This window comes from Schistocerca piceifrons, chromosome 1, assembly GCF_021461385.2.
Source record: "Schistocerca piceifrons isolate TAMUIC-IGC-003096 chromosome 1, iqSchPice1.1, whole genome shotgun sequence".
Taxonomy (NCBI): domain Eukaryota; kingdom Metazoa; phylum Arthropoda; class Insecta; order Orthoptera; family Acrididae; genus Schistocerca; species Schistocerca piceifrons.
The window spans coordinates 473,395,691-473,539,869 of NC_060138.1; positions in this window are offsets into that span (position 1 = coordinate 473,395,691).

The window sequence follows — 144,179 nt, forward strand, 5'->3', positions numbered from 1 at the left end:
TTAAAGTACCAGGGAAGCAGGTTGCTAGCCTTACTTGCCCCGAGTCCCATTGGGTTTTACCCCTAACGGCTGAGGGACTAACCGGTGGATTTGGTAGTCTTTGCCGCATGAGTACAAAGGTGACCACGACTCAGAATATGTCCGAGATGCCCAGCCTTATTCCAAAGTAACTGGTATCCCGACTGTTGGGACCACTTACTTGGCCACTCATACGTTGCCCGTGGTTCATGAACTAGGACATGACTACAGGAACCCACACCATGAGTATTACGTGAAAATTTACGCCGAACAGTTGTTGCAGAGTTCGTTTCATGAAATCAAAACACACAGCGAGCACGCTCCGAACAACTGAAAATAGCCATTTTAACCGTGCAGTGCGCTAGCATTCCTGATGGCGGACCGCCGCGGTGGTCTCGCTGTTCTAGGCGCTCCGTCCGGAACCGCGGGACTGCTACGGTCGCAGGTTCGAATCCTGCCTCGGGCTTGGATGTGTGTGATGTCCTTAGGTTAGTTAGGTTTAAGTAGTTCTAAGTTCTATGGGACTGATGACCTCAGAAGTTAAGTCCCATAGTGCTCAGAGCCATTTGAACCTGGTGGCGGAATGAGGTACTGAGGGAGTACGTGTATCAAACTTGAGGTTGTTTGCTACAAAATAACTCATCTACCGATTCTGTAAGGTATCTCAGTCCATTTATGTTATCATTCCAAAGTTGTAAAGTATTTTTTTCATATTAACAGAATCTTCCGTCGGTTCTTGGTAGAACAACACTATAATAAGTGAAAAGCACCAGTTTGCTTTTGTTCTACAATATTACTTTTATTTTTAACCGGTTTTTGGCTTACAAGGCCATCTTAAGACATTTACTGAGTATTATCAGCAAAGATGTTAAATGTTAACAAACAACATTGGAAGAGAAGTAACACATCTATACTGAAGTAGAAACATACAGTAAGTGACATCTTTGCAATGAAAAAGTAAAAACTTAACAGTAGATAAATAACAATGGAGTAGACAGGAAAACCTTTAGCAAATGGTTCAAATGGCTCTGAGCACTATGGTACTTAACCTCTGAGGTCATCAGTCCCCTAGAACTTAGAACTACTGAAACGTAACTTAATCTAAGGAGATCACACACATCCATGCCCGAGGCAGGATTCGAACCTGCGACCGTAGCGGTCGCGCGGTTCCAGACTGAAGCGCCTAGAACCACTCGGCCACTCCGGCCGGCAAACCTTTAGCACAAAATAGGAATAGCATGCCTACACAACAGTTTCTATTAATAAACAAAACTAATAAACTAAAATAAAATAAGTTCTAGACAAGGCTGCATCAGGAGGTATGAAACATGGAGAGTGATACACAACCAGATAAAAGAAGAGACAGTTATCAATGTAAATACAGAATACATAAGGAACTTAAGAAATATCAATAAGATAAACAGAAATAAATAAATGCAGGAAAATGGAGGTGTTTGAGGGAACCTATAGTTTGAGAGTGTGGTGGTACTGCATTTTAACATTAACATTATAATCAAAGCAGTGGATGTGTAACAGTTTTCATTACATAAATGAGCAAAGTAAAATAGGAACAGTATTTGATGAGACAACTGCAAGGGGTGTTAAACATGGGCAGTAATACAAGTACCAGTTAAAAGAAAGCCTTAACTATTGAAACTACAGTCTATGTGGAATACAAAGACAACTTCAACGAAACAAAACAACTTAATGAATACAGGAAAATGGGAATATGTAGGAAGAGAGACTGTGAGAAGTTGATTATATGAAGTTTATGATAGGGGAAGTGTTGAGCTGTGTCTGGTCATTTAGGATGAGATCTGCACTGTGAGCAAGATGTTTGTTAATTTCCAGGGCTTCCAGCAGCTTGAGTTTATGGCCTTTGTTTGCTAATTGAAGTACTTGGGTTCAAATGGTTCAAATAGCTCTGAGCACTATGGGACTTAACATCTGAGGTCATCAGTCCCCTAGAACTTAGAACTACTTAAACCTAACTAACCTAAGGACATCACACACATCCATGCCCGAGACAGGATTCGAACTTGCGACCGTAGCGGTCGCGCGGTTCTAGACTGTAGCGCCTAGAACCGCTCGGCCACCCCGGCCGGCGAAGTACTTGGGAAACTGGCTGGTAGTTGTGACCCTCACTCAGTACATGCTCAGCAAATGCAGTGTCTGAATTCTGCAATATCCAGCTGCGTTCATGTTCAGCCAGCCTAGCTGATATGTCTCTGCCCGACTGACCGATGTAAAATTTGTCACAATTAGAACAGGCGATTTTGTGTACTCCACTGTTGGCTAATAACTGGATCTTGTCTTTGCTATTAAAAACACACTGGGCTGTCGTGTTCCTGACATACTTGCAGGATTTCAGTGCTTTGGCTACAATCTGTGATACCTGACCTAGGAATGCAGACAGTGGATGGGGAAGCAGATGGGGCACAGAGGAGGGGTATAATTTTCCGGCCGGCGTGTGTGGCCGAGCGGTTCTAGGCGCTTCAGTCTGGAACCGCGCGACGTCTACTGTCGCAGGTTCGAATTCTGCCTCGGGCATGGATGTGTGTGATGTCCTTAGGTTAGTTAGGTTTAAGTAGTTCTAAGTTCTAGGGGACTGATGACCAGAGATGTTAAGTCCCATAGTGCTCAGAGCCATTTGAACCATTTTTATAATTTTCCGTTTTTGTTTCCTGTGCATGATGTGGTCAATAAGAACTGGATTGTAGCCATTGGCTGCGGCAATAAATTTTATTGTATCTAACTCTGCTTTAAAATAATCTCTGGACATGGGTGTACAGGGTGTCACAAAAAGGTACGGCCAAACTTTCAGGAAACATTCCTCACAGACAAAGAAAGAAAATATGTTATGTGGACATGTGTCCGGAAACGCTTACTTTCTATGTTAGAGCTCATTTTATTACTTCTCTTCAAATCACATTAATTATGGAATGGAAACACACAGAAACAGAACGTACCAGGGTGACTTCAAACACTTTGTTATAGGAAATGTTCAAAATGTCCTCCGTTAGCGAGGATACATACATCCACCCTCCGTCACATGAAATCCCTGATGCGCTGATGCAGCCGTGGAGAATGGCGTATTGTATACAGCCGTCCACAATACGAGCACGAAGAGTCTCTACATTTGATACCGGGGTTGCGTAGACAAGAGCTTTCAAATGCCTCCATAAATGAAAGTCAAGAGGGTTGAGGTCAGGAGAGCGTGGAAGCCATGGAATTGGTCCGCCTCTACCAATCCATCGGTCACCGAATCTGTTGTTGAGAAGCGTACGAACACTTCTACTGAAATGTGCAGGAGCTCCATCGTGCGTGAACCACATGTTGTGTCGTACTTGTAAAGGCACATGTTCTAGCAGCGCAGGTAGAGTATCCCGTATGAAATCATGGCGGTGAATCGAGGAAGTACAACACATACTGACGAAACTAAAATGAGCTCTAACATGGAAATTAAGCGTTTCCGGACACATGTCCACGTAACATATTTTCTTTATTTGTGTGTGAGGAATGTTTCCTGAAAGTTGGCCGTGCCTTTTTGTAACACCCTGTAGATATGAGACGGTGTACCATTGAGCGGAAAGCTGCATGTTTATGAGGTATCGGGTGTTGTGAGCAAGAAGGTATTACTGTGTCTGTAGGTGTTGTTTTTCTGTTTTTGAGTCTTCGTATTTCTGTCCAGTCCTGTACTGTACTGTAGCGTGCGAGCAGGCCGGTGGTGCAGCAGCAGTGGCAGCAGCTGCTGCGGGAGACCGGAGCGGGCGCCGGGAACGAGCTCCATTAAGAGCGCGGTGCGGGGGCAGGCGACGGTTCGCGCAGCCTTGCGACAATTGGACGCCGACGCGGCGCGGCGTCTGCGCTGGCGAGCCCCGCCGGCCGTGAAAATAACGAACGCCGGGGGTTCCCCTTATCTGGCACGCCGCGCCTCGGTTTACTTTTAATTTCGTTCTGGGGCAAAGACACGGGTGAACCGCCTACCGCCTACCACGCAGACGTCCGTCCCGTCCCTGGCTTGTAATCTGAAACACGCCGCTTTAACCCTGCGCAAAGTAAACGGTGTTAGCACCGCTTACCGCTTCCAAAAACTTCGCCGACGACGTGCTGTCGGTATTTACCGTCGCCATTTAGCAAGTGATCGCGCTAGCTGCGCACTGCGATAGTGGCAAATGCATTCTCAGAGGTGTCTCCTCTGGTGGTCGACTTCTCCCTATGATACTGCAGTGGACACAAGAAGATCTCACCATCAATCACCAGGCACCAAATACGAGAGGCTAGGCCACTATATCCGTTTTCATTTCCGTGTCGTCACCGCGGTAGCTGAGTGTCTATTAAAGGTGTTCCGTAACCAATGTCTTCAGATGCAGTATACCCAGTTAACAGACGGGCAACTGCTCTCTCTGTTTACGGAGAAATAGGGACGCCTCGACGTGTATTGTTTCATGGCTATTTACAACAGACAGAAAGGAGAAATGGACTGGATGACTTGAATTCGGACACGACTGTCGAAATACTGAGTGATTAAAGTTACTTAACTCTGCTGTCAATAGAATATCAGTTTTACAATAAGGAACATAGGGTTAGGGACGGAAAAGTACGGGACAGCATACTCGCTAAACAAGTGGCTAAGTGACTAAACAAGATCCAAGTGGTTTGGATCATATTCATACAAGAACTGAACAATCTTACGAAACAATGACAAAAAAAGGTCATTGGACACTCGTATGTTTAGACAGTGTCCAGAAAAATTGAGACTCATAGATTAGGAAAGGGTGGAAACGAGTGATAGAGTGACAGATACATGAAATAAAACAGTTTTATTTGAACGTCCACAGCTCAGCAAATTACAGTTGTGTGTTTCATAGAGGCCGGCCGGAGTGGCCGTGAGGTTCTAGACGCTTCAGTTTGGAACTGCGTGACCGCTACGGTCGCAGGTTCGAATCCTGCTTCGGGCATGGATGTGTGTGATGTCCTTAGGTTAGTTAGGTTTAAGTAGTTCTAAGTTCTAGGGGAATGATAACCTCAGATGTTAAATCCCCTAGTGCTCAGAGCCATTTTTGTTTCATAGAACAATTGTCTTTCATCATCACACAGCTCATAAGAACTAATTATTACGCAGAAACGTGATAACTATACAAACCAGCAGTAGCACAAGACTATTAAGCTGCTCTTAAAACAATTATTGATCCAACAGCAAGGAAGTTAACCTAATTGAAAAATCAATTGAGCGCAATAAACAGTTCTTCACAATAGAAGCAAGTACGTTGTCGGAATTGAAATTACACTACTAACATCGAAACGTTCACAAGTTCGAAACTTGGATAACATATACAGCTGATAATTCTACTAAGATCGCAATTTTAAAGGAAAACTCTACCATAAACGTAAGTAACGGTACCACCAAATAGATTTTAAGACATCAGCGTAATACATTAGCTGTACTGAGAACACCAACCATTAATGACCATAATCGTATATTGAACAAATTCCGCCTATTCCAGCTGTCAGCCATATCAACATTAAAATCATTATTATCAACAACAATTATCAGAAGCGCTTCCTTCCCTTTTGAAATGCTAAATGAATTACCAGGTGCCGTTTGTTAGATGCAGATACACGTCTGATCCGACCACAAGTCCTTCATACAGTATCCAAAATATCTCATAGTACACCTGAAACAGCGCAGTATTAGAAAATACACGGTATCTCACTAATGTATGCATGCAGCGCAAGCTTGTCATAAATCAGCAGAATCGTACAAGTACATTGTACATGTTTTTAATTCGGTACTGGCAATAGCTCCACTGACTAAACAGAAAAAAAACTGAAAGCCGCAATAATGGTGAGCCTGACGGCACATGCGCAAACCGTAGCGAATGCAGCGTAATCAATTTTACTCAAATTAGTAACACACGCTGGAGGCGGCTATGACTGAAGCACAACAAGTAAATGAATGCGTCTGCAATCCAAGTGTACATCAAATTCTCACGTGGGTCACCAAATCTACCAATTGCTTCACCAATAGTGGCAGCACTTGACAGCAAGAAGCCGTAACCTGAGAAACAATGATTATTACACGGTACCTGAAAATACTGAGCCTCCAACACCGTTAAGAAAGACTATTGCTACATGTCTTATTCGTCCACACGCTTCAGTGCTCAGTGCGCTCGTGTCTAACATACACAATGACGACATCCATAAGACAGAGCACGGCGCCTTCCGTCTACAGCCAAGTAAACAAATTGTCTGCGCTGACCGTGCATACAACGGTACGCTCACTTGTTGCTAAATCGCCGTCACTGTCCCAAGTCACTGCTAGCCTTCTACCGCTACGCTGGCACAGAGAAAGACTCACTGCAGTCAGAGAGGTCACCTGAGCATCGATAGAGATTATAGCCAATAAAACTATAGTGCCGAACACGGTACAACAGAGAGCTTGATGACGGGTTACTTGTGACCAATATAACTGTAATGTTGAACACTGCACAGTGGAGAAAATGATGATGCGACACTGGTGAACAGGCTAATTACTGCTAAAGTATGTTCAATAGCACATAAAAAATCAGACAAAGTTTCTCAAAATGCTTTGCTAAGGCTCGACATCTACGGAGCCACATATGATCATTTGGCGGTAGTAGCGATAGGCACAAGTGTAGAGAACTTCTCATAGAATTAGTTGTAACAACTGTAAATAAATAGTTAGTTACGCGCATACATCTGCGTCAACAACTACTTATATACCCCGCAAGCCACCATACAGTGTGTAGTGGGCGGTACTTTCTGCACAACTGTCACTTCGCCATCTTCTTGTTCCAGAGGCGAACGGTTCAATATGAGCTCGACTCTCTCTAATTTTACCTTCATGGCCTTTTCTTGAGATATACGAAGGAGGAAGCAGTATACACATGCGGGCTGACTCTTCTAGGAACGTGCGCTCTCGGAACGTTAATAGTAAACCGTATAGATTCTCGCAGACTGCCTCTGTTGCAGCGTCTGCCATCCTAGTTGGGTGAACATATCCTGCCCTCTTGCGCGCTTACTAAATGAATCTGTGTTAAGCTACTTCCATTGTTATCCCTAGCGGTCTCCGAATTAGTGTCGTTTTCCGGTGTGCAGGCCAGCCTGTGGATCAATTTTAAGGCGGTTTTCCATCTCCTTCGCCGAATGCGAGCTGATTCCCCTTCTTCCGCCTCAGTTCCACCATGTCGGCGATTGCTGCGCAAACACTGTCTCTACGTACGCGTTCACCATAATTACTCAACCACGCAAACATTTGGGGTTACACTCGTCTGGTATGAGACGTTCTTGAGTGGTCCACTGGGGCCGAACCGCACAATAACCCTAGATCCGGTGTGGGGCGGCGGTGGGGTGGGTGGACTGCTGTGGCCTGTTGTGGGGTTGTGAACCACTGAGGGCTATGACGGGACGAAGCCTCTCCATCGTTTCTAGGTACCCGGTTCAATACGCAATACACAATACAATTCTGCTTTTGTTGGTGGCCTACATTTCCTGAGAATTTTTCCAATGAATCTCATATTGAGATACCTTCCTCTCTACGAACATTATGTGGTTTTTCCACTTTCAGCTGCTACGAAAAGTATTGCTATTCTTAGATTTGTTACGGAAATAGCTCCTCCCAGTGATTGAGCTGCAATCGTGTAATAGTATAATAATGGGTGTTTCTGTCTTTGTATACGCAATACGTTACATTTGTTTACATTGAGGGTCAATGGCTACTCCCTGCACCAAGCGTTGATCCTCTGCAGGCCTTCATGTCTTTCATACAGCTTCCTAGCGTTTTGACGTTTCTGTATACAACAGCATCGTCCTCGAAAAACCACGCGGACCTTCTGATGTTATCCATTAGGTCACTAACATACAGGGTGATTGAGAAGTCATAGCAAACAGGACGAATTGGAAGAACCAGAACACTACTAACACACTCTCAGACGTGGTCGTAAGGACCAAAACAATGAGAAAAGTCAATAAAAATAGCCTCCAAGATACATAACTTAAGAGCCCCTAGCATTTCTTCGTCTTCGATACTTTGAATCAAATCTGTGCTACTTTAAGCTCCCCGTTTTCCATATTTTTAGAGACGATCGTATGGACCAAAGCAAGAAAAATACCCAGTTTCAATGCATGTCTTACAAACTAAGAGCACTTACTCGTCTTCCTTACAGTGAAACATGTCTCAGCTACTTAATGAGTGTCTATAGGTTTTGAGGAAACCATTTTAGAGCCCAAGTTTAGCAAACATTTTTTTCTTTATTTGCGCCATACTACCACCTCGAAAGGTTTGTCGGTGGAGTTCTGGTTCCCATTACTTGTCCCATGGGACCTGACTTTTGAGTCATCCTGCATAATGTGAAAAGTCATGGTCCCATCACACTCCAGTGGAATATGCCCGAAGTGACTTTTACACCTAAAGATTTTTATCTCTTCAAAAAGATATTCTGTGTTCTTTTTGTTAGAAACTCTTTATCCAATCACACAGTTTGCAATCTCCGCCCCCCTTTTGCTTCCTTCTTCCATCTATTGTCCATATTAAACAATGCGCAGGCCAAGTGATTAATAAGCAAAGTCTTCTATGAAGACTGGAGAGGAGCGAAGATTACAATAAACTTTCAACTTTACTTACCTTGTCATGTTGAGATGCCTTCAGTTCTTCTTGTTTAGGGGCTGATTCTTGAAGCCGAAAATCTAACATCAGGTCCTCAGAGTTGGTTGGAACTAAATAAATTGGAAGATTGTTGTTGTAGAACTTTTTATGTAAATATATTTTCCACAGATTTTTTCACATTTTAGTATATCATACAGTATTCTGATTTTTCACGTAAAATTGCATTGTTTGCATATGGTATACAAAAGTACGTCCTATCACATCAGAGCAAAGGTTACGACTCTCATACTCTGCGGAAAGAACAATATTCCAAAGGGTCTACAATTTTTCTTAACAAATGAATTCCTGCTAGTTTCCGTTACTTTATTAATTTCTATTATTAATTCATAAATGAATCCAGAAATAAACATCGTCAACAGCACAGGATTGAATAATTGATAATAGAAATTTTGAATGTGCAAATAATTCGTAATTTCAAATGTTTCTAAAAAAAATTAACTGTACATTCAGAACTAGTACTAGTCGATTAGAACATCGAAAATAAAGTATTTTATAAAGTAGTTCCTTTTCATAAAGTTTAGCTTGAAATATAACCAACTGTTTATAAAATTATATGAAAGTTTTCAGAAATACAAATGAGTTAATATTGGCCTGTCCAAAAAGTGAAAAATAATACTGGTATCGACAACTACTGTTGAGGAAAAGTAATGCTAGAGGAGGATGTCCCGTTAAAAGTTGTTCTGATAACCCTACGCTTATATTTTGCTCACTAGGTGGCAGTGCTGAACTGCACACATATCTTTGTGAACATCCTTTCCTTTCCTCAAGAATTTTTTATAGGTAGCTCGTCTGTAAACTAGCAGATCCAGTGGGCAGTGCGAAGTGGCTGGAGTTTTACAAATATAAGACGCCATTTATGAATGAACTGTTTAATCCAGCCCATTTCAAAAGGGAGGAAGGAAGTTCAGGGTGTAACGTACCACAAACGACGAGCTCATTAGAGATGGAGCGCACAGTTATTTCAAGGTCGTGAAAGGAAATGGGCATGTACTTTCCTAAAGAACCATTCTCCAGTTCACTTTCACCGCCTTAGGTAAAATGCGAGAAAACCTAAACAGCCATTTGAAATCGATCCCACCGAATTACAGTGCTTACTTCAGTACTGCACAGCGTTTAATTTAAGAGTAAATATGAAATAAACATAAAATGAAGATTAAACGTAACAACCAAAGGATTACCTCCAAATGCATTATATAAAACTAATTCTGCGTTTTCCTTCTTGAGGCCTTGGAATGCGCTACAATCTTGTACCACCATTTCGATGCCTAAACTATGCCCGTGATTATCTGCAAATAAATATTTTCGTAGTATTTAGATACTTGCTGGTAAAGTCGTTTAGCTGATCAGATCGAGACATGTTGCAGTGGAAAAGACATTTTATTCAGTATGAGAAAGATAATACTCTGCATCACTTGCTTTAAGCTTCCAATACTTTGCACTTGTAGCAGAAGATATTCCGGTTACTGATATTAGTATTGCGCGTAACTACACTAATCTCTACCATATCGGAACACAACTATCTATGAATCAAGTAAGGAAAAAAATACTAGGGGATATCTCGGAGAATCCCCGTCGCGCCTAGAAATAAAAGACTTCCCTGCAGACAAGATGGGACGGGGCTATGCGAGCTGAGCCGAATAAATCCGAAAGGGTGAGTGCCAACCGCTGTTTGTTTACGGGGTTGATTGGTTGTGCAAATGATAAGTGTCGTTATAATAATTAGCCAAATTCGTAGATTCAGACTACCAGAGTGGAAATAAACGACTGACAGGAATAACAGGTAAGAAAGTTTACATATTATCTTCTCGGTGTACCCAGGAAAATAAAATTTGGCAGAAAATTTTTGCCAGATCGCTACAATAATAAGGGCCAGTTGTAAGCTCTGGTTAACAGTCGCTTAAGTTCTATTCTCGGAACAGCGCGGAAAACGCGTTCTACGAACACGTAATAACGCCTAACTGGAGAACAAACACGGGATAACTAAATCGGTGATTCTGGCAGGATTCATAAAGTTAAACGGAGGATAAGTTTTGACAATGGCGGGAATAGTTACCGAATTTGTGACAACAAGCTTGTTTGGCAGAATGAGGGAGGAGGAGAAATGGGAACATGACACAAATTATGTGGAAGAATATGACGATTCCAAATTTATATAAAAATTCCGTACTACTACTATTTATCGATATCATGCTTGATAAACTAGAGCATATGAATGAAATGTGAAACTATTTTCTAACATAATACCTTTTGCTTGTAGTAGGTCCAAAAGGTATTGGATATTGGTACTTCTTGAATTACATTCTGTCGCGTTATTTATGTAACTGAGGTAGATAAAAATCACCATTTGTGCCAAAACAGTATCACTTATTTGGCGTGTGTTACAGTTGGTGCAATATTAGAAAGGCCTATTTAGCTTTAGGCTTTAGCCAGCAGACAGGCGTAATCAGATCGAGAAACTACCCCAGTCTTGGGTACTAATCGTATTAACAGCTTTTCCAGTATTAGACAACAACATTTTGATTTTTCATGTAGCTAAAGGTTTGACGAACTTTGATGAGGTAATAGATTATTTCGCATAAAGGAAAGCATGCCGTGTAAAGCAGGCGCAATATCAGAAAAAAAGACCGGCTGGGACCTAAGGACTGAAGAAATGTGTACTGTCTTGCTTGTGTCTTGTCCTTACTGGTTTTATGTTTGCTATATCTAATTTTGATGTCTCACAAAAGAGAAAGTTATTAGCTAGTAACCAGTAAGGAGTGAAAATTATCTCAAGAGTTCTTATTCTCCCAGTTACAAATAATGCCACCCAGTATTAATTGCGACTTTTTTTAAGGAGGTAGGACGTCAGACCGACCGACTGGGAGGAGGAGAGGCACCACAAGACATTTTAATTGCCACTGCCCTGATATAGGCTTGATAGCTTCCATTACGAAGTACCGGGTGATCAAAAAGTCAGTCTAAATTTGAAAACTGAATAAATCACGAAATAATGTAGATAGAGAGGTACAAATTGACACATATGCTTGGAATGACATGGGGTTTTATTAGAACCAAAAAAATACAGAAGCTCAAAAAATGTCCGACAGATGGCGCTTCATCTGATCAGAATAGCAATAATTAGGGTAACAGAGTAATACAAAGCAAAGATGACGACCTTTAAAGGAAATGCTCAATATATCCACCATCATTCCTCAACAACAGCTTTAGTCGAGGAATAATGTTGTGAACAGCACTGTAAAGCATGTCCGGAGTTATGGTGAGGCATTGGCGTCATATGTTGGCCTTCAGCATCCCTAGAGATGTCGGTCGATCACGATACACTTGCGACTTCAGGTAACCTCAAAGCCGATAATCGCACGGACTGAGGTCCGGGGACCTGGGAGGCCAAGCATGACGAATGTGGTGGCTGAGCGCACGATCATCTCCAAACGACGCGCGCAGGAGATCTTTCACGCGTCTAGCAATATGGGTGGAGCGCCATCCTGCATAAACATCGCACGTTCCAACAGGTGTTTATCAGCCAGGCTGGGGATGATGCGATTCTGTAACATATCGGCGTACCTCTCACCCGTCACGGTAGGAGTTTTGCTGTCCAGCGCCATCTGTCGGACATTTTTTGAACTTTGTATTTTTTTTTTTTTTTTTTTTTGTTCTAGTAAAACCCCATGTCATTCCAAGCATGTGTGGCAATTTTTACCTCTCTATCTACATTATTCCGTGGTTTATTAAGTTTTCAAATTTATACTGCCTTTTTGATCACCCTGTACAGTGACTTGCGATACAAAAATGCTGTGCGATGAGGCGTGGCACTGCACTACGGCACACTTAAGACCGAATACCATGTATTACATTTCTTCCAACACCTGTTGTTGTTGTTGTGATCTTCAGTCCTGAGACTGGTTTGATGCAGCTCTCCATGCTACTCTATCCTGTGCAAGCTTCTTCATCTCCCAGTACCTACTGCATCCTACATCCTTCTGAATCTGCTTAGTGTATTCATCTCTTGGTCTCCCTCTACAATTTTTACCCTCTACGCTGCCTTCCAATACTAAACTGGTGATCCCTTGATGCCTCAGAACATGTCCTACCAACCGATCCCTTCTTCTAGTCAAGTTGTGCCACACCTATGTCATATATCAGACTCTTCAAAAAGATGCGCGCTCCAAGATGAACATATCATTGAAAAATCGAATTTTCTTAAATTGTTGATGTCCTATATCGAAGGGGAAGGGGGAGGGGCGGCGCATATCTAAGGCCCGGCGCTGCCACGTGGGCCGGCGCGGCGGGTGGCCAGTGGCAGGGGCCGCGCTAGCGCGTCGCTGCCGCCGCGTGGCGAAAGGCGCGCCTGGCTCGCTGCCCTCGGCTGTTCCGGCGGCCGCCCGCCCTTTTGGCAGAGGCTGCCAGCCAGCCAGCCAGCCAGCAGTCACTGACTCCACCTCTTAACTCGCTCCCACAGCGGTAGCAGCGCGGCGTCACCGCTTGTGTGCACTTAATAACTGTAACCAGCCAGCAGGGTTACGCGCTCAAGGCGTCCTCACACGGGACGAAAAAGCGTTCGTGGACTAGGAGCTGATCGAACTCTGTGACATCACAGTCTGCAGTTTCGCGTTCATAGCGTTCTGTGTCTTGGAAGACTGAATAAGACGAGTCACATTTTTGCTTTGTGGTGTGATATGTGGCCAGTGGACTGCAAAATCGTTTTCGATGTCACAAGTAGAACAATTTGGAAGACGCCATATTGTATTTCGTCATTTTCAATTGAGGCCGCCGGTCGGAGTGGCCGTGCGGTTCTAGGCGCTACAGTCTGGAACCAAGAGACCGCTACGGTCGCAGGTTCGAATCCTGCCCCCGGAAATGGATGTGTGTGAAGTCCTGAGGTTAGTTAGGTTTAAGTAGTTCTAAGTTCTACGCGACTGATGACCTCAGAAGATAAGTCACATAGTGCTCAGAGCCATTTGAACCTTAGCCCAATTGAGGCCCATATTTGGTGCACGTATTCGGCAACGCCTCTTCATAGCTCTGTAGACGGCTATTGTTTACGCCTACAACCATCTGCTCTTCCCAACTGAAAGCTGTCGGAAGCTCAGCCAGGTGTCAAGTATTTTCTTAAGCTGATTCGACTGTAGGAGTATCTTAGTAGTAAAGAATAAATACGTTAAAACTTCATGCATGGTTTACGTATTTTCATGTATCTCAGCGTTTTTGATTTCATATCTCCTGAAGTATCTGTGATACCATGATACACACCTCAAAAAACATTTTCCATCATCCCGGTTCCCAGAACTCCTGAAGACAGATGTTGACTGAGGATATTGTATCACAGAAGCAGTCACTCTGACTGTTCAGAGATGTCACTAAACCAGCCCAAAGATGTAAAAAACCATGCATGAGCAGCGCCTTTTAGGCGGAGGGGGTCCGACAGCCGATCAGTTCCAGTCATTCCACCAGGAAGAAGGTACACGGCTCGTGTTGTCTGTAGTTCAACCATGCCTAGACGGTCTATACCGCGGTTCGATCGCGTCCGCATTGATACTTTAAGCCAGGAAGGGCTCTCAACAAGGGAAGGGTCCAGGCCTCTCGGAGTGAACCAAAGCGATGTTGTTCGGACATGGAGGAGATACAGAGAGACAGGAACTATCGATGACATGCCTCGCTCAGACCGCCCAAGGGCTACTACTGCAGTGGATGACTGCTACGTACGGATTATGGCTCGGAGGAACCCTGAGACCGACGCCACCATGCTGAACAAAGCTTTTCGTGCAGCCACAGGACGTCGTGTTACGACTCAAACTGTGCACAATAGGCTGCATGATGCGCAACTTCACTCCTGACGTCTGTTGCGAGGTCCATCTTTGGCAACCACGACACCATGCAGCGCGGCACAGATGGGCCCAACAACATGCTGAATGGAACGCTCAGAATTGGCATCACATTCTCTTCACCGATGAGTGTCGCATATGCCTTCAACCAGACAATCGCCGGAGACGTGGTTAGAGGCATCCCGGTCAGGCTGAACGCCTTAGACACACTGTCCAGCGAGTGCAGCAAGGTGGAGGTTCTCTGCTGGTTTGGGGTGGCATTATGTGGGGCCGACGTATCCCGCTGGTGTTCATGGAAGGCGCCGAAGCGGCTGTACTATACGTGAATGCCATCCTCCGACAGATAGTTAAACCATATCGGCAGCACATTGGTGACGCATTCGTCTTCATGGACAACAATTCGCGCCCCCATCGTGCACATCCTTCAGGATAACGACGTCGCTCAACTAGAGTGTCCAGCATGTTCTCCAGACATGAACCCTATCGATCACGCCTGGGATAGATTGAAAAGGGCTGTTTATGGACGATGTGACCCACCAACCATTCTGAGGGATCTACGCCAAATCGCTGTTGAGGAGTGGGACACTCTGGACCAACACTGCCTTCATGAGCCTGTGGATAGTATGACACGACGAATACAGGCATACATCAATGCAAGAGGACGTGCTACTGGGTATTAGAGCTACAGGTGTGTACAGCAATCTGGAACACCACCTCTGAAGGTCTCGCTGTATGGTGGTACAACATGCAATGTGTCGTTTTCATGAGCAATAAAAAGCGCGGAAATGATGTTTATGTTGATCTCTACTGCAATTTTCTGTACAGATTTCGGAACTCTCGGAACCGAGGTGATACAAAACTTTTTTTGATGCGTGTATAATTTTGTAGCTGCATTTAGTGGCTTATGTGAGTACTGTCTATGAAATTTTTTATGACTACGGTTAGCAGCACAGAAGTAACAATTATAAAGCTCATACATGATGTTTCATGCGTTTTATTGTTTATGACGCCATGTGTCCTGGACTATAATAGTTAGACGGTTTTTATACCCAAAGCGATTTACCATGTTTAGTTGCAATCGTTGCAGTGGGTTAGCAGATGTGGAACATACACATATCCATTTTTATAATATGTATTGATTACGACCTATGGTTATATGCTGTTTCAAATCATCAGTAACTCCCGGTAACACGTCATTATTGGCACCATTTGTTGCAATACAATGACGAGAAACGTCATATTGGCCGTTAAGCAATATATTTGTCTATGGTTGTTTTCGTATCGTAACTTGCCTGTTACGAAAGCATGCCGCTTCGCTTCACATTTTCTAGAAGGTTGCGGGACTTTCTTGTTAGCGTAATAGATGTTTGTTCTCTATTATTGTGCGTTATGTAAAATGTAAGAGCGCCGTCTCTCAGGGGTGACTTGTTCAATCTTGTGAATGTGCTAACAAGAACGAACGAATTTCAAGTTCACTTCTGCGTCACTGTCTGATTCGAGCGCAATTCATTATTTACTCATTCGTCCGAGAGAGGTTCTAGATTTTGAGATACATAATTTCCTTATAAATATTGTTTACATTTGTGTGCACGAACGTTAGGGTTTTGTGTATGAAACTCTGAAGAAACAACTAAATCAGTTACAGTAGTACAAGGTTCATTGGAAACCACTTTTTCAATAAACTTAAATGTAGTGCAACTGGTTAGGCTGTTTTTTCCCACCTTTTCCTAATGTTGCTGGCTCCAGGCATGTTCAAGATTTTAAAACCTTAGGGTTATATTCGTATGGTGAAATAACATTTATCTTATGCGCAAGGCTGTCATAAACCTGTATCTCATTATTTGTGATGGAACTTTTGTGAGCTGATGTCCTCACAGGCTGGGGATGCGTCTTTTCTTTTCTCCTTATTACATGTTCATGACTATTGAAATTTTTCCAATTTGTGTGTGCTGCAAACAGAACAACATATGAACATGAAAGCATATTTTTAATAGAGCTAACGTAGGAATTATACGAACGTTCAGTTTCGAAAACAAACTGTGTGATATGTGAGCCAACAACTGCCGTTGTATAGTGCAGCAGTCACAAAACGGGATGTGTAGTACCTTACGTGTGATGCACCAACTCGTTTCTAACCACGCACTAACCAGGATGTAGGCCGTGTGTGTCATGTTTACCGATAAGAATCACGTCCCGTATGAGGACATGTTTAGTATCTCGGCAGTTACTATACCCGTGTTAAATACAGAACCATCGCAAATTACACTTCTCGCCGTTAATATTGTTAGACCATGAAGGTCGCACACTGCAAATTTCATATTGGCATACAGCGTCCTACTTGTTTGGATATCCAAATGATTAGCATTTCAGTGCATCCACACAAAGTATGGAGGACTAACGTCATGTTGTGTGATGTCCTTAGGTTAGGTAGTTTTAAGTAGTTCTAAGTTCTAGGGGACTGATGACCATAGATGTTAAGTCCCATAGTGCTCAGAGCTATATGAACCATTTGAGTAACGTCATCTGCACTCTGTATGTATGATGAGGAAAAAGTGGCACACCTGGAGGTCGGCATGTGATTCCTCATCCTGATTTAAGCAGACGTTTATCTACTAAAATCAGATCGGGTGCATTTCGAAAAGACATATAGGAAAACGAGATGTTGGCAACACCGTCACGCATCGATATGTATAGAGGAACATGTATCACCCCACACTACTGTATCAGCCGTTGTAACTCACTGAGTAGACTGCTGGGACATCAGACGCACATCACCCCTGGAGCTACGGTTCGAATACTCGTTGGATTTCTTTTTTATTTTTAGACGTCCGTTCCCTAGTTCTCGCCCTTCATGAGCAGGACAACAATTTGTTATACGATAACACCCTATCATACGACAGTGGGATCCATTAAACTCCGCGCATGTGGCTACTAATCGCACTGTTCACAACCACAACAGGTCTTGTCAAGTTTACATAAGGTGGCTTCCCGATGACATACGCAAACGATGAATACGTCGATATACTTTTCGTGTTGTCTGCATCCGACAGCCAAACTGCTGCTGCTGCTGCTGCTAGAGCGTATGCTGCACCAAACCCACAGAGGTGCCATTGCGATGAAAATAGTCTTGTCGCCTGGAGCAACCCTTTCGGAAATCTAGGTAATTTTCATCAGCAAGTAATGAACATACGTCATCCACGAACTAGACGTACACCACAAACTGAGGACACGATTCTTTAATCCATTCACCAATCACGTCGATGAAGTACTAGTCATATGGCAAGGCAGTTCCAAATATCTCAAAGACTGGTTCTTAAAGTGTTGCACGATAGAGAACTGCACCTCTATCATTGCACACATAGATGTACAGGTAGATTACGCGTTAATTCAACACCACCTGCCAGAAGACCGCATTCGACGAGTACAATTTCGAGAATGACTTTTGAGACTTTTGCACCTCCACAGCAGCCATTATTGGTCGGAACACAACCCACAAATCGCCCGTAATCGTGAGTGTGAGGCATGATTTGGCGTAACCATGTGAGCTGTAATCGTGACAGGAGTGTTTTAGAGTCCTTACCTATTTCCGGGCAACTTTAATACGTTCCTGTACCGTACATTCCTTTGCAAAAGTTTGCCTGATGCATAACAAAACATTTCACTTGGCATTCGGCGACAATTATTGTTTCAGAATGATGGTGCATCACCAAACTTTGCTATGAGTGTGTGCAAGTATTTAAATGAGGCGGTTTTTCTTTGTACACTTAAAGGGTGTACACGACCTAATAGCTCGCGTGCATTCCTCTTCGGCGATGGTGGTCGTGTAGATGTACACGGTGACAATTGTTGAATCCTACGGAGAAAACGTAAATTAGTTACATATTACGGCGTGCACACACTTTATTCAACATGTAAACGTCACTACAGATATTCTGATTTAGGTTATGTCATGTCTGGTATGCTTGCCATCATTGGCGATGATGTGTCGCAGACGAATAGCGAAATTTTGCATGACTTGCTGAAGTGTCGGAACGTCGATGCTGTCAATGACCTGAATGGCTGTCTTTAGCTCAACAATGGTTTGGGAGTTATTGCTGTACGTCTTGTCTTTATACAGCCCCACAAAAAGGAGTCGCTTGTGTTCAGATCCTGAGAATATGGAGGCCAATCGAGGCCCATGTCAGTGACCTCTTGGTACATCAGAGCCAGAATGCGGTCACCAGAGTACTCCTCCAGGACATCCAACACTCTTCTGCTTCGATAAGGTAGAGATCCCTCTAGCTTGAACCACACCTTGTCGAAATCAGAGTCACTCTGGATAATGGGGATGAAATCGTCTTCCAAAACCTTCACGTACTGTTCAGTAGTTACCGTGCCATCCAAATGAAAGTGGGCTTCGTCGCCAAACCAGACCATCATGCACAAAGTAATTCCCATCGTGCCCCAGGGCCAACCTTGCAGTTTAAACATCCCAACGCAATCCGTTCAGAAGTTATGACGAGTGTATTCCATATAGTTCAACAACTGTCCCTCTCTTGGTGCGCTGTGTAGGGTCCGGCAAAGTGTGATCCAGAGAGAGGCGAAGTGTTCGAAAATGCAAAGTGGTCGCTTTTAAAATCTTCTTTAAAGTGAACGCTCCTTGTACGTGTACGTATCGGCCCTGTGAAGATAAGCGCGGACATCAAATGTACAGAATGGAATTATTGTGCGTTGCATAACGTGCTATCCAGTGTAGCCCATCTATTGCGATTTTTGTACCTCATTGGATATAGCTAATGTCACTGTATCCACTGTTATTTTCTATTGGCTATACCTGTGTCATAGACGAAAGACAGTGGTCGTTTACGTCTGTAAGAAGTTCATGATACGTCTTAATGTTTGAATACAGATATTAAATAAAGGTAACAGTAACAGAAAGAAACACATAAAAGACCTCAGTCTGGAGTGGTAAATAGAGTACAATTTGATGCTTTGATTGCAAAAAACATATGTTTGGTGTGAACACAAATCAAACATCGTCTAGTCTGCGTAGCCGTTCCCCACGGTACTGCACCGTTTCACTGGGCCGATCGTACAGCTCCGGCACAGTGTAGAGTTCATGCTACCTGTTTGTGGCCATGCCGCACGCAGTTACAGCGTTGGCAGAGTCTTGTTTTTAAAACGTGTTTCTATTAATCCTTTTGGTGGCACTGCGTTTTGCTACATAAACTTTTGTCTCGAATCGGAGTGAGGAATCGCATGATGACCGCGAAGCGCGGCATTTCTCCTTCATCCTGTATAAGCAAAAATGATACAACAGTTTTCTCCTTCATAAATCGCAACCGAATGTTGGTTTTTTGTGAAGGAGAAACATCTAGCAGCACTTGTCAGAAATCTACTGCGGCAGGAACATGACCTGTCGAGACTGTGGTTCATCGATCTGCGATATTGCTACTTGCTTTCATCCTAAACTGTATGCGAATAAGGAATCGAGAGGCACAAGAGGGCCATAGCGTCGTGCGAGTGTCAATGGTCCCATGTGACTAGCGCTCGAGAGGATAGACATACTGCTCGTATGGCCGTGCAGGATCATATTGCCACCTCCCTTTCTTTGAGTCAGTAAGCTGGCTTTTTGCTGCAACATAAATATCCAAACGTACAGTAGACGACGTCTGGAGCACGTCGGACTGTCAGCACGTGCAAGTGCTGCAACAACATCGACACAGGACACAGGAGTGACATCACAGAGTCCTTTTAGATGATGTCCGGTTCTGCATAAAGCATCACAATGAATGTATCCTGTGCGGAGGCTCCGAGGAGAACTTACGTTGCCAGATTGCATTCTCATCGCCATACAGTCCCAATAAGTTTTGTGATCGAATGGGGTGCCACTGTGTACACATAACCTTCACATCTGGGTCGCATGGCCGATATTTGGACACAAGTCATCACGTTTCAGACGTGTTATGGCCGGTGACTGTGTCTTATCTTCGAGGTCTCTGTGACGTTAATTTTCAGTAAGGAAACGTAAGACCACATGTTGCCCATGCTGTGCTGACATTCCTCGATATAGTGTTAGACTGTCGCCCTTACAAGCATATTCGCCAAATATCTCGCCCACTAAAAGCATCTGGTCATAGGTTGTCCAGAGACTGGCCTCAGGCTATGCTACAGGTAAGTAAGCCATGATGGTTAAGATTTCAGGGGGAGAGGGAGTCCACTATCACATTCCACCTCTCCTCCTCGCCTCGCAAGTGAGTATTAAGTGCATTAACAACTGCGCTACCTCGATCGATGATTTAGGCGTGAATGGTATGTAAAAAAGCCGCAAAGACCATCGGGAGACTACTTTGTTGTGAGAATGTATATCTTCTTCTGTCACAATATGGTATTACTCGAGATATTCTGTGATAAACGACATCTGTGTGCCGTCCCATTGTCAGAAGGTCAGTAGTTAGCAAGGGTAGGATATACACTGAAAAGTCAAAGAAACTGGGACACCTGCCTAATACCGTGTAGGTCCCCCGCGAGCACGATGTGCTGAACTAATGTCTGAAGTACTGCTGGAGGGCATTGACATCAATAATCCTGCAGGACCGTCCATAAAACCGCAAGAGAGGGGTGGGGGTGGGGGTGGAGAGATGTCTTCTGAACAGCACAATGCAAAGCATCCCAGACATACTCAATACTGTTCATGTCTGGGGAGTTCCGTGGGCAGCGGAAGAATGTTCTTGGAGCCACTCTGTAGCAATTCTGGACGTGTGGGGTGTCCCATTGTCCTGCTGGAATTGCCCAAGCCAGTCGGAATGCACAATGGACACGGACTGATGCAAGTGATTAGACAGAATGCTTACGTACGTGTCACCTTTCACAGTCGTATATAAACGTATCAGGGGTCCTATATTACTCGAACTGCACATGCCCCACACCATTACAGAGCCTCCACCAGCTTGGACAGTCCCCTGCTGACATTCAGGGTCCTTGTATTCATGAGGTTATCTCAATACCCGTACATGTCCACCTGCTCGATACAATTTGAAACGAGACTCGTCCGACAAGGCAACATGTTTCCAGTCATCAACAGTCCAATGTCGGCGTTCAGGGGCTTTGTGTTGTGCATTAATCAAGGATACACGAGTGGACCTTCGGATCTGAAAGCCCATATCGATGATGTTTCGTTGAATGGTTCGCACGCTAACACTTGTTGATGCCCCAGCATTGATATCTGCACCAATTTTTGGAAGGGTTGCACTTCTCACACCTTGATCGATTCTCTTCAGTCGTTGTTGTTCCCATTCTTGCAGGATCCTTTTCCGGCCGCAGCGATGTCGGAGATTTGATGTTTCACCGGTTTCCTGATATTCACCGTACATTCGTGAAATGGTCGTACGGGAAAATCCCCGTTTAAATCGCTACCTCGGAGATGTGGTGTCCCATCGCTCGTGCGCCGACTATAACACCGCGTTCAAACCCAATTATATCTTGATAACCTGCCATTGTAACAGCAGTAATCGATCTAACATATGCGCCAGACACTTGTTGTCTTACATAGGCGTTGCCGGCCGTGGCGCCGTATTATGCTTGTTTACATATGTCTGTATTTGAATACGCATGCCTGTACCAGTTTCTTTGTCGCTTCAGTGTACATTTAAATTGTAAGACATTTGTCTCGATCGCGAAAATTATCTTATTTTATCATCTTATGATGCGTTTCGGGAGGAGTGTATCATGAGATCTGTGGAACGAAACGTACGAAATATGACAGGACATTAAAAGGAATACACTGCAAAAAATTAGTAAAACGGAGCACATATCTGTTGAAATCAATACAGAGGATGTCACTTACTTAAAGTTAGATTGGAACTTAATAATTTATGTGTGCGTTGGTGAAGCTAATGACTCCGAACGCGAAATAAAGGTTCTGATAAAACGTCGGCGTGTATTGTAGCCTGTTATCTATATTTAACCTATAGCTACCGCACCTCGCCATATTTAAGGCGCTTTCCATTATTAAAACTGCAACATCACAGAAAATTCGGAAAACCTGTTTTATACAATGGAAAAGGCTCTGCCAAACATTTTGGAGCTTATTATGGATGAATATCGCACATAAACTATGAAAAATGCAAGGCATGTTCATCGTGTAATGCTTATTTGGAGTATGGCGATCGTGATAAGGGGATTCTGTGGATTACATTAATTAGTTAAGATGAAATTAGGCACGATTCCTTTGAGAAGGACATCTTCAGTTTCCTTGGTGATTTGTAGGCAGTGGTCTGTCAGGAAGTGCTCGTCGCCGACGTAAAGTTTAACCCTAGTCTACTTCCTTTCTCGGTTGTTGCACATTAATGGAAATAAATAAGAAAACAACTTACAGAAAGCGGTCTAGAGCCCTGATGACAAGATATGTTATCTATCGCCTCTTGAATACTTTAGTCTTTCAGTTGTTTCTCTCCTCACTGGTGGCGTAACGTGCTGTTGTATTAGAAGCTGAATAAGTCTGCGTTTGTCGCATATTTAAACAGGAAGACGTTGCACAATGAACATTTCATGCAGCCTCGTGTTCCTAGCGCGTCTCCGCCATTGTAATTCTTGCTTCACAGAAGGCAATTAAAAAATTCCGCAACAAGAAATAAATGTCACTTTCCTGGACTCTAATGCAAAACGCAGATACTTATGTAACTTAATTTACCCATCTTCCTCATTTAACGTAACCGGCTCATACTCTTTGGCCTCCTGCATTGCTGCTTTCTTTCGAAATCTACGGAAGTTTTCCCGGTTGATTCGCATTGCTGAATGTATACGAGTTCGTGACATTCCCACTTATCATAGGGTTTTACATTCATAGACGGAATGTATGAGACGGTAAAGTTAGTTTACCCCGACTTTAAGAAGTCACATTAGCCACAATAGCCTTATGCGGGTCTCCAACGCTCTGTCATATGACTTGCTTAATCTCTGTGTAGGCTGCAAGAGTAGTATAATTCAAGATCTTTTGAACGATATTATTGTTTCCAGAATAATGAGGTACCGGCAGAATTGAAGCTGTGAGGACGGATTGTGAGCCGTGCTTGGGTAGCTCAGCCGACAGAGCACTTGCCCGCGAAAGGCAAAGGTCTCGAGTTAGAACCTCGGTCCGACACACAGTTTTAATCTGTCAGAAAGTTTGATGTTATTGTTGTTAATAGACTTTTTTTCGTGAGCCCACACGAATTCCAAACGAAATATGTGTGATCACGGAGAACAAATAATTACATGTAATGGTTTCTTTCGTATTAACACATGCTTAAACTGATATCATTTCTCTGTATTATAGTTAATCAACCATGCAGAAAATTTGCGTTTCAAAACAGAACGCACTGCCTCATAGTAATGAACCCGTAGGAAATGAACAAGTGCTGTCCATTTGTCCTACCTGGTTTAATTCGTGCAGTGACTGTTCTGTGCTGCACTGAATTTCTGTAAGGGTTACAACATAAAGTTTCTGGGCCTGCTTCTGTTTGCTTTAATTCTTCACACAATATGGCCCCAGTGTAATAAAAATAGATGAAACCAAATCACTGGTGCTCTAATTAAACAGATAATATGGGTGGAAGGTGGTATTATAGGTTGACCATAAGAAAGACATACAAAGTGAACGAACTTTTTTGCAAACTTTCATAAGAAAATAAGACAACTGTAGTACGAACAACAGAATAAGAAAATATAGTAAAATTGCACTTAACCCGAAGGTTCATTTCAACACCATAGTACTTCGTTAGGTATGACCCTGTTGCAAAAACAATCTTACCAAACACTGTCAGGAATGAAAAGTGCCAGCTATTATTAGCAAAGAGAATTGATCAACGGAATAGTAACTTTGTGATTCAATCCCAGCTTGAAAATCCAGACTCCTAGAACATTCAACATATCTACTATCTCATATAGAATTACATTTACGTTGGCATACTGCTTTGCTGTAATGTTGACACGGTTACTGGATAGCAGACACCAGATTAACTGGACGGAGGGTATTTCGAAAATACTCTTTACAATTAGATGGTTACCATCTTCTTCAGAAGATGAACGCAATTACCTCTACGAGAAGAATATTATTAACAGTCAACACCAGCAATGTATTGAAATTTGTTTACTTTGTGTAAATTCTTTGTTTGCATATTGATAATATTTTCAGACAACTGATATCACGTACAAAGAATGCTGAACAAGTTGCCAGCGTCACGCACGCTGTTAATTCGTTCACAGCTTGTGGGTGTCTGTTTAACAACTTGGATTAAAAACACGTCTTTTTAAAGGTGTAACAAAGCAGGTGGATTCCATCCAGTTGTTATATATTTCTTCTCCCCAGAATTTTTATTTTGTTTTATTTTTTATTTATTTATTTGGAAATATCATCAGTAGTGTTATTTTTATGACACGTGCGTAGTGCCAGATATCTTGAATATTAACTCAGGACGTACCTAGCTTAACTTTATTGTCCGTTACGTTCTTTTGGTTAATTAGAACTCATTTATATATTTGGTTTACCTAAAAACCAACCTAATTACAAATTTCAGTAATATGAAGCTTCGTTATAATTGTTAATGTGTAAACATCCCCAGTCACTAACTTTCAGAAAAGGAAGAACAATATATATATATATATATATATATATATATATATATATATATATATATATATATATATATATAATTGAAATATCCATGCAGCTAATGTTGGAAATATGGTGGTAACTTTCGCACTCATTTAGTTTCAGAGTACTTAATAGCTTCCATAAAAACATTGCTACTGAAATAAAGTACTGTATTTTGACAAACTGGTCAGCCTAATTTAATAGAAATTATTATTGTATGTAAAAGTCCTTAGTCAAACAAATCTTTTTCCACTATTCAGTTACTCAGAAATGGAAATCTTTAATTATGATTAATGCCACAATATCTGAATGTAGTTTTAATTATTGGAGACTTATAAAAGCAACATTTCAGGAGCCATTTTAGTCAGTCTGCGAAAGGTGATTAAATGTGCAAGATCTTTGTCCGCTATACGTGGAAATATACCGCAGACGAGTGCACCGTGGCGAATTTTATGTGCATTCCATGTTCGAGAGTTCATTCAGTGACTGTTCTTAATAACTGGCCGTGAAAAGGCGATTAATTTCGTGAACTGTATCAATCTTCGATTATGCTCAAGAACAGTGCTGTTTCCTATAGTTCCTTATTGTGCACTTCGTTATCGTATTGATATGATTGTCTACTTGGAAGGACAGTGTAACTGGCGAATGTCTTAATGATCTACTTGAGACACGCTAATAATTACTTCAATGTTAGGTTACCGCTCTCGAACAATTACATTATCTGATATCAACCGAGTGTGCATAAATTATGTTACATGAGACACAATCCGGCCCTAAACTGTGAGCTGTTCAACAACAGAGTGTAATTAAAGTGTCTGGACTGAAACTTCAGTGTAGACTACACCACTGACAACAGCCTACTTGCGACATTCCTTTTCAGCCACATTCAACGGATGCGCAGGTACTGAAGGCACATTTGCACAGGTAAAGACTGTTATGTTACAAAAATGACAGCAAAGTTCATTCGTTAACCCCAGGACGGAGCAACAGCCATTATACGTAGCCCTGTATATTTTCAGTACACTAATACAAAAATTGTTATAAAACTAACTATAATTTTGGAATCGAGTTTCTTTTTTCTGCAGGAATATTTGGGTCTGTTTAATCACTTTGTGGACATTTTTAATTGTGTAGAACGAACGTGAAATCAAATAGTACTGTTCACCTATGAATTTTTTAGCTTTGGTTAATTGTGTTACGCTAATTGAGGTGACAGAAAAAATGTATGTCAATAAAAAAAAATATTTACCTTTGTTTGCCGTAACCAGTCTTAACAATGAATTACGAACTTTTCCACGTCACTAAGCACATCGTTGTTGACGCGTTGCTAAATACTAATCTTGCTAATTTTTTTTCCTTAATTTTTCATAAATCACCACTGCTAGAATAACGAATACTAATAGACCAGAGCCGATTCATTCACCTTTCCGTGAAAATTTCTGAGCTTTACATAGCGAAGTAGCTGCTTTTGCTGACTGTTTGTTACTTGTATTTTTGGTGTTACTATTATTATTTTTGTACTGTCATTTTCAATATTATTTTCAGTAGGTATTTTATATTTCTAACTTTTCATTTAAAAAACAATCACATCTATGTAATGAATTCTGTAATCATCATTACATGTCACCAGACACACTCGTACACTTCGGTACCAGTACATAAAAGGGACACATTTGACAGAAGACAGTTCAACTTGTGTAGATTATAGAACGAAAATGATGATCAGTGAAGGTAAACGATGGATACCAGTGGCTCAGGAACATTTCACGAGAGAGAGAGAAACAAGAAGTGACAGAAGTCACGTTGCTTTATTTAAAAATCACAGCTAAAAAGAAAATGTTTATAAAATAGAACTGTGTTTGTAAACCCAATTAACAAAGATCTACCCGAATTGTGCTAGTATAGTGAGACAAATCATAGAAATGTTTCACTCCTGTTGGAAACACCCACTAACAAGGTAGAATTAAATAATGTTCGCCAAAATTTTTATCTCTGAATTCCAAATGAATAATTCAGTATATGACCTCAGACGCTAGGTATCTTCGGAGAAAGAATCTGATGTGAAGGGTGAAACCTTCCTCAGATTTTCTTATTCTCCCCCAGTCACCACTTTTCAGGACGCTTACGCACATCCTCTCTAATTAATAGTCGCCGACGCAAAGAGGAAATTTTAATTAAGGAGCCAAGATCCTTAGCCCTTAACAACTTGTTTCCGTGGGCAGCATTTTAATATTCTCCTTGGTCCGCGCTGAGCGATATTTATCTACACTAATGCAGCAAATTTGGGGTCATTAAGTATTGTTAACGCCGAAATAAGTTTGCCCTTCCCACTCTGGCTCGTAATGCGCTGAATAATGACCTTAAAATTAATTTAGGCCTGTTTTTGTAACGCTACCTGCTTCAATTACGGTAGCGCCTGCGTATGAGTTAGTTTACGCAGCCAGTGATTTCCTCCCTGCTGGGAAAGTCAGGCCAGACATGTAAAAACATTCCTCCTATCTTTGTTACTTTCTCTTCGTAGTTACAATTCTGTTTCTACTAACGTTGTTTGTCCGCGCAGACTAGCGTCACAAATTTTTTCGTCCCGCTGTAAGGCGGAGATAGTTTAATACTTAAAACCTTGTTGTAACACAAAGAGAACTGCGCATTAAAATTCTTATTGTCCATTAAAAGTGCTGTCGTTTGTGGAAAACAGAACAATAAACCAAAATGCGTGTGGGAGCGAGCACGTGTAAACCTGAAAACAAAGGAGCGCTAAAATAAGATGAGCGCAGTTCTCCGTTGCAGCCAGCGTCTGAAGTTCTGACGCGGCCTGGGACTCGTTAAAAGAAGAGCACAGCATAAATTATTTGTATTCACCTTACACATAGCTCAAATACAGAGAGAATTTTGGAGTTCTCTTCAGCGTACGATTCATACGAAGAAGTTTACTTCTCTCATTTTTGCACAAGTTGATTTGTTTATAGCTGCTTAGTTATTTTTTCTTTCTGTCTCCCCAAGCTACCTCTCCTCTCTATCTACTCCTCCATCATACTCTGGAAGTCAGTCTTTCGATATTCCCTTCTCTCCTTTTTGATTCATCTCTTTACTTCCTCTCTTTTTGGCTTATGACATATGTATGCGTTTGCGAATATATGATGTCACACACTTTCAGGGATGATGGGGAGGGCTAAAAGTATGAATTTGAGTTAAGGGTCCAACGTCTGGAAACCACCGAGTCGACATATGTAAGCGAAAATCGTTCTGATTCTTCTGACAGTGGGATACATATCCCGATAGTGTTGTTACTAAGATAGTTGGGTAGGCGACTTTCAGTGATGTTAGGGTGAACCCAAACCGGATAACAATCTCCAGTAAACATAGGCTCTGAAGTGCATACCTAAGGAAAAAATGGCTCTGAGCACTATTGGACTTAACTTCTGAGGTCATCAGTCCCCTAGAACTTAGAACTACTTAAACCTAACTAACCTAAGGACATCACACACATCCATGCCCGAGGCAAGATTCGAACCTGCGACCGTAGCGGTCAGGCGGTTCCAGACTGTAGCACTTAGAAACGCTCGGCCACTTCATACCTAAGAGCTATAAACACTTGTTCATCTTAGCTACTGTGAGAAACATGTCTTCTGCCGAAAAAATATCTATTGCTCTTGATGTGTGCATTTTAGAGCCCGTATTTGTTGTACTTTTCTTCTTGTTTTGGTCCATGCTGCCACCTCTGAAAGTCGCCTGTCCTATAATATTAGCGAAAACAGTACCGGTACATATATTCCACTGTCAGATATGTGAGAACGATTTTCGCTTATAACTTTCGGCTCTGTAGTTTCTGCACTGCAGTCCCTTGCCTCAACTCAAATTCATACATTTAGCCTTCTCCACCATCCCCGAAAGTCTGTAACATGATTGACGAGTCATCCAGCATAATATATAAGTTTCCTTTGAGGGCGTTACTCCAGTTTTTGTGCAACCCATCACGAATCCGATGCAAGGGGTTAGAGTGGCCTTCAAACAGGAACTTTCCTATCGCCCCTTAGGTGGTTGAAGTGCAACCACTCATAGAGGTCCAGTGTGGGCTGTAATTATCGTATGACAGCGAAATTTGGAAGATATGCTAATGTTTTAGTGCAGAACCGATTGACGCTGGAAAGAAATTAGTTCCAATTTTGTCCATCTGAATCTGGCGTTGTACAGCATTTCATTGACATCTCCGGTGTTCATACTGAACAAATGGTGCAAGAGGCGGCTAATAATAAAATCAGCATTAAGTCTTTCTCACTTGTTCGACCATTCCTGTGCTCGATCCGTTGCATATAGAATCATTTCCAAGTTTCTTTCATGCATTAGCACCTGGCGGCTAAAATTGGAACTAATTTTTTTTTCCATCGTAAATTGATTTCTGATTAACTTATTAGAATACCTGCCAAATTTCGCTGCCGTACGATAATTACAGCCCACACTGGACCTCAGCGAATAGCTGCCGCCGGCCGGTGTGGCCGTGCGGTTCTAGGCGCTTCAGTCTGGAACCGCGTGACCGCTACGGTCGCAGGTTCGAATCCAGTCCCGGGCTTGGATGTGTGAGATGTCCTTAGGTTATTTAGGTTTAAGTAGTTCTAAGTTCTAGGGGACTGATGACCACAGATGTTAAGTCCCATAGTGCTCAGAGCCATTTGAACCATTTTGAATAGCTGCCCTGTAATTATAACCACCCTATATATACGTGGCGTACAGGATATATGTGCGGATATTTTTACATATGGTACCTTAATATGTATACACATTCTTGTGTTGATTGTTTTTTCTCTGTGTTTTACAGTCTTCCCGCAAACACATGACATAATTTATTTCCTGATTTTTCTGCCCCGTCGTGACTGCACCACCAAGTTGACTTAGCCTGTCAGTACAGACTAACCTTTTTGCGTCCTCCCAGCACACTTCAACATCTGACCTGCTGCCCAGGCGAAAATTAGCGTTAATGACATCCTCTTGCATCATGTACTTGGAGGTACTAACCCAGCTAAGAACATACTACTCCTAATAGCTATAATTATTGTCCACAAATCATACAAATACTGATGTAACTTTGTTCAGTTCACCGCCCTCAGTCACCAACAGAAATATCTACAATTACGCCCATTACATCATGACTTTAGCCAGACCTGCACCTCTTCGTCCGAAGCAAATCGAATGCCTCAAATGTGTTTCCTCATTGCTCCAGAAAAATGGAAGTCGCAAGGGAAGAGATGGAGGCTGTGTGGAGGATGTGTAAGGACTGCCCAGCGAAACTTCTGCAGCGTAGTCGAAACAACCTTGGCGACATTTGGGTAGAGTACTCTGCAGAAGGTTCGCTAGGAAGCCCTTGCACATCTTCCACACAGTCAAAAATGTTCAGATGTGTTTGAAATCTTATGGGACTTCACTGCTAAGGTCATTAGTCCCTAAGCTTACAAACTACTTGACCTAAATTATCCTAAGGACAAACACACACACCCATGCCCGAGGGAGGACTCGAACCTCCACCGGGACCAGCCACACAGTCCATGACTGCAGCGCAAAAGACCGCTCGGCTAATCCCGCGCGGCTCCACACAGTCCCGATCTCTCATTATGCAATTTCCATATATTTGGAGCCCTGAAGGAAGTCATTTGGCCGGCCGAAGTGGCCGTGCGGTTAAAGGCGCTGCAGTCTGGAACCGAAAGACCGCTACGGTCGCAGGTTCGAACCTGCCTCGGGCATGGATGTTTGTGATGTCCTTAGGTTAGTTAGGTTTAACTAGTTCTAAGTTCTAGGGGACTAATGACCTCAGCAGTTGAGTCCCATAGTCCTCAGAGCCATTTTGAAGTCATTTGTGGCCACGATTTGCACCTGACGCAGAGGTTCACGTCTCGCTATAATCAAGGTTTCCTAGGCAACCACAGACATTTTTCCATGAAGGCAGTGTCTTTCTTGTCTCACAGTGGGATCAGTTTATTAACAAATGGTTCAAATGGCTCTGAACACTATGGGACTTAACTTCTGAGGTCAACAGTCCCCTAGAACTTAGAACTACTTAAACCTAACTAACCTAAGGACATCACCCACATCCATGCCCGAGGCAGTATTCGAACCTGCGACCGTAGCGGTCAAGCGGTTCCAAACTGACGCCCTTAGAACCGCACGGCCACACCGGCCGGCGTTTATTAAGTTATGGTGATTACTTTTGAATTAATAAACGGTTTACTTACTTTTTTCTGGTCGTCTCGTTTTCATTCAGCGCTCGAGAAGCAGCATGGCTATAGCAAAATAAGTACCCTCAGAGACACCAACCACACCACACAACATTTCGAGCTCTTTTTCTGCGTTTGCGTGATTTTGGGTCCTTTCAGACAGACGAATGTGCAGGGAGGCAGCGGATGTGGATACACCAGTTTTAAATACCAAATTCTACAGGATATTGGGACGAACCCTAATACAAGTTCCAGGCAAGTGGACCGCCAACATGGTGTAAGACAATTTACGATTATGTGTACCCCATATGACAACCCTTGTCACTTGGAATGAGTGCGAGGATTATCAGCTGCGGATTTCCCTTTACAGGAAGGATTTTGTAGATGGTTTTCGCACCATTACATAACATCGGAAATTCACTGAGGCTTTTTGCGGATGATGCTGTAGTATATCGAGAGGTTGTAACAATGGAAAATTGTACTGAAATGCAGGAGGATCTGCAACGAATTGACGCATGGTGTAGGGAATGGCAATTGAATCTCATTGTAAACAATTGTAATGTGCAGCGAGTACACAGAAAGAAAGATCCTTTATCATTTAGCTAGAATATAGCAGGTCAGCAACTAGAAGTAGTTAATTCCATAAATTATCTGGGAGGAGGCATTAGGAGTGATTTAAAATGGAATGACCATATAAAATCAATCGTCTGTAAAGCAGATGCCAGACTGAGATTCATTGGAAGAATCCTAAGGAAATGCAATCCGAAGTAGATTACAGTACACTTGTTCGCCCACTGCTTGAATACTGCTCACCGGTGTGGGATCCGGACCAGACAGGGTTGATAGAAGAGATAGAGCAGATCCAACGGAGAGCAGCGCGCATCGATACAGGACCATTTAGTAAACGCAAAAGCGTTACGGAGATGATGGATAAATTCCAGTGGAAGACTCGGCAAGGGAGTCAAGCAGTACATTGGCTCCGCCTACGTATATCTCTGGAAGAGACCATATGGATAAAATCAAAGAGATTACAGCCCACACAGGGGCATACCGACAATCTTTCTTTCCACGAACAATACGAGACTGGAATAGAAGAGAGAACCGATAGAGGTACTCAAGGTACACTCGGCCACACACCGTCAGGTGGCTTGCGGAGTATGGATGTAGATGTAGATTATGGGATTTCTGTCATCAATCCTCTTTACTGACGAAGCAGCCATTACCAGAACTGTGATTCTCAATCTGCGTAATCTTCATCTGCGGTCTACGAACACAGCACGTGGTACAACAACATCCATTCGTCAGCCTTATCTACAGTAGCAATGATGCATTTCCGGACACATGCTCATCGGGCCTTTTTTCCCTATTTCCAGTCAGTAATGCGCCCCTTCAGTTTGTCAGTTTTATTAATGTTGCTGTAGGCTGAGCGCAGCCGCTACGCTGGCCTACCACGGCCAAATACGTAACGCGATTTTGCAAACGTATCTGTGGAATCGTCTCATTGTTGTCACAGCTCTGTAGACGACTGGTGTTTTTCAACTGCAGGCGTTGGTGCTTTGCAACTGAAAGCTGGAAACCGCGCAGCGACCTGTCATGGACCTTCTTACGCCGTCTCGACTAATAGTCTGTAATACAGGTGACGTCAACGAATTCATCGTTTTTCTTCGTTGCTCGTATCGAACTGTGTGCGACAAAATCTGCTCTGTCTACTGTGCAGTTCACTCTGTAGGCGCTGAAGTACTTACTGACGTGGCGTCTATTGACCCACCGTGGCTTGATCGATCTGCGGTTTCCGGATTTTCGTGAAAGCCGGCGTACAGCCTCGTCACTCCCAGCCGGTGCCGGCGCGTGCTGGAGGCGCCAGTCCCTCGTCTGCGGCCATTAACAAAATTCGCTACCGTTCTTCTCTCTTTTGTTGTCGCACAAAGAGCACGGTGAGCCAAACGCAACGACCTGCCGGCTCCCGAGGACGTCAGGGTCGTGTCTGCTCGCCGGTTCGTCAAGAGCCGCCTTTCTGGGAGAATTAGGTGGTTCTAGAAGAATCTCAGAATTTTGAGTCATTTTCGCGTCGACAAATTATGGTAAAAAGCTTAATGTAGGATGCCCCACCATCGTTCTTTCCCCTCAGATGTGATCTGCCTTGTTTACTCATGGATGATCTGGTTTCATCCAGGCTAACATTTTCCACGAACAAAAGTGGTGGCATTCTTGACCAACGCCCTCCCTTCCCTCATCTGAGATAAAGAAGTCATTATTCTTTTCCAAAATGAATTACATTTTCTTTTTTTTTCTCTCTCCACAAATACATTTCCCGAAAAATCAAACTCAGTAACTTACCTCTTTCGTTCATTTGACGGGGAAACATATAGCAAAAAAATTTTTAAATTTTGCTTATTCCGTATTTCTGGCGACGGACAGATTGACACACCATTCAGACGCTCATGCCACTCTCACCGGAAATAAACATCGCCGAGCTAAATTATATACACTGCCTGATCAAAAGCAACTGGACACCTATTAGTGGACATTAATACGGGGTACGGCCATCATCCGCCTTTACTACAGCTTGAACGCGGGATACTTTCTGCGATATGTCTGAATGCCAATGGAGGAATGGCAGGCCATTCTTCCTCAAGTGATGTTGGACGTTGGGGTCACGAGCGAAGTCGACCTTCCAACCGAACCCAAACGCGTTCCGTTGGGTTTAGGCTCTAGGCAGGCCAGTCCATTCAGGACTGTAATTGTCCTGAAACTAACGCCTTACTGATGCTGCTTTATGACAGGCTGTTTTGTTATGCTGATGCAAACATTCATCGTCTCCAAACCGTTCTTCTGCTATACGCAGGAGACAAAGCTGTAAAATCTGTTCGTTTCCCCCAACATTTATTGTGTTCTAAAGCGCAGAATCCGCCCCTCGTGGTCTCGCGGTAGCGTTCTCGCTTCCCAAGCACGGTGTCCCGGGTTCGATTCCCGGCGGGGTCAGGGATTTTTCCTGCCTCGAGATGACTGGATGTTGTTGTGTCGTCTTCATCATCATCATTCATCCCCATTACGGTCGGAGGAATTCAACGGCAAACCACCTCCATTAGGACCTTGCGTAGTAAGGCGGTGCGGGTCTCCCGCATCGTTCCCCTACGCTCTGTAAAGAAACATGGGACTTCATTTCATTTTCAAAGTGCAGAAAGGGGACCACACCATAACCGCGAAAACATCCCATCCCTAACGCCACTTCTCATATATTTGACTGTTGGCACTATACATGATGGCTGGTGACGGTCTCCAGGCATTCACCAAACTCAAACCTTCGATCAGATTTTGACAGTGTATGGCATGATTCATCACTCCAAATTACTCGTTTCCAGTCATCCACTGTCCAGTTGCGTGGCTCTTTGCAGCACCTCATATGTCGGCTAGTACTGACTACAGAAAGATCTGGCTCATGTGGAACAGCTCGACTGGTATACCCCTTTCTTATTTGGCTATTTACGCACAGTTCGTTTGCTAGCTGGCCTGCTGTTACCACTTTGGACCTCACGAGTGACTCCTTACGCTGATTTCATGTGATTTTTTTATAACCACCCTCCCCGGTGCTCGACGTTCCGTGTCCATCAGTAGGCTAAGAGAAGACGCCGGGTCTTGGTTTAATTGTCGTTGTTCCTTCGCATTTCTACTTCACAATCACATCACCAACAGTTGACATGTGCAGCTCTGGAAGGGCTGAAATCTTCCTGATAGATCTGTTGGTCAGGTGACATCCATTGACTAGTCCACGTTCGAAGTCTGTGAGCGCTCCTGTCGTAGCCTGCTTCTCTGCTGGCAACACAATACTCCCTGATTCTTTTATGCTGGCGGGTCCACTTCTCGTGACATCTAATGGTCCATTACACAGAGATGTCAGAATACTTTTGATCATGTAGTGTGTTTTCATTTGTATATTGCGATTCGGAGGATTTGAAGAGCGTTCTGTGCAAACACAATCTGCGAATAATATTCTTTATATTTGCACCAGTTCTCTCTCATTTGCTGCGTCAGTTGTATTTATCCTATTGATAATGAAAATTTCTCACTTTTGCCATTGAATATTTAGTTTGTTTCTAACCAAACGCGTTTCGCCTACTCGTTTTACCCATTATCAATGGTCTACAATATAAAAAAAAGTAATTGTACATATTTTATCAGGAAATCTATAGTGTTTTCTCCCAGCAATTTTAAATAATTCGACTGTTTACTAAAATGTTGTTACTATTTATCACTTTCTCTATTCTTTTCATGTATCCACTTGTTCTTCTGCAGGTAATAGATGCAAACAGAAAAATTTCCAATTGGTAGTAGGTCGTCCATACAAATCACGTATCTTCGCCCTACCAGAGAGCGTGTTTGGAGCAAAACAACTATTAACGTGAACAGCATCGCGGAGTGTGAGCACGTCAACCGTTGTTGCGGCTTTCCGTTACGCGGAAGCTGTCACAGGCGGTCCTGACAGTGGTGCACCCAATGGAGTTTTATAGGTGTGTTAACGTCACAGTCGTCGTATCTGTATCTGGAGACCACATAGACAACTAACGCTGCCAGATTACAATCGTCTTCATAGCAAGTTATGTGGACAGCAACCACTACGTTTATGACTTGTAGCTGGTGGCTGTGCTCCATCTCTGAATTGTCCGTGACGTTCTCTGTTAGTAAGATAGTACTGCATCATACTGCCCGTGCTAAAGGACTTACCTCGTTTACACTAGGTGTTCGGCTGTCTCTCTAGCTAGCGTGTTCTTCAGATCTCTTACCCACTGAATATATACGTTCGTGGGTTACCGAGAGACTGGCGTTCCACCCATTCGCCAGACACTACGACTGACGAACTCTGGCACAGATTTGGAGCCACAAGGATCTCTCATCCATACTCATTTTGTCTCGTTGCCCACCCGGGTTAGAACCATTGTTGGTGACAGAAGAAGTAACTAGACTTCACAGCCTGCATGCTCCTAAATCACTGTAAAATTGCAATCTTTACTGGTATTTCGATTTTCATGCGCAAAAGTATAGTTGAATAATAAAGTCGTGCTGATGCCGAAGAAACACTCACTGTATTTGGGTCAAATTAATTGGAAAAAAATTAAAACCTTCAAATAAGGATACAGAGAGACATGGAATTACATGCAGCTCACTCGTGCTTGACTGGTCGATAGGCATTGGGTGTGACTTGCGTAGTGCCGTCATATCCCAGCAGACAGGACTTGAGCGACAATGAATTATTTCCTGGCTCTTTTTATAATGTCCTAAGATATGAGAAGGAGTAAGTCTTCTTCATTTACTTAGGACAGGTGAGTGGAATGGAGAGGACTGCTATGATACTGGGTAGTAGTCTGTGTTTCAAACTGGTATTTTTTAAACAGTTGAACGCTAGTACCGGGAGAGGTGCCTTACAGTGGCTTTGCTTTTATGGCTCGCCGGCGTAACTCCTTCAGCAGAGTATGAAATGCATTCGCAGTTGTGAATGTGGAAAACCAACAGCAGTGTAATGGAACTACGACAATGAAAATTTGTGCCGAACCGGGACTCTAACCTGGATTTGCCGTTTATTTGGAGCCGTCGCGTTACCATTAGTGTATCCGGGCATGCTTCACGAGGAGACCCCAAACTTCCACATGTCTCAACCATATGTCTACAACCTGCACTCGTAGACCCATTATATATATTCCAGTACAGGGGAGACATTTTAGTTGTAAGTCGCTTGCCTGGTGTCGGTGTCTAAGTACGATATTGCAGTGCCTATGTTATTCCGAATTGAGGTGTTTCTTCAGCCATGCATGCATAGCCGAAGGATTGGGCACTGCGGTGGCTACAGCCATACTGAAATACAAGAAATATGATCGCTATTCGCAGCTGTGAATATGGACAACTAACAGCTGTGTAATGGAATGAAGACAATGAAAATTTGTATAGGACCGAGACTCTAACCCGAGATCGCCTTACCGTTAGGATATCCGAGCGCGCGCCTCGACTAGACCCTAACTGGCACATGTCGTCAAGGCTCTGCCTGCTCTCCTAAAGATGAACCGTAGCTGCATCAAGTAAGTACATGGGATTTGGCGAAAAGGTACGTCCGATAAATAACGAATAACAGAAATTAAACTGTAAAGAGAAGTGTAGGGAACATCTTTCAACTTTCTCTCTCTGGATGTGGACGCACCACGTTCCTCTTTGCGTGTTGACAGAGTTACGTTATCTCGCCTGTACGAGTTTTCGCCAGTCCTGCGTAATATTTATTGGTGTGGGACCTTCCTCAAGTCACTAGCAAGCGTTCTCTTGTATGTAACATAAATTAAATTCGACAGCTGTGACAGCAAACTGAAATCTAGAGAGCGCCACCGATCTCACATTGAGCATGTACCGATCGTTAATAACGGATATGCCGTGAAACCGAAGCGAGTGTGTCTCCAACACTGGGCCTGGTATTAGTGTCTCGGCGAGTGTTCTCGCCAGCGGATGGACCGCAGCATCTGGCGGCGGGCGTGCCGGCGGCAGCGAACAGCTGTCGGCTGCTCCAGGTCGTTGGCGAAGTACGGCGCCCGCCTGTGCGTACGTGACGTCAGCAGCCACAGCCACGGCCGCAGATATTAATTAAAGCACGGGGCGTCGTGTCGTCGCCGACTGCGAGCTGACGCTAACCTCGCAGGATTTCTGACGTGGCCGCGGTGCTGATGACACGTCATAGCCTTTACGTTGTGCGGTGGGGGTGCTGAATGTGCCTTCATTACCAGTGTTCCCGACCTGGGCCATGTCTAAAAGTAGAGGAACCTCAGGACGAAAATTGTAACTTTTCAAATATTAAAATACAATTAAGTTGTTAAGTAAGCAAATCGTACATGAAGGCAGTTGAATTTGATACACTAACTGCTAGTGTACACGCCTAAATAGACGAAGCAGTTAAAATATATCATAGCGGATGGCATCTAAAGACAGCATGTAGAAAACACGAGTTATCTCGAGATCCCTCCGTAACTGATGGACGGTGAAACACTCGGGATCCGTTCGCAATCTGCTAATTTAGCACTCACTCCTTATCTGTATCTCTGCTCTCTGCTTTCTGAAGCAAGGAATGGAACTCTCTCTCTCTCTCTCTCTCTCTCTCTCTCTCTCTCTCTCTCTCTCTGTGTGTGTGTGTGTGTGTGTGTGTGTGTGTGAGAGGGAGAGAGAGAGAGAGAGAGAGAGAGAGAGAGAGAGGTTGGGGGGAGGAGGGATCGCGAAGATTGAGTCGAGGGCAAACGAGCGTTAAAACTGAAAAATGAAAGCTGATGAGGAACGAAGGAAGGTAGGACCGCTGAGTGTAAACAAAGAATAAAGAAAAGAGAAAAATGAAGGAAAACAAATGCGAGTATTCACACAGAATATTCTCCTTTAGGATGAAGCTCACCTTACATCGTTCTTCGCTTCCTAGTATATAATTATAGAAACGTGGATCTGTCTTGAGTAAACACAAATTCTCTCTTTTGACACAGAAATAGGTTTTGGTGAAGTTTTTCCATTTTCAATGGGTTTTCTTGTTTTCTGTTAAAAAAGATGTAAATAAATTCTTCATGGTGTTAGAAATTGGTTTGAGATTGTGGTATTAAAATTATAAACAGAGAAATATTAACACAAAAATATGTACCATAATATCACATAACTGTGCTTTTGGGGCTGTCTGACATTTACAGTACAAAAAAATGTATGTGAAATCTTATGGGACTTAACTGCTAAGGTCATCAGTCCCTAAGCTTACACACTACTTAGCCTAAATTATCCTAAGGACAAACACGCACACCCATGCCCGAGGCAGGACTCGAACCTCCGCCGGGATCAGCCGCACAGCCCATGACTGCACCGCCCTAGACCGCTCGGCTAATCCCACGCGGCTTTACAGTACAGTTGATGTTTTGTTCTAGTATGTGATCTGCAATTAACCACGTATTTTTCATAACTTGAATAATTCTGATTAACTGTAGATGACATTCTGGAACAAAATATCAACGTTACTGGAAAGGTCACTTAAACATCAATATATGATACTACGGTCTATAAATTTTTTTTGGCAAGTCTTCAAATGTAGCTCTCTATGCAAGCCTGTCATGAACTATCCTCTTCGTTTTCCCTTAATTCCTTTCTATTCACCATCTGATATCCTCAATATCCTCTTCTTTTTCTTCCATTCACTGCACCCTTCGTAGAGTTCATCAGTAATCAATCTGTTCTCACCCAACGTTCATGCCAATTGTGTTTCCCTTCCTGATTATCTTTCAAGTTTCTCTCTCTTCCTCCACTATTGCCAATACCTCATCATTTCTCACTTTGTCTACCCATTATACCCCTTCCATCCTCCTCTAGATCCACATCTCAAATTCTTGTATTCTTTTTACTGTCTCTTTCCTCAGTGTCCATGTCTCATATTTGTATAATGCCACGCTCCATACAAAGCTCTTAGCCAGTCTCTTCCTCAGATCCCCGTCCATGCACCGACGTAGTAGCCTCCTCTTCCTATTAAGTTCGCCGGCCGGTGTAGCCGAGCGGTTCTAGGCGCTTCAGTCTGGAACCACGCGACCGCTACGGTTGCAGGTTCGTATCCTGCCTCGGGAATGGATGTGTGTGATGTCCTTAGGTTAGTTAGGTTTAAGTAGTTCCAAGTTCTAGGGGACTGATGACCACAGATTTTAAGTCCCATAGCGCTCAGAGCCATTTGGGCCGTATTAAGGTCCCCATTGGCAATTGCTATACATATTTTCACCTCCATATTGCATCTCATATCTTCCGTAACTGTGCTACCCAGATACATGAAGGCACTAACTTGTTATGTATCTTCCGGTTCTAACTTTATATTTATTCTTATTTTTCTTGCATTTTTGCACTTATCATCATAAGTTTGTCTTTTTTTTTTTCATTCTGAGTTTCTCACAGGTCTTATTGAATTCATTTAACATTCCAACGAGAGTGCCTTCGTTCTCTGCCAGTAAAACCATATCGTCCGCAAATCGAATACATTCTATCCTTCTACCACCAACCTGCACTTCTCTTTTTCGTTTCAAACATTTCTGAATAATAGTATTAATCCGTATTAATATTTTAAACGCAAAAGTAACTCTGTCTCCAGTATTTTCACGACTAAAACAAGCAAGCGCTTTTGATGAAATTTACACCTGAGGAATAACAGAGGCTGCTATAGAAACTAAAGAAAATGAAAAATAAATCGTCCCCAAGAGGATGAGGCACGGATGCGGAGGTTGGAGACTCGGAGCCGTGATGTAATGGGGAGTCAAAGCAATCGCCATAATTGTTAATGCATTTATCCCAGTGCGGGACAATACGGTGAATACCTTCAAATTGAAAAATGTTTGCGGTCACCTACGGAACCATAATTGTACCCATGAGTGCGCCTGTTAGTCTGATGCAAATCGACGGCCACGAATATCTTTTTTCAGGCCTCCAAAATATGGGAATCGTATAGGGAAAGACCGGTACTCTTTGTACGATGTGGTAAGGGTTCTCCAGTGAAACTTCCCTAACTTAGTCGAAACAACCTTGGCAACATGTGGGCCCCCTGCAGAAGATTCCCAGTGAAACTTCAGCAACGGAAACAAAACATCCGTGGACACATGTGTGCCCGCTGCAGATGTTTCGTTGGGAAGACGTACATCCTCCATATAGTCTTGGTCTCTTCCCATGGGTATTCCATACTTTTGAAGCCCTGAAGAAAGACGTTTGTGGACGTCGGTTTGTTTCGGACTAAGAGTTGCTCGCTTGGGTACAATCATGACTCCGCAGGCATCAGTAAACATTTTTCCATGAAGGCAATGACCGTCTAGTCTCACAGTGAGGAAAATGTGTTAACAGTTATACGATTACTTTTGAAATAATGAACAGTTTACTTACTTTTTTCCACCTGTCGCGTTTCCATTTGACTGCCCCATAGAGATTGTTCCGTGACAGTGCGAATCTAGTGTTTTTAAAAATGAATTGCTAAACCACCTGACGCAGCTATTAAGCTTTTACGGTGTAATATTGCAGAAACGCAAAACTAAAATCCGCCACTAAGCCGGGGACCCCTATTTAAAACTATAACGTCGGAAAAGCCTTAAGAAACGCATTATTAGTATTATTTATTTTACTGCTCACAAATTTAAATCTAATTTAGCGCGAAGTCTTAAGAGACCTCCGGCTGCGAAACAAACCTCGGAACTATCTCAGATCCGCCGGGACTTTAGAATGAGAGCTTCACGCTACCATAAAAGCTAAAGAGACATTAGAAGTCACAAGCATGTCGCACTTTCGATGCTGAATGTCACAAATGTCTTATAGCTTCCGATCCGCTTGAAAACTCACAACGACGTCGTCACAGAAATGTTGCATGACTAAGAAAGACGACGTGCCTCTGTATGTAGAGCATGAGAGACTTTCAGCGAGGCTGAATTTTATTATGATCCGCACGTACATATCTTCGCTACGACTTACACAGATACTTATAAATTACTAGCTTAATTGCTCACTACCACTTATGGTAACAAAACTACTGATACGCGAGCGCAGAAGTGGGTTACAGCTAGTAACTTTATAAATGTAAATATCATATTCTCAGAACTATATATATCGCTAGCAAAATTTTGTTTACATGTTATTGGAAAATTTGTGGTAAGTTTCTGTGAGACCAAACTGCTGAGGTCATCGATCCCTAGGCTTACTCACTACATCCAACTTAAACTAACGTACGCTAAGGACAACACACACACCCATGACCGAAAGAGGACTCAAACCTCCGACAGGGGATACATGTTATTTTACAAAACATAAATTAACCCACTGCCGATAACAAAACTTCATCGAAACGTTTTTGGGTCTTAAACAAGAAGAATTGTGTTTACTGAGGGCAAAACCGTATTTTATACTAATATAAGTGCACAGAAATGGGCGCGGTGGGGGCAAACGACAGGGAAACTGGGTATACAAAGCAAGAAGACAAGGATAGAGAAAAGGAAGTTTAGTGCTTGTTTATGCGTGTGTCTTTGAAAGAAAGGGGGTCGGGGGCAGGGGGTGAAGAGTGTCAAGACAGTGATGGAGAAGAGGAACGTAAACTAACTTTCCTGACGTAGTTTACTTTGTCACACTGTTAACATATGCTCATGTTTGTCGTAGAGCGTCAACGAGTGCACCAAACTTAGTTGCATAGACTATCACTCAAGGTTCATCGTCTTCACACGCATAGTCTGTTTGCTAAGTCGCTTCATCAGCCCGTATTACTTCGGAGCTGCTGGCTGCGACAGAACGGGACAGGAGTGAGCATCCCAGGGCTCCTACAGGAGTTTTTTAGTAAGATGCTTGAGGAGATATTCACTCCTGTCGCAGTCATCGGCTATGGAGTAATATGAGCTGTTGAAAATGACTGAAGTTCCGACACCCGGTTTGGCCAACAAGCAGTATGTGTAAGCATTGACTGATAAACTCTGTAGTCACTGCTTGGATATACTTGTACCCATAACAGTACAACAGTATATTAATTTTAGTGACTGGAGAACTCATAAATGGGTTCAATTTTGAGCCCATCCTATTCCTTACGTATGTGAATGACCTCCCACTTAACAGTCAACAAGCAAAATTGGGAACTCTTGCAGACGATAATAGTGTCATAATAAATACCTTAGAGAGAAAGCCATAGAAGAGATTTTAAATGAATTATTAAGAGGTTCTCTGAAAATGGTCTGTCCCTAAATTTTGAGAAAAAATGCTGAATTTTTTTCTGTAAAGCAAATAGAACATACGAACAACTGGTACAAAAGATGAACAGGAGTCAGGGTAGAATGCTCCAAAGTTTTCCGGTGCACATGGTGATGAAAACTGAAGCTGCAAGAAATATATTACTTATAATGTCAAACAGTTAAGTTCAGCTACTTTCGCTCTTCGTATAACCACTACTTTCGGAAACTAACTAATCAATGGCCTGACGTATTTTGCATGTTTCCGCTCCATAATATATTATGGAATAATTTTCTACGATAACTCATTACTTAGAGGGAAATCAACGATTTCACAAAAGTGAGGAGTAAAGAATAATAGGTGGTGTTCACCGGCGGTATTCGTTGTAGATATTTCTTCAAGGGGTTAACTATTTTAACTGTGTAGTCACGATACATATATTCGTCAGCGAAATTCGTCATAAATAATCCATCGTAAGTTCGTAAGAACAGTGATGGCCATGCCCGCAACATTAGAGGAATCAATGACGTTTGCTACCCATTGTTAAAGCTATAATGGCTCAGAAATGAATTCAGTATTCAATACCAAAAAGATCACTTGTCTAATAAAATAAAATGGCTGTCAGGTAGCAAAGTAACTTTTAAATCTAACCTGAAATTATGTCTCCTGGCCACCTACCTCTATTCCATGAAGGAATTTCTATTTAAAACTTTGCAGCCTGTAAAAATATTGTTTTTAAGGATAGTGACATGAGTAGAAATAAAAAATAACGTGTTTGTTAATGTTAACACTAATCACGCAAACATTTACCTGTAAATTGATTCGTTCTGTATTATTTCGATAAAAGTACCGTTCAAATGATCTATATGATAAGTAAGCAACTAACTGACTTCCAAACTTTGTCCCTCAGCGTTCGTAATGTCGGTAATGTATGCATCCAGACGGGCGAAGACGGTCGTTGTCATCTTGAAAGGTGGGTGTGTCCATTGAATACCCATCCTGAAGGTATACAGGGTGTTCAAGGATTGTTGTGACAGACATCTAGGGGCTGTAGAGAGTGTATTGAGGAGCAAATCGCGGATAGGAACCCATGTCCGGAAACGTCATCCAAAGACGCTTCAAGGCTACCCCTTCGGCAGCAAACGTGACTTTGTACGCTGACGGACGGTAAGTGGAAAGTCTCGCAATGTTGTTTGCTATTCAGCGATTCCGACTGACTACCACCATCTCCTGTGGACAAGATGGAGCTAGCTGCTGAGTAGACAAGCCTTGCTTACTGTGAATGCGATGACCTGTTACCTTTGTGGGTGACTGTTTCGAACACGGATTTCCAAAATGTTCAAATGTGTGTGAATTCCTAAGGGACCAAACTGTTTAGGTCATCAGTCCCTAGGCTTACACACTACTTAAACTACCTTAAACGCGGCACGGATTTCCATCTGCAGTTTGCCTTTCTCCTGTTATTCCGAAAATCATAAGAGATTTTAGAGGATTCCAAGATAAAAATAAACTGCGGATGGAAACCCGTCTGAAACTGTCATCCATGGAGGCAACAGAGAATCGCACTCATAGGAGACAATGGCTTTCTACGCTGTAGCTAGCTCCATCTTTCCTGCTTTGTCGTGCGAACAAGAGACAGCCAGGGCAAAAGCACCACAGGCGCAAAGATGCAAGCTGGTTCCAGTGCCATAGAGACTCGCCACTTGCGCGAGTTCCACCATCGCCACGGGCGGAGCTGATGATGAAGATATCGGCTTCGCCTCGGCCAATTTCCAGCCGAGTACAATCCGTCAATGACCGAACGACAACGGACAGTAGCCTAGTCGGAAGAAAGGAGAGCAGCTCTCGCCCACCTGTTTATAGATCATCGTCCAGGGCTGACTTGCACAGGGAACGTCGTTTAGTGAACACAGTTGTAAATTGCATTTGCTGTGTACTGTGAAGTTTACCTACAATTATTTGCACCTAGCCATTGAGGGCCCATTTTGTGTTGTATTAGACGCAGTGTTGCAGACATCATTATTCGACTAGTCACAAAGATGAGTAAACCTTTTTAACTCATCTGCGTGAAGTTGCTACTAATTTGTTGGATTGATGCAGTACCTTCTTTCTCCTATCCTGTTACCTGTCCCTGGGACATAGTTGTGTGACAGTGGCAGGGAGAAATTACCTTAGCGGTGTACTGCACCAGAAGCCGTTTAACGAACTCACAAACTCGGCCTACCGTAAGAACAGTGGCAACTCGGCCTCTAGACTAGAGTTTACAGAATTCTCCACTGGCGATCATGGGATTCAGTCGTGATCACTGAATAACAAACGACGTTGCTTGACGTTCCGTCTACAGTTCATCAGTGTACGAAGTCACGTTTTCTGCCAAAGGGATGGCCTAGTGGTACACACCGGCGTGTGCAACTTCGACGCCCCTAATCATCGTTGGATGATTCAGGACCCTGATCCCAATCCTCGATTTGCTCCTCAAGAAACCCTCTACAGTCCCTTGAAGACTGTCGGAACATTTCTGGGAAATCCTGCAGACGTAAGAGCAAGACCTTCTCAGCGACAATATAGAAATAAACATCTTGGTCCATGTTCACGGTAAACTGAATGATCGTGGTACGAGACGCATCCTAGAATCTTTACACAACAACATCCGGCTTGACACTGCTGGTTAAACGCCTCGATTGGGTATCGGTTCACACGACGCCTTGCATCAATCGAATAGAGCAAACTTGCAGCTCGTTGTGACCATGCTACACGCTTCCAGTCAGGCACCGTACAGTTTCTGGGATGTTGCCCCGTTAAAAATGAGCGGCCTCTTGTACCGCTGTAAGCAATGGGTTTTTGCGAGGATCCGACACACGCATTTCCCTTCACAATGTTCGCTCGGACATTGGTTTAGAAGCAACTGAACTCACTGACGTTAGCAGTTCCCGCCAGATTGGAAACCAACTGTCATTGGCAAGGCATGAAACCCTTCTCCGGCCTCTGTCGATATAGATCGTTGTGCGACAACAGTTCTTCAGACATGTTACATGATTACGAGTCGTACACCATTCCTTGTAGAGACAATGGACAGTCTGCACTATTACAGCAACAAATGGGACAACATGATTTACGGAGTCGTCATAGACACGTACAAGCACGATAGCTTCTTTCTGCTATTCCGTCATGTTTGTCACGCAGAGCCCTCTTCCTGTGCTGATTCCATACAACGGTCTGGCACATACACGCTACGTAACTACCATGGATTATGTCAATAACTTTATCTTTGAATTCTTCCATTTGGTCCTTGTTTGCATAGAAAAACAACAATATTAGAAATTGAGTCCGCCTTGATGCAAAACACCTTGTTTTTGTTTACTTGTTTATGTTCCCAAACTAGTTTTAGCGACAAACATCACAAACATCAGTCGGTTTTTTTAAATCTAAAACATGCAGGAAATAGCATAGTTATACAAACACACTGACACATTATTACATTTCTACTGTTCGTTTTTTGAAATATAGTTTTCTACGAAAACTTTCATACTACCGTATTTATAGTATGTTATAGCATCTTTTTGAGAATTTTTGTGGCTGTTTGCAACATATTTTCTGTGTTTTTTTCTGTTGCTGTTTCTGTTCTGAATGTTATTGGGATCCCTTGCTTTTTCAATATGTTTCCAACTCTCTATGCTATTTTGTTATTGTATGTTGATGTGTACCATCTGTTCAAATGTTCAAATGTGTGTGAAATCTTATGGGACTTAACTGCTAAGGTCATCAGTCCCTAAGCTTACACACTACTTAACCTAAATTATCCTAAGGACAAACACACACACACCCATGCCCGAGGGAGGGCTCGAACCTCCGCCGGGACCAGCCGCATGTACCATCTGTCTCTCTTTCCTGAAGTGGTGTGGTCTGCTGTGTTGTCTGTGTGTACTGCATGTTTCAGTTTTACCCTGCTGCTGAGTTTGTGTATGATGTCTATTTTGTAGTCGTTTTCAACAACAATTTTTAAAATTATATTTAGTTCCTTTGTGTAGGTTTCTGGTTTAAGAGGTGTTCTGTTTATCCTGTGGAGCATGTGTGTGAAACTGCCATATTTAGGCACTGTCGGGTGGTTGGATGAGCTATGGATAACAGTGCCTGTGGATGTGGGTTTTCTGTAGATGGAGAATTCATGTTGGTGGTTGTTTCTTGTGATTGTACAAACAATACAGTTCAGAAAAGACTAAGACCAGTAAGAAAAACCTGAGACAAATTCATAAACGCTGGAATATATCAATTAATTTGCAACTCCTGTCAGGCCCAATACATAGGACAAACAAGCAGAAACTTCCGAACGAGGTACACAGAGAACATGAGAGCTTTAAAAAGTGACAGCACACATTCATCTTTTGCAGAAGATCTAATGAGCAAAAACCATAACCCCACTAATACCGAAAACGATCTACACATTCTGAAAAACAGCTACAATCTATACCACCAACTAACAATACAAGAAAATTACTACATACGAAAGGCTATAGTCGAAGGGAAAAATATAATAAACGAAATCAACACTTTGCAACAACATACTCTTTACCGCTCTGAGAGAACTGACCAAAGACACAGAACAGATAGCACACACACGCAAAGGAACCACTTCCCTATCACACACAGAAACTTAAATAAGGAACAGAAGTTATCGTGATTCGCGCAACAGCTTTCTTAGCCTTCTCGCAACATGCGATACACCTCTCGCGACATGCGCGATCAGCAAGATGGCGTGATATACTGGATCATAAACAGAGTGCGAAAGTTTTGTTTTACTGTTTATAGAATCAGCTACATACCATCCAACGAACGTGAGTACACGAATAACTAACAGCCCAGTACACACCGAATAACTGGATTCCACAACACTACCGCAACCCCAAGTGTATATTGCTAACATACGAAGTTCACCTTTTAGTATTTTACTTACTAACAGCCGCTCACACAGTTGCAGATGGCATGATGTTCGCTGAGAAAAAAACGGCAACAGAAAAAAGCACAGAAAATATGTCGCAAACAGCGACAATAATTCTCAAAAACATGCTGCTACAGAAGAATGCTGAAGATTAGATGGGTAGATCACATAACTAATGAGGAGGTATTGAAAAGAATTGGGGAGAAGAGAAATTTGTGGCACAACTTGACCAGAAGAAGGGATCGGTTGGTCGGGCATATTCTGAGGCATCAAGGGATCACCAATTTAGTATTGGAGGGCAGCGTGAAGGGTAAAAGTCGTAGAGGAGGACTTAGAGATGAATACACCGAACAGATTAAGAAGGATCTAGGTTGCAGTAGGTATTGAGAGATGAAGAAGCTAGCACAGGATAGAGTAGCATGGAGAGCTGCATCAAACTAGTCTCTGGAGTGAAGACCACAACAACAACAACAACATACAATAAATAAGGTAGTATGAAAGTATCCATAGAAAATTATGTTTCAAAAAAGGAATAGTAAATATGTAATAATGTGTCTTTGTGTTTGTATAACTATGCTATTTTCTGCATGTTTTAGATTAAAAAAAAAACACTGATGATAATGATATTTGTCGCCGAAACTAGTTTATGAAAATTAACAAGTAAACAAAAACAAGGTGTTTTGCATCAAGGCGGACTTAGTTTCTAATATAGTTGGTGTTTTATGTCAGCGGTGGACGGTCAAATGAGCTCATGGTACAACAGCTAGGGGGTTTACTGCGCTTGAAAGCGATCAGTGTGCCCTTTAATCCGCAACTGGTATGATGGGGTCATGCAAACCCCAGGAAATTTTGTGTTTTGTTTAACTTCAGTGACTGCAATACTGAAGCGGTGCTGGTCTCACATCAGTAACTTTCAGAAAGTGTGCTCTGAGCTGCTGAACACAGCGATTGTGATTACAGCATGTTAAGTTTGGCCAATAGACCAATTTTGCTTTCAGTTGGGAACTGACTTCATCGTACAATGATTTTGTCTTAGGGACGTATTTTCTGCCACCCTAGATTGAAAAGGCGTTACCTTCTCGTGACGAAACGAAAAAATTGACCGTAAATTCGCTGATTGAGTATAGTCTGTCCTTCATGAAGGAGAGAGAGAGTCCTGTTCCGATGATGACTCATATCTTGATCTGTGTTATAGAGGATTATTCCAAAGTCCGAATGCAACTTTTATAAGAGTGTTTAGCTTGAAATATTAACAACTATCAAGATTAAATGGACTGTAGGAATTTGTTTTTATTTCATTCTCCTAAATTTGAAATAAAATGCTGAGGTCCTGAGAACCCCATTAAAAGGTAGTGCAACGAAAACTTCACCATACCAGCTACAGGTTAAGGGGGTGACTAGAATTTTTCTTGATGACGTTATATGTACGCTACAGAAACTTGTCTGCAACGAACTGTTGGTGTTCGGTGTTTACAGCTACATACTGCTTCGAGAAAGGCAAGTAACTAGTGACTGAAATGACTTTTTTTTGTGTTTCAGGTGAGTGTCTGGCTAGTGACAACAGAAGCCCGCATCGGCCCACTGTAAGTCGCACGTAGTTGCTAACCGCTGCCGCTTGACGGCTCTTGTAGCCACCCCGTGGGAGCCTGCCTCTAGTTTGTGGAGTCGTTTCACGAGAGCTCTCACAGTGTTTTCAGTTCCAGCTACCCGCTTGTACTGAAGATGGTACTTCCTTAGAGAACACTCAGCTAAATTTCTGAGATCGAATTGCTTGTTCCACAAGTTAGTGTTTGATTGAATTATACTTACCGAAATGAAATCAATGGGATAAAGCTTATGAAATCATTTAAAATGCAGTCGTATGGAATGACATCCGTCAAATATCTTCAGACATGCTGAAAATGCATTGTGATGGATGTGCCACGGTAAATGAAAAATTAAGGCACGCAAGTATTCGAGCACAAAATTCCTATTTACCGAAAATAGTCGTTTTAATCATTTTTCGTTTTTTGGAGCCTTTACATACTGTAGCAAAGGTGACCTTCATAGTTCCCAGCTCCTGTAGACCTGAAAAGTTTCCATACACATATGGTTTAAAGGTCATCATGAATTCTTTCTGAATTTCGACAAGCAGCGTTATGCCAAGCGAAACGGGAACCTAAAATAATTTCTTAAACCCGACGAAATGACAATAGAAGAGAAAGAAAACACTCTGGTGTACAAATCTGAAGGATGGATGTACTTTTCCCCTGATGTGTCATTGCTAAGTAACAGGTCGATGAAGTAAGGAAGATTGTCCCATCGACATCGAGGTCATTAGAGACGGAGCACGTGCTCGGATTGTGTCAAGGATTGGGGAGGAAATCGACCGTGCCCATTCGCAGGAACCATCCCGGCATCTGCCTGAAGAGATATAGGGATGTCACAGAAAACATAAATCTGGGTGGGCGGACATGGATCTGAACCGCCCTTCTCTCGAATGTGAGCCCAGTATGTTAAGGCTCAATGAAACGTGGGCCATAGGTAGAAAGACCTGTCACAGTATAGTACAGAAGGTAACTGAAAGAAACACGCAGAACGACGAACAGAAAGGACACTTTTATTCAAAGACAGCATTGAAAAAAGAGGAAAAAATGAAACTTCGCGGTTTGGGAGAGTACTTGATGTTGTATCAGTGGTTTGAAAATCGAGTCGAATTTACATAGAAGCCCATCGGACCTAGATGCATGTACTGGTTCTACTGTGAACGGTGTCACGAAATCGTAACAACCTCTCTTGAGGCAAACTGGCTCACAACAGTTCTTAATATCCTGGATACTGGCATAGGAACGGGGTTGACGTCCAAGCTGATCCCACACATGTTGAATCGGCGACGGGTCTCGCTGATAACAGAAATACCGTAACATCACGCAGACACGTGCCACTTGTGGACGAGCATTGTCCTGTTGAAAAATGGCAAGATGACACTGTTGCATGAGAGACATTACATGTGGTCCAGGTTGTCCATGACGCACCGTTATGCCGTCAGAGCTCCATCAGCCACTACCAGCCGTGACCTGAAGTCATACTCAATGATTCGACACTCTACGTCGCTAGAAGTAACACTACGGTGCCTCTCTCAAACACAGACAGAATGGGACCTCTTTCCACGTCACCACCATACTCGATGATTGTCACCCGTGTAGGGTACAACCTCTGAGCACATGGCGACACCATTCATCAGCAGCCCATACTTCCTCGTCACGGCACCACAACAACAGTTTGTGTTGTTGTGTTAACAGCAGCCTACGTATGGGATGGTAGCTGCTAGCCGTTAGTCTCCGACCATTTTCGTAGGACGACAGAGAATGTTTCAAGGAGTCCAATACTTGCTGTGGGGTCGCAGACGCTGATGTGACTGACGCTCAAAACAGCGATCCTCCCTTGTGGTGGTCAGATGTGGTCGATCGGAACCTTGACGACGGGTATGACAGCCCTCATGTTTCTTTGCAGTCCAACATCGGGGAACTGTCACGCCCGACTGGCCCACGAGTCTGGATATTGCATGATTCGACCAGCAGGCCAAAAGGAAACCTGCAGTGAGTCCCCTTTCAAACTCTGTCAGGCGCTAATGACGCTGTCTCATACCAGTACCTAGTACCTCCGTGTTCTTCACAGTGATCACTAAGCATATGACGCTGTCCATGTCTCTGTTCATGCCTACTATACGTCCTGGCAACACCACAAAACTCTGGTGTTCGATCTACGTGTCACAGATAATTGTGACGCTAACCATATACATACCCATCGATGGTGTGAACGAAGCTATATTGCCATCTGACCAAGTTCTCTGGGTGCATCACTTTTCTTGCAGACAGTGTAGTTACAGTCTAGTCTCTGAACAAAAGGGCAAGGCTATATTCTCCGAATTGGTTTGTGCGATGAAAGACACTAACGAAACCAGTTTCATACTATCGTATGAATTCCGCAAACGATAATGCGTGCCACTGATCTCCACTGCTTCCAAGACACGACAAGTGTCGCAGTTCCGTGTGTGGGCAGGGTGTGAGCGATGCAGTTTCCCTCTTGACGGGAGAGTGTCAGTTACCACGTCATACCAAATGGAACGGACGAATGTGGTTAAGTGTGCGTAAAAAATGTTGTGTCAAATTACGACCAGTTGTGCTTCGGATGACGCAAAATGGCCGAAAACTGCGGTGAGTATTGCATCAGCACCGGGTGTGTATGTCTCATCGGGAGTCCTAGCGTGGTATCACTAAAGGATCTCAGTCCCAAAAGAAAATATTCGGCATACCTAAGTTCAGGTGTTCTTATGTTGAGATGGATAGGAACCGCTGTGGAGAGCTGTCGAAAGCCTTTAAAAATATATTTCCTAACGAACGAATGTGGTTAAGTGTGCGTAAAAAATGTTGTGTCAAATAACGACCAGTTGTGGTTCGGATGACGCAAAATGGCCGAAAGCTGCGGTGAGTATTGCATCAGCGCCGGGTATGTATGCCTCATCGGGAGTCCTAGCGGTGTCTCGCTAAAGGATCTCAGTCCCAAAAGAAAATTAGCGGCATATCTAAGTTCAGGTGTTCTTATGTTGAGATCGATAGGAATCGCTGTGGAGAGCTGTCGAAAGCGTTTAAAAAGATATTTCCTAACGCAGTCATCTCGATCGATGAGACAGGAATGACAGCTCTGTAAAAGTAATACGGGTTTTTAAGGATTCGGGTCAACCTTGATAAAAGGTGTAGCTGTGGATCGGAAGGAGACCCATGTAGTCGCCTTAATCGCTTAAACCATACAAGCATACCTCCAGGACCTGCATTACGTACACAAACTATCAGTGTCACTGGTGTCTCTCTCTTACTATTTCTGTGCACTACGACCAAAGGTTTCCTCGCATTGTATGTATGAGTAAGACTACTGGGGAAACTGTTTTGATCGAGGACCACAACTTACCCTGTCATAGGGGTGTTTGACAGCGATAGGAAAGTCATCTGAAGAGTATAGAAAATGTCGTGGTTTATAGTGGTATGAGAATGATATGGTGTATTCTTGACTGATACAATATATCATCTAAGATTTCATCGAGAAACGGAGAAATATGTTACAAATAATAATAATAATAATAATGTATGAAGATAAAGTGATGTGGTCTTTACAACTACGTACTTTGTTCAGTGCATATGACTGAAGCGATATCTGCGATTGCTGTGTCATAAGATATTACTCAACTAAGGGTTCCGTTCGTGTTGTTTCAACTGACACGCTTATGAAGGTGAACAAGTGTACTCTATTTTTACCAGAGCTGTTGTAGACAGCTATATGGACTGAAATACTTTCAAGCGTTCGTTTAAGCTAAACGAGGTGTTTCTTTCAGAGAAATGCACAATGACGTCCCGAACAAGTCTCCCCAATTTGTTCTCTGTGTTATTACTAATGTTAATGCCTGTATCATCAGTTGATTTTATATACTGACTTTCGTGGAGCTACTGATCAAAGTACCTGCCGCAAGATTGTCTATGTTGGCACCCTGTGTGACTCCACAAGGAAAAACTACGGTCACAGGCAAATTTCTTGTCATCAAAATCAACTTTATAATGTACTGTTAATTTCCATTTGCTCATTTTTTTATACAGTATGACTGGTTTCGATTTCTATGGCTCATCTGCGATCCATGTAATTACCTCCAGCAACCCGTGGCTTCCATGTTGGAACTATACATCGATTCTAAGTATCCTTGTGCACTTGCATAGCGTGAAATTACAATTACGTCACTGCAGAAATTCATTAAACTGGCATTTAGTAGTCGAAAAACAAGATATCAGTTTACGGAAGTTACGAACAAAAACAACAAGGCACATATTATCGTTGCAAGAAAGTCGATCGCCGTTGTGAATATCCGCTATAAATATTAAGTGCTATCAGCCATGGTGTGTGATTTTTTAAAATGTCTGTGAAGTATCTTACAGAGACAGGTACGTTAAGGTAAACAACCAAGCGAAATACTGTGGCTACCCATCGGCACCCATGTCCTTAGGGAAGTAAACTCCAGGATTTCCTAGCTTATAACTATAAGATACTCTACTGAGCGGTAGCTTTGTTGCACTTTCACTGTCTAAACATGCATTACTTTTTCCATCACTGAATCATCATCTCAGATACCCTTCATGTGGAAAATGCCGAGTTGCAACATAACAGAGAGTCCACATTAAACTGTAGGTTGCCATGTACCTGGCTGGGTAAGTTAACTGAAAGGTCGGACGTAGGCAAGAAATGCCACCTCCAAAAGTAGCATGCCCAGAAAAGCACTACGCTATTGCAAGGAAACTATGTATTAATGACTGCTGTAGTTTTCAAACACTTCAGTAAATACATTTGCCAGACATCCATTTGAAGTACATGCTCTCATCTAGTTGCCACATCTTGTACTGTGACTCATCACTTCATAAACCTTCTACTGCTTCACAGACGAATGACGGCATTGCTTACACCACCAGAACTGACGGCTAAACTTCTATGTTAGCACGGCCTGAAGGAAGTTGACAACGCTGGCTTGCGATTACACACTGTCACAGACCAACGGAAATATTTTTTGTTTTGGTAAATGTGCTAACTGAAAGGAAAGTGTATGTGGCAACGGACTGATCTGTAGTGTAGCCCGAGGTCTAGATTAGGTGACAGATGGATCTGTGACGTAACCTTACGTTCACTTTTGCCTGTGAGTTAACGAAGCCAGTTAATGTGAATCGAAGAAACCTAGCTGTGGTGCAGACTGAATTGTAGCGTAGCTCATTCTCTAGGTTAGATTGAAATGTGGCAGTCGGTCGTTCACTCGCAGCAGTAACATTTAAAGTAATTGTTTCAGGAAATTTTTGTCGCAATGTAGCAATTTCAGATGATGTGATTAGGTAGGAACCTAAAAGTGGAGCTTAACTTTCGTGGAACATCATCTGCGTATTTTTCACGCTCTCGCGTCATGTTGACGTTTACCGTTCTCAGTTTTCTCATTGGTTCCGCCATCGTGTCTAAGCAGTCAACAACACCTGTTGCGAACTGCTACCCCATATTTCGCATATTTTCTTGTAATACAATTTTCAGCACACTGTATGACGATTTTTGTGATTTTTATTAGATGATATTCTTCTTACCTACATTTCAGTACCCTACATTAAACTGTAATGCGTACCAATCTCTTTTAACGACGTCCGACGGTTGAATTGCACGGTTCACTTAATTTCTTAGAACGAAGAGAGTGGTAGGTAATTGCTGACAGTGTTTCTTCCTCCTTTGCGCTTCGTAAAGACATCGTTAACAGTGTGCGAAGACACACGTAACACCTGATAAATTTGCCCGGTGCGGTATCTGTATTTGCTGTCGTGTTCCAGTCTTTCTGTCAAGAATGGCTCTGAGCACTATGGGACTTAACATCTGAGGTCCTCAGTCCCCTAGAACTTAGAACTACTTAAACCTAACTAACCTAAGGACATCACACACATCCATGCCCGAGGCAGAATTCGAACCTGCAACCGTAGCAGTTGCCCGGCTCCAGACTGAAGCGCCTAGAACCACTCGGTCACACCGGCCGGCTTTCTGTCAAGACACGAGACAGAAAAATCGTCTGTTATGTTGACGTATTGTGCTAGTTTTTATAATATATTGGAAACTCTTTTATGCTGAACTAACAGCAAGCTATGCTGTGATTCTGACCGATACTGATTCGGTTTAGCGGCTGACAAACACCGCAGTCTTCACTAGTGGGCAATCACAAGACACCGTGGTGCCTCGACTACCGTGCATGACCAGATAAAGCAGCTAGTGATATCGTTCAATCTATCGTGGAAATCTACCTGTTGCCTGTGAACCCAAATATGTACTGGAATAATACTGTACTTGAGGTCTTCGCTACTGCACACGACCATTGGCTTTGGACTTCGATATTATGTTTAAACTGTTTTGTTCTGCTTTGGACTCTAGTGTAATTTGATTCTCATAGATAGATTACAAACTAATTCACTTGTAGCACTGTGACTGCTATTTCAGCGCGAATAATTCAGAGGATTCTTCAAGTTCAGTGTCAAATGCTTCAGAAATAGCTGGGGTCAACATTATCGAGGTTTTAGATGAAAGTAAGCTGATTGCTCTCAGATAAGGAATTAATAATATGAAGTGAAACTGTCATTTATAGCGTTCACAATATAGCAAGAACATACATGTATAGCAACTGTTCAGACTGACTTTCGTATCTGATGTTTGTGGCATTACTGTTTATTTTATGTTGTTCGTTTTTCTGATTGAATATTATAGTTACTTTAACTTTTGTGGAAATATTCTATAGAAAAAGAGATAGTTGGAATAACAAACCGAATAAATCACAGTTATATTTTTACACTCTTACTAGTCAGTGGAGACACGACAACTTCTAGAGGAGGATATAGCGGCAGGGTTCGCTTCTCCACAGCCAAAGAGTTTGTTTCTGAGGAAGAATCCTTCTGCGCCGCAGGACCTGCTTCGAAGAAAGTGGTTAAGGTGTCCTTAACATTGCGTGGGAAAGAAACAAAACAATGGCGTGCTTTCCGACTTCTGGTGCCGTTCCCACGCGCACAGAATCGCCAACCAATGGGAACCGCTAATTTGCGTTCGCGTTAGCGCTCCCTCTCTCTCTCTCTCTCTCTCTCTCTCTCTCTCTCTCTCTCACACACACACACACACACACACAGGCTTATGTAAATGAGTCGATGGAGTTTAGAAGTTCCACAGTGTGCCAGCAGAATACTTAAACTTAATGTCAGTCAATAATGAATTGCGCTGAGTTTACGTTTAAGACTCTTGGTGGTAGTCCAAAGGACTTCGCACGTAACGTCATATAAAGAATACTTAGCTACTCGAGATATAGGCTTACTTTCATCTTGAAAGAATTTTTTCAGTGTGGCTTTTCTCTCTGTTCTGTATGAAGTTCTTTATTAAAACTTTTCAAATTTGACTCTCGCACTGGTACTCAACGTCTGTTGGAAGTTTTGCATGGGACAGAATTAACGCCTGCTTCTAACTGGATGCCTCGGAGAACATCGCGTCCGACGTTCTAAAGCTCGCGTAACTACGCTCGAAACGTCGTAGATATCTACTTGATGTGCTCCGAGGTCGGCTTCTACTTTTTTTCCATTCTTCTGTAAATAATTTGTGTCAATATTTTGCAACAGTGACTTATTAAACTGATGGTTCTGTTGTATACCCGCTTTACAGCACCTGCCTTTTATGGAATTGTAATTATTACATTCTTCTTTATGTCTGAGGATATTTCGCCTGTCCCATGTGCTCTGCAGAAAAAGAGGTATGTTGATTGGTATCACGGGATAAATTTTTTGTCATAACATTGCTCTCAAGGATCCCACTGATTCTGAGCGAATGTGCTGTATCCACCTCTAATGACCGGATTTTATTTTCCTTGATTAAAATACGGTTTCTATTCTATGTAATATGCAATAATCTTCTCCTTCCTTTAACATACCTTTGTTGGATCGGCATGTCAATTATTGGATTTCACAGTGTTAGTGGAAGAGAGTGGTGGCCAGATGGCCTTCCTGCAGCCACCCCTCCCCACTTCCCTGCTCCCTCACTTCACCAAATGGTTCAAATGGCTCTGAGCACTATGGGACTTAACAGCTGAGGTCATCAGTCCCCTAGAACTTGGAATTACTTAAACCTAACTAACCTAAGGACACCACACACATCCATGCCCGAGGCAGGCTTTGAACCTGCGACCGTAGCGGTCGCGCGGTTCCAGACGGAAGCGCCTAGAACCGCTCGGCCACATCGGCCGGCCTCCCTTCAACCCTCCCCACCGCCTACCCCCCCGTCACCCCCTGCCCACAGGACGGAATCTGTGTTTTCCAACTGTTTGCCTCCAGTGAAAATCTGCGAACGTTTTCTAAATGTTTGCAAATCTCGTGACTGAAGAGGGACGTGGGTGCCAGCCCGCTAGTTACCTAGTTCAGTGCCGTTTAAAGTGCCGCTCTGTGGAGCTGTGTGATTCCGCCTTGGCTCCGGTTCTGTCATAGCTCTGCGAGCGAGAGCGCGGAGCCCTGACTGTTCGCTTGGGCCGGCCGCTGTGGCCGAGCGGTTCTAGGCGCTTCAGTCCAGAACCGCGCTGCTGCTACGGTCGCAGGTTCGAATCCTTCCTCGGGCATGGATGTGTGTGTTGTCCTTATGTTAGTTAGGTTTATGTTGTTCCAAGTCTAGGGGACTGATGACTTCAGATGTTAAGTCCCATAGTGCTCTAAGCCATTTGAACCATTTGTTCGCTTGGCAGTGGCAGGCAAACGGCGCTGCGCGAAGCTGGCTTCTGCTTTTGTGTAAGATCGTGTTGTCGTAAATAGAAGACAGTATTTGAAGTTGTGTAGTAACTCGAAAAAACAATACACTCTGGTGAGCAACTGCGTACATGCACACTAAAGGAACCATCATTCTAATTGCTCACGTTAAATATTTAATATTATTACAATAATTTTGAAGCCAAAAAGCTTTTAGAATTCAAGAAAACATTGCCAGTAAATAAATATGGACAAAATGAATGTAAGTACATACTAAATACGAAAGTTAATGGGTGATGGAGGACTGGAAGGCAAAACTAGGTAACTGAATAACAAAGAAAATATGCGAAATTAATTCTCCTCAGTTTTCTGTTGCTGCTTGCCATATTTATTTACTTTCCTTTGCGTAAGCGCTTTAATGTTGGGAATGACTGATTCAACACGTCTCGGCCTCAAAACACATTTCAGATGTTAATCTGATTTGAAGCATCTCATTTGTGTTTTACACAGGTATGTGAGGGAAAGAGCTGCTCACAGTTGTTCGTTGATCTGAACAGAGTAAGTGCCGGCTGCAGTGGCCGAGCGGTTCTAGGCGCTTCAGTCCGGAACCGCGCGACTGCTACGGTCGCAGGTTCGAATCCTGCCTCGGGCATGGATGTGTATGATGTCCTTAGGTTAGTTAGGTTTAAGTAGTTCTAAGTTCTAGGGGACTGATGACCTCAGCAGTTAAGTCCCATAGTGCTCAGAGCCATTTGAACCATTTGAACAGAGTAAGCATCCGTGCTGCATGTCTATGAAGTTTCGGGTAACGCTTCTGTGACATACGTTTGTAAATGTCATTTTAAGTCTTTCTGCTCTGATATCTGTCTTTTAAAATTTTAAACATGGCTGGAAGAGCAACTGTTGAAATTCTTCACGATAAAGGATGACAGCCAAAACAGTTGCAGGATAAAGATTTATTAAAATTCTTGACCAAGGTTCCGGTATATATAAATATACCTTCATCAGAAGTAAAAATCCTGAACAGGAAGACACTTTCATTAGCAAAACCTTAGCATCGGAAATGAGAAACACTAAAGTAACAGTGAAATTACCTGAGTAATACAGGCACAAAATCTTTTAGTTACTTACTAAAATTACATCGTGCAATGGAGATTAATAAAACAATATGATAGTTCATAGGCGAAGTACTGGTGCTAAAGTATTCGCATTGACCCTGTGCCTATAATCATGTTGTACAAATGGAGAAGATGTTTTAATTAATGACGACGCCTTTGGCACAATTGTTTTATTAATCTCTATTGCATGATGTAATTTTAGTAAGTAACTAAAAGATTTTGTGCCTGTATCACTCAGGATTTTTTACTTCTGATGAAGGTATATTTATATATACCGAAACCTCAGTCAAGAATTTTAATAAATCTTTATCCTGCAACTTTTTTGGCTGTCATTCTTTATCGTGAATCTGTCTTTTATTCTGAATGGCACTGAAGAGCCATGATTTCTATTTGGATAGGGTTTCTTACAGAAACGACGTCCACAGAGCACGGAGTAGCAAAAATTTCTAAATCAATTTCCAAGCTCGAAATATCAGTGCATTCTTGTACGCATCGGCCCTTCACCCCCTTCTCCCCCTCCCCTTCTTACTCCCCCCCCACCCCCTCTCGCGTCGACAGGACTAGTGCTGCAGTCCATAACGTTTATTGTGGGATATGCCTTATATACCCTCCATTACTACCAGTGCTGCCACCAGCCGTCTGTGAGTCGGGGTATTGCAATCTGAAACGGTGGCCACATTAATGTGACTGGGCCCCGCAAAAATATTAAAAACTTACTTGAAATGTGGCTTTAGCAGTGTGTAGTTACAAAGACAGCTTCGTCACAGCACATTAAAACATCCCGATTGGTGCAGATCATGTTCAGATCCTGACACACCGGGAGAGGTTCTTCAGTTTGTGGCTGTGCGCATCTTTTGTGCCCATTTAACAAGATTGATGTTTCATCTTGAAACTCCCGTCCTCAGTTGATAAAGGAACGTCCAAGCGAGATGTTGGAGGTGAAGGCCAGCAGGAGGAGCCTCCCTCAGCTCCAGTCAGGGGACTGGTGGGCGAGTTTCTGTTTTACCAGTAAGTAACTCACGTGAACTTAAAAATCTTTTCCCACACCTAAGTCTGACTGGTGACATCCGATGATCATGAAGCGGATGGCGTAGATTAGCAATTTTGCTTTTACCGAAAGACTTGCGCTGTAACGAACCTCTGTATGTGAGGTGGAGGTATTCCCAAAATAGGATAAATTTTCTCAGTATAGGATTGGTCTCAAACACACCGACACAGCAGTATATCCAGTTTCATTTACACAGAGATCCACATGTTTGACATGCGTAGAAATTCTCCAAACCGCTGCAGCGTATTCTGCAGCTGACGAACAGTATGTATCGCGGGCAACCTTGGTGGAATCACAACGGCTGATTCTTCTAAGACAGGAGCACAAGGAAATAATGGTGGCTGAGTGAAGTGAAAGTTACCTTGTGGTCGAAGATAATTGGATGTACGTTTTGAGATTGGTGCATTATCTATTACGAGATTGAGAAATGTACTTACGTACTTTAGGCAGAGACAGCAATGGTATGATTACTGCAGGATATACAGTCTCCACCAGTCGTTGAGTTTGTTGCAGACGTCGTGCCCAAGAAAGGGCTGTCAGTTTCGTCCCTCTGCCGTATTTCAGAGGAAGCCCATCCCCCTCTCCAGCCGACGACGACTGAAGAAGGGCACATCCAGAGAGCAGCTCCGGACAGACAGGGCGGGCGAACTGAAGGACTAAGACGGCGAGGGAGAATTTATTAGAGCTCCGAACAGAGTTTATGGTGGCGCCGGCTGCGGGCAGAGAGGTGTGGGGGGACGACGAGGCTCCGTGCGTCCGTTAGCCAGGAATAAGAGGAAGAGCCGGGCGGGCCCAGGCGGTGGGCCTGCTACTGTAAAACGCGAATTAAAAGCCTCGGATTGCGACGCGGAGGGCCGCACTGTGCCCGGCCGAGCCCTCCTCGCCGGCATCTTTCTTCAGCGCCGCACAGTGAATAGTCCTGGCAGCGCCGCCCCCTCCCTGCAGCCGTGCCGTTATTACTGTGCCGTTTGTATAAAACGGGAGCTGAATGTTTGAAGTTGCTTGTTTGCATACACCGCCTTAGAAATTCATAACCCGGAATGTTTGAGTTCCATCAGGCTCAATGGGCGGTCACGTTCCCATCTTCCGTTCCCTCTTCCCCGACCGACGCGCGCTCGGCGCTCACTCCTGCTTTCTTTCTGTTTTATTTTATTTTCCTTTTTTCCCTGCTCACAGCCCCGCTCACGCCGTGCTTCAGATTTCGCTCTAGGCGCCGAACGTTTTTACCACTTTTGTTGTCGGGATCGCTAGGGATTTGCGTGTACAAACCAGCGGTCATACGGTGACAGAACTTCGAGACCCGCAGGTTTTTAACATTTTTCGCTACTGAACTATTCGACACACTCATCTGAATCAGCATACATACTCCGCAAGTCACGACATGGTCAATGGTGGAGAGTTCCTCGTACCAGCGATAGTTGCGACCTTTCATCTTCCACTATCAAATGCAGCGACGTAAAATCGAGATGCTGTAAGGGGCCATATGACTCCTGACTTTTCGTATCTTGTCTTTGCGATTCTTACCAGTGATATTCACCGCCGGAAAAAATCTTCAGGAATAAGGACATTTTATTGACAAGTCATGTGGCACATAGTTCGTCGTTGTAGGAGTATATGATAAAAAATTCAGACTAAATGAAACATACACGTCACAGTAAAGGCCAGGCCCATCGCCACACAGTGCACCCCCCCCACCCCCTCCAGTATGAGGGCAGCGTAGCCGTGTATTCACGAATGTAAACAATCATAAATGTGTCGAAAGGCATCCTGCGTTAGAGTATCCCAAGCGTCTTGCGCCTTTTATTACATTTCGGCAGCGATTCTTGCAGGCACTGGAGAACGAGTAAGTTTCCAAAAAAAAAAAAAAAAAAAAGGTTCAAATGGCTCTGAGCACTATGGGACTTAACTTCTGACGTCATCAGTCCCCTAGAACTTAGAATTACTTAAACCTAACTAACCTAAGGACATCACACACATCCATGCCCGAGGCAGGATTCGAACCTGCGACCGTAGCGGTCAGTAGGTTCCAGACTGAAGCGCCTAGATCCGCTCGGTCACTCCGGTCGGCAGTAAGTTTCCAGTTCAGCATTTGCCATAAGTGTTCAGTTCGCGAGAGATGTGGTGACATCGTTGGCCAGGGCAGTTCTTCACCCGAAGAGTAAGTTGCGTCGCATTAGCCATAAGCGGACGTGCATTGTCCTCCTGAAAAAGCACATCACTTCCTGTCAAAGAAATGGCAGTAGCACAGGGATTACATTTTGACTAATGAAGGGGCACTGGTTGCTTTACCCTACAGAAACACCAGATGTCACTGCGAATTGTAGCTACACAGCATTAATCCTGAGAAGATAGCGTGGGCGAATGTACTCTGCAGCAGGCAGCTCATCAGTTCTTCGCCGTACATGTGTACGTCCATCTTTCATATATGGGAAGAACTTACTCTCATCACTGAAGACAACTCTTTAGCGGCACCAGAGTAGCCATGCTCGGCGGTGTCGTGGTATCAGCGGCAGCCTGACCGAAAACTCACGTGATATTATTCCTACTACAAGCAATCGGTTCCCAGTGGTTGCTAATGGCACATCGGGTGCAACAGTGTGCCTGGATTTCATCTCCGGGTGATGATCGGTCGGCCACCACTACTCGCACAGTGCGTCGATCTTAACGTGCGAATGTACTATGCGAACGTCCACAATCAGGTCTGCAAGTGTGAGAGTGTTCCACACACCAAGGTTGAGAGCAGCAACACACCACCAATACACTGTGCCCAGTAAGTGCAACACTCTGTCGTTATGACTAACCAGCTTCCCACAGGCCAACAGTGCGACCCTGTTCAAATGGCTGAAGCTGTCGACAGGAGGATGCACTCACGAGTGGGGCATGGATTCATCCCTAGAATAGATGTTGCAAGCACTATTCACCTCTAAATTCAGCACAGTGACTGCGTGCAGGGTCATAACAAGAGGGTGCACAGACAGTCCTCCTGAGTGCCATCTATTGCCGATGACTGTGACAAATGAATCACTAACACTACAGTCCCTCTGTATGCACATAGTATACCCTGGTGCCACTGAACACTCTCCTTGATGGTCTCGCACACCTCTGAATTGCTGCGATGTCTTCTTTTAAGTTGACCTGGTCTGAATTCCGAACACTCAAGCAGTGAGTGCTCAATAATGAGTCATACAAGTGTTGTCTACGCCGCCTAGTTTACACTCTCCCAGAATTTTCCCAATAAACCCACTAGTTTTCCATACAACCAACAGTAATTGCCCGTTTCACGTCATGTCCCTATGCATCGTTCCCCCTAGTTATTGAATGAAATTGACTGTGTCAACCAGTACACCATTAATAATGTATTTGAACTTTACATGATTTTTTTCCTATTTATCTGCATTAACTTACATTTTCCACATTTACGACAAGTGTAGTGTTATTTTACCATGGGTGTTGCTGTAATCTACAGCATATTATAGGAGATACAGTATTTAATGAGTATCAGATATACGAGCATATGGCGCCGGCTCCTTGTACCCAGAAAAAATTATTCCTTAATAAAATAAGCGGAGTGGAGGAAAGTGACATCTGATCTTCTAGAAATTCACCGTCTATCACAGGATAGAACAAGTTACACTTGATATCAATGTGAAAAAATTCAGGACGTTCCACATGACGTAGGCCACAGTATAACATACATCCAGAGAAAATGTCTCGGAGACTATACAAACTCTGATCGAGCACTACCGATTGAGTCAAAGTAGTATGGCAGTACAATCCAGCGTTGCAGAACACAGATGCAATGACAGAAGATGGTGGCTCGCCATAGTTACTTGTGATGTACAAGGGGCGATCGAGGGCAGTGCTCCAGCATATATGCATCGTAGCGTGACCGCGATGCAGGAAGCACCGACATGTAGGCAAGCCACTAGTGTGGCATTCGATTCTTTCCAACGTTAGTGCGGTAAATGGGGACACTTGAACTATGGCGACGTTATTACCAAGTGCGTTCAACCAGGACCGGCGAGCTGTTATTCTTTTTTTGGCTGCCCAAGGACAAACACCGCATAGATTCATAGGCGAATGAAGAAAGTCTTTAGGTCACTATCTCTGGCGAAAACCAGCGTTGTGAAATGGTGCGCCAAGTTCCGTGCTGCATCATGATAACACGTGTCCCCTTATCGCATATGTCGTAATGCAGAAGTTAAGCCAACTTAAGCGGGCAGACTCTCGAGCACAAGCCCAATTGTCCTGACCTCTCCCCATGGGATTATCACACCTTCGATCCCTTAAAAAAGGCCATCAGGGTTCGACAGTTCCTTTCGATCGAGGATACGCAGACAGTAGTTACTGACTTCTTCACGAAGCAGGATACGGTGTTTTACCAGTCGGGTATCTTCAAACTTGGCGACGGTGGGATGGTTGCCACAGTGCTCGCCGCGATTTTGCCAGACGCGCATATCGAATCTGGACTGTGCGGCTTTCGAACTGAAACTCTCTCATTGTCGCTCATACTTGAGGTGAGGGAGAACTGACTTCCACCTGCCAAGCGGCCGGCTAATGAGCCGTTTTCAAAGTACCACAGGCGGCCCGTTTGTGTCGAATATTTACTGCCCCTAATGGCGGAGCCGCTAGAACGACAAACACTATTATGTCTGCCATCGACTCGTCTTTGTTCATCAGTGAAATATATATATCTGACTTACTTGTGGAGAACAAAGTTTTCCTTTGCATGTAAAAAAAAAAAATCCTATTCGCCTCACGGTCCGAAAAAGTACTGCCACGTTTCCATCTGATTCGTTTCATTGCACCATAGTAACTGGCTGACGACTTGCTTGGTTACCATCACTTAGCAGGTACAATCAAAAGTTTCAGGAGAAAAATACACTTGGGAAACTAATAGACACGTGTTGATGTGAAAGCGAAATCTCTTGCTTGAAAAACTGAGGACTTTTTACTTCTAAACTTTTTTTTACGACAAGTTACTCTTAACTTGGTGCAGTGTGGTAGCCTAGAAAACTTCGCCTGGGTTTTATTCACCGCCTTACTCTGCATTCTCTCTATGTCTGCAGCGAAGAAATGACTTTTAGGGCCCTTGTTCCCAAGTATGCTGGGTGACAATTGCGTTTCATTTTGTGAGTACCTCGGATGTGCGAATATCATCTCAGTTTCTGAAAACCAGCTACAGGTAGGTTCAGTTACTGCTGCTTTCCTGGCTTGAAAGTTCGCGCGACATGTCATCCATTGAGCATGTTAAGGACGTGACTGCTCGCTAACTTTACTGTCACGGCCCTACAGCAACTCCTATTGACGTGGTGTGGAATCACACACTAAACTGTGCGTAGTGGGGTGCGCGCGGAGTTAGGGGGGGTGGGGGGGGTGGATTTGCGAAGAACTGTGTCCAGGCTACAATTGCCGTGCAGAGGGACTTCTGCCGTAATGAATCCTCAATCTCAGACATCACGGACAATTATGCAATCCTGATCAACTTTGTATTGCATTATGGTTAAATGCGAGAACTGCTGCGCAATGATCTTCACAGCTCGTAGTCCAGTTGAAACATCCCCTTAGAAAAATTATACATGACTGTGCTTAAACTGACACACAATATTTTTAGCTCAACGCAATCTGACTTTCAAAAATCCCTACAAAAGAATGGCCCTGACTAACATTAACCTATACGTTTCACAAATCACTTACCTCACAAAAATCTTCGTTACTCGAACTACTGCAATACAGCGAGCGCCACTACTGCCAGCTAAATAAAAGATTCAAACTACTGAAGGCACTAACTACTGATAGGCACAGTTAGCAAATGAAAGATTTTGATAGAGAACAAACAATGTATTTACCTTAATAGTGTTCAAAAGTCATAATATCTATATCAGTCCATGATATCCAATATTACAAATTTACTGTCTCTGTCCAGATCATCAGCTCTCAAAACTCCGCCATCTCACTCCCCAAATCCACCACTGCTGGCGGCTGACCGCCAACTGCGCAACACTATGCGCTGTTAACATCCAGCTGCCCAACACTACAATAGCCAACAACAATGCAAACCAGCCACAGACAGCACACAGCACAGCCAGTGATTTTCATACAGAGCGCTACGTGGCGTTACCAATAAAAAAAAAAACCCTAAACAGCCTACTTACACAGTCTGTTGGCATGAATAACGTACAATAATGGAAAAAGTGTAGAAGCTTTCAGAAGACGTTCAGTTGGTTTACAGAAAAGTTAAAGGCGCCAAAGAAACTATCATATGATTTGTCGACCTAAAAAAGCATTCGATAAAATAATACGGTGCAAGTTGTTTGTAGGTTTTAGAAAAAAACGGGTATAGGCTACAACCAAAAACCGGGTAACATACGAATGTTACTGCTTTTTCTTTTTTCTTTTTATTTCAACATCTGATCGGCCGCGAAATGGAAACCACAGAGAAAATCGAAAATGTTTTATTTGATACATTCAGCTACGGCATCCAGCTACTTGTCTTCAATTTAGACATTCGTAAGGTTACTGCCTGTTATTTCCCCAACTCCATACGGTGGTCAGCAGCTCGTTGTCTGAGCCAAACTGTTGTCCTCACAGCCAGCGGTTCATGTGAGTGAAGAGACGAAAATCAGAGGGAGACAAGCCCGAGCTGTATGCTGGTTGATCAAAAACTTCACATCGACAAGGCTGCAGCAACATCTTCCTTATAACTGGAGAGCCAAAGGAACTGGTACACCTGCCTAATATCGTGTAGAGCCTCAGTGGGCACACAGAAGTGCAGCAACACGACATGGTATGGACTCGACTAATGTCTGAAGTACTGCTGGAGGGAACTGACCCCATCAATCCTGCAGGGCTGTCCACAAATCCGTAAGAGTACGAGGGGGTGAAGATCTCTTCTCAGCAGCACGTTGCAAGGCATCCAAAATATGCTTAATAATGTTCATTTCTGGGGAGATTTGGTGGCCAGCGGAAGTGTTTTTAATGTCAGAAGAGTGTTCCTGGAGCCACTCTGCAGCAATTCTGGACGTATGGGGTGTCGCATCGTCCTGCTGGAATTGCTCAAGTCCGTCGGAATGCACAATAGACATGAATGGATGCAGGTGATCAGACAGGATGCTTACGTACGTGTCACCTGTCAGTGTCGTATTGAGACGTATCAGGGGTCCCATATCACTCCAACTGCACACGCCTCACACCATTACAGAGCGTCCACAACCTTGAACAGTTCCCTGCTGACATGCAGGGTCCATGGATTCATGAGGTTTCTTCATATCCATCCACTCGATACAATTTGAAACCAGACTCTTCCGACCACGCAACACGTTCCCAGTCATTAACAGTCCAGTGTCGGTGTTGACGGGCCCAGGCGAGGAGGAAAGTCTTGTGTCGTACAGTCTTGAAGGGTGCATGACTGGGCCTTCGCCTCCGAAAGCCCATATCGATGTTGTTTTGTTGAATGGTTCGCACGCTGACAGTTGTTGATGACCCAGCACTGAAATCTACAACAATTTTCGAAAGAATGTCACGTTGAGCGATTCTCTTCAGTCGTCGTTGATCCCGTTCTTGCAGGACAACGCGTCAATAAAATTTTTGTAATTTTCTATATTTATGGTACATGAAGTTCAGAACTAGAGGTACCCAAAGAGGAAGAGGAAACTGGTGGGAAAATGCAGAAAGAAGTTCAGGACTTTGGTTTAACAAGGAGACAACGCGTCAATCAATTTTTTTTAATTTTCTATACTTACGGTAAGTGAAGTTCAGAACTCATATATCAATCCCACAAACTAGATCGATATGACTCTCAGAAATTCTCGAAAAAATCGAGTTTTAAGATTTTTCTTAGTTACTTTAGCAGCTTAATGTAAGATTGGTTTCTCGAAAGGCACCTGGCGCTGTGGGAAAGTATTTGCGCGGCACGGGGACGGCCAGCATTCGATTCCAAGCAGTAGAAAATTTTTAAACAAAGATGCATGATCTACGAGCATTTTTGTGAAGAACTAAACACACAAAAGTGAAAAAATAACTTGTAATATTTTTCTTTAATTGAAACAAACTTTATTAACAATCTGCTGTAGAATTTCAGTAATTAGGAGTTTATATTTCTAATGAAACCTGGATTTCTGTGTGTGACAGGTAAGAAGACATGAATTTTTCATAAAAAGGAGAATTAGGTACGATATCTGTTAATTAGCATATATATGATGAATTTTATATTTAGACTGAACTGAACGAGAAAAATCGGAAAAGATAATAACCGAAACGAGACCCGAACCAGCGATTACCAGCCTCCATTTTATTGCATTTCGCACTTCATGGAAATGCTGTGAGGAAATGTACCTTTTTTTAAAAATTTGCATCGGTTAGGAATAGAACACAGACCGTTCACTTGATAGAGAAGCACTCTGCCACAGAGCCACAGTATCTGTCCAAAGACCAACCTTACTTTACGTTACTAAAGACACTCTGAAAATTTCAAAACTTCAAAGTCGATTTTCTCGAGAATTTTGAGGGTTGCATAAAATTTTTTTGAGGCATTGATATTTCAGTTTTGAACTTCATGTGTCATAAATATAAAAAACTACAGAAGTTTTATGGCCGTTTGATCATCTTCTAACACCTGCTTTGAGTTAAAGTGGGTGGCCGAAGAGAAGAAGAATTTTGGTTTATAATGGAGAGGATCGCGAAAGTGAAAAAAAGTACAGGAGCATAAAGGTAGGAAAGACGTTATGGAAATCAGCAAACGTGAAGTCTCCATCAAAATATCACTGGAAGGAAATATTGTGGAACTAATAAAATCCTTTAGGTACTATGAAGTTTGGTAACAGAAAGTGGAAGCTGTGTGGAGGCAGTAAGCAGAGTAAGTGTGGGTAAAGCAGCTTGCGTTAAGATGAATAGTTTGTCCGCAGCAAAAACAAAAAATTAAAAAAAAATATCCTGATGGATTTAAAGGAACTGATTCACTAAATGTGTAACCTGGAGTGTGTTACTGTATGGTGCTAACTATAGACTCTAAAAAAGACAGAAAAAATACTCAAATAGTACCGAAATGTGATTGTGGAGAAAAATGATGAGAGAGAAAAGAACTTAGGGAATGACGGCTGAAGAAGTACTTCTGAGAATGGGAGGAAAAAGAACATTAATGGCAATCATGTGAATGGGGACAACATCTAGGCTCGCGCATATACTGTGTAGAAAGTGCATGTAATGAAGAGTCATTAAAGGAAAGACAGCAGAAAAGAGAGTGAGGAAGAAGAAGGCTTGGAGTGCTGGATGACATTAAAAACAGGATGAAGTTACAATAGCTTAAGAAAGAAGAGCAGGACAGAGGAAACTGAAGTGAAACTACTCAGTACAAGTAGGACAGATATACAGGCCTCCTCTTCTCCCATCCTGGGTTTGATCTAGTACACACGGGGTCCAGCATATTTTGAGCATGAAGTACATAGTCTTTGATAATATAGTAACAAATACCACTTACACGACATAGTAACTCCTGTGCTTGTACGATGTGATCCTTCCCTTCGATTCGACAATGAAATGTGAACTTGTTAACCTTTTCCTGTTCAGCGAGGGATAAAAAAATTTAAAATCTTATGAGGTAATGAGCGAGTTGTGGCGCCCTGAAAATATTGTAAGTTCGTATTTGGCGTGGATTCACGGGCCGCTCGGCAGGCCGACCACGTGGTGCCAGACATTGACCGAAGCAATAAGGGTCCAGCCCGAGCACGTGGCTGGGAATTCCATGGTGACGCTGTGGCGATGAAAGAGACTTGTATGCCGAGAATGTCAAAGCTGGCGGAGTTTGTGAAACCATCATGGCAGATATTTCACAGTTCATATAGTAATTAATAGTAGCCAGATGAATCATGATACCTCAGAAGGAAACATGTACATTACTATTATTTGAACAACGATTATGATGGTGTAATCTGAATTTCAGTATCTTTATTAGTTTAAATTTTAGTATCTGACTGTAAATTATACAAATAACACCCAGCAACGGATTTACAAAATGTAAACGGTTCATCCGATTTTGTCGATCGGCATGTCTTTAGAAAGCTATTAGTGTAAACCTAAATTGGTTTAAATTACAGGCATGTAACTTGAATAGTACATGAGTTATTGGAGGTCAAGGTGGCCGATTACTATTGATCGTGTCAGGCCATAAGTACTCCATAGTTACACGAAAAATAGGTAGCAGCATACTTATAAATACATTTATTCGTCTATGTGTCTGTTTATATCCAAGATACACTATTCATGAAGAAATTGGTCAATTATTTACTGTGTTTAGAAAGCACAGAGACATTAGGCTACAGGCCTACTTTTTTTCTATTCTTATCATATGTTGTTGTTGTGGTCTTCAGTCCAGAGACTGGTTTGATGCAGCTCTCCATGCTACTCAATCCTGTGCAAGCTTCATCATCTCCCAGTACCTACTGCAATCTCCATCCTTCTGAATCTCTTGGTCTCCCTCTACGATTTTTACCCACCACGCTGCCCTTCAATACTAAATTGGTGATCCCTTGACCCCTCAGAATATACCCTACCAACCGATCCCTTCTTCTAGTCTAGTTGTGCCACAAATTTCTCTTCTCTTCAATTCTCTTCAGTACCTCCTCATTAGTTATGTGATCTACCCATCTAATCTTCAGCATTCTTCTGTAGCACCACATTTCGAAAGCTTCTATTCTCTTCTTGTCTGAACTATTTATCGTCCATGTTTCACTTCCATACAAATACTTTCAGAAACGACTTCCTGACACTTAAATGTATACTTGATGTTAAAAAATTTCTCTTTTTCAGAAACGCTTTCCTTGCCATTGCCAGTCTACATTTTATATCCTCTCTACTTCGACCATCATCAGTTATTTTGCTCTCCAAACAGCAAAACACATTTACTACTTTAAGCGTTTCATTTCCTAATCTAATTCCCGCAGCATCACCTGATTTAAGTCAACTACATTCCATTATCCTCGTTAAAATGTAAATCCTATATTTCGTATGTGTTTCAATGTGTTTGTGAGTAATGGAGGGGGAGTTCTGTAGAGTGCAGCGCGAGGGAAGTTCGGCAGAGTCGGGAGAGGACACAGGTTAAAGATTAGGAAACGCACTTCCATTGCTGGTAAGAAGAGGTAGAGTTCCGTCTTTCATTATCATAGCGTCGATAGAGGCAGCGCCTTAACGAGCAGGAAAAGAAAGCACGGAGATAAAAAACAGATGTGTGCCTAAATTCGACTCCCTTGCGACGTCGACGATCGTGACTTGGCTTACATGTTGTGGCAACATTTGAAAGAAGACCGTACTACGTTTTTATTAGGGTTGCGTAAGCGATCATTTACTCAATCACTCAATCATGACGTGACGGCGCGACGAACGCACGGTAGCGGCAGAGACTTGGAGAGTGTGGAGCGGTTTGCGCGTGGTCGCGGCAGATAGAAATACTTCGGAGTGCCGACTTGTGCACTTGTGAGATTTCCGTGGCTTCTACAGTGAAGACGTCGTGTGCGTTTGGAAGTGAATATCTCGCGTGCTATGTTGTCGTTCATAACTAATTATGTGCAGTAAGAATCTATTATTTCCCTATTATTCAACTTATGTTTTATTTAATTGCTGGACCTTTGACACCAATAAGTGTTATACAGAAGTATATCGCATTCTCAAAAGTACTTCTGCTGTCGTACTCATCATTTAAAGTCTTTAAAATAGTACCTTCAGATTTTATTTAATTGCAATGTTTCATTTATAAATTTCTGTATTAATTCGCAATTGCCGAGTGATAAGAACCTTCGACCATTTGAGGCATGTGTCTATCCATATTGTATACTGTAGACTCAGCAGTATTTGGCCTGTAATGCGGCAATTACATATCGCAGCCTCTAGACAACGAAACCAGATAAAAGTTTTGATATTTCAACTCTTGAGTCGGAGGGTATGTGGTTTAGGGCCACCGCATCACATCATTTTATTATTTGAAAGCGCGTAATCTTTAAGCCGATGCCAATTTCATATGTCGTTTACGGCTTTCAGTAGCTCTCCATTGTCTTCGTTGAGAGTTGGGTCTCTCTCTTAGATTCTTTACATTTCACCTCAGAAAATTTGCAGTTACAACATGGCTGTCTCTCAGTTGATAGTACAAAATAAAGGAGACATTGATGTAAGTATTATACTCTTATGTGTTATTCAGGTAATTGCTGTAGTTCAGAATGGCTAGAAAAGTCTGAAAGTATCCTGGACCCAAAGTAAATTAAATTCTCGTTTATAAATGAAGCGCCTTTTTCTTGCTACATTGTTACTGTATAACCTCCAGACGCTTTTCGTCTTGTATGTCAAAGACAACATCGGCAGATTTTTCTGGAATAACGAACAATCTTGGTTTTACGTGTGTTACTTACAGATTTCAAAAATTCAAGCCATAATTTTTCAATTAAACGATACTTTCAGTTGCTTAGTGAATGTCTTGGTAAATTCTTCATTTCCTAACATCGGGTTAAAGATTAGGAAACGCACTTCCATTGCAGGTAAGAAAATTCGACGTGTATTGGCGTTGAAATTTTCTTTTTTCGTATTTTTATACACTCGATTTTGCGAGGACTGGATGATGTAGAACACTCCGCTAATGACTGACAGTCAATTTAGACTAATAACAAGAAACTTGTGGTGATTTTTACTGCAAGAAAGTTGGTTTATTTGATGCGAAATTTGCTTGTAAAGGAGTGGATGTGTACATAGAGACGATCTTTTGGGCAGCCACTGGTTCGTTGTTGCTCTGATATGGGCTCTTTTGAAATTCAAGAAACGAAGTTTGTTTGAATTGTTTCGTTTGTAATTTTATTGCAGAATTTATTTTTTGTTAGTGCACGAAATATCATTCGGAGTAATCAACTAGTTGTTCTTAAATGGTACTGCGGAGATTTTATTGATTTGAAAGCCACTATTTATCCCTTACGTCAATAGGCGCTTCGCATACGCGCTGTAACATAAAGGAAGACAAGAAAAAATCTAAGTATAAAAGCAATGGGCTGTGCACCGACAAACATGATTGAGTGATTGAGTAAATGATCGCTTACGCAACCCTAATAAAAACGTAGTACGGTCTTCTTTCAAATGTTGCCACAAAATGTAAGCCAAGTCACTATCGTCGACGTCGCAAGGGATTCGAATTTAGGCACACATCTGTTTTTTATCTCCGTGCTTTCTTTTCCCGCTCGTTAAGGCGCTGCCTCCATCGACGACGCTATGACAATTAAAGACGGAACTCTACCTCAGTCGCTGTTGTAGCCTGGCCGAAGAAAGGAACCGACTGTCGCCTTCCTAAATGAGACTTCCGGTAACACAAGAGGAGTGATTTAGCATCGTCACAAACGAATAAATGTGGAATGTCGCATCACGACTTTAAAACCGCTTTCCACGAATACAAGCCCAAACGTAGTTCAGTGCGTTACGAAATTGGAAATTTGTGGTAAGTTCCTATGGGACCAAATTGCTTCATCTAACTTAAAATAATTTAAGCTAAGAACAACACACACACACACACACACACACACACACACACACACACACACATGCCCGAGGGAGAACTCGAACCTCCGACGGGACCAGCCGCTTTAACCCCGGCATGGCGCCAGGGATAGCGATATACACATGTACAGTTGGGAGTAGAGTTGTGTACATAAGGTATAAAAGAACAGTGCAATTGACGAATCTGTCACTTGTACTTAGGCGATTCATGTGGAAAGGATTGCAACATAATTATGGTTGCACGACGGGAATTACCAGACTTTGAGCGCGGAATAGTAGTTGGAGCCAGATGCATCGGACAATCTTTTTGGGAAATCATTAGGGAATTCAATATTCCGAAACCCACACTGCCAAAAGTGTTCCAAGAATACCAAGTTTCAATTGTTGCCTTTCACCAAGGGCAACACAGTGGCATGCGGCTTTCACTTAACGAACGAGAACCTCGGCGTTTGCTTAGAGTTGTCAGTGCCAACAGAAAAGCAACACTGCGTGTGATAACCGCAGGAATCAGTCTGGGACTACGACGAACGTGGTGCGAAATTTGGCGATAGTGGGTTATGGCAGCAGACTAGCGACACGAATTCCTTTGCTAAAAGCGCGACATCGCCTGGAGCGCCTCTCCCGGGCTCGTGGCCACATCAGATGAACCGTAGACGACGGGAAAACCGTAGCCTGATCAGATGAGTTCCGATTTCAGTTGGTAAAAGCTGATGGTAGGGTTCGAGTATGGCACAGAGGCCACGAAACAATGGGACCAACTTGTCAACAAGGCGCTATGAATGCTGTTAATGTCTCCGCAAAGGTGTGGTCTGTGTTTACATGTTACATAAAATGGGCCGGGTCCTGTGGTTCAACTGAACGTATCATTTACTGGAAACAGTTATCTTCGGCTACTTGGACACCGTTTAGAGCTATTCTGGGATTTTAAGTAGAAACATCTCCTTTGAAAAATTAAGATTGACTGTGCTGGTAAACCTCTTACGTTATTTGATTTTCAAACAGCTGAGCCAAACAGAAGGAACACAGACATTTTTCTCTTTACTTATTCTGATCATCACTAAATTGACACACAATATTTTTAGCGCAACGCAATCTGACTTTTAATAATCCCTAAAAAAGAATGGCCCTGACTAACAATAACCTGTACCTTTCATGAATCACTTACCTCACAAAAATCTTCGTTACTCGAACTGCTGCAACACAGCGAGCACCAATACTGCCAGCTAAATGAAAGATTGTAACTACTGAAGGCACTAACTACTGATAGGCATAGTTAGCAAATGAAAGATTTTGATAGAGAACAAACAGTGTATTTACCTTAATAGTGTTCAAAAGATATATGTCAGTTCATGACATTCAGTCTTACAAATTTCCTTTTTCTGACGGACACACGTCCAGATCGTCCGCTCTCAAAACTCTGCCATCTCTCTTCCCACATCCACCACTGCTGGCGGCTCACCTCCAACTGCGCAACGCTACGCGTTGTACACATCCAACTGCCCACCACTACAAAAGCAAATATTCCAACAATCCAAACCAGCCACAGACTGCACACAGCATAGTCAGTGATTTTCATACAGAGCGCTACGTGGCGTTACCAACATAAAAACCTAAACAGCCTGCTTACAAAGTTCACAAACAACGAGAGAATTTTTATGGATGACAATGCGCCTTCACCGTGCCACAGTTGTTCGCGATTGGTTTGAAGAACATTCTGGACAATTCGAGTGAAAGATTTAGCCACCTTGATCGCTCGACATAAATCCCATCGAACATTTATGGGACATAATTGAGAGCTTAATTCATGCACAAAAGCCTGACCGACAACATTTTCGCAATTATGGGCATCTATAGAGGTAGCACGGCTCGATATTTCGGCAGGGGACTTATTACGACTTGATGAATGCATGCCTCTTCGCGTTGCTGCACTACGCTGGCAAAAGAAGGTGTCCCACGACTTTTGTCACCTCAGTGTCTTTTTGTTTGTGACTTAATTTCTGATATTTCTATTTAAAGGAGAGTAAGGTGCCGATAAACCCACCTCGGTCACTGATATCGCTATGTACGCCTATTTGCTGGTGTTCGACTCGGACGTAGCTGCGAGTTTTTGTATGGAGTTGAACGAAGAGACAGTGGCGTAAAGTAACCGATTACCAGACTTTGCAGCAATGTCTTGCATTAAGTTCTAAATATCTCCTCTGAGTTTCATGAAATGATTGCATATAACACTTTCGATAGTGATCCGCCCGCCAGATGGGGATTTGAAATTCGGAGATTTAGCCTCTTTCTTCTCTCGTGCCGACATAAACATGGTACCACACTATTGACACAGCCATTACACTCACCTAATCTTAACAGATACGCGTCAGACACAACTCTCAAAACTATGAGAAAAGGGGCAAAACCGTTTCAGATAGGACAGACAAACCGACCTGTCGGGGTCTATCAGAATTAGACCTTCATATCGGGAGAAAGTCGAGTCTAGACCGCTGTTAGAAATTGTCAGGCACTCTCAACAATTTCGGAGAGTGCTTTATCTTTTCGTGAGTACATATGACGACTGTACTACGATGTAATTTTGATGATACATTATCAGTATGGAAGAGTAACCAATGGTTATCAGGCACCCCTATGACAAACCCTCTCACAATAACTTTGCTTTATTCTGTATTGTGTTCAGTTAGTGACCTTTAATGAACATTGTATCTTAAACTAGTATGATCACGCCAGTAAAGCTGCAGGAGCGCAGCGAGCGATATAGAGTAAACCTCACCGTCACCTTTCGCCTGATACGTCAGGTGCAACGGATAAAAAAAGGCTGTGTATTCTAGGAACACGCGATGCGAGTCTGTGACACTTTTGTGAGACGATATGTGCTGACATTTCTGTGGAACCGAAGGCACTTCAGACAGTTCTTTCAAGTTCGTTGACTCCGCCAATTAACAATCAAACTATTAAATTATAAACTAATCTAGACCTTGGGCTAAGCTACATATCAGCCTGTCAACAAAGCTACGCTTTTTGCTTTGACATTCGTTGGCTTCGACAGCTCACACAAAAAAAAAAAAAAAAAAAAAAAAATGGAAATGAGCGTATGTCGGCCGGGAGGCCCCTATTCGGGGAAGTTCGGCCGCCAAGTGGAAGTCTTATTTCATTCGACGCCACATTGGGCGATTCGGGCGCTGGCGATGAGGACAACCCAACAACCACTCCACGAGCGGAGAAAATCTCCAACCCGGCTGGGAATCGAACCCGTGCCCGCTTGCATGGGGGCCAAGCATGTCACATTCAGTCCTAACCTAGATATCGTGTGTAGGTAGGCAAACCAAACTGAAACTGGTAAAGGCAAATTAAATTATATAAAAAAGACTGGTCGCGTTTTTTTTTCGTTTTTTTTTTTCAACTTGTCAACTGGCATTAAAACTACGAGCAATTCATAGTAACAGTGCCAAACAGGATACAAATTACTAGTGTGCCTGTCTGCTACATGCGAAAAGCCGCTAATCGCAGCAAGAGTTCTAGGCTCAGCAAAAATATATCTTCACTGAAGCGTCGACCGGCAAAAAGTGTTTCATCCCCTTGCATTGCAGCTACTGGAAACTGGCTGTAATTAGCGTGCTGATTAAAAAGGTTTTCATCCGCATGCAGCAAAAACACGTACCAAACTACTCATACGCTAAATCCCTGACGAAACGTTTATTCGCAAATGATTTCTGGAAAGTATCAACGTTCTGACTGAAGAAATAAATGAGCATCTTTACTACTGCGGTGATAACCGAAGACTAATAACGGCAAACTAAAGAAGAAACTAGTGTCGTATTCAATTAGTGCAACCTGAGACTTCGTCAAAAGCGATGACTTCAAAGTAGTACATTATCAGACTAAAAGAGAAGGGTGCGCGGGAAAGTAATATCTCCGAACTTTTTATTCTGTTCTCAATATCGGTTGACGCATTACATATCATGCATATTACTCGGTCGACTTTCCCACTTCGCTGACGCAAGTTGTAACCCTCTGCCGCTGGGGGAATCGGAATTGCAGCGTGTAAAATGGCGGTGTGCACCGTAACCAGGTCAGCGCGTGAGAAACAGCAAGAAACGTGCCTCCAATAGAGATGCATAGAAGAATGAAAGCTGTGTACGGTGACGATTGTATCGATATCAGTAATGCACGACTTTGGGTTGTTCACGCTCGTAATAAAGGGAAACGCTGGTGCTACCGTTAACGTGTATGACTGAGTTAGAAGTGGACGACCGCGTAGGTCAACTGACGAGGCCCCCCCCTCCCCCCGAATCGTGCTGGTGAACTCATCACAGGAAATGGTCGGATGACTCAGACACAGGTCTCAGGTAAGTGTGAGATGTGACGAGAGCGTGGTCAGGCCATCATTGCGGAACTGTCCGCCCCGATAGCTGAATAGTCAGCGTGATGGACTGCCGTCCTAAGGGGCCCGGGTTAGATTCTCGGCTGAGTCGGGGATTTTCTCCGCTCAGGGACTGGGTGTTGTCTCCATCATCATTTCATCCCCATCTGGCACGCAGGTCCCCTAATGTGGCGTTGAATGTAATAAGACCTGCACCAAGGCGGCCGGACCTGCCCCGTACTTGGCCTCCCGGCCAGTGACGCCAAACGCTCATTTCCATTTCCATTGCATAACTGCGGTACAGAAAACTGTGTAAACAGTGGATGCCTGAAATGCTCACTCCTGACATGTAACACAAGAGAGTGGACAGCTGTCAACCATGTCTTTTGCGTTTTGAGCGTGAGGGTCATGGGCTCCTTAACAACACTGTGACAGATGGTGAAAGCTGTCTTTACCATTTTCATCTCGAGAACAAGAGAGCACCAACGGGGCTCCACCCCGAAGGTTTATCAACGTCAAAAAAGTTCAAAACCATGCCCTCAGCAAGCAAAGTCATGCTCATAGTCTTCTGTGATGTTCGAGGTGTTCTGCATTTGGAATTCATCCCTAAAGGCACCGCCAAAAACTACGCAAGGCACTGCGAGACGCTCAGAAAACTGAAAGCACTAAGTTGAAGAGTTCATCCACTCATGTATCACCCTCTCCTTGAGCATCACAATGCCAGACCACACAGAGCGCTGCGACATCTGCAACAATCCGACGCCTTGGATTCGCTGTCATCGATCATCCTCCATACAGTCCCAACTTGACCTCATCCGATTTACATCTATTTCCAGAACTGAAAGAACACCTTCAAGCCGGCCGCGGTGGCCGTGCGGTTCTAGGCGCTTCAGTCCGGAACCCCGCGACTGCTACGGTCGCAGATTCGAATCCTGACTCGGGCACGGATGTGTGTGATCTCCTTAGGTTAGTTAGGTTTAAGTAGTTCTAAGTTCTAGGGGACTGATGACCCTAGATGTTAAGTTCCATTGTGCTCAGAGCCATTTGAACCATTTGAACACCTTCGAGGACTTCACTTTGACAGTGGTGAAGCGGTGCAAGTAGAGGTGAGATTGTGGCTTAATCACAGTCAAGCATCCTACAGTGACAGTCTCGACAAACTCGCCTCTCGTTGGGAGAAATGTGTTCGTCGTCAGTATGACTAAGCTGAGAAACAAATATCTAAGTTAGCCATGAAGAATAAAAATGTGGAATGCTAATAACTGGCCGGCCGGAATGGTCTTGCGGTTCTAGGCGCTACAGTCTGGAACCGAGCGACCGCTACGATCGCAGGTTCGAATCCTGCCTCGGGCATGGATGTGTGTGATGTCCTTAGTTTAGTTAGGTTTAATTAGTTCTAAGTTCTAGGCGACTGATGACCTCAGAAGTTAAGTCGCATAGTGCTCAGAGCCATTTGAACCATTTGTTAATAACTCCTGTTTTATTTCGGAAGCCCTAAGAGTTTTTACATAAATATGTTGGAACCATTACTTTCAGCACGCCCTTGAAACAGACAAAGACAAGAGGCTAAGGCAAAGCGATGGGTAATATTCGTTGGATATCTCTATCGAATTACCGCGTACAAGCTAACAAAACGAATATTCCCGTATTTCTTGAAAAAGAAGTCAACAAGGAAGTAAGTTAGATAAATAGAAAAGAAATATAAAGAAACGATATCGAAGAATCGGTGCGGACAGAAAGAAACTTTTCGAAGAATGAGGCACTAAATTTAGAAGACTTTGAAGGTAGGAAAAGAAAACTAAGAATGCAGGAACAACAGAGACGGGAAAAAAGAAAAGACAATTTGGAGAAAAGATGAAGGAGTATTGCAAAAATGAAATACAAAAACAAAAAGAAGAAGATATACTGAAGATGTAACATGCATGCAGTTTATTAATTCGAAGTTAATGATAATAATAATAATAATAATAATAATAATAATAATAATAACAATACTGATATGAAATCGTGAAATTACGCACACTTTCTCGTCAGTTGAGGCTCATACTATTTACCACGATGAACTGGAAGGGTAGAGTATCGTGCCTTCTTAGCAGTAGATACCTAAATATATTCCATTATGGAGACAGTCTTTTGTACTGCCGCCAAAGACTATAACAATACTGGACAAAGGACAGTTCGAGCCTGTCTTGAGAGTTTCAAACGTACGTAGTTCGCAAACACTGGCTTCTCGTAACGAATGCTGTTCGTGATGATATGCAGAGAAAGCAAATTTATTCGAAAGTGCGGCGCGGAACGCCACAGACTGTGACAGTAAACGTCTTTTAATGATTTATACGTTAGACGGTGCCACTTCGTCTCGACTTTATAACTTGACGCTCAACAAATGTATGACGTCCTTCGTTTAGCACGCACTGGCGCGTTCACAGATCACGACATTCCTCTTCAGGCTTTAGATGTCATTCCTTTTACAAATATGTACATACGTGTAAGAACCGGTATTGCTCTCTTCTTCAAAGAGACTTTTTTCTCTTTACTGATAGAATCCTTTTGTGGAAAGTAATACTTTCTGTTTTCTTTCCTTCCAAAGTGCGCTGCAAAAAATCCTGTACCAACAAGAGTGAGTACGTAGATTAATGTGTTTGCTTTAAGCTGTAAAGCTTCAAAAGAGCCCACATTGGCTTTATATGAGGCAGATAATGTTCTTAGAAAATACAGAGAAAAATATCGTATTTACAAGAGAAATGAAATTTTCTGTGTTATCAGAAATAGATTTTAACACTAGTTGGCAAATTATTGCTTCAGTATTAAAGACATGAGACAGACTACAGAAATTAAGATTGTACAGAACATTAATCAAAATATGTATAAAAGTGTACATAGCTTTAGCTCCTCTTTGGTTATTATTCTAGTTACGTAACACTATAGTTAATATGTACATGTACGTCTATTATCCGCAAGCCACTTAGCGGTGAGTGGCGGAGGGTACTTCAAGTACTAGTTTCACGTCCTGCCTTTTCTGTATCATCCGCGAGGGAAGAACAATTGCCGGTAAGCCTCCGTGTGGGCTCGAATCTCTCAAATTTTCTCTCCATATCTGATGACTCTTCTACGAACTAAAGCCCTCTGAAAATTAAGTAAAGCACTCTGTGATGAAAAATGCCTCTCGTGCAGCATCTGTCACTGGAGTTGGTCGATCATCTATGTGACGTTTTCGTGGTTACTAAATGAACCTGTAGCGAAACGTGCCGCCCTTCTTTGGATTTTCTCTATTTCCTGTTTCGGACATTTGTATGTTGATCAAACTGGTTCGTGCCATTCTCAGTTCCCCTGCTTGGTTTTTCGTTCTCGCACAAGAGGCGAAAGTCCGAATGTTTCCATTGTTTGTCAGATGTCAGAAAATCTTTGTTTTGAAGAGCTGGTGCGTCTATAGTGAGGTCTCTTTTGTGCCGAATGTGATGTAAAGCCTATATTTAATGGATGGAAGTTAGCACGGATGTTTGGTAGGGGCTTTTCTTAAGAATTATAACAAAATGCTGTACTGTAACATGTGAACGTTGCACTGTGACATTTATCATGGTGCTGTGTGGTAATCAACGAAAGCTCGCATAGTAATCATTATTTTGAGAGCTTAATCAGTAACATATGGACAACAGGGTATCACGCTGGACAAAGATCAACGACGGCATAAATCGTTCAAGAAAGAATGAAATAATGGTTTTAAACGCAAGATACTGTGCGTGGTGAAAGAGAATTTGACGATGAAGAATTATGGTTGTACTTAACGACATAGATTGAGCATCAGCTCAGTTAGACACGAATGGAAGAAACTAGAGAGGCCAACAATACCGACAACCGCCCTTCGTGAGTAAGAAGCACGTAATGCACGCAGGAACGTTATCGAACATGATCGTTTGGTGCTCCAGGTGCTATGATGTGCGGAGGCATAATGTTGTGTGGATGCACTGACATCCAAACATCTAAACACGGTACACTCATCGGGCTACGGTATTATGACGCTATACTCCTACTCCGCGTGCATCTTTCCAGGGATGCATTCGGCCCTGATTTCTTTTTCTATGGGTGAAAATGCGTGACCGCATAGAACAACGCAGGTAGAGGAGCTCAAGGAACGAGACGATACTCTACGTATGGAGTGGCCTGCCTATCCCCTCAACTAAAATTTCGTCGGGGAAGTGTGGCATGCGTTGGGGAGACGTACAATAGTGTGTCCACATGCACGAACGACGATCCAGCAGATATCAATCGCGGTAGTGGAGGAATGGAGCACCCTGCAAGAAGAACACCTTACCAACCTTGTGCCCACCATGGGAGCATATTGCAGAGCAAACACTGACGTCCCTGGTGACCACACACCCTAATAAGAAACATACCCCGTCTTTTGTAATGTCCAGGGGACCATCATAGGTCCAAGCGACTTCATTGTAATTATTACCTTTCAATAAAATCACCATTTGTGTTCGTCCGAATGCATATTTCTTTTAGTTACCTTACTGTACTATGTTGCAGCAGTTCTTGTGAGAATGGTCCAAGTTTCATCGAACTACGTTACTTGGCCTGATAGATAATGAGAAAGTTTGTTTCGTCCTTAAGTTTCGCACATCAGTGTTCATTATCTCAACTTTAAGATAAAAATATCATGTAAGGAAGAGAGGAACGTCAGGTGGGTCATTAAAGACAGAACGCAAACCCATATGAGTCTGAGACGAGGAAGGAAACTGTTCTCTCCACTCGAACTATCCTGATTCTTGCTATCAATGAAACTGCGCAAAATGGAATGATCACGAAGGTTCTGACATAAGTTACACATGCGACAAACTTCAGTTCATCAATGCAATGCTTGGAAAATGATTTCAGTGTATTGTATAATGAAGACTACTTTCAAAGCACTCTTGTGAACCATCCAAATGTATTGATGAAGCGATACAAAATGGCATTCTTCAGATCTGAAATTAATCGTATGAATAGAATCCTACTCATCCCCCTTGATGAACAAAAAGAAATTAACGTTATCAAAGAAACTTCCTGGAAGATTAAAACTGTGTGCCGGACCGAGACTCGAACTTGGGACATTTGCCTTCCGCGGGGAAGTGCTCTACCATCTGAGCTACACAAGCACGACTCACGCCCCGTCCTCACAGCTTTACTTCCGCCAGTACCTTGTCTCCTACTTCCCAAACTTCACACAAGCTCTCCTGCAAGGTTGCCCGCGAAGGGCAAAGGTCCCAAGTTCGAGTCTCGGTCCGGCACACAGTTTTAATCTGCCAGGAAGTTTCATATCAGCGCACACTCCACTGCAGAGTGAAAATCTCATTCTGGATTATCAAAGAAATTACACGTCGAAGTCGATACAGCCCATATGAAATTGATAAACTTAACAATAAAATCGAAAAGAAACAATGCCCACTTCCTAAATCAGATTCACAAGAAGGAAAGAAACACGTTTGCACGCACACCCTTTATAGGTAAAATTTCTTACCAAATTGCCAACCTCTTTTAGAAAAGTGGTATTCAAGTTTCTTTCAGCAATAACAACAAACTACAACAGCACGTCATCCGCAACAGTAAGACAAGTAACCAGTGCCACCACAAATCAGGTACTTACAAACTTTTATGTGACAATTTCCCACTGTTCTACACAGGAAAAACTGGAAGGAGTTTCCCTACAAGATACTGTGAGCATATGCATGACTTACGGCAAAATAACTTTGACAAATCCACCTTTGCAATGCATCTAAACGACCATGGTCACTCAGCCAGAGCCATTACAGACAACCTACAAATACTACACGCTGTCAACAAAGGAAAGAAAACGAATCTGTTCGAAGCACTAGAAATTTATATCCACAGCTCTAACTCACCACACCTTATTCTCAGCGAACAAGTGGAGCTTGCAAACACATCTTATCTCTACATATTTCATGAAATATTGATATCAAAAATTCATTATCCTTTGATATCTAATAACAAAGTAATATGCTATGGAAATCCTTTGTAGGAATCATACAACAGTTCAACTGTCATTGTCGTAATTTGCAAAAGTCATACTATAAACCCAAGTTCTAACTGTCATTTTCATAATTTGTAATAGCATGCAAACTTTCATGTATATAACATTATTGTACTTCCTAGATACAAGTTCCGTGACAGAAGTGTGGATCAAAAATTTCATAATGTGGATCAAAAATTTCGCAGTTTATAATACTTTTTAACATTTTTGTTCTTCGTATGTCTTAGTTCTTTGACAATAACCTACATGTTTGAATGTAAACACAGTGATATACACAAGTTCACGACCGTGTAGTGAAATATGGAGGTAAATTTAGAAAAAAAAACTGGAACATATATGTGAAAATGGTAACAAATGGGCAGCTGAGTGGAAAAACCGTCACCACAGCATAACTATAATAAGGGTACTTCATCTTTATTTAAGTAGAGATGTATTTTCGACAAATTTTGCCTTGCCACTTACTGTTGTTCCACTTGTATCTGTTTAGCCAAGAGCAAATAATTTTCTTTGTACTCAGTGATCTCCAGCCATATAAACATGTAATGCATGTATAAACACCTGAGGATGGGCACAAGTCCGAAATCGGTCGTGTGACGAATAAACAGTCTTTTGTTGTGACGGAGACACTGACACAACTGAACCCGCAGGTCATTTGGACAGTCGCTACTAGCCCGCAAAAGACACTTATGGAGCTTCTGAGGCCAGTCGTAAGGAACAATTGCGCCCCGCTCCAGTAGAGACTGCAATGCGCGATTAGACAACACTCATAGAAACATTTAAATAGTCCTCTTCGCACTCAGTACGTGAATGGAAACGACGAAGTCGTAAATTGGAAGTACTCTCTGCCATGCACTTCATGCTGCTGGAGATGTAAATGAACTAGGAGGGATCATCTGGTTCAAGAATCCAGTCATACAGTGCAACTAGTACAAAGTTGTGGTCCAGCATTTCTCGTTCTGCCTACGAAGTGAATGACACGGGGGACATCTTGCGTTGCGGCGCTGCTGTAGGTACAGTGGGTGAGCCAGGCTAGCCGCGTGCGCTGCTGCGGCCGCAGCTGGCTTCCCCGCCAGCGGCCAGACGAGTGAGTGACGCGCTGACGCGAGCTCCCAGGGGTGTCCAGAAACCGCCGCCACAAAAATAGCCGTGACGCTGTGCAGACGACTCGCCTCTCGCCGTCACTATTGTGCACTCTTTTGTGACTCTCACGTCTGCAGTGTCTTCCCTAGACGGGAGAATCCACTCTGGACGGTAATCGGTACACATGCAACATAATGCGCTACCTGTTAAACTGAAATGAAAAAAATCATGGGATAGCGATGTACTCATATAAACAAGGCGGTAGTATCGCGTACACAACGTATATAATGGCAGTGAAAAGGTGGAGCTGCCATTTGTACTCAGATACTTCACATGAAAAGCTGTCCGACTCGATTAAGGCCGCACTACGGAAATTAACGCACTTTGAATGCGGATTTGCAGCAGGAGCTAGACGCATGGGGCATTCCATTTCGGAAGTAGTTAGAGAATTCAGTATTCCGAGATCTATAGTATCAAGAGCGTGCCAAGAATACCAAATTTCATGCATTACCTCTCATCAAGGACTGCGCAGTGACCGACGGCCTTCACTTAACGACCAAGAGCAGTGGCGTTAGCTTAGAGTTGTCAGTGCTAACAGACAAGCAACTCTGCGTGAAATAATCGCAGAAATCAATGTGGACGTATGACGAATTTAGCCATTAGAACAGTAACGAGAAATTTGGTGTTAATGGGCAGAGGAACGATGTGAATGTGTTTGCTAACAGTACAACATAACGACAGCGCCTGTCCTGGGCTAGTGACCATATCGGTTGGACCACGTCAGATGAGCCTTGATATTAGTTGGTTAGAGCTGATGGTAGGATTCAAGTGTGGTGCAGACCCGACGAAGTCATGGACCCAATTTGTCAACCAGGAACTATTTAAGATGGTTGTTCTCCATAATGGTGAGGGCTGTGCATACATGGGATGGACTGGTTTCTCTGGTCCAACTGAACCTATTACTGACTGAAAATGGTTATGTTCGGCTACTCGGAGACCATTTGCAACCATTCATGGACTTCATGTTCCCAAAAAGCGATGCACCATGTCACCTGGCCACAATTGTTCGTGATATGGTTGAAGAAAATTTTTGACAGTTCGAGAAGTGTTTGGCCACCCAAATCGACCGACCTCAATCCCGTCAAACATTTGTGGGACGTAATCGAGAGGTCAGTTCGTGCACAAAATCCTGCACCAGGATCAATTTCCACTTTTATGGACTGCTGTAGAGTCCATGCCACGCCGATTTTCTGCAATACACCGGGCAAAATGAAGTGCGACATGTTATTAGAAGCCCCGTGACTGTTTTCACATAAGAGCATATTCCAAAATGCCGCACATAAATACGGATTTTCCTGTGATCATGCCTCGGATACTATTGGTGATTAAAGGGCAGGGCCAAGTGTTCTGGATAGCCCTTGGGCTAGGAACCATTTATATACTCAACGTGAGGATCGTCTTACTCTTAACTGTCCTACTGTATAAGCTCAAAGTTCCAATATTACACGCTTCCTTCCCCTCGAAGCAAATCGGTTGATCCTTTTTGCGTTAGGTGTTGATACGCTGCGTGTTAAGGGGCTTATGGAGATACCATTTAGTTCATGGGTGGTTCCTGAGAAAACCAGAACAATGTGGGGTGAGGGTAATATAACAGAACCGCGGATTCTAAGACTACTATTGGCAGCAAATGGCTGAAATGTTTAGGAAATATTCCTAAGACCTCAGTCTCGAACAACCTTGAAAATTTTCTTGATATATTATCCGTTCCGAGATGCGGAGTTTTAAATTTACCCTACTTGTACATGTAAAATTCGGTGCGAGACGAAGACGTAGTTTAGGAACTAAGGTATCACGGATAAATTTGCTGTGAAGTGTCTCTGTTATCATAAAAGGGTTCTGGAAACCGCATGTTGTTATAATACTGAAGCACATGCAAAATTTTCATCCACATAAAATGTGCAGTTTTGTGTTATTTCTATTACACGTAGGTAAACTATCAAAATTTTACTGTCTCGTAAAGTTCTTGTCGTATGCCGGACATAGCCTGCTGTATTAAGGAAAAGAAGGGACCAGCGGGAAAATGGTCCTATGGGAGCACAAAGAAGCGAATATGCTCCTGTTCAAAAGACTCTGACTGGAAAGTGGGGTACCAGCTGCCTCATTCTCCCTTCCTCAGCACCCGTAAAACTTTTCCCCAAAATTTTTGACATGCAACATAACGGCGTTTTTTTATCCTGAGAGAAGAGACAGTCGCACTGGAAACGGGACGGAAAAGTAATAAATAATGGTAGATAGTAGACAGTGACTACGGTGCAGACAGAGCAAAGAAGACAATGGCAGTGTGTGTGTGTGACAGAGGAACGCTATAGTAGTGGAACATAGTTGACAGTGACGGAAGTGTCTTAGGAAAAGAGTGAAGGAGACAGTGTCAGTGGCAGAGGTACAAAGATAAGCAAAGAGAAGGAGGAAGTGGAAAGACAACGAAGAAGAGGGAGATAGTGACAGTCAGAAGAGACAGCAGCAGTAGGAAGGAATGAATGAGACTGCAGAAGTAAGTGATAGAAAGAAGGAGACAGTGACAGCGAGAGGAAACAGTTGTAGTAGTACAGAACGAAGGCGACTGTGGCTGTGAGACAGGAGTGAGTAAACGAGAATGGGCAAGTGGGAGTGGATAGGTATGAGCGACTTACAGTGATGGACTAGTGGATGCAAGTGAGTTACAGTTAGCTGGGTTTGTGGGAGATGCATGTTAAAAAAACAGTGCAATTATGTTCGCAAAACAAAACATTTGATAAAATTATTAAAGCTGCTGAGGAAGGTACAATGCGGCAGATAATACCAAACTTTTCACTCAGTTTTGATAAACAGGAGCACCTTCGCATTTTTTTGTGCTCCGATAGGTGCATGTTTCCGCTGGTGTTGCTATATCTGACGCAAAATTCCTTCGTTAGTTTCACCCTTTGTTGGAAACTGTTTTGTAGCTTTGCCCGTTCCAGGGGAGGTATCACCAGTGAAGGGTCCCCTGCAAAAACATACGATTCAGTGGAAAATAAAACGTCAGCCTGTCATTTTATGACTTTCTGAATTTTTATTAGAGATTTTTTGTATAGGGATAACAGCCTATCGTCTGACAGCCCGCTTTCCAAAAATTTTAAATAATAATTTTCATTCACTCGAATTATTGTCGTAAAGAAAGCGCAGGTCTTGTAGTGGAAATAAGATCTCGGACTGCAACGGAAGGCTCTGGCTTCGATTCCCAATCCGGCACTAAGGTTTAATCAAACAGGATGTTTCAAGCAGCATTGCTTTTGTATTAAATTTATTGGTCTCGTTGGCGTGAACATAGTGAGGATTGTACTACGTTATGGGTAATCCTCGCATTCTTCTTCTAGTTTTGGGTGTATTTAAACTGGGGTTTAGTTTTCGAACTAGTTTTGATTTGCCTCACGATTTTTATGAATAGTTCCCGTGCCTACGAAGACTCAGTGATTTCCGACTTAGTGCTTCTTGAATACGAAGGTAGCATAACACAGTAACAGTGTTAATTGTGTAAGGTACACCCTATCGCTAAGGGCTTCGCTGTAGTGTCGTTGTACTGAATCCCAGTGGGTGAATGTGTTTACCGAAAGATGGTGCGGTTGAATTGCCAGCTGCACAAGCGGAGTTAACGGCTTCTCAGCACTATCCTCATTTCTGGTGAGTTGTATCTGCAGTTCGTTGCGTGGTTTATTCCTCCCGAATAGCACAAAGAGCGGTTATCAAGTTTCTTCGCGCAGAATGGGAGTATGCTTTACAAATTTCTCGCAAGATGAAAGAGGTGTGCGGAGGGGAGTATCTGACACGATGCACAGTAAGACGGATGGTATCAGCGTTATGAGGCAGGATATGTGGCCAAGATGACCACAGACCTCATTTAAAAATTTCGATTGCAGGACCTGGAACATCGTTCATTACAGCCCCGATATCTCTCCATATCACTCGCACATCTTCAGCCGCCTAGAACAACCTCTTGAATGGTCAGAGGTTCACCTACTCTAGGAAAACGCCGGACTATATGAAAACTGGATTCGGTAGTAACCCAGAATTCCTACACTGAAGCCATTCACTCCCTTCGTATGGATTGGTCATTGGGATTGGGGTATCAGTATCAATGACAATGATGTGTATTTATACTGCCCCACATATTGTTATCAAAATTTCTTTACATGTGATTGTGTTCTCTTTTTCATTTGGCCGCACCTTATACATTGTAGACTGATGCCTGATGACTTGCTTACGGGAAGCGTTTAACCATTTCCACCTTTCCCGTCTCCGTCCTCTTCTCCCCTCCCCCACCCCTCCCCCTCCACAGTCTAATGACTGCAAACTTAAGTTAGTGTTGGGAAGATATCCAGTCACCCTTCCGAATAAACTGAACTGAGCAAAGGTTCTTCCGTGAAACAGTGTATCATTATAGGTAACTAGAATGACAACCTCCTTCGAAATGCAGATTGTGACAACTATGGCACAATCGTCTTGACAGCTGATTCATCAATTTACTGACCGGAATAATAAACAGAAGAATGGAAAAGTAAACGGAGGAACTTTTAATGATCATTGTGGCTTCAGGATAGCAGAAGGAAGGACAACACAAGACACTTTCTTAGGATTTGTCGACTAGAAAAAGTATCTGATAATATAAAGAGATGCAAGTTGTTTTAAATCCTCCGAAAAAATGACCAGACATTACACAGAAAGACTTATGACGTTCAGTATGGATAACAATCAAGGGAGAACAATGGACAACAGGAAAAGAATTTTTCATAGTAAACAGGTAGTAAAGCAGAGATGCAGTCTTTCTCCTCCATTGTTCAATGTGTTCATTGAAGAATCAATTAACGAAATAAAAGAAAGATTCTGAAAAGTGATCAAAATTATAGCTGAAAGAATATCAATGGTAGGATTCGTTAATGACATTGCTGTTCTCTGTGAAAGTGAGGGATGGAATGTTACCGCTCGTGTTCGCTACTTGAGTATACCTAACCAGGGTACCAGTTCCTTGAATATAATCCGTCTGTCGTGTGTTCATAATTACCTTTACCGTTAAATCTTCTCTTTCTGCACTCTTGTAGCGCCTTGAAGTTGTGGCCTTGCTGTGCAGTGCCACTCGTATCGAACTACTTTGCCGCCTGGAGGAAAGCGCTGTGATACTGGAAGATTATGTTTGTTACTCACTAACTACGAAATCACGTAACCACTTCTTTTCAGAACCTTTCTGTATTTAACTGTCCCTGTAACGTCTTCAGCATACCAAAAATTTACATTTAAGCTCTTAGTAACCAAACTCGTCGACTGAGAGATAGTTAGTGTCCCAAAGTGAAGACGTAAGTAAGTAATTAATTAAGAAATTCCATATAACTTTCTTTCGTTTCCGTTTTCGGAATAACAGCCGTTGTCGTCTCGACCTCTTCCTCTTTTGAGTCCATGGCGCCCACAAGTCGCGGCGTCGAAGTGTGAACTGCTCCTTCCCCATCAGTGAAACCTCGCCTCCCAGTCATGCCTTGTGGCTGTGCTGTGCTTACATTTGCATTTCGTATCTGCGCATAAATAGAAAATGCGCGTGCAGTATGCGGTATTTCCACTACTACTACTACTACTACTGCTACTGCTATTACCATAAATTAAGGTTTCTGCACGACCATCTGTCTTCGGCAGAGCAGAAAGGAAGTAAGTAAGACATGTTGATACCTTGAATAGCAACATATACCACCAAAGGGAGAATTACAGGACATTTTGAATGGGTTGAACAGTCTACTGACTTCATAATATGGATAGAGAGTGAAGCAAAGAAAGGCGACAATATTAAGGATAAGAAGAAATGAGACTAGCGACTAACTTTATCTCAAAATCGGGGACCACATAGTGGATGAAGTGAAGGAATTCAGCTACCTAGGAACAAAAACAGCGCCTGACAAACGAAACACGTAGGATGTAAGAAGCAAACTGGCACAGGCAAAGATAGCGTTCATCGCTAAAAGTAGTCCACCAGTATCAAACATCGATCTTTACTTGAGAAAAAACTCTAACAGTGTGCGTTTGGAGAACATCACTATATGAACGGAATCATCGACTATAGGAAACCAGGAAACGAAAGGAATCGACATTTTCAGATGCTGTGTAGCAAATGGATGCTGTAAATTAAGTGGTTCAAATGGTTCAAATGGCTCTGAGCACTATGCGACTTAACTTCTGAGGTCATCAGTCGCCTAGAACTTAGAACTAATTAAACCTAACTAACCTGATGACATCACACACATCCGTGCCCGAGGCAGGATTCGAACATGCGACCGCAGCGGTCGCTCGGTTCCAGACTGTAGCGCCTAGAACCGCACGGCCACTCGGGCCGGCAAAATTAAGTGGGTTGGTACCATAAGAAATGAGGACGTCATCTGCAGAACAGGCGTGAAAAGTAGGAAATGAAAATCAGGGAATGACTTCCAAGGTAGTAGAGGGATCTGTAGAGGGCAAAAATTGTGTGTGTGTGTGTGGGGGGGGGGGGGGCGGGGGGAGGGGGGGGGGAGGCGTGGGAGGGAGGAAGAAAGAGATTAAAATACATAGAACAAATAACCGAGGACGTTAGATATAGATGCTGTTCTGAGATGAAGACGTTGGCACAAGGTTGGCAACCGTGCACGCATCAAAACGATCGGAAGAAGATTGATACGTGAAACAAAAATCAAAGGGGGGGGGGAGGAAAAATGGAAAAATAAAGAGAGAATGAGAAAAGGAATGATAACGAGGAGAGGGGTAAGAGGAATGTAAGTTTGACATGTGAAAGGTGCTGTCACATCAGGTAGAGGGTGAGAAGTGGCTGTTCGTCGTCCATGAAATGTCATCCAGGAGGCGGTTCACAACAGTTTGACTATTGCTGACTCCTTCTCGCTGACCCGTTTCAGACATTCAGTTAATATGCTATTCAGTTAGTGCAGTTTTGCAGGTAGCGCCACATGGTGCTTGTACAGATGTGCTACAGAGCGAAAGAAACCTGAGTTTCTGACCGCTCCCCTCCGTCTTGGCCACAGGCTTTTGTTTACTTGTCTGCGCATGGTGCTAGACCGCAGCTGCAGCGTTTTCTAAACAGCCGGTTCCTGGTGTTGCTTTCAGCGGATGTGCCGCAAACAAACAGCAGCCACCGTGCATATAGTTGTCCTCAGCTCTCAGTGTTGGAAAAACACCTCAGTCCGGTAGAAGCTTCGTTACCCCTGCTTAGATTACCCACTCTTTCACAACCTAATTACGCAAAGGTCCAGACCTTTTCTCTAAATCACAGTTTCGAATCGTCGCTACTGTCCAGAGTCGGAAACACATTTATACTTACTGTGACATTCACTTAGAGAAATTCTGTTCTCGTCTACAAATAGGCTACAAACGGATCACACGTTCTCAGATTGCAACAAGACGTCTGCGGCACTGGCAAACAGCTGAGCAACAGTAAAAGACTAACATACCGGTTACCTCGTGTAATGTATGTTATTGCCTCCAAAGATACTACTGAGCGAGGAGACGCAGTCGACACTCATCCGGAAGGAGCAGGCTTCGCTTTCTATTTTTTACCTAAATCGAGTTACATACACGACGGGATGGATCCTTTGAGGAAAAAAAAGAAACGTCAGTTTCCTCCCTCATCCTTGTCCAATACGAGCTTTTGCTCCACTGTAAACCCTAAACTGCCTTTTCTTTAAAGTTAAAATATTCTGGGTTGTTAGGCCGCGTCATATTTCTATTAAAATGATCGACATTTCGGCCCCTCTGCTGGGATCTTCCTCAGGAACTTCTGGTGTCCACTGCTCTAGCAGTAGTGTATTGCGTATTAATCACTCTATCTACAGCTGATTCTGTTGTCATGAAATAATTGCCGCAGAAAATATGTACATTTTGGATTACTGACATATGTGGAGCAAACAAGTGTGTGCGCCGAAAAAACAAGAAGTCGAGGAAACGTTCTTATCCAACTGTGGCTTCTCTAGTGTCGCCTTATTTACGTCGATGTTAACGTCCCTAGGTCTTCTACTTCTCTCGATAATGTGTACCCTCTGATGCAGATAATTACATGTAATTTGTTATGCTTGATTTCTCATATAATTCCTTCATATCATGTGTGGAGTGTTATAATTTTTCTTTCACTTCTTTTACAGATTAGTAAAAATTTTCGGGAATACTTACTCCGGTCTCTAACAGGAAGTACTTAAAAGCGTCTAATATATTTTCAGATTTCGCATAACGGTTTTTCCTGCGAGACTTTTTAACCTCCATGTTCCTTTCTCCTCCCTCCCCTTTTGGAGACTGTAAAAATTGTCAGGGATTTATGTCACAAGGACTTAGGGTGTACTGTCTTAGCACAGTGATGACGATAGCGCAGTGAAACGTTGACACCGCAGTTGCGTCAAGAGGGAAGAGCAGAAAGCCAGTCAGCTTATACGTGGGTTAAGTCAACCGATTACGTCGCTCCCGCTCACAGTAATGACACAGCGCGAAAACAGGAGAAAGCTTCACCTAAACATTTATTCGTTGTCGTGTTCACCACAGCAAAGCAGAAGATCAATAGCGACGCAGTCCCTCATTAATATTACGATGATTATTTTTTAGTTTCTTAAGCTATCGCTTGAATACAGCAAAAGGAGACTTCAGCACTGATATGACTGTGAGTGCTCCAGAAGGCACCATATTCGCGAAGATGAGTTTCTCCCACTAAAGGAATATCCATTGGCTTCCAAAGACTTAACAGAGTTAATTTTGATGCCTAGTTTTTTATTACAGCACTTAAGGTACGGAAAATCACCGAATAAATATAAATGAAAACCTAGTTCAGATATTGATATCCCGCATCTGTTCTCTCACACAGTGTTAAATTTTAGCACCATATCCATAATCGATATCGAGGTCTCTTAAGATTGCTTAGTACGCAGTTAAGAGCAGTGGCAGGAAATTGCCATAGTTTTGTTGAAGAAACAACGGAGTCAGTCAGTTCACGTTAAGGCTTACAACGCTGAAAAAGTAATCAGTATGGCCGAAAGGGATTTCAAATCTTAGCCCCAAAATTCGAGATCAGTGCCGGAACTACTGCGCCTCCTTATCATTTAATACGCAGTAGCGAATAAGAAAACAAGAAAGGAAATACATGAAGGCACTAACGCACTGCCTGGCAAGAAGATGAAGCACCAGAAGACATGGCCGTATGTCGATGTACCTTCGTACACATACACACCATTGGCGGCATATAAATGATACGCAACCAGAAAGGTAGAACGGCAACCAGACTGAACGCAATGTGTGTGAACAGCGTCAGATGTTGAGTGATCACTGTGAATGGCCCGGAGATGCCGCATACTTTTGTGACACAATATTTTGAGCATATGACACAGATTGAACATAGCCTGTCTGCGGGTCTCAATTTAGCCGACTAGTCGAAACCTGCAATATCAATATTTGACTGTGACAGTGGCCCGATGTTGGATGACATGTTAACGTGAGAGAATCCATACTCGCCGTCAAGATTCCGGTCGACCACCGCAAGATAAGGTCACATTGTAATCGCTTCACATCTGCACCTGCCATCCGAGAAAAAGTAATAGACTATCTGCAACATTGTGGGACATCCCATAATATTGGTCACAGAATATCAGCAGCCTACTAGGGAACTACGATCCCGTGCGTAGGTTTCTGTCAACGCCACAGCACAAACGACTGTGTTTGGAGTGGTCCCGTGACTGGGAAGTGAGGACTCCTGATGAGCATCGTTGCACTGTGTTCAGCAATGAATCATGGTTCTGCACCACCCCGCATAACCGTCGGTGAATATGGTGGTGACTCGGTGAGTGGTCCCATTCTTCCGATGTTTTGAAGAATCATAGGGGTGTTGCTCCTGGTGTCATTGAGTGGAGAGCCATCGAGTAGGACTTCACCTCAAGACTTATAGTGATTGAGGGAGATCTGACGACATAATTGTACGCCACAGACGTTCTGCGCCCTCGTGTGTTACACGTCTTGTGACTGTATCGTTGTGTCATTTATCAGTAGAACAATGCTTGTTCACACACAGTACGTCTCTCCATTAACTGTCTGCGTGATGTTGAGGTACTTCCGTGGCCAGCAAGATTCCCAGAACCGTCCTCGATAAAACGTTTGTGAGACCAACTCTGAGTCCGTTCCAGTGGCAATATCCAAGATATCGAGAACAAGTTACAATACTTGTCTCAGAAGAAGACACATTGGCTTTACGACATCCTTCCCAACCGAACCAGAGGATGCTTCCAGGCTTGAGGGGATGCAAAATCATACTGGTAATTGGTCTCTTAATGCCAAGTTCTTTCAAATTTAACTTGATTTTATTGTCACTGAAATAACATTACGTTCACCGTTGCCTCCCCCCTCCTCTCCCCCCACCCCTCCCCTGAGAATGCTTCACGTTTGTTATCATCAGTATTTTAGGATATAACGTGCCGTCGACGACGAGATTATCAGAAACACACCACGAGCTCACGTGTCTGTTTTAAAGGAATCATCCCGGCATTCCGCTAACCCCCTTAGGGAAACCACGAAAGATCTAAATGTGAACTGCACTGCGGACATTTGACCACCGATGTTTTCAAAAGTTTGTAGTAAGGGAAGGTCTGAGAACGGAAGTAAGAATTTCATCTTCATTGTGTGCTGTCACCACGTCATGCATGAGAAGGTATATGCATCCTACTTCTGTTAGTTGCGTTACCTCGATCGAAACGAATTGTTCATAAATAAATCTTCCTTACGTAATTCCGAAACTGACTTTATTCCTGCCATATAAGCGACGTCAGCATAGTAACCACAGAGGCAGCTGACACTAACAACAGTAAACAACATAATTACGCCCGTTAGGCCAGTCAGTTGTGTCAACGTTGTCGTGTCACAAATCGCAATGGAGCAGCATTTCTAAGTTAGGTTTTCAAGACGTTCTCCGCAGTGTTTTGAAAATGAGAAAAGTGAAAGCAAAGTTTCTTTCACAGACGTTGACTCTCGAACTAAAGAATGAATATTTCCTGCCACGAATTGACTGAGACGCAAAAGGCAGAAAAGAATTTTTTGTAGAAAATCATCACAGGTGATGTGACTTGGTCTTATCAGTACGAATCACGTAACGACAAAGCGCAGAAACTCACATAAAAGGTCAATGTCTGACGACACAATCGATGTCGAAGCCAAAGTGACGCGCGCGTTGAACAACATCCAATAAACGCCTTTCTGGCAGTTTCACATGGTCTTAGGAACATTCACAGTGTTGTACTGAAGTGGAGTATGGTGAAGGCGACTGTGTGGAACATCTGCTTTCTTCGACTGACGGGGTACATGATACATAAACGGAATAGTCGAAAATTGCGAGAATTGTTGTCCGATATGAATATGTGTCACGTACGACGCCTGAGTGTTGCATCTAGCGGCAGCATGTGGCACGACAGATCACATCTGAGTAGTCTTTACAGGCAGGTGGGTGTGTAGTGAACAAGGCCGAACATCGTTAGCTGACTGCCTTTGAAAGTGGGTGGTAACTGACCCAAGAGAGATGAGCCAAAGCATGTCGAATACTACACAAGAATTTGAGTTTCCGAGGTGAACAGGGCGTCATGTCGCAAAGTCAGGAGGAGATCGACCGTCTACTGTCAAACCCGTCCTGATATGGGTGTGGCGCCCCAGGAACCCATTTGTGGCTGTACTATGCGCAGACAAATGCACTGCATACGCATCACCTGAGATGAGCGACTACGGTTGTAGTGTTTTCATGTGACCTTCGGCCACTCAGGTTGTTTAGCTAACAAAAACAAGTCCAACACGCACCAGCAACCAGCCAGTTTATTCCTAAAAATCGTATTCACAACGACGCTTGTACTGTAGTAAAACTGTCAAGCCAAAATATTTTAGTGCCATATACTAGCAAGTTCAAAGCCGTCTTTTTAACGGGGACGATCCGAAGGTTCTGCTTTGGGCCTTGTGCCAGCCAACTGGGTGTGTGAGAGGTTTTCCTCACGTCCGTGTTTGCGATGCGTCCAAGTGAGCGGGGCACGCCGCTTCCAGTTGCTGAATAATGCGCGCGTGCGCTCCGCTGAAGCTGCAAGCGTAGTTTCACCTGCACGGCACGCAGCTACCTCCGGCTAGAGGAATCTGCAGACTCACTGCGACTTCGCAGGCAGAGGAGTGCTGAAATATTTGCAAGTAATGCTGGAACAGTGTTCCTGCAGTACTTCATTTCCGTTACTCTGACTCTGCTTCGATTGCAAAGCTTTGCACGCACCTCTGTAGATAACACCCAGCTGTAATCTCGGAATTCTGGAGGAAGGCACTGTTACAGTTATAAGAAAGAAAGTATCATTCGATCCAAGCAATCTACAAAAACATATTATTCGAGGCTAGGAAAAGAATAACAATAAAAAAATTGTAGTTTCCTCAAAACGAACAGTAATTTCGCTTGAGGTTCCCCGGACATTCAGTATATGTTTGACAAAATAACAACGTATTTTATATTATGAGCGACGACAGCTCTAAGAATGCATCCTTGCTAAACAAAACCGCACCTGCTGTTGAAAAATCCTTTATTAGTACAACCCCTTTTGCAACAGTAAAGCTGCATCTCCATTTACATCTGAATAGAAAAACTCTTTAAGTATGTTTTAACACAACTTGACTGTGAGTGATTGGGGCGTCAAGAAGTCTATACGTTTCATTGTAAATGAGTGGATTGTGAGTATTCTGCTTACTGCGTACCCGATTCTCTTGAGGGCTATTGTCAATTTCGTGTATTTATTATCTAAACATCATTGAAGTTACATATTGACGTCACTGGATCTCTTTTCCGAAAAATTGTAAATTTTTCTCCAATCTCTGTTTTTTTTCGACTCAGATGTACATGATGATGCAACTTCGGTTTTGCGAAAACTTTTTTTTTTTTCTGTACTCCGCAAGCCACCTGACGGTGTGTGGTGGATGGTACTTTAGGTACCTCTATCGGTTCTCCCTTCTATTCCAGTCTCGTGTTGTTCGTGGAAAGAAAGATTGTCGGTATGCCTCTGTGTAGGCTCTAATCTCTCTGATTTTATCCTCATGGTCTCTTCGCGAGATATACGTGGGAGGGAGCAATATACTACTTGACTCCTCGGTAAAGGAATGTTCTCGAAACTTCAACAAAAGCCCGTACCGAGCTACTGAGCGTCACTCTTGCAGAGTCTTCCACTAGAGTTTATCTATCATCTCCGTAACGCTTTCGCGATTCAATTACTAAATGATCCTCTAACGATGGTCATTCCATTTTAAATCACTCCTAATGCCTATTCCCAGATAATTTACGGAATTAACTGCTTCCAGTTGCTGACCTGCTATATTGTAGCTAAATTATAAAGGATCTTTCTTTCTGTGTATTCGCAGCACATTACACTTGTCTACGTTGAGATTCAATTATCATTCCCTGCACCATACGTCAGTTCGTTGCAGATACTCCTGCTTTTCAGTACAGTTTTCCATTGTTACAACCTCTCGATACACTACAGCATCATCCGCAAAAAGGCTCAGTGAACTTCCGATTTTATCCTCAAGGTCATTTATGTATATTTTGAATAGCAACGGTCCTACGACACTCCCCTGTGGCACATCCGAAATTACTCTTACTTCGGAAGACTTCTCTCCATTGAGAATGACATACGGCGTTCTGTTATCTAGGAACTCTTCAATCCAATCACACAATTGGTCTTATAGTCCATGTGCTCTTACTTTGTCCATTAAACGACTGTGTGGAACTGTATCAAACGCCTTGCGGAAGTCAAGAAACACAGCATCTACTTGGGAACACCTGTCTATGGCCCTCTGAGTCTTGTGGACGATCAGCGCGAGCTGGGTTTCACATGATCGTCTTTTTCGAAACCCTTGCTGATTCCTACAGAGTAGATTTCTAGTCTCCAGAAAAGTCATTATAACGGAACGTAATACGTGTTCCAAAATTCTACAACTGATAGACGTTAGAGATATAGGTCTATAGTTCTGCACATCTGTTCGACGTCCCTTCTTGAAAACGGGGATGACCTGTGCCCTTTTCCAATCCTTTGGAACGCTACGCTCTTCTGGAGACCCACGGTACACCGCTGCAAGAAGGGGGGATGTTCTAAGAAAGAATTATTCAACAGCTTCTGTGATGTTTTTAACAACACAAATTTGATGAATAATTCCACTAACTACGACAGATTTCGCGGATTCATTACTGCATTTGTTTATAATTCTGTAAGCTATTGTTTCGTTTTCCAGGAAAATGTGTCACTATTGGGTAAGCTTTGTCGAAGTAAGGAATGATCCTGTGTTTTGGAAGAGTTGTGTGGTACCGTTTACTCTTTCAAGCAGGAGGCCTTGTACATGGATACATTGAATTTAACCTTCCTGCCTACGGTTATCGGCGCACAGAGCCCCACTGTCGCCCACGGTAGCTGGCCTGCCGTCTGTCTGCGTGTTGTCATAGAGATACTCAGTATGAAAATGTTTACCAGAGAGAAAGTAGTTGTAGCTACTGCAAATGTTGTCATTAAAGAGAAACGCAGTATACGGTAAAGAAAAAATTAATCATTCCCAATAACTAGTTTTCGATTACTTTTAGTAGCTTTCCATGGCCTTCAAGAGACACTCCGAGCATGTGTTGAGAAATTAAATGTCATTCTCGTCGTTTGACGAACATGTAGCTAGTTTGAACGCGGTGCTCAAATAACTACATTAAAATGTATCATTCATACAGAGTTAGCATAAAATATGTCCTGATATAAAAATGTATTTCTAAGGAATTATGTTTGGTACGGCTCTTTGATCTGTTGCAAATGCCGGTTGAACTCGTAAAGCTTTTTGTGGATCTACTTCCTCATGTGCTGCATTTGTTGCCCGTAGAAGGTGTAGTTGATACTCAATTCCTACCCATATCTTTACCAAAATCTCTGCCGTGATCATCTCTACAGCTTCTCATACTCCTCCCGAAAGAGTTTCCACATCAGAATGGTGAAAGGAACTTTATGTCCTTAATGTAACCCTATAAAAAATACAAGAAGGATTATGTAAGGTGAAAGTGGTAGCCATGTTGTTGAACCATTTCTGCTGATTCGTACATCAGGAGTAGTTTCATCCAAGAACTGGCGAACATATAGCCCCCAGTGCGGTGGTGCACCGTCTTGCTGAAACACTTCCCTTAATTGAAATTCATGTAACAGAGATAACGGAGCGTATGTAGAAGTGTATCACTAAAACCTTCCTAATTTAAGTTATCAGTTGCAGAAGTACTGCATAGACATGTGGTAGTGCATCCAAAAAAATCTTTGAGTTAAGCTACCATTTGCAACCAAGCTAACAACTGTATCTAACACAGCACCTTAGAAATATATTTTTGTAATCTGTGAAAGAATTTGTGCTCACCTTGTACATGTCCGTTTGTTGAATACTGTGCTACAGATTAATTAAATTCTTTCACAAATACTTAACTACCATTTTCATTACCTCGGGTGCAACAGTGTCAAAATCCATGTTATACAGGGTGATTCAAAAAGAATACTACAACTTTAGGAATTTAAAACTCTGCAACGACAAAAGGCAGAGCTAAGCACTATCTGTCGGCGACTTAAGGGAGCTATAAAGTTTCATTTAGTTGTACATTTGTTCGCTTGAGGCGCTGTTGACTAGGCGTCAGCGTCAGTTGATGCTAAGATGGCGACCGCTCAACAGAAAGCTTTTTGTGTTATTGAGTACGGCAGACGTGAATCGACGACAGTTGTTCAGCGTGCATTTCGAACGAAGTATGGTGTTAAACCTCCTGATAGGTGGTGTATTAAACGTTGGTATAAACAGTTTACAGAGAATGGGTGTTTGTGCAAAGGGAAAAGTTCTGGACGGCCGAGAACAAGTGATGAAAATGTAGCACGCATCCAGCAAGCATTTGTTCGCAGCCCAGGAAAATCGACTCGCAGAGCTAGCAGAGAGCTGCAAATTCCACAATCAACTGTATGGAAAGTCCTACGAAAAAGGTTAGTTATGAAACCTTATCGTCTGAAATTGGTTCAAGGCAGGCAGCCCGTGACAGAGCACTTCATCACTGGCCTCCAAGAAGCCCTGATCTTACCCCCTGCGATTTTTTCTTATGGGGGTATGTTAAGGATATGGTGTTTCGGCCACCTCTCCCAGCCACCATTGATGATTTGAAACGAGAAATAACAGCAGCTATCCAAACTATTACGCCTGATATGCTACAGAGAGTGTGGAACGAGTTGGAGTATCGGGTTGATATTGCTCGAGTGTCTGGAGGGGGCCATATTGAACATCTCTGAACTTGTTTTTGAGTGAAAAAAAACCTTTTTAAATACTCTTTGTAATGATGTATAAGGTTATATTATGTTTCTTTCATTAAATACACATTTTTAAAGTTGTGGTATTCTTTTTGAATCACCCTGTATAGTGTGCGTACTTCATTCCAAACATAAACATTTTTGTTTTGCCTATTGAGGTATGGAACATTCCCGTAGTTCTGTCTCCATTTGCACTTGCTAGTGAAACTCTTTAACATCGCAGATAGTGAGTTTGCTCCATCATCAGACATGCACAGAAAAATTTCACTCTATAATATACTAATGATAATTGTATGGCACAAATAACCGAGTTACTGACTTGACAAGCCGGCCGAAGTGGCCGTGCGGTTAAAGGCGCTGCAGTCTGGAACCACAAGACCGCTACGGTCGCAGGTTCGAATCCTGCCTCGGGCATGGATGTTTGTCATGTCCTTAGGTTAGTTAGGTTTAACTAGTTCTAAGTTCTAGGATACTAATGACCTCAGAAGTTGAGTCCCATAGTGCTCAGAGCCGTTTGAACCATTTTTGACTTGACAATGTGCTCCGAAACTGCGCCTGGACAGCAAAGCAAAGACTCACACGAAAGGCGCAGGCGGCCTATCGCCTACATTTGAAAGAACGCAAAAGGTTCAATGTAAAGCGAATCGCTTCAGCTTTCTCCATCTGGGTGCAGGACTTCCCGTTTGCGCGAGCCTGCGAACAGTCCAGACCGATTACTTATTAGGAGAGTTATTTACCACTCATTGAACATGAAAAATGTTCTTGTAACGTATGGAGATATTCTTTCGTGTGGGTTATGTATCGTTGATCATTGTGTGCAGATGACTTTGTGACCTCAGTCTTGTTATTTTAACCAACGTCGTGAATAAAATGAGAGGCGTTCCTCGTGAAATTTCAACTGCGTCACTTAATCGTCTGCCTAAGCCCGAATACCATTGCGACGTGTAGCCGCAATCCATTTCAGAATGAAGCAACTGGTCGAAAGCGACGGCTCGCCTACCACAGTGCTGAGACGAACTACTTGACGTGAAGAGCCAGGTTAGCACAACATACAGAACGCTGTCATCTTTCCCGAAGTGTTAAGACCCAACGGCGATCACCACGTGTTTTGTGGTTTCAGTGCAATTGTCGCCAGTATCTTGGACACGCCGGTGCCATCTGTAGACAGAAGTTGTATAAGCATTAAATCCTCGTATGGTTTCGTGCATATCGGCAACTTTCTGTTCGTCTGGTGGCTTTTCAGGGACTACGCCTGCTATTAACACTGACCTTTCTAGAAGAGAGCAAAAATGAGCGCCCTATACCGTATACACGCTTTGAACTTGCAAGCAAGTTCTGTCGCGTCATCTCCGAACTCGCGGTCTCCGTGTGCCCGTAGACTCGATTCGTGAATCATCGCCGCAGTCCATTCGTCAAGTGAGTCTGTTATCGGATATAGAAGTGGACTCGACTCGCTCAGAAAGGAGAGCAAGTGTCCGAGTTCGCAGTTATAATGCCAGCCGGTGTGGCCGAGCGGTTCAAGGTGCTTCAGTCTGGAAAAGCGCGACCGCAACGGTCGCATGTTCGAATCCTGCCTCAGGCATGGATGTGTGTGATGTCCTTAGGTTAGTTAGTTCTAAGTTGTAGGGGACTGATGACCTCCGATTTTAAGTCCCATAGTGCTCAAAGCCATTTGAACCATTGTTTTGCAGTTATAACCGCGGACTAGCGACGTTCACGCTACATAACCAACCGTTTTGAAAACAATTCCCGAAATTAAACTGCAGATAACTAACTATTCATTTCTCGCAATCGTGTTTTCATATTTATAGCTATTCTTTATAGCTATTGTCAAGCACAAGCTGAAATGTCACAAAAAGTCTGACCTACTTAAATGACTGAAGCAATTATACCATTATAACAGCTGATCGGTTAGTACTGAGTATTGTTCTGTTTATTAATACATTGATACATAATTTGCACATGCTCTTGGGGCGGTGTAATGTTGCATTTTATAATATTAGAGACCAAGATCGCTTGGTTTGAAACAATTTATTTCATTACCAGTTTCGATAGTAACTAGCCAACTTCCTCAGATTTTCAGACCTCCCACAAATGCAATAAGAAAGCTGTCTCATCGACATTCTGAGAACATGTGCCAGTTGTAATATTATAGCTCCACACTGGTTTGTCAGGTTTGTAAAGCTTGCTAAATGAAAAGTCCGTACCACTAGTAAAGAGGACGGGAGCAAGAACAGGCACATCAGTATATGTCATGTGTCGATTATGGTAAATGGAGCATGTTCTCAGTATGTCGACGAGGGTGATGTCTTATTATATTTCTGGGCGATCTGGGAATCTGAGATGACAGCTAGTTGCTGTCGATACTATTATAAAATAAACTATTTCAAATCAAGCGATCTTGGCTTCCAACATTATAAATTACATATATTAACATACATAAAACTTTTTCGAAGACTGCTGTAAATTAATTATAATATTTAATTTCTCTTCAGAGAATGTTTAAATGTTAAGTTGACATAAACACACTTCTGAGGCGTTACTGAGTCTGTAACGACAGTATCAAAAAACGTGGCATGGGGATGAGGTGCAGTCTTTAATGGTGATCAGTTATTAAAATAAATTACAGAAATGAATAATAAGCTACACAACTCGCTGTTATCCCATAAACGCAAGTTACCATGACCAAATGGATGTAGAAAAATCTCAATTCTTTGCTTGTAGGGATATATCAGTGAAGTTGCTCTGTGTCCAGTTTTCGTTCGACGCAACACATGTGTTTTCTCTTAGTGGAGGTGGAATATACTAGAATACCAAAGTTTTGCTTTCATTGGACGAAATTTCTATGTTTTTCGTTTGAAGGGTGGACTACAGGGTGAAACTTATTCCAGATATCATTCCTTCTCTAATGGGATACATTCGCAGTTGTGTGCTCTGCATCAGTTAATTTTCGTCTTACACCGTTAACAGCCTCACAAAACACAGCTTCAGTAACGGCCATCTGATCTCTACAATCGGTCATTTTCCTTTATCAGTGCTAGTTTACAGCAGCAAGATAGTGTACCCCTCTCCCGCATTAAAAACACTTCACGACTAGCCTTACACTCCTGCATACATCAGTAAGAGGGAATGGGACTATAAGTATGAAGCGACCGCAGCGCCTCAGCGCCGAAGGAAGCGCCGGCCGTGGTGGCGGAGCGGTTATAGGCGCTTCAGTCCGTAACCTCGCAACTGCTACGGTCGCAAGTTCGAATCCTGCCTCGGGCATGGATGTGTGTGATGTTCTTAGGTTAGTTAGGTTTAAGTAGTTCTAAGTTCTAGGGGGCTGATGACCTCAGATGTTAAGTCCCATAGTGCTCAGATCCATTTGAATTTGAACGAAGGAAGCCCGTTATGAGGCCTACCAGCAAGACAGGCCGTGACGTGTACGTCACAGCACGTAACACTGCAGGTCTACGAGTGCCAGCAGCCGTCTCCGGCGGGAAGCGAGTATCTGTTTCAGAGTTTAATAATTCTTAACTGCGTTTTTAAAAACATATAAGTTCTCGATAGCTCATGACAAATTCAAGATCTTTTATGAGTACCTTTCCAATTAAATATTAATCTATCGGGGGAACTGCACGGAGGCGAGCGTTCACGAAATGTGGCGGACAAACCGACTAGTGTGACGTCACAAGTTTGTTACAAGGCCCGCATACCTCGTTGGCTCCGGCCCGTTAGCAATGATTTAACACTGGCGCCTTGATATCTGAAGCATGCAGCCAACAAATTAGACTCGTATCCACTCCGTTTCCGATGTATACTTCTTAGTCACACAAGAAAGGGAGTTGCTCCGGCTGTGTCTACCTCAACTCTGCCCTACCTTCAGCTTTTATATCTCGAATCTATCTGCAAAACTCCGTAGTTTGGTTTCATTCGAGTCAATGTTCTGAGTGCTATGTTTTTCACAATCGTTTGTGTGTTTCTTGGCCCCTGTCAGGCTATAGTCACCGAAATAATGGGTCCCCCCTTATGGCCAGGCTACCCGCTACTTCCTCGTCCACCTGTTTTTCAGCTCCGCGCAACAGGAAGGCGAGTCACACGTCTACAGCGCCGGTAATTTGACAGCGGCTGGCGTCGTCGTTGCGCTTACCCAGCAGGTGGCGGTCGGCAGCGCTTAATCCGGGTCCGAAATTTAAGCGGCGCCCTTCCACGCCCCACCGCCGCCCCCGGCCTCGGGCAACGCCCCCCGCCGGACGGCCGATAGTGCCGACGCCGAAGGAAAATCGTGGACTCTGGGCGGGGGCGGCGCTGCAATTAAGGACGGACGGCGTGGCGGCGGGGGCGGCAGGGCGCCACGCCTCATTACAGGCTGCCGCCGGCCGAGTTGACCCTCATTACGGCGCCGGGGACGGCGGGGGCGACAGAGCGACAGGGTGGTGCGTGCGGCCGCCCGCTGCTTATTACCCGAGCGGCCGGCTCCCTGTCATTATCACACTTTGCCGCCCCAGACAAGACTCTGCAAGCGGGTCCTTAACTGACGGCATCAAGCTACGCGACACTAACACTTCGTCCCTACTGAACGTGCCCACTCTGAAGCTGAACCATGTTAAAATAACGGATACTGTGCTACGGTAACGGTAGTATCCCTGTACAAATGTTTTGCGACCACCGCATTTCGTAAAGGGGTCTATAAACCGGGAGCAGTGATTCAGCATTTTGTTGGAACAAGGTATTGGAGTTTTACAGCCGTTCTCTTTATTTGAAGGAATATACTACTTAGAACTTTGGTAGAAATTGGAAGTTCGGCACATAACACGAACTTCTGGCTGGCTGCGGTTACAGAAAGAATGAACATTCTCAAATACTACAAATTCATAAAGGAAACCCCGCAAATTCGACTTACAGCTATGAGAAATGCAGCCAGACTCAAACATCAAATATAGTCCAAGTTCGCAGTGAAGGTCACGAACAAGAGCGCAGCCTCCACATATGTTGCAAATGGAACACTTTGTTTGTATTGCCTGGTTCAAATGGCTCTGAGCACTATGGGACTTAACATCTTAGGTCATCAGTCCCCTAGAACTTAGAACTACTTAAACCTAACTAACCTAAGGACATCACACAACACCCAGTCATCACGAGGCAGAGAAAATCCCTGACCCCGCCTTGTATTGCCTGGACTGAACGAATGTTCAAATGTGTGTGAAATCTAATGGGACTTAACTGCTAAGGTCATCAGTCCTTAAGCTTACACACTACTTAACCTAAATTATCCCAAGGACAAACACACACACCCATGCCCCAGGGAGGACTCGAACCTCAGCCGGGACTGAACGAATGTTTCTCTACCAGAGACTGATGGGGCTGCAGCACAGGAAGGCAGCCCATGGATATATACTGCGCGATACAGTCAAAGGGCCGCTTTTTCGAAACCCCACAGTTGTCTCCCGTTCCGACGCAGAAGTTTGAAATTTGCCTCAAAGCTGCCTACTGTCTTCATCTGTAGTAGTGAAAAGGCATGGTGCTCTGTGACGGCACACTAGGGCTGGGCACCGCTCCAGACAGCAAGGTGTCAAGATATGCGGAAAGAAAGCCACGGCTCAGAAATTCGTGAGAGCTGTAAGCTGGGTTAATGATGTCATATTGACACCAAATTTCACCCGAATTCTTCCCAGCGCCACTGTGGGTGTGTCACACGATGGGAACGTCTTCACATCGTCTCTTATCCCCAATCCACCCCTTCTTTTGACGCCTCTGCGATGGAGGTCAGAACTGCAATGGCCAGGGTTGAAATCGCATGGTTTTCCCACAGACACTGAGACACTTCGCTGCTCGGTAGGGGTGGCATTAAGGGCATCATTGAAACCATCCGTTTCCTTTGGTCGTCGATTATCCTTCCCTTGGGAAGTTGATTCCCACACATTTCGCGGTCGAAAACGACATTCTTAGTGAAGTTACTGACAGGAACACATTCTTGACAACCTCTAAGGGGACCACACCGTGGTTCAGGTCGAAAAACATCGATTTTTGGTTTTCATTATATTTCGATACATTAAGGTTTTATTGAAGTACTCTGAAAGTGATATTGCTGAAAAAAATTTTTTTGATCATTTGAAGAGCATTTTCTACCACGTGTGTTTATGTGCCACGCCCACTTTTCTGTCACCTACTGTTAACCAACCCACTGTCAATTCTAAGCCATATGGAGATGCTATTATTAGCAAAATAGAATGTGTAGGCCATGTTCAAAAATGTTTGGGAACAAGTCTGAGAAAACTAACTGTTGATATGAGAGGAAAGAAATTAGAAGATGGAAAATTGTTGACCAGCTAGGGTCGGTTAACTAAAACTGAAATAGAAAACTTGCAGATATACTATGGGCAGGCAATTAAGAGAAATAAAGAAAATCTGGAAGCAATGAAGAGAGATGTTTGGGCCATATTCTTCCATAAGTCCTCTACTGATGATAAGCCATGTCATGGATTGTGTCCATCAGGAGAAAATTCGTGGAGCAAATACAATATGGCTCAGGCAACTGGAGAACCTTATTCTCACCAGCATTCTGTTCCTGCTGCTGTTATTACAGCAATTAAGGCTATTTTCAGAGACTTGGCTCATCTTGACCTTCTAAGGAAATGTCTGCAAGGACAGACACAGAACCCAAATTAATGTTTCAACAGCATAATTTGGAACCGCCTTCCTAAAACTGTATTTGTAGGCATGCATGCAACGAAACTAGGAGTTCATGATGCTGTTACTACTTCAATTGGGGTAATATTGGAAAGTGTTGGGTACTGAAAAATCTGGGAATTAATCCTGGTGAAAATATGATCACTGGGCTGCAAAATTGCGATAAAATGAGGATAGCCTATGCAGACAGGTCTACGTCTAATACAGCCAAGAAAGCAAGAAAAACATCCAGAAAGGTCAAAACGAAGCTAGAAGACCTGCTAGAGGCCAAAGAAGGGCCATCATATGTAGCAGGACAGTTTTAATTATCTGTAAGTAACAAATTTCAGAAGTTTTTTCTTTAAAGTCAATTTCCTGCAAACTAAGATCTTCAGTACATATGCCCCATTATATCACAACTATCATAGATAAATGAATGAAATTTTCAGAGACTCTGCATAACATAAAAAGCCACCTCTGCTACTACATTCGTTAATATTCCACCATTAGGAAGTTCACAAAAAATATTTTCTACAGAAAAAACTTAATATTTTTTGTTAATAAATTTAAGAAAATATTTCCTAAAAACTATAAAATGATTAAAGTACATTTTAGTACAGTTGACTCTATTAGCATCATGTAACATACAGTAAAAATATAAAGGTCCTGCATCAAATAGTTTTTCAGAAATGGGACAAATACTTGCCTAAATTAACATGGGTTAAATAGGCCAGGTGTGGTCCCCTTAATACTGTTGACACACCCCAGACGCTTCAGCCCTTCTCTAAGGACATCGTGGGGCTGCAATCCTATCGCACCCTTTTGGAGTGTAGCGCAACCGCAATTTTGCTCTGGAGTACAGGGTGAAACCACTAGGAACCGTTCAAAACCCTTCGACGAAATTTGAACGCGATCCGAAGCAGCAAAGCGTGCCTATCCTTTTTCAGCCATCCTATTTCACGCCCTCCTGTGGGGTAATTGTAGGGAGGGGGGTGAGGAGAATTAGAGGGGGAGGGGGCTGAGTTGTGACATTGATACATGCATGAATAAAACTGCAAAGTGTCTCTCTAAAGAAACCCCGTTCGCCAACATCCTCGGTGCCATCCGTCGATGTTTGTTGAGCATTTTAAAAATGCACCTGTACAGAAAGAGCCAGTCATTGATTCCTATGCGCCAAGGAGGCAAAGTGCCATTTCAACACTCCTGAGCTGAGTGGCGCTGGATCCCCGAGTTAGAGCCAGCTGGGCGCGTGCGAAACATGGGTTATGGAAAATGAGATCCTTTAATTGTGTTGCGCAGTGAAAGTTCCATCTATTCACAATTATTCGGTCTTCAGGTGTCGATTTCTGGGACCTCGACGAATGTGGCAGTTACGCCGCCACAACGTAAGGCGGCGCATTGTCCTTACAGCGCCGTCCTTGCCCGTGGCAACGCATACCGAGTTCTCCGCCAGGTACTGTGAACGCCTAATGTGGCTGAGTTCGTAGGAGGCCCGACTGAAGAGTCTGTTTCGAGAACGTTCCATGTGATGAAGGAATGTGGTAGTGCTACTTCTTCCTCATGATCAGCCTCCAAACAGCAGTATTTATACCCACTGTGACCAACCAGTCATCATCGGACACCTGGGGTATGTCACGACGCCACCACTGTCACTGGTCCTCAGACAGTCGACTGCTGCCCGATCGCCCTGGCGCTTGGGAGCCCGGCGCTCTGCCGCCACCGCATGTCTACTCGCCCTGATACAGTTGTCTTCAAATGTTCCAGGGCTCAAACTGAGTTGTCCCCAGCCCTGCGCCACGGAGGCCTCTCAAATAATTCCTGATTCATGCTCGGATTTAAAACTTCACATATAAAACGATTAGTAGTTTCATCATAGGCTCATAAACACAGCTAATATTTGGTTACAATGCGATTCATAGTATAGCAATACAACCGTCTCACTCATGTATATAACTCTAAGGTGACTGATTCAGAGAATAATATCCTCGTCAACATATTAATGCCTCTATTTCGCTCTTAGTTTCATGGAACACCATGTAAGGAGGTTTTAATGCTATTGTTGAGGGCAGTAGCACTCAGTAGGGGGAGTGATGATTGCAACGACCAGCAGATACACTGCTGACCAGAACAAAGGCGTTTATTCAACGTTAATGACATACTGCGTCGCCGGCCGGTGTGGCCGAGCGGTTCTAGGCGCTTGAGTCTGGAACCGCGCTACGGTCGCAGGTTGGAATCCTGCCTCGGGCATGGATGTGTGTGATGTCCTTAGGTTGGTTAGGTTTAAGTAGTTCTAAGTTCTAGGGGACTGGTGACCTCAGATGTTAAGTCCCATAGTGCTCAGAGTCATTTGAGTCATTTGAACATACTGCGTCGTTAGCTCAGCGAGGCAGACACATCTCACGTCGTTGGCTCTGGTGACACTGATGCGTGACTGGCTGCTTCGTTCGTATGAAAAAGCGCTCGTCTAGGCACCGTGTGACGCTGACAACAGGCTGCGAGACGACCAGCAGCTTCAGTAGGCCACGGCCGTGACGTTAGTGGTGCTGCACGCTGTGCTACGATAGCTTTCCTCTGGGAGATACACTCCTTTCGACTTAGTCCTGCACACCTTCACTGCATCGGCATGTGGTGACAGTTACGCAAGGGACCCGACCTGCTGCCTCCCGGCAGGAGGAGGACGGTGGGTGGCTCGGACGGCAGGTGAGTGGCACTGTGCCACCGAGTCCCGCAAGGAGCTCAGTACAGGTGGCGGCTGGCTCAACCCGGTCTCGAACCTATGGCTATTGCTGACGACGTCCAATCGCCTCGTTGTCTGGAGTGGTCCTGGTATCTTGGCGGTACTGCCGGACGGCAGAGAGCCCATGTCTCAAAATACTGACCTGTTTACACGGCTCTGGTGCACATTGATTACACGAAAACCTGTCATCCAGCCACCATAGCCCATAATAAGAATCTCAGGTGTGGTGACACTGATCCCCCACTATGGCTATTACCGTTGTACAGTACAGTTTCCCACTGAATGTTGCTATCCTATCTCAAAATACTTCCACGTGCACTTTATTATGATCCATATGACGCCATCATGGGTGGCCCGTGACTGCTATTGCAAACATCGTGGCGGCGTTCTTACCCCTTCTTACTAATTTCACTAGAAACTGGGTAGCTGTACTACAGTCTTAAGTTCTCTTCCAGAGCTCCTGCAGATGAACCAGGGAGGCATATGATAGGATAGTTCAGTGACAGACTAGTTCAGTTTGCCGTCCCTCTACATGCTGCCACCTCGCTGTTGTGGCACGTTGTTATGCATGGGAAGGGAAGAAGAGAGGCCAGGAGTGACAGACAGTATGCTGGACCAAATAAAGTCACCCTTGTCACTCATCTGCGCATAGGACACAGGCCTGTGCAGCATGGCTTCTTGCTTCAGCGAGACGCCCTCCAATTAGTAATTCTTGTAGCGTGCAGATCGTAAAGCGTCATATTTCAGTTGACTGTATTTTATTTTCAGACAAGGGAGCAATAGCTATTTTGGCTACAGATTTGCCCCCTATTTAAACTGACAATGAGTTGAATGAGGTACTATTTTTAAGATACTATGAAATGTCTGACTTTTTCGCTAAAATTTAGGGAGAAGTTTTTAACCTGTTATTAGGGTGGCTGACACATCCATGTTTTTTTGGTAAGTGATCAGATGGCTATATATGACTTTGTAATTATTTTAGTTTTCTTCTTGTAGTGATCGTGCGTTAATTGAAAGTTTTAGAACATTTGGGCGAATTTATGGTATCTTAACAGATGCGAGATAGTATAATAACGGGAGTGAAAGTGAGCGTGCCTGTGAGAAACTGAGTGCAGTTTTATGTAATATGGACCTTTACTTACAACATTGTAGACTTTTTAACCGCATTCTACTCCAAGGGCGCTGATAAGCGCGCACACACACACACACACACACACACACACACACACACACACACACACACCACTTACACACACTCACACACATGCACAAAATAATTAAAAAAAAATAAAGATGAAAGATGAACTTTTAAAGATGAAAGTTGTCAAGAAAAAATTAGTTTTAGAAGGAAGAATGTTTTGTCCAAGAAAGCGATATTCTGAGTTTCAATGACTGAAGAGTTTTCATTTCTCAAGAGCGAAAGACCTTAATTTCTCCAGAGGATAAAACTGTTTGAAAGAGAAAGATTTTAACTTGAAAGATATAAGCATTTTTGTTTGCAAGAGTAAAGAAGTTTCGTTTCAAGAAATGACTGGTGCCGTTGCTTTCGAAATTGGCAAGCGAAAGTTTAAGCTGGAGGAGTGGATGTAGACGAAAGAAAGATGAATGATCAGCGTGTCAGAATTCTACTCAGAAGACAAGTGAGTAGGTGTCTGAGGGACAAGTTAATCCAACGCAGGGATAGCAGTTGGTAACCACTTGCCCCTGCTTACTTTTTAACGTCGGTTGATCTCTTATTCGAAGGGTGACACAGTGGTAGCTGGCTAACGAGTGGGTCCTAGTGCTTGATGATGAAGTTGATCGCGGTTGTCCGTTTACTACTGCCATTAAGTAACTACTTGACATATCACATTTTCCGTTAACTTGACACAATTATTTTCGTTGCGTTCTACAGTTTCCAATGGGCCCTCAACGAAGAACGACATATTTTAGTTTTAGTACAAATTTTTTCCCACACTATTTATCTGTTTACACGTAGTAAAACAAGTCAGACGCAAATGTCAAATCGCCGAAACGAGCTCGTCGTGTAGCTTGTATCACTACGATTAAGTAAACAAATAGTACAACAAAAAGTGTACTTAAAGTACGTCATTTTCGTTTCGTCTGTCAGTCTGTCATCACGTACCCAATTTTCCTAACACAATAGACATCGTACACAGCAAATACGTTTCAGCGTTAATATTTCACCTTACTTCTGCGTGTTATAGGGATCTACCCACTCGAAGTAAACTCAGCTCATCTTACCGAGACTCACAGAAAAAAATATTGAAAGGTGATATTTAGATAGATAAGAACTAGTTTAATAATGTATGGAGTAACGACTCTCCAATAACAGAGTATAATAAAATATCAATGTGATGTTGAGACGCATTTTAGTGTCGTATGGTATGTCTTCATGAAGGAAAAACTTTTTCTTAAAGCATCATGCTTAAGGTTACTGCAGATCTTGGCATTTCTGTTGCTAGACGAGTAACAACCTGAAATACACGAATTCAGTAAGTAACAACAATAACAAGAGGTCTGGGAGTTATCTTGTAGTATCCCATCCTAGGTGTAGTGACCATATAAATCGAGGTGCTGGGAAGTAAAATGCCGGACTGAGATTCGCTAGAAGGGCCCGAAGGAGTTTATCCACTCTTCTCACCGATTCTTGATTATTGCCGTGAGACGCTCAGCATATAGGTTATGTGAAAGAGATACAGCAGATACAAAGAAGAGCTGTGAGGTTCTTCACGGGAACGTCAAAGAAATTCTTAACGATCTTCAGCAATAGGCACTGCAGCAAGGACAATACACCTTACATAACGGATCTCTATCACAGAAAAAATGAAGAAATTTGGACTTACAAAAAGGTTATTATTCTTCAAACCGGAGTAAAATGGTACTTATGTGGTACGCTTCCTCCACCACACAACACATAATGTTTTGTGGCGTACTAACGCAGAAATGGATCTGATTTTTTATAAAACGTATATTACACCACGAAACAGCGAATATATAAACTACATGAAACTAGCTAATTTTTGTCGATTCCTTTGTGTTTTTATTCTTTGTTCCACAATTGTATCTATTCATAAATGAAAATACAAAATATTTATTGCCAACGTATGTACTTCTCCATATTATTAGCGATCATCCTTCAGTAATGATTGGGTGTGCTGTTCACATGTAAGTCAGGTAACATTAAATACTGTTGTTTCATTTGTAAATGGGACATAGGGGCCGTGCATCTCACTGTACCGAAGAGGACTGGCCTAGACGAAATTAACTGCAGCCAGGCGAGAAAAATATCTTACATGAGATACTAGTTCGAACAATAAAGGAGTTAATTCGGTCTTTACATACATATACAGTTAGGTCTTATGAAAAGTATCGTACAGAAAATGAACCACAACCACAAGGGGTATAAGCACTTGAGGGAAAGGTTCCCACGACTGATTAAATCGAAAGTCAAAGAGGATATCTTCGTCGGCCCAAAGGTCAGATAGCTTTTCACAGACAACAAATTTAATGAGATGTTATTTGGCAATAGAAGGCAGCCTGATAAAGATTTTAAAATGTTTATTTCAGTTTCTTAGAAAATAAGGGAACACGAAATTGTGAGAAGCTGTTTTGTGCTTGAAACTTGGCAGTAACGCATCTCCAAAAATACGTTTCGTTAATTCCCACCTCAAATTCCTTTCTGGATAGTGTAGAGCGTCTTCTGACCGGAACTCCTTGCGATTTCGTGGTATTTTGGCAGACCACTGTTTGGTTATTGCTTGGGATGCTCCATAAATGTCTTGTAAGCGACAAGCCAAATAGAACTCAATATTAGTTTGCCCAAAACTTTTTCGAAATGTCGCGTCAGAAAATGACGATGGTAAAAATGTTTATAGCACCTAGTATTACGTACTCCAGTGGTATCTGCTGTCATTTCTTAATTCGTTATAAATTAAGAAATTGTTTGTGGATGTTAGATAACTTCTGTAAGAAACTGAAAAAATAAACGATAAATTCTTGAGTTTCTTTTGGTTTAGTTTGGCAATTTTGTGAGCTGATGTTTGTTATACTTGGTCAGTCCCAGTGGTCTGAACTTAATCGAGCGATTTATTACCTCCGGAAATGAAATGTAGTGATAGAATGGCATTCATGGCCGGGAGTCCCCACCTGGGTAAGTTCGACCGCCGAGTTGCAGATCTTTTCAGTTGACACCACATTGGGCGACTTGCGTGTCGATGATGATGAAATGATGATGAGGGCAACACAACACCCAGTCCCAGAGCGGAGAAAATCTTCAATCCGGGCCCACGCCATGGCAATCAGACCCTCTATTCCTTCAGCCGAGGGGACGGAAATTATCTCTGAAATTCACAGCTAATTTCACGCTTCTTAATCTAAATGTTTATAGGGCAGAGTCCTACCTAAATAAACATAAAATATTTGATCATTCGCAATTAATTTATTCATAAAACAAAAATGTACTTCAGTGGTAAGTTATTTCTTAATTTATAGCACGATCGGTTTCGAAGCATGAAGCTTCATCTTCAGGTGCCACCAAATAATCATTTATGCTCCTGTAATTATTTGATGGCACCTGAAACCGGTCGTGCAATAAATTATGAAATTACTGGGAACTGAAACGGACTTTCATTCTATAACTAAATAAATATCTATGGGATGGTATAAAATGAGACACAGATTTATGAAGCTCGAGTTAAGAATTGATTTTGAGCTGTTTTTCATCATTTTATTCCTAAATAAATGTAGAAATGCTAAATTTAAGTAAGTTACAAATTTCAGTAGGAACTGTAGCACACTGGTATTGTCTCCGCCTGTCATTACGAGACGAGTATCACCCTACAGCTCCATTCCTCTTTTTACTCTGTTCCGCTTAGTTTCCTTCACAAATAACAAGTAAGTGTGTCCTGACTCATAAACAGCACGGCACGTGTGACATTTGCCTGTCGGCAAACTAAAATACGCGGCCTAAGAAACACATCGGTATTCTGCATCACAAAACAGAAATTCTCAGCGGTTACAATCTATTCTTTGTACTCGTAAGAAGCTCGCCACCCGTGCCAAATCTCCTGCGAAAGGGGTCGCACGCAGGCACTCCGCCGTAAAGTTGTGCGCAGAATTAACGGCAGATGCAAACTTGGCGGCACGTGGGTCCCGAAGTATCAGCAGAGTGACGTCAGCGCCTGGGGGGCGGGATGCGTGCTGCAGATGAAAGCGTGCGGGCAGCGCCAGGGGCCGGGTGTAGGAAGGCCCGTTTATCAGAGGCGCTCTCAGCGGCCAGGCTACAATTTCCAGCCCAGTCTGCGAGCACACGCTGTGCTCGCACCCGGTCCCTGTACTGTCAGCATTAGTCTAATAGAGTATACGCCGAGATTTACGCTATTTTTACGCACACTTAAGAGTAAACAAAGCCACGTTCAACAACGTATTAAAACTCACTGCCCTGCTGCGACGGCTGAAATCTTTAGCCCACTCCATCCTGCCTGAAATAGAACTCCCGTTTTCCACACCTCTCCACCACACTAAATATTAAGTGTTAGTCCTTCATTACTGCGCATCTAGTGCAAAATGTCACCTAACCTAAATTTGATCTAGCAAAACATTATAACGATTCAAAGCCATCCTGGTTGTTACTCGATTTTGATTATTCACGAATATTTGGAACTTGCTTTTCAGAGACCGATACCAGTCACAATGGTTTGTTAACTTGTTTAAATTACACTGACGGAAAAAAATCGCAACACAAAAAAGTTAATGTAGAGTTATGAAATTTCTGGAACACATTTGTCTAGGTACTATACACACATGAAAAAAATGTTTTGCAACACCCCGGCTCCCAGAACTCCTGAAGATAGACGTTGACTGTCGATACTGTATCACAGACACAGTCCCTTTGACTGTTCAGATGTGTCACTAAACCCGCCTAAAGATGTAAGCAACCATGCATGAGTAAGGCCTATTAGACGGAGGGGGTCCGACAGTCGATCAGTTCCAGTCACTCCACCAGGAAGGAGGTACACGGTTCGTGTTGTCTGTAGTTCACCTGCGGTGTCACCGCCAGACATCGCACTTGCTAGGTGGTAGTAGCCTTTAAATCGGCCGCGGTCCGTTAGTATACGTCGGACCCGCGTGTCGCCACTATCAGTGATTGCAGACCGAGCGCCGCCACACGGCAGGTCTAGAGAGACTTCCTAGCACTCTCCCCCGTTGTACAACCGACTTTGCTAGCGATGGTTCACTGACAAAATACGCTCTCATTTGCCGAGACGATAGTTAGCATAGCCTTCAGCTATGTCATTTGCTACGACCTAGCAAGGCGCCATTATCAGTTGCTATTGATATTGTAAAGAATGTACAGACAAGAGCTACGTTCAACATTATTGGATTAAAGTTAAGTATTCCACCAGTTACATCCTTTTTTTCTTGTCTAACTACCTTCTCCTGTTCCAGACCTCACGCCAGCCTGCGTGAGCTTAAACGCGTGCCTTGCGGCTTCCTCCAAACCCCGTGGGCTGGCTCCTGCCAATCCACGACATCACCCATGCCTAGACGGTCAATACCGCGGTTCGATCGCGCCGCAGTTGTCACTATGTGCCAGGTAGGGTTGTCAACAAAGGAAGCGCCCAGGCTTCTCGAAGTGGAGCAAAGAAATGTTGTTCGGACATGGAGGAGATACAGAGGGACAGGAAATGTCGATGACATGCCTCGCTTAGGCCATCCAAGGGCTACTGCTGCAGCGGATGACCGCTACCTACGGACTATGGCTCGAAGGAACCCTGACAGCAACGCCACCTTGTTGAATAATGCTTTTCGTGCAGCCACCGGATGTCACGTGACGACTCAAACTGTGCTCATTAGACTGCATGACGCACAACTTCACTCCCGACGTCCATGGCGAGATCCATCTTTGCAATGGCGCGGTACAGATGGGCCCAACAACATGGGTATGGAACGTTCAGGATTGGCATCACGTTCTCTTCACCGATGAGTGTCGCATATGCCTTCAACCAGACAATCGTCGGAGACGTGTTTGGAGTCAACCAGGTCAGGCCGAACGCCTTAGACAGACTGTCCAGCGAGTTTAGCAAGGTGGAGGTTCCCCGATATTTTGGGGTGGCATTGTGTGGGGCCGACGTACGCCGCTGGTGGTCATGGAAGGCGCCGTAACGGCTTTGAAATACGTGAATGCCATCCTCTGACCGATAGTGCAACAATATCGGTAGCATATTGGCGAGGCATTCGTCTTCATGGACGACAATTCGCGCCCCCATCGTGCACATCTTGTGAATGACTTCCTTCAGGATAACGACATCGCTCGACTAGAGTGGCCAGCATGTCCTCCAGACATGAACCCTATGGAACACGTCTGGGATAGATTGAAACTTATATTTAAAACTAACCTGATACGCATCCTCATATTGGGGCTGCTAGCGCCACTCATATGCGACTGATTCGAAATTTTAATAGGTACTATCTTTCAGATGTAGAAAGACATCTTCCAACTTTCATTTATGCCGCACAACTCCTTTTTGATGTCGTGGTTTTTTCCCGTCAGTGTATTCAGTGTTGCAACATGTTTGGCGGTATAGCCCCATCATAATGCAAAAATGGTAAAACAAAGACTTTTACCATAAACACACATAAAACCACTTGACGTAAATCATTTGAAAGAATCATCCACTTGAAAAACGCGAAACTCCGAAGTGGAATAAGACAGGGGTGCTCTCTGTAACCCTGTTTATTTAATATATTCATCTAAGAGGCAATAACAACAACGACAGGAACAACTATGAACTTAAAATTAATGTTGTTCATATTCACTACTTCAAGTTTGCAGAAAACACTGAAATAATCGCAGATTTGGAGAAAGAACTAAATAAAATAGGAATATATACCAAGAAGACAAAAGAAATATACCAAGAAGCCAAAAGAAGTGGTTATAGACAAGAAAGGAGATGGAGGCGGGACTGACATAAAAAAACGCTGTAAGTAGCCCAAGGAGGTAACTGAATTTCACTATCTCGTTAGCATTATGGAGGAAAACGAGCGGTTTCCTTAAACTCTATATTGTCGACTGCTGTGTATTCGGCGTACAGATAAAAAAAAAAAAGGTTCAAATGGCTCTGAGCACTATGGGACTTAACTTCTATGTTCATCAGTCCCCTAGAACTTAGAACTAGTTAAACGTAACTAACCTAGGGATATCACACACATCCATGCCCGAGGCAGGATTCGAACCTGCGACCGTAGCAGTCGCATGGTTCCGGACTGAGCGCCTAGAACCGCTCGGCCACCGCGTCCGGTGGCGTACAGATGACTTGTGCGAAACATTCATGTGTACTGCCCTAGTGTTTGGGATGCCCACCAGGCCGAATTAAAGGAAGACATCTAATCTGTTCAGAGGTATGGCTCTAAATATACCAGTAGCTTTGGTCAGCACGCGAGTACTACAGAAATGCTCCGTGAAATCCGAAGTTGGTAACGCCTTTTCGCGAAACATTATTGAGAAAGTTTAGAGGACCAGGATTTGGGTTTGGGTGTAGAATGATTCTAGCGCCAGCAACATAGATCTCGCATAAAGACCGCGTAGACGAGCTAAGAAAACTCAGGTCTCTTATTGAAGCATACAGACAATAGTTTTACCTTGCTCCATTTACAAGTGGAACAAGAAATGAGAGAATGACTAGTGGTGGTACGAGGTACCCTCCGCCGTGCACCGCATGGAGACTTGTGGAGTATGGGTGTAGAAAAATGGTTCAAATGGCTCTGAGCACTATGGGACTTAACATCTGAGGTCATCAGTCCCCTTGAACTTAGAACTGCTTAAACCTAACTAACCTAAGGACATTACATACATCCATGCCCGAGGCAGGATTCGTACCTGCGGCCGTAGTGGTCGCGCCGTTCCAGACTGAAGCGCCTAGAACCACTCGGCCACACCGGTCGGCATGGGTGTAGACACAGATGCAGACGTAGATGCAGCGCCAGCTTCGGCCGCGCGCTGCACAGTCAGCGCCACGTGCTCGGCCGGCGGCGCGCAAACCGGCGACACGTGGTGAGCGCGACCTTCCCTTCCGCCAGCCGATCGCGCCAGTGTCTGCGCCCGCAGCCAAGCGCAGGCGTCTGCAACGCGCCGCGCCGCCCTGGTGCGTAGTCAACATGTCGCCAGACAACTCGGGCTCCGCTGAACTCAAGCCAGTACTCTATTTCGAGACGGGACATAATGCCCCGTAAAACGGCGGGTCCAACAAATCCACACGATTATCCCTCTTCGTGTTTTTCATCTGCTTTGCTAAGATGCACACCTGCTATTTTCCTGATGTTTGTACGAGGGTTAGTCGATTGACTATTTGGTGGTCTAAATTAAAGGGCAGCTACTCACAGAGATCCGGTGTGGGCTGTAATTACCGAATGGTAGCGAAACCTGGTAGACATGTTAATTCGTTAATGCCGAACTGATTTACTCTGGAAAAGAAATTATTTCCAATTGTGGCTACCAGGCGCATATCTGGCGCTGCACGCTCTTTATATGACGGTACGACGTCCTAGCTGTCATTGGTCAAGCCGTGAAGTGAGTGAACACTATGGCTACCGAAAAGAGAGACCGTGCGCTGTTAGTGAAACTATTTCATATGAACAGTAGCAGTTACAGTGCTCCTTCGAGAGAGTATCGCCGACTAAAAAGTCTGAGGTGAGTGCCGATGTTGTTAAATGGTCTAAAGATGATGATAATGACATTCGGAAACAGGATAAAAAATGTTCAAATGTGTGTGAAATCTTATGGGACTTAACTGCTGAAGTCATTAGTCCCCTAAGATTACACACTACTTAATCTAAATTATCCTAAGGACAAACAATCACGCCCATGCCCGAGCGAGGACTCGAACCTCCGCCGGGACGAGCCGCACAGTCCACGACTGCAGCGCCTTAGACTGCTCGCCTAATCCCCCGCGGCGGAAACAGGATAAAATTGGTGTGGCACCTGGAAGAGGAAGGCGTCCCGCCGGCCGCGGTGGCCGTGCGGTTCTGGCGCTGCAGTCCGGAACCGCGGGACTGCTACGGTCGCAGGTTCGAATCCTGCCTCGGGCATGGGTGTGTGTGATGTCCTTAGGTTAGTTAGGTTTAAGTAGTTCTAAGTTCTAGGGGACTTATGACCTAAGATGTTGAGTCCCATAGTGCTCAGAGCCATTTGAACCATTTGAAGGCGTCCTGTCGCGATGTAACTTATTGCGAGGCTGCTGTTGCTGTAACTGACCATGCAGCACGTGTCCCAGGTTGTGTTAGTGCAGTGTCATGAGAATGGTCCATCTGTTGGTCAACAGTACAGAAAGTCTTGAGGTCTGTCTTACACTGGTACCCGTACAAGAGCCAGACGGTGAACCAACTGAAACCTCTTCGCTTTCTGGCCTGAATCGTAGTTGATAACATGAAGCACTCCGTCTTCAGGTCACAAGTGGCCCATCGGGACCATCCGACCGCCGTGTCATCATCAGGTGAGGATGCGGATAGGAGGAGCGTGTGGTCAGCACACCGCACTCCTGGTCGTTACGATGGTGTTCTTTGACCAGAGCCGCTACTATTCCCTCGAATAGCTCCTCAGTTGGCATCACGAGGCTGAGTGCACCCCGAAAAATGGCAACAGCGCATGGCGGCCTGGATGGTCACCCATCGAAGTGCCGGCCACGCCCGACAGCGCTTAACTTCGGTGACCTGGCGGGATCCGGTGTATCCACAGCAGCAAGGCCGCTGCCCTGATAACATGAGACCAGGCAATATTCTATGGAGTGATGAGGCACACTTTACACTACAGGGTGCAGTGAATAAATAGAAATGCCAAAGTTGGCGCACTATTAAACGACGTGTTGCGCACGAAGAGCGTTGCGCTCGCTGTGTGTGACTGTGTGGTGTGTATTCACAAGCGTCTACATTCTCGGACTTGTCAAGTGTACCGTGACGTATGCTCATTATCGAGACCTCCTTGCACAGCATGTGATTCCTGATGTGGAAAAGCGCAGTTGTATGGAAACAACCGTGCGCCATGGAGCAACACTTCATGTCGCTAGCCCAGTGGACGATCTGCTTAACGCAACCTTCCACGTACGTGTTATCTCCAGAGGTTTTCCAATCCGGGGCCTGCACGATCACTTGGCCTGAATCCGTGTGACTTTTGGCTCTGGGGACGTATGGAAGAACGCTTTTGCCAGGGAAACGTTTGATCTCTACCTCATCTGAAGGCCGGTACACAGGAACACGTGTTGATCGCGCCATGTCACGGATGCAGCAATCCGTCAACGTCTGCGATACTCATAATGAACAAACTGCGTAAGCGGCGGTGAATAATAATATCAACATAACGCCTTTCTCACTTGTTTGGCCTTTTCTGGCCACGTCCCGCTCCTAATCCATTACATATGGATAAGTCTTCCTGCATCCACAGCGCTATATTTGCATCTGGTGGACAAATCTGGAACTAACTTTCTCTGCCGTAAATTGGTTCCGCATCGTTAGAATACCTACGAAGTTTCGCGGCCGTACGATAATTGCAGCCTACACTGTACCTCTGCGAGTACCTGCTCTTTGATTATAACCACCAGATACCTCATAGGAAAAATAAAGCTGGAAACATGAAACTTGGTGATGATACTTATTTCTCTACATACTGTGCTCTCAACATGAGAGATTGGAAACTTCATGGCAGATTAAAATTGTGTGCTGGAGCGGAACTCGAAACTTTGGTCTTTACCTTTCGCTTGTAAATGCCTTACCGACTGAGCCATCCAAGCACGACTCTCGAGCGCCCTCACAGCTTTAGTTTTCTCAGTACCTCATTTCCTACCTTCCAAATCTCACCGAAGTTCTCTTGCATACCTTGTGGGACTAGCACTCCAGTTCGGTAGCCCTACAGAAATTAAGTTATAATAACATAGAAGGGGCACAGTCCCAAATGCCAACAGATAGCACCATTGTATCGCTGACAGGGGGATACAGTCGTCAAATGTGATAAAGGAAGAGCGGAAATATATCTCTGCTGTATTTAAATTAAGGTGCGAAGATTTGGGAGATACTCTGAAAAGCCAAGGTACACCTGCCTAATATCGTGTAGGGCCCCCTGCGAACACGAAGTGCGGCAACACGACGTGGCATGGACTCGACTAACGTCTAAAGTAGAGCTGGAGGGAATTGACACAATTAATCCAGTAGGTATGTCCATAAATATGTGAGAGTACAAGGGGGTGGAGATCTCTTCTGAACAGCACGTTGCAAGGTATCCCAGTTATACTCAAAAATATTCATGTCTGGGGAGTTTGGCGTCGAGCGGAAGTGTTTAAACTCAGAAGAGTGTTCCCGAAGCCACTCTGTAGCAATTCGGGACATGTGACGCATTGTCCTGCTGGAATGCACAATGGACATAAATGGATGCAGGTGATCAGGTGTCACATGTCAGAGTCGAATTTAGACGTATCAGGGGGTCCCATACCACTCCAACTGCACACTCCCCACACCGTACAGAGCCTCCACCATCCTGAACAGCCACTGCTGACATTCTGGGTCCATGGATTCGTGAGGATGTCTCCATACCCGTACACATCCACCTTCGCTTGATACGATTTGAATCGAGACTAGTGCGACGAGGAACATGTTTCCAAACATCAACAGTCCAATATCGGTAATGACGGGCCCAGGTGCGACGTAAAGCTTTGTGTCGTGCAGTCATCAAAGGTACACATGTGGGCCATATCGATGATGTTTCGTTGAATGGTTCGTACACTGACACTTGTTGATGGCCCAGCGTTGAAATCTGCACCAGTTTACTGTAGGGTTGCACTTCTGTCACGTTGAATGATTCTCTTCAGTCGTCGTTGGTCTCGAGCTTGCTGGATATTTTTCCGGCCGCAGCGATGTATGAGATTTGGTGTTTTATTGGATTCCTGACATTCACAGTACGCTCGCGAAACGGTCTTACGGAAAAATCCCCCACTTCATCACTACCTCAGAGATGGTGTGTCCCATTGCTCGTGCGCTGACTATAAAACCAAATTAAAATTTACTTAATGCTTGATAATCTGCCCTTTTAGCAAGAGTAACCGATCTAACAACTGCGTAAGACACTTGTCTTATATAGGCGTTGCCGACCGCAGTGCCTTCTTCTGCCTGTTTACATTATCTCCGTATTCGAATACGCTTGCCTGTACCAGTTTCTTTGGCGCTTCAGTGTAAATGCGGGGGATTAAGGAGAACCCGAAAGTCTGACTGCCAAGGAAGTAACGTGGACTTTATGTGTACATTATTTCACACTTCCCAATCTATTTGTTTCTACGGAGAAATGAGATACCCGGTAGGTACTTTCTTTATGAACTGAATAAACATTAAAGCAACAGTTGGTTCAAAATGTGCCTTTCTCTGCGTTTCAGGGGCATACCCACTGCGCCTCCCCACATCGTAATGTTATGTATACAATATTCATGCTTCATGATTATCATCCCCTGTTTTTACTGCCTGTTACTTACTGCTTCTCCCTGAACACTGATTAAAGCATGAATGCGAAATAGTGGCTTTCTGGATCTCATTACTAGTTGCACAGCTTTGATTGAACATAAAAAATTAATACTTTACGCGTAATTGACTTAAATTTCGAAACCTGGTGCTGAAATATTTTCACAACCAGTGTTTTTTTCTCTCTAAAAATTATTAAGCACAACTGTCTTCGGATTAGGTGTCGATCTTCAACTGCTCTTAGTAAATTTTATATTCGTAAATAACAGTACAGGAAAATGTTGGACATTTGCATGGTACAGGTTGTAATATTAGTTACAAGTATGTGAATTTTCGTTGTATTATTTCCCTCTGTAGTAGTATGACACAGGTTCAGCTGCGAACGGTAAAAGAAATCACATTATTATTCCTAAAGCCAATTAAGCATAAACAGCTAAACAAAGTCCAGGATGAAAATAACGATGTATAATCATCTGAGACTTTCATGAAGTCAGATGACATTTTTCTGTTACTCAAAGGTAATGGTGAGGAAGAATGAATCATACTCATTTAATACTTCTCTGTCACATCAGTTTTGTTTTCTAGTGTCTCACAGCGTTCTTCAACATGGTTTTAAGAATTTCAAACACCTTACTCTGGTCGGCCTTTACTGTTACAATCAGCAAATGGTTATCGTCTGGAAGTTTTGGTCGTGTCAAGCACCCATCATAACTTCAGCCATAAGCTTTGAGGGAGGAAACAGCTGCGTGATTACGCAACATTTAACAACACTGTAATTTCAGTAGTATTTTCGTGCGAGTGCCTGGTTTTATCAGTTCTTGTGAAAAGTGATGGCGTTCGGACCTAAGTCAAAAAATAAATCACAACGAATAATGAGAAACGTGTTTTCTACAGGAGTGAAATGACGACAAGACTCAGTAGTCATCTACTGGGTACAGCTGCTGTGTCACCATCCATCAGCAAGGCACAGGCATTATTTTTCATGATAATAGCAACAGTAGTAAACTTAAATCATCCAACCACATTATGTTGGCAATGTACTCATCGGTAGAACTTCGACTTCCTTCATTACAGACGATACACTATCGATTTCAATAGTTTTTATATATTGTATCTATTCTTTCGGAGACGTCCGAAAGAACAGCTACCATCGGTGACCATGCTGCTCGTTAGAATGAAATTACAATGAAATGAGTACCCCTAGTTGCATACGGGTGTTGATATAAGTCGACGGGAACAGTTGAAAATGTGTGCCCCGACCGGGACTCGAACCAGGGATTTCCTGTTTACATGGCAGACGCTATATCCATCTGAGCCACCAAGAACACAGAGGATAGTGCGACTGCAGGGACTTATCTCTGGCATGTCTCCCTTGAGACCCACATTCTCAACTTATTGTCCCGCACTACATTCATAGTGCCCCCGGCAAAAAGCCGCGAGGAATGAGCATGATGGGCAGGGGCACTATGAATATAGTGCGGGACAATAAGTTAAGAATGTGGGTCTCACGGGAGGCGTGTCAGAGGTCAGTCGCACCTTCCTGTGTGTCCTCGGTGGCTCAGATGGATAGAGCAGGAGATCCCGGTTTCGAGACCCGGTCGGGGCACACATTTTCAACTCTTCCCGTTGACTCATATCAACGCCTGTATGCAGCTAGGGGTATTCATTTCATTGTAAGTTATGTAACTCATCACAAGCGACTCGCAAAAAGTCCACAAAATTATTGGACACGAGAAAAAAATTATACTCTGATTTAAAATAGTACTCCAGAACTCCTGTAATTTGAAACACACCATAATCCATTATTTCTGAGAACCTCAGTTTGTCGGAGGTCAAGAAATGAGCGTAGAATTGTAAGAACTGGAGGAAGCGTGAAATCATTCGACAGTCAGGTGAGGGGACTGGCTGATTGTGCGAAAGCGTGAAATTTTTAACGTTAAAGCGTTTCGTATTAAGACTTTCAGGATTATAGGGAAACTTTCAATTTGTAAGAAAACTCTGATATTACGAGTTAACATGTATAATGTTAGTATATTAATGATAATTTCACTTATAAATATCGGTGTCTTCAATTATTGTGGTAAACCTGTTAATATCACCATACTGAATTTGTTTAACGAGTTTTTGACGAACACTGTTGGGAAATTTTCTTAGAACTTCAAAATAAAAGGTTTGATTGACAGTCCGACCTGGGGTAATAAACTCTGAATGAGTTTGGCATCAAAAAAGAAAATCAGCATTGTTTTCATCTTTAGTTTGACTTGACGACGTTTTTTGGACGGATGACGATCACGTCTTCCATTGGCTTGACTGTTGCTTCGTTTCTGGATTGTAGCCATAGCACCATTACTCATGACCAGAAAATTTGGATCAGTTGCAAGCTGTTGTTTCAAAACACGACAGGTTTCAACACGACATTCCGGTCAGAACTCGAGGAACAAACTTGGTAGCAACCCTTTTCATTCCCAAATCTTCCGTTAAAATTCGCTGTACCGAACTCCAAGATAACGTACTGATCTCCGACAGTTCATCAATTGTCTGTCGGCGGTCTGTGAGAAAAAGCTCTCGATTTTTTTTAAATATTTTGGTCGATTCGGGTAGTTGATGGACTTCCAGAACGAGATATGTCATAAATCGGCATGTCGCCGTTTTTAAATCGAGAAAAGCACCCGTACACCCATAGCGTCATCTTGGTAAACTGATTTCAATATTAAAACAGTTTCAGCAGCATTTTTACCAAATAGAAAACAAAATTTCACAGCTGCACATCGTTCACTTAAACTTACCATCATAAAAAAAGAAACAAGAGCAAAACAGCGCTAGGGAAAACGATCACTATAGATGAACAGAACATGCCAAGTCGACAACACAGGCGGTATTGAAGTGGCAATGAGTTGCGTTACATACGCCTATGGGCAGAAATGCATACTACGCAAGTTCCACCCAAGGCAATGTTAATCTTTTCTTGTACCCCCACGTACAAATATTCATGGTGTTGATAGCAAAGTATCACGGAGACAACGGGAAAAAAAATCTGTCTCAGTCTTTGTTGATCTGTTCTTTTAGTTTGGTCGTCACGCAAGTTGTTAAGCGGTATCGTTGTACCGTAAGACACGGCGAGCCACACGTCCGAGTAAACTCCCTACTAGATTTGTCTAACTGAAGAGTTCCAGCGGAAGCAGCCTTGCTACACCAATACTTCAGAGTTCACTGTGGCTGTGTTCCAGTCCCTACCATCGCTACTTGTACGGTGGCGCCACTGCTCGAGGCAACCTCGAAGCAGCTGTACCCCCGTCACGCTCGGGAGCCAACTTGGCGATATCCGCATGCCGACGCTTGCGTCGCGGCCGTGCAGGCCTGCGGTTCCGGTGTCGTTGACACGGAGCGAGCGAGGCCGGGTGTGCTCTGGCCTGGAGGGCAACCCGAGGCTAATCCCGGAGCGGGGCCGAGTAGAGTGGAGAGCAGAGGAGCGGCTTCCGCCACACTGCTGGCGATGACGCCACCACCTCGACCACGCCAGCTACCGGGCAACACAGGCGACTGCCCGCCCAGGGGAACAGCCGGATTTACAGACGGCAACACTCTAGGCCAGAGGGAGACCTTCCACTCCTTACTGTACCTGTATTTTCATTTGTACTAGGCTCCTGTACACTGTCTAATCAAGACATCCCTCTGTAATGTGGAATTGACCACTAGATGTAACAAGAGGCGGACCCTCTCGTATGGAAGGAAGCCGGACATACAGGGGTGGACGAAAATATGGAAACACCAAGAACACAGACCGTTAGCGTGGCTATATGAAGTAGAAAATCGTTGGCATTCAAAACAGATTCCAGTCGACTTAGAATGGTTTTCAAGCGACTCTTATGTCTTTATGCCTGCAAGTTAATGGAAAGTTCACGTAACGATGATGGAGGTGGTTAGCTTTCATGCAACTTTCCGTCCAAATTAGATCGAAAAGGCTCAGTAATATTGAGAACTGGTGACTATGGTGGCCAGAGAAGATGCAAGAATTCATTTCCGCGCTCACGAAACAGTTCCTGCGAGCAGTGTCAGTAGGGGCCTTGCCGTCTTGGAACACGATGTCACCACTGGAGAACAAACTTCGTACCATGTGATGGATCTGATCTGTCAAAATGGTCACATAGTCTTTGGCAGTAAAGGGGCCTTGCAGAGCCACCACGTCGCCTCTGTAATATCACGGTACGGCTTCCTAAATCATCACCGAGCCATCGCTATGTTGTACTGTTGTGACGTAAACTCGACCAAAAGTTGAAACCAGTGTGAGACAAGAATTATCCGAGCAAATTACATTCTTCCACTGCTCCATAGTCTAGGTTTTATGGCTTCGGTACTACGTTTTCCTGTAGTGGACATTTGCATCGTTGATGAGCGGTTCTGAAACAGCAGCTCGCCATGCAATGCCCTGCTTACAGAACTTCCTGCGTGTTGTTTTAGTACTGACAGGGTTCGTGAATGCGTCTTTCAGTTCTGCAGTGACTTTTGCAGCTATCGTACTCTTGTTTTTCGTCACAACCCTCTTTGACGACCATTTGCACCGTTTCGTTTGTATGAAACTTTAAATTTTCACAGTGTAAAGCTCTTTTTTATTCATCCTCTACTAATAACAAGATTTCACAGCTAACTTTCACAGAACACATGATAACTAGGCAAGAGATTCCAGAAACTGCAAGCTACGTTTAATACAGAATACTTTATAGTCGCGTGCGCGAGGGCCTACCCACGTGGATGTGCTTGCTGGCTGACTCGCAACATTCCGGCCTGGTAAACGTGCGCGTTCATAGGCGCGCTATACCTGCTGCTACCAAGAGGTCTGACACGGTTTGTAAATCCACAGGAAAAAAATTAAGGAACACTGTTACTTGAGTAAGGCATTGCAAAAAGAGATAAAAATTCCACAGTAAAAAGGCAGACTTTCTGAAAAAAGGTGTAAAGGATTGAAAGACGCGGAATTCCCCTCACTTACACGCTCTCACAGCCATTGTATTGTCTTCAGACCTGTGTGCACAGTCGTAGTGCTAAGTGAAGTACTGAGTTCACACTTCGGTTTTATATCGCGTAAATTATGACGACGTCAAAACTGTGAGAATTCGTTGCTACCGTAATTATTTAATTAGTTGCATGCCACTTCTGAAATTTTCAGAGGTACATTTCTCGAATGCTATATTTTTTTCAACTACAATCTCTTGGACATTAAAATAACACAGTGTACTATGTATCAATGCAAAAAAATTATTATATTAAATTTTTACGTATTTTATTGTAACTAAAAATTTGTTATTATATTAAAACCTATTATATATTTCATTATAATTATTAAAACCTTACGTATCTGTGGTACATTAAAAGTGAAGATGACGGCAAATTACATTATTTTTATTGAAGATAATTCTCATTTATTGTTCAGTCTCAGTTGCACATTTTAAATCATAATACATGTTTCGATCACTCTGGATCATCTTCGGATCTAAAACAAAATAAAACTAAATATTTACCATCTAATATTTTATAAGAAGTAGAAAAGATAAGAAGTATACATAAACATAGCGTTTACCTAAATAGTTGCACCAGCAACCTGTCTTGTCTACTCAGAACCAACTATTTACGAAATTTCGAAGTTTATGTACAATTCTTGTCTTTCTACTTATTGTATAATATTAGACGGTACATATTTAGTTCTATTTTGTTTTAGATCTGAAGATGATCCAGACTGATCGAAACATGTATTCTAATTAAAGATGTGTAACTGAGACGGAACAATAAAAGAGAATTATCTTAATTATCTACACAGTTACTGAATCTCTCAAGACTATTGTGTAGACTATATTTATATTATTTGATTGGGGGGGAAGGAGGGTGACTTTAAGAGAGTGTGACCCCCTCCGCCAAGAACCGAACGCTGGGTCTGCGCCAGAACAAATTGTATGCAGTTTCTTTCACAGACACGTTGCACTTTTCCAGAAGCCTCCCTATAAATGTGTGTCAGTGTATTACTCTGAACCATTAGACTTACGTAGGTGCTAAAACTGCTTTTGTGCTCTGCTACTAGACAATGCCACAGAGAACTATGGAAGTTACAACCGAAAATGTTCGAGTTATAGGTTGTCTTATTCATACTTCATCATATTTTTTCCGTTATTATTTCCGCTAACTTTTATGTTTTCTATTTGCATTTCTGGCTACTGCGGAACGCATAACCTTACTGTTTATTTGCTACTGAAGAAAACAAAATTATATCGTCTAGTTAAAATTGAAAGAGAGAAAATGAAGAAACAATAGAAAAGTTAGAACAATACCAGTTGTTTGATCTATTGACAGTTTATAATGTTACACAAATAGACAAGAGAGAGAAAGAGAGAGAGAGAGAGAGAGAAATACTGAAAAAATCATCATTGGAAAGCCTTATTTGAGTAAAGCTACCGCTCTATCGGTGTTGATAATCTCTCACTCTCCCCTGGCTTGAGAACTGGCTCACCCACCTGCTTACGTAACTTGAGTCTTGACATAAGAACCCATTCATAATGTAGAACGACTTCTTCACATGCACGAGGCATCGTCGGATGCGAAAGGTCATGCTAGCTGAAAGAAAAATATCTTAAGAGCATGACATTACCTAACGCACGACATCTGTAAATCGTTATCGTACGCTTCCAAACGAGCTAACAAAACTGCACCGAAGTCAAAGTCACATGTATTCATTGTTTTCGACAAGACTGCTTTCAGTAGAAGCAGTAATTTTTGATGGATGTTTTTAATATACATGACAGAGAATGAAATATCAAAACATAGTTACGCAGAAAGTACAAACAAGTAATAAGCTTTATTACAAAAAATGGTTCAAATATCTCTGAGCACTATGGGACTTAACTTATGTGGTCATCAGTCCCCTAGAACTTAGAACTACTTAAACCTAACTAACCTAAGGACATCACACACATCCATGCCCGAGGCAGGATTCGAACCTTCGACCGTAGGAGTCCCGCGGTTCCAGACTGCGCGCCTAGAACCACTAGACCACCGGCCGGCAGCTTTATTACAGTTGACTGATTTTTCCTTATTACTGGAAAGCGACTACCGACAAAGAGACCAAACTGCAAGTTTTCAGCAGGTTCCCTAAAGACGTTACTATATGTGCTGCCAGCCACTGCCTTTGATGCTGTTTGTAAAGTTAATTAACAGCATGATTAGCTGAGAACACAGCGGCAAGAGAGACTGTGCACTGGAATTAGATTGCCTGTTGAGGATGCTACAATGCACATTGACAAATGCCCCATTAAACGCGCTAATTTACGTCAAGTGTGTGTTGCTCTGGAGTTATGACAAGCTATAGCCATAACAACTGAGATGTTAAAACTTGACACCAGAACGGGGATCGAACGTGGACTTTTGCATTTCACGAGCAATTACCTGCTGAAAATCCAGTCCTGTGGCAGGATAGCTCAGTTCGCACAAGCATCGGGTGCCACATGCAAGAATCCTGATTCGTTCCCCAAATCAGATCCAAATTTTAAACTATCGGGAAGTTTGACGTTACATTACGGATATGAAAGCATTTCATTGTGTTTCGTGTAGCGGTAAACAGAGCGATGTTATATTTTTGTTAGCTGTTTGCGTAACTACTGTATTTCACAGCACAGTATCCTGACATACGCTTCATTCAGACAATATTGTACCGAAAACACTGTCGTAGCGGCCCCTTATTAGTTAGAGGGCTCGCACAACAGACAAGCGAGGTGTACTGCCGATTTCCCTTCAAGAACTCATATCAAAACATCGCCAGTGGATTAAACGTCAACAGACTTTCCGCAAAAACACGGCACTACTACGTGAAAAGCGATGTGACTGAGATCCTCCAATTGTAACTACTGCGATGATGTGTGGCACTTCGCCTAATCGGCATTATAAGCACGCCAGCAGAGTAAGACCGGCAGTGTGTACCTACAGCTAGAACAGTTCCGGCCAATACCTACGCCGGCTCTAGCCTAGTAGACACTCGCCGGAGCCTTCAGTACAAAGTTTTATCTTTTTAATTGTGTGGAGTAGTATTTTGGCTATTATTTTCTTTTGATTGTCCTGTACCTTTATCTGGATTTTGCCATCACAAGAAGTGTGCTTCTTGATGTTCTTGCGTTTGGGAATTAGTGCACACCAAGAAGCAGTTTTAATTATAATAAAGTGTGTCCAACTTGATCGAAGTTCTTTCCTGACGACCGCAGGACACTACAAACACCACTGTAAATCAATACGGAAATGGTTTTCCTTCGTACATTAACGATGGCATGGTACAGGGCAATAGCTAGTAAGTTAAACTTCGGTTACACGATAAATTAGTCAAATCTAAATGCCGTAAATTCAACTGAATACCTGCGAATAACAATGAAGAACAACTTAAACTGGGAGGAACAAATAGAAAATGTTGTGGGGAAGGCTAACCAAAGACTGCGTTTTATTGGCAGAACAACAAGAAAATGTAACAGATCTGCTGGAGAGACTGCCTACACTACGCATGTCCATCCACTTTTACAATACTGCTGCGAGGTTCAAATGACTCTGAGCACTATGGGACTTAACATCTATGGTCATCGGTCCCCTAGATCTGAGAACTACTTAAACCTAACTAACGTAAGGACATCACACAACACCCAGTCATCACGAGGCAGAGAAAATCCCTGACCCCGCCGGGAATCGAACCCGGGAACCCGGGCGCGGGAAGCGAGAACGCTACCGCACGACCACGAGCTGCGGACACTGCTGCGAGGTATGGGATGCTTACCATATAGGATTGACAGAGTACATCGAGGAAGTCCAAAGAAGGGTAGCACGTTTTGTATTATCGCGAAATATGGGAGAGTGTAACACTGAAATGGCACAGTATTTGAGGTGGACGTCATTATAACAAAGGCATTTTTTTGTTGTGGCGGAATCTTCTCACAAAACTTCGATCACCAGCTTTCTCCTCTGAATGCGAAAATATTTTGTTGACGCGACCTACACATGGATAAACAATCATCATTGTATTGTATTGTATGTTAACTGGGGGCCTAGAAACGACGGAGAGGCTCCGTCCCCGCCGCATCCGCAGTGGTCCACAACCCCACGACGACTACCGCAGTCCACCCTTCCGCCGCCCCACACCGAACCCAGGGTTATTGTGCGGTTCGGTCCCCGGTGGACCCCTTCAGGGAACGTCTCACACCAGAGGAGTGTAACCCCTATGTTTGCGTGGTAGAGTAATGGCGGTGTACGCGTACGTGGAGAACTTGTTTGCACAGCAATCGCCGACATAGTGTAGCTGAGGCGGAATAAGGGGAACCAGCCCGCATTCGCCGTGTCAGATTGAAAACCGCCTAAAAACCACCATCAGACTGGCTTGCTCACCAGATCTCGATACTAATCCGCCGGGCGGATTCGTGGCGGGCACCAGGCGCTCCTTCCCGCCCGGAAAACGATCATCATAATAAAATAAGGGAAATCACAGTTTGCACAGAAAGATTAGGTGTTCGTTTTTTCCGCGACCTGTACGAAACTGGAATAATAGAGAATTACTGTGAAGGTGGTTCGAGCAATCCTCCACCACGCACTTAAATGTGATTTGCAGAGTACCCATGTAAATGTAACTGTAGATATAGAGGGTAGAAACCGAGCGTAGTGGTTAAGACCTAGACACATATTCGGGAGAGTGGCGGTTTAGGTCTCTGTCGGCAACCCAGGTTTAAGTTTTCCGTAGTTTCCGTAAATCGCTTAAGCAAATGCAAGCACGGTTGCTCTGGAAAGGGCACTGCCGTTTACCAACCCTATTCTTCCACAACACGCGCTTGTGGCCCGCCTCTAATGATCTCGTCGTCAACGGCACGTTCAATCCTAATACACTGCCGGAAAAAAGAGCATCATCCTCAACAACTGTGTTCAGTGGCATCAGGGTATGTAATACCGGGTGATCAAAAGTCAGTATAAATTTGAAAACTGAATAAATCACGGAGTAATGTAGATAGAGAGGTACAAATTGACACACATGCTTGGAATGACATGGGGTTTTATTAGAACCAAAAAAATACAAAAGTTCAAAAAATTTCCGACAGATGGCGCTTCATCTTATCAGAATATCAATAATTAGCATAGCAAAGTAAGTCAAAGCAAAGATGATGTTCTTTACAGGAAATGCTCAATATGTCCACCATCATTCCTCAACAATAGCTGTAGTCGAGGAATAATGTTGTGAACAGCACTGTAAAGCATGCCCAGACTTAGGGTGAGGCATTGGCGTCGGATGTTGTCTTCGAGCATCCCTAGAGATGTCGGTCGATCACGATACACTTGCGACTTCAGGTAACCCCAAAGCCAATAATCGCACGGACTGAGGTCTGGGGACCTGGGAGGCCAAGCATGACGAAAGTGGCGGCTGAGCACACGATCATCACGAAACGACGCGCGAAAGAGATCTTTCACGCGTCTAGCAATATGGGGTGGAGCGCCATCCCGCATAAACATCGTACATTCCAGCAGGTGTTTATCAGCCAGGCTGGGGATGATGCGATTCTGTAACATATCGGTGTATCTCTCACCCGTCACGGTAGCAGTTACTGACGTTTTGCTGTCCAGCGTCATCTGTCGGACATTTTGTGAACTTCGTTTTTTTTGTTTTTGTTTTAATGAAACCCAAGTCATTCCAAGCATGTGTGTCAATTTTTACCTCTCTATCTACATTATTCCGTGGTTTATTAAGTTTTCATATTTATACTGACTTCTTGATCACCTTGTATGTATGGTTATATGGGGGTTGTGTTGTAGCGATTTCTCTTTAACGATCATTGGCGATTAATGTATCTCTGGAGGCCTATCTGTGCGCCCTGTGTTTTGACTATGCAAGCAGTAACTGGGCTGAGTTTAAAGGTGAACAGTGTTTGCAATATTCATTCTAAGATTCAACCATGCCTTGCCGACGAATACGTACTCCTGTTAAACGGTTTCAGACATTTGAATGCGGTTGCGGTATGGGCTTGCCGGAAGATGGATGGACGTATCGACGCATAGGGACACATGTCGGGCACAATGCACTCGCGATGTGACGCTGCTTTCATCAGTGGTCTATGGAACGTTCCCACACTCACAGACCAGATTTTCGACATGCACGTAATACAGATGCCCGTCAAGACGACGCATTGCGAGAGCAGCAGTGGCCGACCGAACGTCATCCAGAGCCAGAGGCGAAATTCGGGCACACGATGCATCCTCTGCATCATAACTGGGAAGCGTCTGCTGGCAGCGGGACTAAGATCACGTGTTCGTCTTATCAGGCCACCACTGGGACACCGACAGCGCCAAGCATGCCTCCGGTGTTGCGGTACAGTCGACAGGGGAGTGGAATGCCGCTCTGTTGTGTTCAGTGATGAGAGTTGGTTCTGCCTGTATGCGAGTGATGGACTGGCACGTCTACGGCGCAGACCTGATGAGCGGCATTTCGGAGTGTATTCGTCCACGACACACAGGTCGAATCCCGGACTGAATGATATGAATGGCCTTCAGTTACAACTAATTGTCACATTTAGTCATAGAATGAAGACTTTCACGGCAGGTGTTGTCATCACTTAACACTTCCGGGCTGACGTTTCGCCTTCGACTGCGGAAGGCATCCTCCGAGGAGAAGAGGTGAACTGCAACAAGAGCGCGAGTGAGCGTCCTTATATATAAGCCATCCAGAGGGCGCCGCTGTCAATCACGTGACGTCGGCTTTGCTATAATCTCTGATATTGCCAACTTTCTCAATTGAAATTAATCGATTGTCACGCTGTTGCTGCAATGTTGACATCCGTATCTTATCCAGCTTAATGCCTTCATCTTTTCTTTTAAAATTATTGCAGTGTTTGGCAATCTCAATAGCCTCTCTGTACATTCGCCCATTGTAAAAACTTTAAGCAAGTACGATGTGGAAATTGTTTTCAGACCAACCACGAAAGTAAAAGAATATTTAAGATCCGCAAAAGATAAACGACATCCTCTAGCTACACCAGGCGTCTATAAAATCCCGTGCAGTTGTGGAAAGGTCTATATAGGTACAACAAAAAGAAGCGTCAACACCCGTCTGGGTGAACATAAAACGAACTGCCGCCTCGGACATATTTATAAATCGGCTGTACCGGATCATGTGTTGCAGGAAGATGATCATGAAATAAAGTTTAGTGAGACGACCGTCATAGCAAAGACGTCGCATTATTATGCGCGAATGTACAGACAGGCAATTGAGATTGCCAAGCACTGCAATAATTTTAATAGAAAAGATGAAGGCATTAAGCTGGATAAGATATGGATGTCAACATTGCAACAACAGCGTGACACTCGAATAATTTCAATTGAGAAAGTTGGCAATATCAGAGATTATAGCACAGCCGGCGTCACGTGATTGACAGCGGCGCCCTCTGGATGGCTTAGGGCGCTCACTCGCGTTCTTGTTGGAGTTCGCCCCTTGTCCTCGGAGGATGCCTCCCGCAGTCGAAGGCGAAACGTTAGGGGAGAGTTTTATGCATGAACTACGGCATCTCAGCCCGAAAGTGTTAAGTGATTTCACATTTAGTGTTTCTGTAGCACAAAGTAACAAGTTCCCGCTGCACTGCGCAAGTTTGTGCCCCAGTGCTACTCCCATTACTTCGACGGGAAGTTTATGTGCTTTAACGGCAGGACAATGCACGTGAACAAGGGCTGCTGCGAGGCAACGTGCTGCTCATGGTGTACGACAGCTGCCTTGGCCAGTAAGACCACCAGATCTCTCGCCAGTTGGAAACAGACGAATCGTGTCGATGTGGCAACTTACTCGTTCTTCAGAGTCTGCAGGAACCGTTGCCGATTCGCAACAAAGGGTGCAAGGTGCTTGGAATCTGCACGATCGTTCGCATGCGAGAATACACGCCTGCGTTGTCGCAAGAGGAAGGTACCCTGTGTATTGATGAGTTTGTTAGTTCACGCTCTACAGCGACATATCTGTTTCATTTGGTCTGAATTTGTTATCATACAGTCATAAAATGATGAACTACCTGTCGCATCACTTATCAATAACATTGCCTGTTGATTGACAGTTTGCATTTTTTAGTGTGTATTTCTTCTTTCGTACATCGTAAATCCTGTTCCAATAACCAGGTATTAAACGTATAGCGTGCCACCCCTCACAACCTGCGATCTTTGAACAATCAACCTTGCATGCATCAAACTTCCGTTTCACGCATCTCACTGTTTGTGAAGTCATATACACCTGGCTGAAAATGACTTACAAGTTCGTAGCGCCCTCCATCGGTAATGCTGGAATTCAGTACGGTTCTGGCCCACCCTTAGCCTTGATGACAGCTTCCACTCTCGTAAGCATACGATCCATCAGGTGCTGCAAGGTTTCTCCGGGAATGGCGCCCTTTCTTTACGGAGTGCTGCACTGAGAAGAGGTATCGATGTCGGTCGGTGAGGCCTGGCACGAAGTCGGCTTTCCAAAACATTCCGAAGGTGTTCTATAGGACTCAGGTCAGTAATCTGTGCGGGCCAGTCCATTACAGGGATGTTATTGTCGTGTAACCACTCCGCCACAGGCCGAGCATTATGAATAGGTGCTGAATCGTGTTGAAAAACGCAATCGCCATCCCCGCATTGCTCTTCAACAATGGGAACCAAGAAGGTGCTTAAAACATCAATGAAGGCCTGGGCCGTGATAGTCCCACACAAAACAACAAGGAATGCAATCCCCCCCCCCCCCCCCCTTCATGAAAAACACGACCGACACTGTAACACCACAGTCTCCAAATTTTACTGTTGGCACTACACACTCTGGCAGACGACGTTCACCGGGAATTCGCCATACACACACCCTGCCATCGCATCGCCACATTGTGTACCGTGATTTGTCACTCTACACAACGTTTTTCCACTCTTCAATCGTCCAATGTTTACGCTCCTTACACCAAGCGAGGCGTCGTTTGGCATTTACTGGTGTGATGTGTGCCTTACGAGCAGCCTCTTGACCATCCAAGTTTTATCATCTTCCGCCTACCTATCATAGCACTTGCAGTGGATCCTGATGCAGTTTTAAATTCTTGTGTGATTGTATGGATAGATCTCTCCCTATTACACATTAGGACCGTCTCCAACTGTCGGCGGTCTCTGTCAGTGAACTGACGCGTTCGGTCTGTACGCTTTTGTGCTGCACGTGTCCCTTCACGATTGCTCTTCACTTCACATCAGAAACAGTGGACCTAGGGATGTTTAGGAGTGTGGAAATCTCGCGTACAGACGCATGACACTAGCGACATGCAATCACTAGACCGCGTTCGAAGTCCGTGAGTTCGGCGGAGCGCCCCATTGTGCTCTTTAAGTGCTCCTACTCTCAAATACTGGGTGAATAAAGTCTGAATATTTGCGTCCAGTGAGTTACTGCTTGAACACATATACACCTTGAACGTAAGATTATAACTATTAACGAGTAGATTGTGACAACATTTTAAAACTTTATATTCTGTGATTAATTACATGAAATACTGAAAATCAAATTTTTGTTACCCATAGAGAGGATAATGGAATGTAGTCAAATTAAATCGGGTGATGCTGAGGGAATTAGATTAGGAACTGAGGCACTTAAAGTAGTAAATGAGTTTTGCTATTTAGGGAGTAAAATAACTGATGATGGTCGAAGTAGAAAGGATATAAAATGTAGACTGGCAATGGCAAGGAAAGCGTTTCTGAAGAAGAGAAATCTGTTAACAACGAATATAGATTTAAGTGTCAGGAAGTCGTTTCTGAAAGTATTTGTATGGAGTGTAGCCATGTATGGAAGTGAAACATGGACGATAACCAGTTTGGACAAGAAGAGAACAGAAGCTTTCGAAATGTGGTGCTACAGAAGAATGCTGAAGGTAAGGTGGGTAGATCATGTAACTAATGAGGAGGTATTGAATAGGATTGGGGAGAAGAGAAGTTTGTGGCACAACTTGACTAGAAGAAGGGATCGGTTGGTAGGACATGTTTTGAGGCATCAAGGGATCACAAATTTAGCATTGGAGGGCAGCGTGAAGGGTAAACATCGTAGAGGGAGACCAAGAGATGAATACACTAAGCAGATTCAGAAGGATGTAGGTTGCAGTAGGTACTGGGAGATGAAGAAGCTTGCACAGGATAGAGTAGCATGGAGAGCTGCATCAAACCAGTCTCAGGACTGAAGACCACAACAACAACAAGATGCCGTTAGATAGGCGACCTGCGACAGTGATTGGGTGCCTTCAACCGCATTATACATTTAGTATTATACGAGGTCCATTATTATATCTACACACTATCTGAACATTACATTGTCATATGTATCAGGATTGTAGTTACTGAATAGTGTCTGATGTGTAAAACAGTGCAAGGCAGAGTTGACAGTCCAGTTTGATGTGACAGTGAAACATTGAGTTTTAGTTCAAAATCCATCCATAATTCTGGAGCACCTCAGTGGTTAACGGAGAAAAGTAAGAAACAGACTGGAATGGAAGGTATAATTTTAACTGCAAATGAAAACGAAACTGAAACTAATTTTGAGGCCTCTTAAAAGATAATAAAATACCGTCACGGAGACTTGATGGTCGACGGATAGCTCGGTTAAGAAAAAATGGAGGTGCAACATGGCTGTCCACAGATGAATAGCATAAAGCGTGAGAAACTGCATAGGATCCCATTATGCAGTAGTCTATCTCAAGTGGCTGACGATGAAGATTTTGTTGATGTTGCTGGCGATGATAACTTTAAGAAGTGTTAGTTTAGATGTCAAAGGTAGAGTTACGTACAATAAAGAGGGAGGGATGGAGATGTGCATCATTCAATGCTGCGTTCCGCTGCATTGAATTGGCTGTTACTTAAAGGGAATAATGAGGTGATGGCTTCTACATTACGCTCGCTGTTCCATAGCCCAATTTTCCTACGATAGTAATCACGCACCTCTACAACGATACCGTTGTCAGCAATGCCTCTTAACTCAGATCTTCATTTCTCTATGTTCCTTCATCAGCGTAAAAAGCGTACGACCTTCATGCCAGGCAATTAAGCATTTTATGGTCCGCTAAGGAATCTCCATGCTGTCGTTAATGAAGCTACGAACCAGGTTAAACAAAGGTGAAAAAGCGTCATTACCTTAACTCTGAAATGTAGAAGCTAAGTCGTAAATGTAGTTTTAGTGCAAACGTAGGCAAGACTGCAAAAACTTCGGAAACGCGAGGACGTTAACGAAAACAAAGGACTAGCGGATTTATGGGCTGAACTGACATTTATCTTGAGAGTCAAAAGAGAGGGTTTTTCGAACGTTCGAATCTGACGCACCGTAGACGATGTGAACTTCGAAAATAAAGCACTAGCTGAGCTTCCATTGACTAAGTTGATAACGTGCGTTACGAGGAATAAATTCTTAGCGCTATTATTTGCCCACCGAGGAAAGCCGAGGTAGTGGCGCACAGTTATTCACCACAAGGCTTTCAGTCATTATCCTGCGTTAACTAATTCCAGATCCGTAATGGATTTAGGGCATGTCATACAGTTGGTGACGATCTTTCCACCTGATAATAAAGTCCTGCTCGGCGACTTCCGTAGCACTTTTCGAGAAGTGAGGCCTTACCTGGCCTCACGTGGCGTGTCAAAAGTGACGTACGGAGGAGGTGGTCTTAAGGCAATGGATGACCGCTTACAGTAAAGAAACAGTTCAGAGACGATGATTTTATCAGCATTTTAACACACCCAGTCTTTAAACGTCACATGACTTCGGTCACTATTGTGAAATTATAGATTCTCATTTCTTTTCCAAATGGTAAAGAGATCGCTCAGGGCTGTATGGGCTTCCTTCCCACGCACGGTTGCGCACCAACTGGTGACACGGCGGCGCAAAAGGCGGGAGAACATCTCCTAGTGCAGAAGTACGATACTTCGTCTGCATGGTTCACGACGTTAAAAGTGTGCCAACAGAGAGCTGTTGATCAAATGCCACAACGTGCGTATTAGAGATTACGTGATTATCCGTCTCAATTCAGGTTTGGAGCAACGTTGCTGCCTGACGGAGAGATTGCGTCATCGTTGCTTGCGAGTGGAATGTCGGGACATGTAGAAAAAGAAGCAGTGTAGATACGGTGGAATTAAAGTCACATAGTTTTCACAATGGACTACTAGCAGCTCACAATAGGTATAAATCGACTGTTACGCTCTTGACGATACAAATTCCACAGGGGCGAGTGAGAAGAGATATGCAGCATCTGTTAGGCAGTGATCTTGTAGTATTCCTAGGTTTATAGCCATCATATTCAGTTACAAGAAGCGCGTCTCAGAGCAGCTGAAAAGTCAGCAGTGGGAAGATGACGTGATGTGGTGTGATGTACCTATGATAGATGGTTTGTTCAGTACAGGTATCGTGAGAAAGACCGCCTAAATTGTGGTCCTCCTCCGCGAATGGCTGCTGCGTTCGGAAGTAGCGCACCAAAATGATAAACTTTTGTTATTAATATTAGAAAAACGAAACAGTGAATTTAATTGCATTTCATATAAAAGTATCTCTCAGTAGCAGGCTATCATTCAGTTATTTAATTATCGGTAGAATAACAAACAACTGCTAAACGAAAAGGTAGACGAAGCACTTCGGTGATCTTCGAATCACGCCTAACTTGGATAGCTGGCGAAGTGGTTCGGATGTCGGATCAGAGCTGGACCGGCAGTCTCGCCGGAGAAACGTGTTGGCTGCCGCGTTCGCTTATCAGTTAAGTTTTAATTAGTAAAATCTGGTTTGTAAATGTAAGGGCTGGACCAGCCGACTGGAAGGACAGACGTGTTGTCTGCCGCGGTCGATACTGTTTAACAACTTAATTAACAACCTCTGGTTTTTTGGACATTTAAGTGAGAACTATTATGATAGTAATTACACGCATGTAATTATCTTGTTTATTTTTTGTGAAAGGATGAAGAAGGGAAATTATTTGTGATTGATGAAGTGGAATGAAATTGTGCAGTTTCTCGTATTCTGCCAACAAAAGGCAAGTGGCATCCTGCTTAAACAAACGAATTCAAAATTTCATTATTTATACAATACCAGTTGCTCGCTAGCAGTTTATCACAACCTCAAGAAAACGGCCTCATGATCTACTTGCTGTTTTCTGCGTAGGTGACAAGTGTGGGAGGTTGGTGAACGTTATTCGGAACTTATGTATTCCACTGAAGGCGGTGCGGTGGAAACAACTAGGCACTTCGTGTGTACTGCAGTCTTAGCACAAATGAGATCAGCAACACGTCATCCATGGTAACATGGATGAGGTATGAAGGGAGGAGACTTTGCAGGGAAGGGATTTACCATTCAAATAGTTCAAATGGCTCTGAGCACTATGGGACTTAACATCTGAGGTCATCAGTCCCCTAGAACTTAGAACTACTTAAACCTAACTAACCTAAGGACATCACACACATCCATGCCCGAGGCAGGACTCGAACCTGCGACTGTAGCGGTCGCACGGTTCCAGACTGAAGCGCCTAGAACCGCTCGGCCACACCGGCATTTATCATTCACATGTATATCGCTCTTGCTATCTCTCTCTCTCTCTCTCTCTCAACCAGTGGAACACCTCTGGGATAAATTAGAAAGTCAGCTTCGCTCCAGACTCCAGCGTCTAATCACTGCCTTCTGATGGTTTCAACTCTTTAGGAAGAATGTGCTGTTATTTCTTCACAGACTTTCACGAAACTCACTGAAAGTGTCTCCAGGAGGGTTTAAGCCGTCATAAAGGCGAAGGGTGGACACGCCCCTTATTATAACATATACTAATATACGTCCGGATACTTTTTATCAGATGATTTATGTTAGCCAACTTTCTGGACCAACATTCCAATTCTCAGATTTACATGGAGCTCTTCTCCATCGGCCCTGTAAAATTCGTGTCCTCTAGAGCGCAACAGTCGATTTATAGCTTCTGTGAGTTGCTATTAGTCCATTGTGAAAATTATGTCACCATAATTCCACCATAACTACAGTGCTTCTTTTTCTACATCTCCCCGACATACTCAAGCACTGATGACTTAATCTCTCTTGCATGCTCCAAAGCTGAACTAAGACGGAAAATCACGTAACCTCTAGTACTCTCGTTGTGGCATTTGATCAACAACTCTCTGTGAGGCGCACTTTTAACGTCGTAAACCAAGTTGACGAAGTATCGTACTTCTGCATCAGGAGATGTTTCCTCTCTTTTGCGCTCGCGTGTCTTCAGATGGTGTGGAACTGTGCATGGAAAGCCCATACGATACGGAGCTATGATTGGCAGGCACCGGGCGATCTAGTTAGTATTTGAAAAACAAATGAGAATCTATAATTTCACGATAATGGCCGAAAACATACGATGTTTAATGATGCCAACTATAGATACCACATGAAGTTTTATTGCGTCATTCCAATCCCGGATTCCGTTGTTCAGGCGAGTCAACAAATGCTTTCCTCTATTATTATTA